We start from the raw sequence: 144,179 nt of genomic DNA, 5'->3' as shown, positions 1-144,179 counted from the left end.
AGAATCGTTTGTACTAATAGTACAGACGGTTATAGTTTAGAACCATTTGTACAGTTCCTTTTTGTACATTACTGATACTTCAGTGTCGGTTGGTAACCATGAGCTGATACTGATACTTAGTATCAGTGCCAGTTCATATTATGGGCTGGCACTAATAAGTCTACAGCCTATGAAAGTGTCTTCTTCTCCCCCTCATGTGAAAAGAACAGAGTGGAGCTCAATCTTGCGCTTGGAGACTTCAAAATTTGGGGGAAAACCTGACGGGGAGCTACACCTGGACCTCGCCCTCGACCCCTCCCTCAGGTAGAAGCCTGATGAGAAGCTCGCCCACGTCCTCTCCTTGTTCTTTAGCCAGGAACCTCAAGCTCCTCCTTTGCCTCCACGCCAACGGCCACCTCCGGCCACTCTCTAACCAGGCCAAATCCGTGGTGACATCCCACTCCTTCCCAGGAAGCTCATGCGCTCCTCCCTTCTCTCTCTTCCTCGCCGGATCAAACCACCACCGTTGTCTTAGAATGCCGGCATCGCCATTGCCGTCGATGAGCCCTTTTATTGGTGTGCATGTCACCATTGACCTCTCAAATGCGTTCCTCTCCACACGTTGGTCCTCCTGGTATCACTCCCTAGCCAGACCTCATCGCCATTCAACTCCGATGGCCGGTCAAAATCGGGTAAAAGGCGATCCCCTCCCCATCTACTGTAGGTCGACCACAGTCACGGGCCTAGGACCCACAAAATAGAGAGAGGCTAGATAGACCTGAGTAGGAAAAGTATTTGTGGTTAATTAGATTTTGGGAATAACGGAGAAATGATGAAATGAATATCTTTTGTACTCTTGAATCGAATGAAACATTATAAAATGCATAGAAAAATAAGTATTGCTCGAGAAAAGGTGAAACTAATTTTGCTATGTTCACGTTGATGTAATATACATGTTAAAAATACATTCACTCCTAAAAAGTGTACAAGGTATTTCCGTAACTTTAGCACTCTTGATAATTCCTTCATTTTTAATGATATTCTCATCTGTTAAGTTGACCTTGGTGGACCTTCTTATCCTTGAAGATTTAATAAGGCCTATCTTAATTCTGAGGAAAGGGTTCTTGTTCCTGACAGCTACTTCTGTGATTTGAGTGCCGTTTTTGTGTGTTGTCCTTCCTTTGGCACACCTTACTACTACATTCTTGTTGACTAGCCTCTTCTAAGAACAACTTCTATGTCTTTAGATTCTAGAACCAATAGATTGGCTAGAGGGTCTATCCCCCTTAAAAGGGTGGACTTCTTTGACATGCATTTCTAGTTCATGAGAAGTAGACAGACATGTAGCCTTTGACATGGAATATGACTCTCTCTTTTTTTTGTGCCTACTAAGCTTCTGTGGGCTTGATGGGATCTTGTCGATTTTGGCTATCTTGAGTTACAACTTGAAAGTCGTGACAGTCTGAATGTTGAACTGAGATCTTCATATGGGGTTGACAGTCGATCCGATTCTGGGTGGGAAACTTCTTGAGACATCTTTTGACCCAGTGCGTAGGTTCTCCACAGTGGACATACACCTTCTTATCGTTAGGTACAAGGATCCTCAGGGGACATTGATTGGTATATTGTCTTTCTTCTTCATAAAAAAAAACACACCTTCCTTGTAGGGGTACTCTGGAAATTTTCTCTCAACCTGTGAAACTTCCTGGTTGACAGAACAAAGTGCTTGTTAGAGAACTGTTTTTTGCTTGATGGTCTTCAAAGGCTTTCTTCCTCTTCTTTTTGTTGCATTGCTTTCTACCCTCGTCTTCTGCACCCAGAGCTTCAACGATCTGTAGTAGATTTCCATATTCTGAGGCATGCCTTGAAGGATCTGAGTCCGCGTCTCCAAAAATTGTTCTTTGTTGAATTGAGGTGGTATCTACTGGATGTTGCTGTTGTTGTTGTTGGTAACCTTACCAAGCTGATCTTTCTTTGTGTTCACCATATAATCAGGATTGAGGCAGAAGGTTGGGGCAAGGAGAGAAAGGACTAGAAGAAGAAAACCTAACTATACTATTAACTATAGAGGTATATAAGGAATGTCGCTGTTAGAAAATACTAAAGCATGGCACAACACATTCCAGCACTCAAACAGAAAAACAAAATCGCACAAGGCACACAACACAAACACGAACTACCAACCTCGCTCTAATGTTTACGAAGAGCATGGAAAATCCTCCTATGTCTCAAAAAACTAAAACTGGGAGCGGTGCGGAGGTAGATATTCATGTCTTCAGTGTTGTGGTAGATAATTCTTCCTTGTAGGGAAGGGTCTTTAACTTTATCATCGGAATCTTCATATGAAGTAGGAGCATCAAGTAGATCTTCAAGTGCACCCTTCTCAAATGGAGAAACTTGGATGGTTCAACAACTAAAAGTTTGAAAGGGGGAGAGTTGAAAATTCACTTTGCACAATAGATTGGAGTAGGTAAGTAGAGAGAGAAATTGAGGGGTCCGAAAAGCACGAGGATGGGTTTTTCTTAAAATAGGCTTTTCAATATGATCTTATGGCATGACCATTCTATCTAGGCTTGCGTCCTACGGTCATTATGGCTCTGATACCACCTCTATCACACCCGATTTTAATAGAAAAAATCAGATGCGACTTATGTGTGCCTAGGATGTTCAACACACATAAGGACTCACAGGTGAAGTAACAAAAGCAATATTTTTATTAAATAAACGTTAACTCTTACAACAATTTACATATATTGTCTTCTATATACATATCTGCATCGGAACAGAAGGACTGATGTCCAACAACAACACAGGCAACCGACCAGGAGACACGCGCTTAGAATGTCACAACTTCATCTTGATAGTCTTCAACACCTTCACTCACTAATCAGTAATAGCAAGTTCCAAATTGTTTTACTCACTTATTATATCATCATCATCCTCCAAATTATTTTACTCACTTATTATATTACCCGTCACCTTTGAGCGTCTCTCATGTGCTAGGGTGACAGACATAAGTGGCAGGTAATGTCTTCACCCGTCACTTATGTCCTAACATAAGTGATAGGTAACCTCTTAACACATGTGTTACCCGTCACTTACGTCTGTCACCCATGTGTTGGGGGGAATACATAGTTACCCGTCACTTATATTTAATATAAATGACGGGTAACCAGGTTACCTGGCACTTATGTGTATATTAACCCATGGGAATATCCTATTTTTGGGCTGCATCCTGGAGTGTAGCCAGGATTTAGAAGCCGTCTTCTCCCTGTAAACAAAGTAACACACCCAAATCTATATCGACAAACACTCATATAAGAACTCGCTTCATCACATAATCACAAAGGTTACAAAGTTTCAATCAATTCATTATAGAATCACAAATGTTATATAGTTCCGATCAACTCATATTACATATATAAGACCTCATAATCTAGGGATTCTACAGTGGAACTAGGCGTATGGGCTTATGACTTCAGCCACCAAGAAATCTGCGATCCATTATGGAATCTCCAGAATTGCACCGTTGTAAAAATAAAAAGAGCGTCAAATTCTTGAATAATTTGACGTGTAACCGATGTCATGTTATCATGGAATTAAACTAATTACTAAAATTAGTTACAAATAATCTTGTATTGAACTTACATCGGAGGATTTGATATCCTTCATGCGGAGCGTGAAGAGCATGTTCCACGCAACATAGAATCCGCAGGTGTTGCCTGGTGGTTGTTAGTGGCACTTTTGGAAAGAAAATTTTAGTGTTAAATAAAAAGGAAAAAATAGCAACATAGAGCATTTGGTATTCTGTTAGGTAGCATTTACCGCAAACCTGGTCTTGTGTGTCAGTCTGCGGCCGGCTTTCGCGTCATAGTCAGGTTGAGCTCGAATGTACTTGTCAAAAGCCCTGCATAAGGATGGATTGATTAGCGAGCATTTGAATGTTAGAAAAGTTAAATATGTAAACTAAGTCAGGCAGAACTTACAATACTGTAATCATGCTCTTTAGATTTGCCTTTTTATCCTACTGGTCTTGACGAGTCGATGTAGAACACCAAGTCCCACTTGAACCAAATGACCAGTAAGATCGAATGGCCACCGTTGTTCTAGGCACCCACCAGGTACTATATTTTGGAATATTGTTGCATTGCCCTAACCACATGGTCCATAGCGTAATCGGGGTGAAGTTGGATGACCGATATTGTAATGGCCTGATGGTCAAGGCATGTGATGAAATCCTTATTCTTCTTTGTTTCTTTCATCAAGTGTCTATAGATAACAACATAGTTAGATTCAAAATTTAGTGGTATTAAATGAATATTCAATTTCGAGGGGCTTACAATGTGAAGATCCGTAACATTGAAATGTCCAGGCCATCAAGGTTGAAGAGGTCGTATAAGTCATTGAAACCCACAATGAAATAGCCTTCTCCATTAGTTAAGATGTGTCATCGTTTGTACTGTACGACTATGGATGTAGCATTGCTGTCTCTAGAAGCCTGCATGTAGTAATTATGCAGGTCGACACATGCTTGTCCTTCCCTTGCTAGGCCATCTATCGTCATCATGGGCTTCCCATATTGAAATTTTGTGTTGGCACTAGTCCACACTGCTCCAATGTCCGTGGACGTCTTCGCCGATACAATAGCCTTCAACATCTTCGACAGGTTCTTCTTAGAGCCTTTCTTCTTAGCTCTCTTTTCCTTCTTCTTTGGGCTCTTTGGGGGGCAATGGAATTGGTTCTGGAAGCGAGACTACTGGATACAGAGGAGAAGGCAGTGAAGCCGGCTTCTCTGGAGGAGGAGAAGACAGTGAAGCTGCCTTCTCTGGAAGTGAGGGGCGCGGTGGCGATGCACTTGGAGCTCGTCCAGACTGGGATGCACTAGAGATAACGATGTCGTCCCTCTTTCACTGGATCCTTTGACGAAGAGCTTCTCCCCAGATATTCCTTGACGACATTATCGAACAAGTCCTCTTAGCTTCATCACCGAGGTCTTCAAACTTAGTCGTTATCGGGCTGTGATACTGGCTTTTGCTGTTGCCGGAGGAGGACGTCGGGTGCGGCCTTGGGCTCCTATCTGCCTCATCTTGTCCCGGGTGGCCTCTACTGCTAGAATCTTCTGTGCTTTTGGTTTCTCAGGGGTGACAATCCTCTTCATCCCCATGGTTTCTTAGATAAAAGAAAAGGAATCATTTTAAGGATTTTCTTAAATCTACTAGTTGACTATCCTGATGGTAGTGCACAAAATAGTACTTAGCAAAACTGTAGAATATAGATACATGTGAAGTCAACTGCGAATCCTCAACCTATTGAATAAAAGTTTCCATGTATTTAAGCAATTAGTACTCATGCCTAAAAAAACACAAAAACACAAAAACACCATAACACTATCTAAACACAATATCTACCATAGCACCAAAGTCCACTCATAGTTCCAAGTCACACTTCAAATTTATCACCAAGAAGGACACTGTTTCCTTGGATACCTCTACGATTACAATAAAGCAATCACAACATACTAAATCAAATGCCAACACTAACATAAAAGAAATTTAAGCCATTGAGCAACATAGATCAAATTAAAGTGTTGGTATCACTTACAAACTTAGGAAACTTGAGTTCACCTACTGACAAAATTGCCAAGTCAAAGTACTATAAGGTAAAAGGAAGAAACAATTGATGAAACAAAAGAGCAGGTGGAACAAACGATGACTGCTACCAGTTATGGTGAACTACGCTTAAAATTTCCTGGAATTATTGATGACATCCGCTGAATAAAAAAGGTAAATTGTCAAATGCAAATGCAATGCGATGAGAGACTGAATGCAACATGCTTAGTTGTTCTGGATTTTAGTAAAAAGAAACCACATATCTAAATGACAAGAGAATGCATAATTAATTCAGAAAGATACCAGGAAACGACAAATGTTACCAAAATATAAACTTCCGCATTGGGTTGCTGCTAGCCAATATACAGACACAAATCATATTCATGCTCCAAGTTTGAGATTCTTTGTTCCACACTTGCAAGTGATTCATAAACAAAACTACAAAAGGCTCGCACATATATGATTTCTTTCGCTTCAGCAATAGTTCATCACTTCGTTGATAATATGAAATGCATTAATGACATCATAAAAAGTAATAAAGGCCAGATAGAGGTCCCAAGCAATAATAAAACTAAAAGTTGTAAATTATATCATAAAATTATATACTTTTTCTTCCCTATTCCTGCCAAATATGTTGCCTTTAACATTTGGTAACTTGGACAAAAGCATATATAATAAGGTGCATTTGTGCCAACTGCAAGCAAATATTCTCAACATGGTCTTAGCACAACGAAAGATGCCCTCTCTCACAATGATTTTGAGAAAACATGGCTTAAAGGATGCACGGGGTGATGCTGCGGCCGTACTTACCAGCGAGGACGCCAAGGAGCACGGGGTGGTGGCGAGGGTGCATGGGGAAGATGTGACGGTGGATGGCGTCGGGGCAGATGGCCGGTGGCGAACCGTGTTGGGGCGAGATTCGGGTGATGGTGGTGCTTGGAGTGCGGTGGGGCTCCGACGGGGGTGATGGGCTTGACGACAACGGCGATCGGCTCGGTGTTGGGCACGGGGAGGTGGCGAACCCTAGCTCGCACGAGCAAAATGACTTAGGCAAAATGAGAGGAGTGCATGCGGGGACGACTCGGCCTATATACATATAAATCATAGGTGACGGGTGATTAATGTCACCCGTCACCTATGATTATCACCCGTCACTTATTGTAAGTAAAAAGTGACAGGTTAAGAATATCACCTGTCACCTTTTACTTCGACTCGACCATGTACATATAAGTCATCGGTGACGAGTTAAGAATATTACCCGTCGCCTATGACTTATATCACTAGTTACTTTTTACTAAAAGATTTTGCAAATTTGATCTTAATATTAAAATTTTGACATTAATATTACAAATTCAAATTTGACATTAATATTACAAAGTTGACATTAATATTACAAATTCAAATTTGACAATAATATTACAAATTCAGATTTGACATTAATATTACAAAGTTGACATTAATATTATAAATTCAAATTTGACATTTATATTACAAAGTTGACACTGAAATTCAAATTCACCATTTTCGTGCTTTCTTGACATGGATCCCTTCGTTATGGTCGGAGCGCAGGTATGGAGTTTTCTCAGTTGGTGAAGGTGTGGCACGATTGCAGTAGCAAAAGGGGGAATTTCATCGAATTGATTGAACTCCTCATCAACGATGTTTGCAACTCCGATGATGCGTCTTTTCCCAGCGAGAACCACATGGCATTTCTTCTTTGTTGTGTCAGTCACATAAAAGACTTGGCGAACATCTTTAGCGAGTACGAAGGGTTCAGACTTGTATCCGACTTGTTTGAGATCAACGCTAGCGAATCCATACTTGTCATTAGTGACGCCCTTTGCCCTATGTAAGTAACGGCAACGAAGCGGGGCTACCTTGAATTCCATGTAGTTCAGCTCCCAGATCTCCTCTATTTACCTGTAGTATGTACCCCTCTACATGTCGTTGTCATAAGCATCTATACAGACACCACTGTTCTGGTATATGCTCTTCTCATCTTGGGCAACCATGTAAAATGTGTATCCGTTTATATCGTACCCTTGATATGTCATAATTATGTATATAGACCTCGATGCTAGTTTTTTTTATCAGAGCACTTGCAGGAGTACTCAATTGTCTGATTCAATCTCAGAACCAAGTCGTGAACCTTCGCATATGTTGCCTCGCACCAAGGTTCGGTCTGGTCCAGATTCTCTTCAAGTAGCATCTACTTGTGCTCATCGACATATGGGCACACTTCGCTCATTTGTTGCAGCATGAGAAAATGAGCTTGGTTGTATGCCTTCGGATCGGGAGTAATTGCCATCTTCCCTAGAACCCCCACACCTGCGAACCTCCCCTCATGGCGAGACTTAGGCACACCAATTGGGTTATTTGGATCAATGCAATTAACATACCACTCCAATGCCTCCTCCGTTGCGCAACCCTACACGATGCATCCCTCACAAAAGGCTCGATTCCTTACGTATGACTTGGGAACGCCCATATATCTCTTATATGGAAACATGTGATGCAGGAACACGGGGCCAAGGTTGTATATCTCCTTCATAAGGTGAGCAGTAAGATGTACCATGATATCAAAAAAGGATGGTGAAAAATACACCTCAAGACGACATAGAGTCTCAAAGTGTATTCTTTATAGCTCCTCGAGTGAGTCTAGATCAAGCACCTTTTGTTCAATTGCACTGAAAAAAAGCGCAGGCTCAGGATAACCTAGCGAACCTTTATTCGGAGGATGTTTCGAACAGCTACCGCAAGCAGTGATGTCATCATCACATAGAAATCATGGGACTTCATCATGGCAAAATTAATTTTCAGCTCTTTCACCAAAACAAATCCTACAATGTTGGACGAGTAACCGTAGGGAACTTTCACACTGTGCAAGAACTCACTGAATTCTTTTTTCTCCTTCTTGAAGAGAGTGATAGCTGCTGGGGGTAGGTGTTTTTCTTTGTCAGTATCATGTGCATGGAGCTCCGGCCTTAAACCCATTTCTTCAAGATCAGCTCGTGTGTTCTCATGATTATTTCCTTTTCACTTCATTTGGAGCAATGTACCAATCAGACTCCCACAAATATTCTTCTTTACACGCATATTGTTGATAGAGTGATGAACATCTAATTTTTCCCAATATTCTAGCTTGAATAGTATTTCTTGTTCCACATTCCTAATTGTTCATCATCCTTAGAGGATTGTTTTCGCTTGCCTAGGACTACATTGATATTCTTAACCTAATTGTGAACATATTCCTAGCCAAAATACCTCGGAGGTAACGCTTTCTCCCTTGTGCCATCGAACTGCTTGTCCATGTTTCGGTACGGGTGCTTCCTGGGAAGGAAACGTCGATGCCGCATGTACACTATTTTCTTTGAGTTGTTCAACCTCAAACTGTATGTGTCATCTAAGCAATGTGGGCAAGCTTCATCTTTTCTTTTGCTCCGACCTGACAAGATATGAAGTGCTGGCAGATCATTGATGGTGACAAACAACATGGCCTGCAAGGTAAGTACTCTTGCTTGTACTGATCCCAAACCTCGACGCCTTCCAACCAGAGTTTCTTAAGATCATTGACTAAAGGCCCGAGGTACACATCGATATCGTTGCGAGGTTGTTTCAGTCTTGATATCAAGATCGACAACATAATGTATTTCCACTTGTTACAAAGTCAGGGAGGAAGGTTGTAGATCGACAATACAACAAGCCAGGTGCTATGTGAGGTACTCATGTTACCGAATGCATCATGCCATATGTGGTCATAGCTAAACTAATATTTCCCAATTCTTCAACGAATCAACTAAATGTGGAATCAACGATTCGCCACTGAACAGAATCTATCGAGTGACATATCATTGCATCATTCTTACGACCCTCCTTATACCAACGCACCAATTATGCCTCATTTCTGTACTATTAGTACAAACGATTTTAAGTTTAGAACTGTCTACACTAATAGTGTCCCACTCATTTTGAGCGTATATCTTATATAGATTATTTTCATACAATGGTCAGCAATTAACGACATGTGAGACAGTAAGGAAGGTTCGCACAAGGTTAGAGGTGGCAGGTTCAACTCCTAGAAAATGCACTCGTGGTATTTTACGTGAAAATTGTGACTTGCGACCACGTCTACATAATAATATAGGGGGCTGGTGTAGGTAGGAAAAATATTTTTTTAGATTTTTTAGCTCCAGAGAACTTAGTACAAGTGGTTCCAATGACGAGCTATCTGTACAAATTATTTGTACATATGATTCCAATAATGAGCCATCTGTACAAATCATGGTTCCAACCACCCGTATGTACAAATCATTTTTCTACTAGTGCTTATTTTTTTTTTATCTTCACGCCCTGAAGTTCCTTGGTGGAATGGAGGGTGATCATGATAGAATAAGTGAGTAAAACAATTTGGAACCTTGCTATTAAAGTAATCTTTACAAAGTATTTTTTGTCTTTGACCAAAAAAATGCATTTTCTTTACATTGATACACCATATTGCAGTGACCAACGTGATAACTAGCATGGATAAAGATGGAGGCTCGGGGAGCAACATCAAATATAATGGTGTGGGGCCTTCAAACACTGTGGCAGCGACGAAACATCCCATTATAGTACATGCTTTATCAGCGACACAACAATTATTTACGAAAATAAACCCACAAAAACTTTGCAATGGTGATGGAAATGATTTGGTCGTCGGAAAAGTTCTACCAGCAAATCAGGGCCACCATTGAGGAAAACAAATTCACATAAGCTATGCTCAATGCTGATTGATGATGACTAGTGGATAATTACCATATCCGGACATCCTAGAGTTTTCTGTAATTCTCAGTACATATCTTTGTCTCCAGGAAAGGGATCATTAGATAAAAGGAAATCACAAGTAGGAACCCATGATATCTCGTAAACACGGAAAGTTATCTCCAAAATAGGAAGGAACACTCTAGAGGACTTACGACACCCCTTGATATATATAGAGCCAAAGGACCCTGCAGATGACAAGTCATGAGAAGTCGAATAAGTAGAACAAGTATCTCTACAAGCAGAGCAAGGAAGTCATTGACTAGGATAGATCTATCTAGGCTAACCACACATCCCTTGTAACAAGCTCAGATCAATACAAGATAAACGTACATGATGTAGGGTTATTATCCAAAAGGAGGCTTGAACCTGTCTAAAAACCCCTCCATGCATTCCTTTGATTCGTCTACTTGAAACATCTCCCATATATTCTACAAGTTCTTAAGATCGGCGGTTCACTAATCTTCGAAACTGATAAAAATACTTTTGGCATGAGACAAGGTTCACAAGCAAGAGAATGGCGGCCACTATTGCAAACAAACCCTCCAAAACCTCACAATGCTGATGAAACTGCTATGACTAATTAAGGGTCCATTAATAGTTAAATGTGCACTACAAAAAGTAGCTGCTACACTTGAACCATGGAAGTGAGTGTGTATGTGTGTGTGTGTGAAATACACAGAGGGCCCACATGTTCTTCGAGTCACTGAGGAGGCTGCAGCTAATGCAGGTCACTATTGACAAACTCATAGTACGCAGGGAGATGTAGCTGCCTTAGATGTGTTCAAAAGTATAGATGCATGAGATATTCTTGTTAGCTATATTTGGTTCTTTGATCCTTGGTGATGATTTTTCGCTCTTGCAGAATACTGACATTGGGGGTGCTGTTACTGCATTAAGAAAGCACAAGTCACATAAAATCAAGAAGCTTGTGTGCGATATCGTCAAGTTAGATATTGCGCCTGCAATAAGCATGTAATAAGGGTTGCTTTGTTCAATCAACCCCCCAAAAAAGGTTTGATATTCATAGATGATAGATCTAGAATGGCACATAAAAAATATTAAATAGATAGCTAACAAGATCATTGTGATCTGGAGTGTTCGTTATCATGCTATCTTGAAGTCAGTCGGCGAAACGTATTACTTGATAAACTTCCTTTGGAAAATATGCTATTTCTTCCATAGCCCATATACTGCTTGAGCTAATACTGTCAAATGAAAATTTACCATTACGGTAAAAGACCACTAACACCTACAGCTACTTCCCTCTTATTCTGCAGGGCCAGGGGCTTAAAAGTTGTTGCTAATGAATGGATTGCTGCTACTAAGGTTACAATGAGTGAGTACAGTTCTTGTATGTTTTACGTACTTGATCATTTTGTGCATCATGATTCAGCTTCGCTAAATGTGATAATGCAATATGTAGATAAATTGCTGGACAAGTCGAATCCATCGGCTGTTGAAGATTAAGGAGGGCTTGCTATTCCACCTATGGACATAGGTGCATTCTTTGTAAGGCCTGCTACTACTATTCAACATGTTTCTGAAGTGCTAAAATATATAGCATGTGGTGCAACACAACACTGCCTTTGCTCCATCAATGGACTTGCCCTTGAACAATAATATATTTTTATATATTTCATTTACTTATTTCTGTTATCTTCACGGCGTGAAGTTCCATGGTGGAATGGAGGATGATAATGATAGAACTGATAGAATAAGTGAATATAACAATTTGGGTCCTTGCTATTAAAGTTATCTCTTTACAAAGTATTTTTTGACTTTGAACAAAAAATATATTTTCTTGACATTGATACTCCATATTGCAGTGACCAACGCGATAACTAGCATGGATACAGATGGAGGCTGGGGGAGCAACATCAAATATAATGGCATGGGTCCTTCAAACACTGGGGCAGTGGTAGCTCAACCAATTATAGTACAAGCACTATTAGCGACACAAGGGTTGTTTAGGAAAAGAAATCCACAAAAACATTTCTCAATGCACAATTTCAGTCACAAGAAATCCTCAGATTGGTGGAACAACATTTAGTGTATTATTGTTAGCGCGATACGCATCATAAACAGTTTGTACAAGTACTATCGGTGAAGAGAGAAAATTTGTAGCTAGATCTCCACTACCTGAAGTAGCTGCTACACACGAACCATGGAAGTGAGTGTGTGTGTGAAACACAGGGAGGACCCACATGTTGTTCGAGTCGTTGAGGAGGATGCAGCTAATGCAGCGCTAAAGTTTTTTCATACTCGCTGCTCTCTAAATCTCTTGTCTCTTGGTTCCCGTCCATAGAATCGTCAGCCGGTTCTTGAATATTGATTGCATAGAATCGGATCCAGCAAGCTGACGGAATCGCATCATGGCAGCAGCGAATTCTTTGCTGGCCGCGGCATGGATGACACGGGGCTGGAGCCATGGCACGAGCTATTTGGGGGCCTTGGCAACTACAACGTGATCAGACACGCCATTCACATCGCCGTGAAGGGCCGCCGGCCGTTCGTGGCATGTGTCAGAGAAGAGGAGCAAAATGCCAAGATACAAGGGCGCACCTCCAGTGGAGCCTGAGGACAACAACGAGGAGGAGATCCCTGAGCAGCACCTGAACCTAGGTGTGGTATGCAGCCAGCACGTGCATGGCTGTAGTGACCAATAAAATGTATATTCTTGACATTGATACTCCATATTGCAGTGACCAAACGTGATAACTAGCATGGATAAAGATGGAGGCTCGGGGCGAGCAACATCAAATATAATGGTGTGGGGCCTTCGAACACTGTGGCAGCGACAAAACAGCTGATTATAGAACAAGCTTTATCAGCGAAACAATAATTATTTAGGAAAAGAAACCCACAAAAACTTAACTTGTGCACTACAAAAAGTAGCTGCTACACTCGAACCATCGAAGTGATTGACTGTGTGTGAAACACAGGGAGGGCCCACATCTTGTTCGAGTCGCTCAGGAGGCTGCAGCTAATGCAGCTCACTGTTGACAAATGAAAGGGACGTAGGGAGATGAAGCAGCCTTAGACTTTGTACAGTATGTTCAACAGTCTAGATGCATGAGATATTCTTGCTAGCTATATTTGGTTCTTTGATCTTTGGTGGTATAGTTAATTTACTCTTGCAGAATACAAACATTTGGGGGTGGTGTTACTGCATTGAGCAAGCACAAGTCACCTAAAATCAAGAGGCCTGTGCGCAATACCGTCAAGTAACATATTGCACTTGCACTAATTAGCATCTATTCAGGGTTGCTTTATTCAATCAACCCCCCAAAAAAGGTTTAACATCCATAGATGATAGATCTGGAATGGCGCATAAAAAAATATTAAATAGCTTACAAGATCATTGCAATCTGGAGTGTAAGTTAGCATGCTATCTAGAAGTCCATCGGTGAAATTTATTACTTGATAAACTTCCTTTGGAAAATATGCTATATATTTCTGGTCCTATGCTCGCGAACAATGGAATGCGCTGTCGTTTGACTTCTACCGAATAACCTAAGCATGGCTAAGCATATAAGTCGAACTCATACCTAGGCATTGAAAACATCTCTTCCGAAGGGTCACCTGGAGGGTCCGAGCTCGGATACTCCGAACCCTTCCGGATACTACAGATGGCTGTTATTTTTCTGATTTCGTTTAAATCGTTTAGTATTGCATTGATTCGCATATCTTATATTCCTAGCATGTCTTAAGCTTTGTGGCATACCTTTTTGCACTTCATTCATACTCATTTGCATTGCATACGTTGATCCTTTTTAGAGATCTCGAGGTGTCTCACCTGTTTGAGCCAGTGCATCCAGGCAAGCAACTAAGCATATTGATCCCTCTTGTGAAATTGGATAAGTCTAAAATTGATGAAATATGCTTATGTATCTATGCATGTTAGTGAGTCAGTGTCGGGTACCAATGGGTAGAACCTATGCCGATTGCATTCTTCTACTTTGAATACTTGTGTATTTACATTCCTTGTAGCCTTGAGATGTTTTCAATGCCTAGGTATGAGTTCGACTTATATTCTTAGCCATGCTTAGGTTATTCGGTAGAAGTCGAACGATGGTGCATTCCATTGTTCGCGAGCATAGGACCTCCTTATGATTACATACACTTGTCGAGGTTGATATGGTTGTATGAGTGGTGAGTATGATATGAACAAGGGTTCCCGATCTTCCGAAAGGTTCTGGTAACTCTCGATTTGGTGGAAACGAGACACAAGTCGATCCGGCTTCCGAACAACACGATCCGAAACCCCGCAATCGCAGCACCACGTCTCCTCTGGTTATCAACCGGTGTTGCACGGTTGACCTCGCCAAGAAGGCTAAAATCCTTGCCTGCGAATCGAAGAACACAAGCAAGAACAAGGAAGAATGCAACCAAATTGCAGATGAATGATTAATCTCACGAGTTGGGGTCTCACAAACCGACGAAACGGCGAAACTGTTCTTGACAGAATAATCTAAGCAAAACCCAACCCTAATTAGGGCGGCGGCTACTGTATATAAAGGATTAGGGTCGGCCAAGGACCCCTAGGCGCGTCCCTAATGGACTCCAACACGATACATGGCCCAACGGACCAAAAACGGTGACGCAGCACCGGGACAGATTCTGGACGCTGACTTGTTTCGACGTTTCCCGTTGACTCGGAAGGAATTTGGACCTCAAACCAACGCCATTGGTTTCCTTATGAAATTATCTTTCCAACCATATGTGAATCGTCGAAAACGGAGTCCGGATGCGTCCTGGGCGTCCGTTTTATTGCTCGCTGGTCCTGGAGGCCGAGGCTGATTCGGACTCGAGTTGGACTGGACCTCCTGCTGTTGTTGGACGTCCTAGCTGCTCCTCCACGCCTCCAAGCCTTCCTCTATGTGTTTCCTTGTCCTCTCCATGATTCCTAAACAACACATAATCATTAGGTAGTAATCTATTCTCAAAATTATATAAAGAGTTGCTTAGGAACGAGCTCACCTCTAAATTTAATTGTCGTGCGCGAGCTCTTGTGATTGGACCTTGAAAGTTCAATGGAGGATCATTGTATGTATCCGAGGGAGTGATGTCCTCATCAGAGTATGAGACGAGGTGTGGGCGGTGCTAGGATCTAATGGTAAGGCGAGCCGAAAACCTTCGCAACTGTGGCTTTTTGGGCTTGGACATCGACAGTGTGAGCGGGCGAGCTTGTAGCGGTACTAGTTTACTCCAGGAGTAGTTGTAGTACCACTGCGCCGAGCGATGCATGATCCAAACAGTCGGGGCTGGTTGGGAAAGGTTGTCACGAGTACCCCTTGTGTGCACTAAACGATTTAAACGAAATCAGAAAAATAACAGCCATCTGTAGTATCCGGAAGGGTTCGGAGTATCCGAGCTCGGACCCTCCAGGTGACCCTTCGGAAGAGATGTTTTCAATGCCTAGGTATGAGTTCGACTTATATGCTTAGCCATGCTTAGGTTATTCGGTAGAAGTCAAACGACAGCGCATTCCATTGTTCGCGAGCATAGGACCAGAAATATATAGCATATTTTCCAAAGGAAGTTTATCAAGTAATAAATTTCACCGATCGACTTCTAGATAGCATGCTAACTTACACTCCAGATTGCAATGATCTTGTAAGCTATTTAATATTTTTTTATGCGCCATTCCAGATGTATCATCTATGGATGTTAAACCTTTTTTTGGGGTTGATTGAATAAAGAAACCCAGAATAGATGCTAATTAGTGCAAGTGCAATATGTAACTTGACGGTATCGCGCACAGGCCTCTTGATTTTAGGTGACTTGTGCTTGCTCAATGAAGTAACACCACCCCCAAATGTTTGTATTCTGCAAGAGTAAATTAACTATACCACCAAAGATCAAAGAACCAAATATAGCTAGCAAGAATATATATCTCATGCATCTAGACTGTTGAACATACTGTACAAAGTCTAAGGCTGTTTCATCTCCATACGTCCCTTTCATTTGTCAACAGTGAGCTGCATTAGCTGCAGCCTCCTGAGCGACTCGAACAAGATGTGGGCCCTCCCTGTGTTTCACACACACAGTCAATCACTTCGATGGTTCGAGTGTAGCAGCTACTTTTTTAGTGCACAAATTAAGTTTTTGTGGGTTTCTTTTCCTAAATAATTATTGTGTCGCTGATAAAGCTTGTACTATAATCAGCTGTTTTGTCGCTGCCACAGTGTTCGAAGGCCCCACACCATTATATTTGATGTTGCTCGGCCCGAGCCTCCATCTTTATCCATGCTAGTTATCACGTTTGGTCACTGGAATAGCAAGCCCTCCTTAATCTTCACTCATTGTAACCTTAGTAGCAACAATTCATTCATTAGCAACAACGTTTAAGCCCCTGGCGCTGCGGAATAAGAGGGAAGTAGCTGTAGGTGTTAGCGGTCTTTTACCGTAATATCTAACTTGACGATATCGTGCACAAGCTTCTTGATTTTATGTGACTTGTGCTTGCTTAATGCAGTAACAGCACCCCCAATGTCAGTATTCTGCAAGAGCGAAAAATCATCACCAAGCATCAAAGAACCAAATATAGCTAAAAAGAATATCTCATGCATCTATACTTTTGAACACATCTAACAAGAATATCTCCCTGCTTACTATGAGTTTGTCAATAGTGACCTGCATTAGCTGCAGCCTCCTCATGACTCGAAGAACATGTGGGCCTTCTGTGTATTTCACACACACACATACACACTCACTTCCATGGTTCAAGTGTAGCAGCTACTTTTTTTAGTGCACATTTAACTATTAATGGACCCTTAATTAGTCATAGCAGTTTCATCAGCATTGTGAGGTTTTGGAGGGTTTGTTTGCAATAGTGGCCGCCATTCTCTTGCTTGTGAACCTTGTCTCATGCCAAAAGTATTTTTATCAGTTTCGAAGATTAGTGAACCGCCGATCTTAAGAACTTGTAGAATATATGGGAGATATTTCAAGTAGACGAATCAAAGGAACACATGGAGGGGTTTTTAGACAGGTTCAAGCTTCCTTTTGGATAATAACCCTACATCATGTACGTTTATCTTGTATTGATCTGAGCTTGTTACAAGGGGTGTGTGGCTAGCCTAGATAGATCTATCCTAGTCAATGACTTCCTTGCTTTGCTTGTAGAGATACTTGTTCTACTTATTCGACTTCTCATGACTTGTCATCCGCAGGGTTCTCTGGCTCTATATATATCAAGGGGTGTCGTAAGTCCTCTAGAGTGTTCCTTCCTATTTTGAAGATAACTTTCCGTGTTTACGAGATATCATGGGTTCCTACTTGTGATTTCCTTTTATCCAATGATCCCCTTCCTGGAGATAAAGATATGTACTGAGAATTATAGAAAACTCTAGGGTGTCCGGATATGATAATTATCCATTAGTCATCATCAATCAGCATTGAGCATAGCTTATGTGAATTTGTTTGCCTCAATGGTGGCCCTTGTCTTGCTGGTAGAACTTTTCCGACGACCAAATCATTTCCATCACCATTGCAAAGTTTTTGTGGGTTTATTTTTGTAAATAATTGTTGTGTCGCTGATAAAGCATGTACTATAATGGGATGTTTCTTCACTGCCACAATGTTTGAAGGCCCCACACCATTATATTTGATGTTGCTCCCCGAGCCTCCATCTTTATCCATCCTAGTTATCACGTTGGTCACTGCAATATGGAGTATCAATGTAAAGAAAATGCATTTTTTTGGTCAAAGACAAAAAATACTTTGTAAAGATTACTTTAACAGCAAGGTTCCAAATTGTTTTACTCACTTATTCTATCATGATCACCCTCCATTCCACCAATGAACTTCAGGGTGTGAAGATCAAAGAAATAAGTACTAAGTAGAAAAATGATTTGTACAGACGGGTCGTTGGAACCATGATTTGTACAGATAGCTCGTTATTGGAATCGTATGTACAAATAATTTGTACAGATGGCTCGTCATTAGAACCACCTGTACTAAGTTTTCTGGAACTAAAAAATCTAAAAAATTATTTTTCCTACCTACACCAGCCCCCTATATTATTATGTAGGCGTGGTCGCAAGTCACACGATTTTCACGCAAAATACCACGAGGGCATTTTCTAGGAGTCGAACCCTTAACATCTAACCTTGTGCGAACTTTCCTTACTGTATCATATGTCGTTCATTGCTAACCATTGTATGAAAATAATCTATATAAGATATACGCTTAAAACGAGTAGGATACTATTAGTGTAGACAGTTCTAAACTTAGAATCGTTTGTACTAATAGTACAGACGGTTATAGTTTAGAACCATTTGTACAGTTCCTTTTTGTACATTACTGATACTTCAGTGTCGGTTGGTAACCATGAGCTGATACTGATACTTAGTATCAGTGCCAGTTCATATTATGGGCTGGCACTAATAAGTCTACAGCCTATGAAAGTGTCTTCTTCTCCCCCTCATGTGAAAAGAACAGAGTGGAGCTCAATCTTGCGCTTGGAGACTTCAAAATTTGGGGGAAAACCTGACGGGGAGCTACACCTGGACCTCGCCCTCGACCCCTCCCTCAGGTAGAAGCCTGATGAGAAGCTCGCCCACGTCCTCTCCTTGTTCTTTAGCCAGGAACCTCAAGCTCCTCCTTTGCCTCCACGCCAACGGCCACCTCCGGCCACTCTCTAACCAGGCCAAATCCGTGGTGACATCCCACTCCTTCCCAGGAAGCTCATGCGCTCCTCCCTTCTCTCTCTTCCTCGCCGGATCAAACCACCACCGTTGTCTTAGAATGCCGGCATCGCCATTGCCGTCGATGAGCCCTTTTATTGGTGTGCATGTCACCATTGACCTCTCAAATGCGTTCCTCTCCACACGTTGGTCCTCCTGGTATCACTCCCTAGCCAGACCTCATCGCCATTCAACTCCGATGGCCGGTCAAAATCGGGTAAAAGGCGATCCCCTCCCCATCTACTGTAGGTCGACCACAGTCACGGGCCTAGGACCCACAAAATAGAGAGAGGCTAGATAGACCTGAGTAGGAAAAGTATTTGTGGTTAATTAGATTTTGGGAATAACGGAGAAATGATGAAATGAATATCTTTTGTACTCTTGAATCGAATGAAACATTATAAAATGCATAGAAAAATAAGTATTGCTCGAGAAAAGGTGAAACTAATTTTGCTATGTTCACGTTGATGTAATATACATGTTAAAAATACATTCACTCCTAAAAAGTGTACAAGGTATTTCCGTAACTTTAGCACTCTTGATAATTCCTTCATTTTTAATGATATTCTCATCTGTTAAGTTGACCTTGGTGGACCTTCTTATCCTTGAAGATTTAATAAGGCCTATCTTAATTCTGAGGAAAGGGTTCTTGTTCCTGACAGCTACTTCTGTGATTTGAGTGCCGTTTTTGTGTGTTGTCCTTCCTTTGGCACACCTTACTACTACATTCTTGTTGACTAGCCTCTTCTAAGAACAACTTCTATGTCTTTAGATTCTAGAACCAATAGATTGGCTAGAGGGTCTATCCCCCTTAAAAGGGTGGACTTCTTTGACATGCATTTCTAGTTCATGAGAAGTAGACAGACATGTAGCCTTTGACATGGAATATCACTCTCTCTTTTTTTTGTGCCTACTGAGCTTCTGTGGGCTTGATGGGATCTTATCGATTTTGGCTATCTTGAGTTACAACTTGAAAGTCGTGACAGTCTGAATGTTGAACTGAGATCTTCATATGGGGTTGACAGTCGATCCGATTCTGGGTGGGAAACTTCTTGAGACATCTTTTGACCCAGTGCGTAGGTTCTCCACAGTGGACATACACCTTCTTATCGTTAGGTACAAGGATCCTCAGGGGACATTGATTGGTATATTGTCTTTCTTCTTCATAAAAAAAAACACACCTTCCTTGTAGGGGTACTCTGGAAATTTTCTCTCAACCTGTGAAACTTCCTGGTTGACAGAACAAAGTGCTTGTTAGAGAACTGTTTTTTGCTTGATGGTCTTCAAAGGCTTTCTTCCTCTTCTTTTTGTTGCATTGCTTTCTACCCTCGTCTTCTGCACCCAGAGCTTCAACGATCTGTAGTAGATTTCCATATTCTGAGGCATGCCTTGAAGGATCTGAGTCCGCGTCTCCAAAAATTGTTCTTTGTTGAATTGAGGTGGTATCTACTGGATGTTGCTGTTGTTGTTGTTGGTAACCTTACCAAGCTGATCTTTCTTTGTGTTCACCATATAATCAGGATTGAGGCAGAAGGTTGGGGCAAGGAGAGAAAGGACTAGAAGAAGAAAACCTAACTATACTATTAACTATAGAGGTATATAAGGAATGTCGCTGTTAGAAAATACTAAAGCATGGCACAACACATTCCAGCACTCAAACAGAAAAACAAAATCGCACAAGGCACACAACACAAACACGAACTACCAACCTCGCTCTAATGTTTACGAAGAGCATGGAAAATCCTCCTATGTCTCAAAAAACTAAAACTGGGAGCGGTGCGGAGGTAGATATTCATGTCTTCAGTGTTGTGGTAGATAATTCTTCCTTGTAGGGAAGGGTCTTTAACTTTATCATCGGAATCTTCATATGAAGTAGGAGCATCAAGTAGATCTTCAAGTGCACCCTTCTCAAATGGAGAAACCGGGATGGTTCAACAACTAAAAGTTTGAAAGGGGGAGAGTTGAAAATTCATTTTGCACAATAGATTGGAGTAGGTAAGTAGAGAGAGAAATTGAGGGGTCCGAAAAGCACGAGGATGGGTTTTTTCTTAAAATAGGCTTTTCAATATGATCTTATGGCATGACCATTCTATCTAGGCTTGCGTCCTACGGTCATTATGGCTCTGATACCACCTCTATCACACCCGATTTTAATAGAAAAAACCAGATGCGACTTATGTGTGCCTAGGATGTTCAACACACATAAGGACTCACAGGTGAAGTAACAAAAGCAATATTTTTATTAAATAAACGTTAACTCTTACAACAATTTACATATATTGTCTTCTATATACATATCTGCATCGGAACAGAAGGACTGATGTCCAACAACAACACAAGCAACCGACCAGGAGACACGCGCTTAGAATGTCACAACTTCATCTTGATAGTCTTCAACACCTTCACTCACTAAGCAGTAATAGCAAGTTCCAAATTGTTTTACTCACTTATTATATCATCATCATCCTCCAAATTATTTTACTCACTTATTATATTACCCGTCACCTTTGAGCGTCTCTCATGTGCTAAGGTGACAGACATAAGTGGCAGGTAATGTCTTCACCCGTCACTTATGTCCTAACATAAGTGATAGGTAACCTCTTAACACATGTGTTACCCGTCACTTACGTCTGTCACCCATGTGTTGGGGGGAATACATAGTTACCCGTCACTTATATTTAATATAAATAACGGGTAACCAGGTTACCTGGCACTTATGTGTATATTAACCCATGGGAATATCCTATTTTTGGGCTGCATCCTGGAGTGTAGCCAGGATTTAGAAGCCGTCTTCTCCTTGTAAACAAAGTAACACACCCAAATCTATATCGACAAACACTCATATAAGAACTCGCTTCATCACATAATCACAAAGGTTACAAAGTTTCAATCAATTCATTATAGAATCACAAATGTTATATAGTTTCGATCAACTCATATTACATATATAAGACCTCATAATCTAGGGATTCTACAGTGGAACTAGGCGTATGGGCTTATGACTTCAGCCACCAAGAAATCTGCGATCCATTATGGAATCTCCAGAATTGCACCGTTGTAAAAATAAAAAGAGCGTCAAATTCCTGAATAATTTGACGTGTAACCGATGTCATGTTATCATGGAATTAAACTAATTACTAAAATTAGTTACGAATAATCTTGTATTGAACTTACATCGGAGGATTTGATATCCTTCATGCGGAGCGTGAAGAGCATGTTCCACGCAACATAGAATCCGCAGTTGTTGCCTGGTGGTTGTTAGTGGCACTTTTGGAAAGAAAATTTTAGTGTTAAATAAAAAGGAAAAAATAGCAACATAGAGCATTTGGTATTCTGTTAGGTAGCATTTACCGCAAACCTGGTCTTGTGTGTCAGTCTGCGGCCGGCTTTCGCGTCATAGTCAGGTTGAGCTCGAATGTACTTGTCAAAAGCCCTGCATAAGGATGGATTGATTAGCGAGCATTTGAATGTTAGAAAAGTTAAATATGTAAACTAAGTCAGGCAGAACTTACAATACTGTAATCATGCTCTTTAGATTTGCCTTTTTATCCTACTGGTCTTGACGAGTCGATGTAGAACACCAAGTCCCACTTGAGCCAAATGACCAGTAAGATTGAATGGCCACCGTTGTTGTGGGCACCCATCAGGTACTGCATTTTGGAATATTGTTGCATTGTCCTAACCACATGGTCCATAGTGTAATCGGGGTGAAGTTGGACGACCGATATCGTAATGGCATCATGGTCAAGGCATGTGATGAAATCCTTATTCTTCTTTGTTTCTTTCATCAAGTGTCTACAGATAACAACATAGTTAGATTCAAAATTTAGTGGTATTACATGAATATTCAATTTTGAGGGGCTTATAATGTGAAGATCCGTAACATTGAAACGTCCAGGCCATCAAGGTTGAAGAGGTCGTATAAGTCATTGAAACCCACAATGAAATAGCCATCGCCATTAGTTAAGATGTGTCATCGTTTGTACTGTCCGACTATGGATGTGGCATTGCTGTCTCTAGAAGCCTACATGTAGTAATTATGCAGGTCGACACATGCTTGTCCTGCCCTTGTTAGGCCATCTATCGTCATCATGGGCTTCCCATATTGAAATTTTGTGTTGGCACTAGTCCACGTTGCTCCAATGTCCGTGGACGTCTTCGCTGGTACAATAGCCTTCAACATCTTCGACAGGTTCTTCTTAGATCCTTTCTTCTTAGCTCCCTTTTCCTTCTTCTTTGGGCTCTTTGGGGGGCGATGGAATTGGTTTTGGAAGCGAGACTAATGGATACGGAGGAGAAGGCAGTGAAGCCGGCTTCTCTGGAGGAGGAGAAGACAGTGAAGCTGCCTTCTCTGGAAGTGAGGGGCGCAGTGACGGTGCACTTGGAGCTCGTCCAGACTGGGATGCACTAGAGATAACGATGTTGTCCCTCTTTCACTGGATCCTTTGACGAAGAGGTTCTCCCTAGATATTCCTTGACGACATTATCGAACAAGTCCTCTTAACTTCATCACCGATGTCTTCAAACTTAGTCGTTATCGGCACCCTCTCCCGAGCAATGAGTCCTGCGACCCTCCGGAATCTATTCAGGGCCTTTTCATCCATAGGAAGCCCGTTAGCATCGATTCCCATGACGGTAACCTTGTTTGTCGGCCACTATGTTTGTGACCTTGCCTTCCAGGCTCGTTCACCGCTACCAGCTGATTGGCTTGGAAACTGCGCTTCCACCATCTAGAGAGAAAACAAGGGGAGCTAGCATAAACAAAAAATACTCCATTCAATAAGTATAAAAAGCATTGACTCATATTAATACCTCTTTGGTGGGATTGTATTCTTTGTCACTTGCCCGAAGTCTGCTTTCGGGTCAGGGTTTGGGCTATGATACTGGCTTTCGCTGTTGCCGGAGGAGGACATCGGGTGCGGGCTTGGGCTCCTATCCGCCTCATCTTGTCCCGGGTAGCCTCTACTGCTAGAATCCACTGTGCTTTTGGTTTCTCAGGGGTGACAATCCTCTTCTTCCCCATGGTTTCTTAGAGGAAAGAAAAGGAATCAAGGTTAAGGACTTTCTTAAATCCACTAGTTGACTATCCTGATGGTAGTGCACAAAATAGTACTCAGCAAAACTATAGAATATAGATACATGTGAAGTCAACCGCGAATCCTCAACCTGTTGAATAAAAGTTTCCATGTATTTAAGCAATTAGTACTCATGCCTAAAAAAACACAAAACACCATAACACTATCTAAAAACAATATCTACCACAACACCAAAGTCCACTCATACTTCCAAGTCGCACTTCAAATTTATCATCAAGAAGGACACTGTTTCCTTGGATACCTCTACGATTACAATAAAGCAATCATAACATACTAAATCAAATGCCAACAATGACATAAAAGAAATTTAAGCCATTGAGCAACATAGATCAAATTGAAGTGGAGGTATCACTTACAAACTTAGGAAACTTGAGCTCACCTACTGACAAAATTGCCTAATCAAAGTACTATAAGGTAGAAAGCAACAACAATTGATGAAACAAAAGAGCAGGTGGAACAAACGATGACTGCTAACAGTTATGGTGAACTATGCTTAAAATTTCCTGGAATTATTGATGACATCCGCTGAATAAAAAAGGTAAATTGTCAAATGCAAATGCAATGCGATGAGAGACTGAATGCAACATGCTTAGTTGTTCTAGATTTTAGTAAAAAGAAATCACATATCTAAATGACAAGATGAATGCATAATTAATTCAGAAAGATACCAGGAAACGACAAATGTTACCAAAATATAAACTTCCGTATTGGGTTGCTGCTAGCCAATATACAGACACAAATCATATTCAAGCTCCAAGTCTGAAATTCTTTGTTCCACACATGCAAGTGATTCATAAACAAAACTACAAAAGGCTCGCACATATATGATTTCTTTCACTTCAGCAATAGTTCATCACTTTGTTGATAATATGAAATGCATTAATGACATCATAAAAAGTAATAAAGGCCACATAGAGGACCCCAAGCAATAATAAAACTAAAAGTTGTAAATTATATCATAAAATTATATACTTTTTCTTCCCTATTCCTGCCAAATATGTTGCCTTTAACATTTGGTAACTTGGACAAAAGCATATATAATAAGGTGCATTTGTGCCAACTGCAAGCAAATATTCTCAACATGATCTTAGCACAACGAAAGATGCCCTTTGTCACAATGGTTTTGAGAAAACATGGCTTAAAGGATGCACGGGGTGATGCTGCGGCCGTACTTACCAGCAAGGATGCCGAGGAGCACGGGGTGGCAGTGAGGGTGCATGGGGAAGATGTGGCGGTGGATGGCGTCGGGCAGATGGCCGGTGGCAAACCGTGTCGGGGCGAGATTCGGGTGATAGCGGTGCTCGGAGTGCGGTGGGGCTTTGACGGGGGTGATGGGCTCGACGTTGACGGCGATCAGCTCGGTGGAGGGCACGGGGAGGCGGCGAACCCTAGCTCGCATGAGCTAACATGTGGGCCCCACACCTCATCCACTCCCTCTCTCAAGTGGGCAGCACCCCACCTGCCCTCTGTCTCTCCTCTCCTCTCTCCTCTCCTCACTCCACATGCCCACCCAAGCTGCTGCAGCAGCAGCTCTCCTCCCTCTCTCCCTCTCCCACTCAAGCTCTCTCTCTTTTCTTCAAAAATCCGAGCTCAAGTGGAGGATTCAAGGTATGCATGTGGTACCATTGCATTCTCTAGCTCTTGAGCTACTCATCTATCCAATCCATTTTCGTTTTCGTGGAGGAATTGAGTAGTTCTTGAAGTTCTTGGTATTCTTGAGCTTTTTAGAGCAAAAATGGAGTTTTGGTCGAATCTAAGCTCTAGAGTCTTGTTAGTAGTTGATGAGCTTGTTCTAGTACCCTTAGACTATCCCTAACATGTCCCATTTGGGCTTGGAAAAGATCGCAACTTGAATCAACCAAAAATCTACTTGAGAATAGCTGTTTTGGGCTGACTCGGATACTCCGGAATCACCCGGATACTCCGGGTTTAGCAGAATTTGTCCGATAAATTGTGTTCAAAATTGGTTACGGTTTAGGGTGTGAGTTTGATTTAGTATCTCTTGGATAAGGCATATGCACATTTGTGTAGCATAGATTTGTATTATGAGCCAAATCACCCAAGGGAAAAATTGTGAAGAACCCAAGTCTGTATCACTCGGATTATCCGGACAAACCCAGAGACTCCACGTAGTTTTGTGATCGTGTAGCTGAGAGCTTCGTTCGGAACCTCACTCGGAGTGTCCGGCACATCCCGGATAGTCCGGACCAACTCGGAGGTTCCGAGTCAAATTAGAATAGTGCTAACCGAGAGCCTTCCCCGGAGGATGGCTCGGATACTCCGAAACCCGGACATTCCGAATTAACTCAGATACTCCAGGCCAGTCAAATAAAAAGCAGTAATTGAGCGCCTCGTCCGGAGGGTCACCCAGAGGGTCCGAGGTCGGATACTTCGAACCATTCCGGATACTTCGGATGGCTGTTATTTTCCGTATTTTGTTTAGATCATTTAGTATTGCTTTGATTCGCATATCTTATATTCCTAGCATGTGTTAAGCTTTGTGGCATACCTTTTTGCACTTCATTCATACTCATTTGCATTGCACACGTTGATCCTTTTTAGAGATCACCGATCCGTCTCACCTGTTTGAGCCAGTGCATCCAGGCAAGCAACTAAGCATATTGATCCCTCTTGTGAAATTGGATAAGTCTAAAATTGATGAAATATGCTTATATATGTATGCATGTTAGTGAGTCAGTGTCGGGTACCAATGGGTAGAACCTATGCCGATTGCATTCTTCTACTTTGAATACATGTGTATTTACATTCCTTGTAGCCTTGAGATGTTGTCAATGCCTAGGTATGAGTTTGACTTATATGCTTAGCCATGCTTAGGTTATTCGGTAGAAGTCGAACGACGGCGCATTCCATTGTTCGCGAGCATAGGACCTTCTTATGATTACATACACATGTCGAGGTTGAGATGGTTGTATGTGTGAGAGTATGAGACGAGGTGTGGGCGGTGCTAGGATGGTGTTTTGTCCTGGCCAGATGTGGAGTTCCCCTGGGTAGGTCGGTAGAGGAAAACCGAACACCGTAGACCGCTTTGCGCCGGTTCAGCACCGATCATCGGTGTTGTTGGCTTTAGCACTTACCTTACTCACCACATGCCGATCTAATAGTAAGGTGAGCCGAATACCTTCGCAGCTGTAGCTTTTTGGGCTTGGACATCGACAGTGTGAGCGGGCGAGCTTGTAGCGGTACTAGTTTACTCCGGGAGTAGTTCTAGTACCGCCGCGCCGAGCGATGCATGATCCAAACGGTTGGGGCTGGTTGGGAAAGGTTTTCACGAGTACCCCCTTGTGTGCACTTTGGCTGGTGGCACAAGTCGAATGATCCTCTTGTCGTGTGGGTCCAAGAGTATCCCCCTGCAGGGTGTATAAACGGTTCGAACTACCGTGCTCTCGGTCATGAGCATGCTTTTTTCCATCTGCATCGGTCGTAGAGTTCCAAGTATGGTTTGTGATTTAGTATGTGGGAGATGGTGATGTTGGTACTTGTTACTTATTGATATACATGTTGCTTACAATTACTGTTATTCAGTTGTTAGTTGCAGGGTAGTTTTCATATGTTTTGGTTGAGTTTCAGTCGCTCACACATACTTCTAGGATGCTTAGTGCTTATGTTTTACTTAACCGGTGGTTCATCCTTGCTAATGATCAATGTATAATCCTTGGAGTCGAGCTACTTATACGTGCTCTATATGGTTTAAGTCTTGCGAGTACCTTCATACTCATGCCTGTGCTTTCAGGTACTCCTGTTACTGGAGAAGAAGCTGTTTTTGGCTACTTCGTGCCTGCCGATCAGGGTGGCGGGCAAGAGTAGTGCATCCTACTCTAAAGGTGGCATTTTGGGACGGTGCCTAAGGGCATGTGGCGCCGTCCTCTTCTGTTGTTCATAAGTTTATCTTTGCGCTGCGTAGTTCTTTTGTGGTTAGGAGTTGAGGGGTTTTGTCTCCTCTGTCACACCCGGTTTTAACGGACAGAACCAGATGCAGCTTATGTGTGCTCAGGATGTTCAACACACATAAGGACGTCACAGGTGAAGTAACAAAACCAATACTTTTATTAAATAACGTTAAACTCTTAGAGCAATTGACATATATTGTCTTCTATGAAGATATCTGCAGCAAAACAGAAGCACTAGTGCCCAACAATACCGCAGGCAACCGACCGGGAGACACGCGTCTAGAACATCACAACCTCGTCTTGATAGTCTTCAACATCTTCACTCACTGAGCAGCAGCACACATGTCGCATGGTGTAGGGAAAATAGCAAGTGTGAGCACATAGAGTACTCAACAAGTGGGGGGAAGTAATGATATGCAGGCTTATACCAAGAATAGGCTAACACATGGTATATTTGTGTAAATACAAGTAATAAAAACATATTTGGACTCAAAAGCATTAAACAATTATTAAGTGAATGTAACCCATACAGTCCAACACGCAGCATACAAGGCTCCCCACCTTGCATACCATAACCGTCTAGTACTCCCTGTACTACAACCAAAACCACAACCATCTAGTACTCCCTGTACCAGACCCATAACCACAACCATCTATAATTCCCTGTACCAGAATCATAACAGCAACCTATAACCACAACCAAACCCATAACCACAACCCACTAATCATGTGAGGATCCAAGTCTCTAATAACTGTGAGCACGGCTGTTATAACAGTTTTATACTCTGCAGAGGTTGTCCAGCTTTCCCCACGAGTCAGTGAATTCCATGTTGCCGTGTTGCGCAAACACTTAACACACGCCAGTGGTGTTCCGCCAAGAATCATTGTATGACACTTTCCACTAACCAGAGACTAACCCAGTATGTGTCTGCCCACTAGGTTTCATCGCTAGGCTTTACGCGAGTTCAACTCCTACCCAGAAGCCCCCTTTTGCGCTGACACAACAAACACTGGATAGACTCTAATCAGTATGTCACGCCTTACCCATATCAGCCTCGTGGTTGGTACGTTACTTCTTGGGTTGTCGCTCCACGAACCGGTCCTTACTTAGGTTACTTGAGCAAACACTAAACCAACATCATAACCATGATAACCATCAAAACCACTTTTCTCAAGGCCTAAGGTTCCATGTTGCTAGACCATTAACACATTAACGACCATTGTTTCATATGTTCAATAGTCAAGATTATGACACTTCTCAACATCCCAAAAGCATGGCTAAGCAATCTACACATAAAAGACACGTAACCATAAACCATCTAGGTTCCAAGGGATGTTAAGGGAAAATCTAGGGAAAACCCTAATATAGGTGACTACCCATCATATTGACACTACATGAAATTTTATAAAATAAAACATTTAAAAACATAGGTTCACGATGATCAAGGACACTTGCCTTTTACCCAATGCTGCTCAGTGTTGTCGAAATCTTGGTCTTTAAGTCCCTCGAATTGCTTCGAAACGTTATCGACTAATCGCGAGAACTACCGACAAACAACACAAAGCAAAACACTAAGAACAACATACCAAACAACATTAAAACACTTTAAAAACACTATGGTTGGATAGGTAAGATTTTAGAAATATTTAGACACAAGAATCGCCTAAAGCGGAGTTCAGATGAAAAGACAATAGCTTTCGGGAGATGGATTAAGCTGAAAAGGAAAAACTAGTTTACTAGAGTTATCTTCCTATAGGAAAAGAGTTTATCGCACAATCACTGTGTCAGGCGTGACAACATCATTGCGCAAGATTCAAGAAGTATAGGGCAAACTAGACTTTGCTGACTTGGCTAAGGAGAATGATATGGCACTGACTTGGCATGCTATGCAAGTACCATCTTGGATTAAAGAAGGGATATGCTGAGATCTAGTATCGACCACCTATGATGGATCAAAAAGGCCGAAGGTTGCGCTTCTAGGTTAAGGATACTACTGGTCACTCTATGTAGAGGTGGTGGTTCGGGTTTCGTCGGAGATGGCGATCGGGCACGTGGCCACAAACATCGATGTCGACTTCAGTGGTGTTCCAGTGAAACGAGGGAAGCATGGTGTAGAACGCGGAAAGACTAACTCAACGGTATAGTTGGTTTTGGAAGGGGTCATCCGAGGTAGCGGCAAAACAGCGATGACTGCTTCTAGGTTTGGTGGTGACCGCGAACAGATTTAGGAACGAAGACGCTAGCGTTCCCAGAGATTGGCTATGAAATTTGAGAAACTGTTTGAATAGAGATGTTAATATATCCCGGGAACACAATGCTACGGCATAGTTTTGGGCAGATCATCCACTAAGAGGAAGACCGATTAGCAGAGATGAGACGGGTGATGGCTACGATATGCTGTTGTTGGCAATGACGTCCTGGTCGTGTCGCTCCACAAACGGGAATGGGCTCCTAGTGTCACGTAGAAGACTCGATGGAACACGCCGTGACGTGGTTGGTGCATCCATACGGCTTTCGGATTGACGGGGAACGCGAATGCAAATCCGGTGCGCTCGCAGAACACGTCCGGAAATCGAACAGCGGGTATATCGACCTTAATTGCAGTGGTTTGGCTGCTCTACTGGCCGACCTGGTGGGTGAGGGCATGGAAAACATCATGGGGCATGCACCGGTGAAAGGGCTTGGTTATTTGACCTTTGGTTAGTCGGGAACGTCAATGCCAATTGGGTACAGCGCGGCTGTCCGCGACGGCGACAACCGTGGTGGCGTAGATCGGGCTTTGACCGGGGTGAGGGCTTGGCTAGGGACTTAGTATGATGCTAAACTAGTAGTAAGGGAGGGGAATAAGGGTTCATCACCTTGCTTTGATGGTCGAGGAAGGAGGATTTGCGGAGAAGACGACGTAGCGCATCACTGGCGGCGGGGGCGGTGGCTCCGGCGAACGGTGGCACTCCGGCGACACACGGATATGGCAGCAGCGACTTCTAGGGATTGGGAGCATGTAATAGGGGTAGGAGAGGGCATGCAACACGTATTTATAGGGCTAGGGACGGCTGGTTGAGGTGGAGTCCAAACTGAACACGAATCGGATTCGAGTTCGAGTCGGTTACGGTTTCCTTTTTCGCAGCTCTATATTCCGAGGATGAATCTTCCTTTTCCGGACTCTAAATTGGACGTTTCTTGATTCTAAATTGTAGTACTCGAAAAGATCTACAACTTTTATAGTCATTGGAACTTCTGAAAACGTCATCTTGATTTCCAAAAATGCACCACAAGATAAACTGTTTGAACTCGGACTTATCTGCGCAGCACTGATTTCGGGGGCCATAATTCCTATCTCTATTATCCAAAAGAGGACTTCCATAGATTCAAATCGAAGCTCTTGACGATACCTACAACTTTGGTTTTGAAAAGATTTGCATTTGAGACCGTTTTGAACTCCAAAACTTCATGAGAAGATGAGGCTGTTCAGGACTCTGCGAAAATTTACAGATTTCGTGGATCCTTTGTTGGCCATCTAGAAGACTTGGCAAAGGGTTTTGACTTGAGCAAGATTGAGCCCGAAGACACTTTAGGTATATCTAGGGTTTAGAAAAAAAACTTTTGCAAAGAAATTTGAATAGAGCTTGAATTTGAATTGAGCTTGGAGTGAATTTAAAAGAAACGAAACTAATGTTGAACGAGAATAGGAGTAGATAAGAAATTTGAATTTGGATTTGGGTAGAATTTGAGAAAGATGAGAGATTGATTTTAAACAAGGATTTGGATAAGATTTGAATTGAACTGGAGAAGGATCATGTATGATCAAGAATTGAATAGATGATGAGTTCAAAGATTTTGAATTCCAACCATTAAGATCGTTAACTTATTCACTACTGAGTTTTGTAAAAATCTTTTCAAAATCTTTTTCACTCAAAACACCAAAGAGAAAGAAAAGAAAAAGAACTCTAATGCATTTACCTGACTCCTAGCAAAACTCAGCATTCAATGCATATAAAATAATAACCTATATTGATTGATTGATTAAGAAAATAGGTTTTAAATCTATACTATTGTTAAAGCTATTCAATAATCTTGAAAAAAATTAGAAATTTGAGAAATCTGAAAATCAGTGTGTTACATCCTCCTAGCTCGCTTTTGTTGTAAACTGTTGAAATCAGTTGCATGCTTGATACTTGTAATATAAATGTTTATTACTCGCTCTTTATTAAACTATGTTGTGATGTATATGTTGGAAGGCATGTATTCCAATCTTTAGGCACAAAACACATGCCGAGACTACCGGGATGATATTCTAGTTAATCATCGAGGTTGTGATTACGAAGAATGATCCTCCTAGTGATTAATTAGAATTTTATTTGGACCTCCACAAAATCCTCGAGATCATTATAATTGAAACCTAATATGTCCTCATCCCTGGGATCATGATCCATTTCACTGGGTGTATGTCCTTGATCCACACTGTCGGCAAGGAGGGTCTGATCTAACTCTCTTTTGTTAAGGCCTTCCACGCCATATTTGTTCCAACATGTATAATTCTCTTTAAATCCACGGATGACCAAGTGTACATATTGAAAGGCATGTGTTCCAATCCTAGGGCGCAAAACACATGCCGCGACTACCGGGATGATATTCTGGTTAATCATCGAGGTTGTGATTATGAAGAATGATCCAAACAGTCGGGGCTGGTTGGGAAAGGTTGTCACGAGTACCCCTTGTGTGCACTAAACGATTTAAACGAAATCAGAAAAATAACAGCCATCTGTAGTATCCGGAAGGGTTCAGAGTATCCGAGCTCGGACCCTCCAGGTGACCCTTTGGAAGAGATGTTTTCAATGCCTAGGTATGAGTTCGACTTACATGCTTAGCCATGCTTAGGTTATTCGGTAGAAGTCAAGCGACAGCGCATTCCATTATTCGCGAGCATAGGATCAGAAATATATAGCATATTTTCCAAAGGAAGTTTATCAAGTAATAAATTTCACCGATCGACTTCTAGATAGCATGCTAACTTACACTCCAGATTGCAATGATCTTGTAAGCTATTTAATATTTTTTTATGCGCCATTCCAGATGTATCATCTATGGATGTTAAACCTTTTTTGGGGGTTGATTGAATAAAGAAACCCAGAATAGATGCTAATTAGTGCAAGTGCAATATGTAACTTGACGGTATCGCGCACAGGCCTCTTGATTTTAGGTGACTTGTGCTTGCTCAATGAAGTAACACCACCCCCAAATGTTTGTATTCTGCAAGAGTAAATTAACTATACCACCAAAGATCAAAGAACCAAATATAGCTAGCAAGAATATATATCTCATGCATCTAGACTGTTGAACATACTGTACAAAGTCTAAGGCTGTTTCATCTCCATACGTCCCTTTCATTTGTCAACAGTGAGCTGCATTAGCTGCAGCCTCCTGAGCGACTCGAACAAGATGTGGGCCCTCCCTGTGTTTCACACACACAGTCAATCACTTCGATGGTTCGAGTGTAGCAGCTACTTTTTTAGTGCACAAATTAAGTTTTTGTGGGTTTCTTTTCCTAAATAATTATTGTGTCGCTGATAAAGCTTGTACTATAATCAGCTGTTTTGTCGCTGCCACAGTGTTCGAAGGCCCCACACCATTATATTTGATGTTGCTCGCCCCGAGCCTCCATCTTTATCCATGCTAGTTATCACGTTTGGTCACTGGAATAGCAAGCCCTCCTTAATCTTCACTCATTGTAACCTTAGTAGCAACAATTCATTCATTAGCAACAACGTTTAAGCCCCTGGCGCTGCAGAATAAGAGGGAAGTAGCTGTAGGTGTTAGCGGTCTTTTACCGTAATGGTAAATTTTCATTTGACAGTATTAGCTCAAGCAGTATATGGGCTATGGAAGAAATAGCATATTTTCCAAAGGAAGTTTATCAAGTAATACGTTTCGCCGACTGACTTCAAGATAGCATGATAACGAACACTGCAGATCACAATGATCTTGTTAGCTATCTATTTAATATTTTTTATGTGCCATTCCAGATCTATCATCTATGAATATCAAACCTTTTTGGGGGGTTGATTGAATAAAGCAACCCTTATTACATGCTTATTGCAGGCGCAATATCTAACTTGACGATATCGCACACAAGCTTCTTGATTTTATGTGACTTGTGCTTGCTTAATACAGTAACAGCACCCCCAATGTCAGTATTCTGCAAGAGCAAAAAATCATCACCAAGCATCAAAGAACCAAATATAGCTCAAAAAGAATATCTCATGCATCTATACTTTTGAACACATCTAACAAGAATATCTCCCTGCGTACTATGAGTTTGTCAATAGTGACCTGCATTAGCTGCAGCCTCCTCAGTGACTCGAAGAACATGTGGGCCCTCTGTGTATTTCACACACACACATACACACTCACTTCCATGGTTCAAGTGTAGCAGCTATTTTATGTAGTGCACATTTAACTATTAATGGACCCTTAATTAGTCATAGCAGTTTCATCAGCATTGTGAGGTTTTGGAGGGTTTGTTTGCAATAGTGGCCGCCATTCTCTTGCTTGTGAACCTTGTCTCATGCCAAAAGTATTTTTATCAGTTTCGAAGATTGGTGAACCGCCGATCTTAAGAACTTGTAGAATATATGGGAGATGTTTCAAGTAGACGAATCAAAGGAACACATGGAGGGGTTTTTAGATAGGTTCAAGTCTCCTTTTGGATAATAACCCTACATCATGTACGTTTATCTTGTATTGATCTGAGCTTATTACAAGGGGTGTGTGGCTAGCCTAGATAGATCTATCCTAGTCAATGACTTCCTTGCTCTGCTTGTAGAGATACTTGTTCTACTTATTCGACTTCTCATGACTTGTCATCCGCAGGGTCCTCTGGCTCTATATATATCAAGGGGTATCGTAAGTCCTCTAGAGTGTTCCTTCCTATTTTGGAGATAACTTTTCGTGTTTACGAGATATCATGGGTTCCTACTTGTGATTTTCTTTTATCCAACGATCCCCTTCCTGGAGATAAAGATATGTACTGATAATTACAGAAAACTCTAGGGTGTCCGGATATGGTAATTATCCATTAGTCATCATCAATCAGCATTGAGCATAGCTTATGTGCTGGCACTAATAAGTCTACAGCCTATGAAAGTGTCTTCTTCTCCCCCTCATGCGAAAAGAACAGAGTGGAGCTCAATCTTGCGCTTGGAGACTTCAAAATTTGGGGGAAAACCTGACGAGGAGCTACACCTGGACCTCGCCCTCGACCCCTCCCTCAGGTAGAAGCCTGATGAGAAGCTCGCCCACGTCCTCTCCTTGTTCTTTAGCCAGGAACCTCAAGCTCCTCCTTTGCCTCCACGCCAACGGCCACCTCCGGCCACTCTCTGACCAGGCCAAATCCGTCATGACATCCCACTCCTTCCCAGGAAGCTCATGCACTCCTCCCTTCTCTCTCTTCCTCGCCGGATCAAACCACCACCGTCGTCTTAGAATGCCGCTATCGCCATTGCCGTCGATGAGCCCTTTTATTGGTGTGCATGTCACCATTGACCTCTCAAATGCGTTCCTCTCCACACGTTGGTCCTCCTGGTATCACTCCCTAGCCAGACCTCATCGCTGTTCAACTCCGATGGCCGGTCAAAATCGGGTCAAAGGCGATCCCCTCCCCATCTACTGTAGGTCGACCACAGTCGCGGGCCTAGGACCCACAAAATAGAGAGAGGCTAGATAGACCTGAGTAGGAAAAGTATTTGCGGTTAATTAGATTTTGGGAATAACGGAGAAATGATGAAATGAATATCTTTTGTACTCTTGAATCGAATGAAACATTATAAAATGCATAGAAAAATAAGTATTGCTCGAAAAAAGGTGAAACTAATTTTGCTATGTTCACGTTGATGTAATATACATGTTAAAAATACATTCACTCCTAAAAAGTGTACAAGGAGATTCCGTAACTTTAGCACTCTTGATAATTCCTTCATTTTTAATGATATTCTCATATGTTAAGTTGACATTGGTGGACCTTCTTATCCTTGAAGATTTAATAAGGCCTATCTTAATTCTGAGGAAAGGGTTCTTGTTCTTGACAGCTATTTACTCCATTCTTGCTGACTAGCCTCTTCTAAGAACAACTTTTACATCTTTAGATTCCAGAACCAATAGATTGGCTAGAGGGTCTACCCCCTTAAAAGGGCGGACTTCTTTGACATGCATTTCTAGTTCATGAGAAGTAGACAGACATGTAGCCTTTGACATGGAATATATCACTCTCTTTTTTTTTGTGCCTACTAAGCTTCTGTGGGCTTGATGGGATCTTGTCGATTTTGGCTATCTTGAGTTACAACTTGAAAGTCGTGACAGTCTGAATGTTGAACTGAGATCTTCATATGGGGTTGACGGTCGATCTGATTCTGGGTGGGAAACTTCTTGGGACATCTTTTGACCCAGTGCGTATGTTCTCCACAGTGGACATACACCTTCTTATCGTTAGGTACAAGGATCCTCAGGGGACATCGATTGGTATAGTGTCTTTCTTCTTCACAACAAAAACACACCTTCCTTGTAGGGGTACTCTGAAAATTTTCTCTCAACCTGTGAAACTTCCTGGTTGACAGAACAAAGTGCTTATTTAGGAGCGGAACGTAGTAGAGAACTGTTGTTTGCTTGATGTTCTTCAAAGGCTTTCTTCCTCTTCTTGTTGTTGCATTGCTTTCTACCCTCGTCTTCTTCACCCAGAGCTTCTTCGATAGCCGATGTATTCGACTTGTCCCGCGATTTATCTACAGACTACATTACTCCGTTTAGCTAAGCTGAATCATGATGTACAAAATGTCGATCACGTACGTAAAACATACAAGAACTGTACACACTCATTAGTAACAGTGATCCATTTACTACGTGAAAAAAGCTCATGGGTGACAAGTAATAACCTTCATGGGTAACAGGTCCTATACCCGTCACCCCGAATGTGTCATTGATGAAGGATCCATCACCAACGATATCATCGGTGACTGATCATACCATTACCCATCACCTTTGAGCGTCTCTCATGTGCTAGGGTGACAGACATAAGTGACGGGTAATGTCTTCACCCGTCATTTATGTCCTAACATAAGTGATCGGTAACCTATTAACCCATGTGTTACCCATCACTTACGTCTGTCACCCATGTGTTAGGAGGAATACATAGTTACCCGTCACTTATATTTAATATAAATGATGGGTAACTAGGTTACCTGGCACTTATGTGTATATTAACCTATGGGAATATCCTGTTTTTGGGCTGCATCCTGGAGTGTAGCTAAGATTTAGTAGCCATCTTCTCCCTGTAAACAAAGTAGCACACCCAAATCTATATCGACAAACACTCATATAAGAACTCACTTCATCACATAATCACAAAGGTTACAAAGTTTCAATCAATTCATTACAGAATCACAAATGTTATATAGTTCCGATCAACTCATATTACATATATAAGACCTCATAATCTAGGGATTCTACAGTGGAACTCGCCGTATGGGCTTATGACTTCAGCCACCAAGAACTCTGCGATCCATCATGGAATCTCCAGAATTGCACCATTGTCAAAAAAAAAAAGAGCATCAAATTCCTAAATAATTTGACGCGTAACCAATATCATGTTATCATGGAATTAAACTAATTACTAAAATTAGTTACGAATAATCTTGTATTGAACTTACATCGGAGGATTTGATATTCTTCATGAGGAGTGTGAAGAGCATGTTCCACGCAACATAGAATCCGCAAGTGTTGCCTGGTGGTTGCTAGTGGCACTTTTGGAAAGAAAATTTTAGTGTTAAATAAAAAGGAAAAAACAGGAACATAGAGCATTTGGTATTCTGTTAGGTAGCATTTACCGCAAACCTGGTCTTGTGTGTCAGTCTGCGGCCGGCTTTCGCGTCATAGTCAGGTTGAGCTCGAATGTACTTGTCGAAAGCCTGCATAAGGATAGATCGATTAGCGAGCATTTGAATGTTAGAATAGTTAAATATGTAAACTAAGTTAGGCAGAACTTACGCATCGAGCATCATTCCTACAACCCTCCTTATGCCAACGCATCAACAGTGAGCTGCATTAGCTGCAGCCTCCTGAGCGACTCGAACAATAACTTCGATGGTTCGAGTGTAGCAGCTACTTTTTGTAGTGCACAAATTAAATTTTTGTGGGTTTCTTTTCCTAAATAATTATTGTGTCGCTGATAAAGCTTGTAGTATAATCAGCTATTTTCACTACTACAAAACATATTTTTCGAGACACCTAGGTTTCATTTCTACAGGCAGTTCATAGGACGAACTGCCTGAGAAAGTGGCTGCGGCCCCGTGCAGCTGAGGACCGCATATGAAAACTAATTTCCACAGGCGGTTACTTATGTGAACCGTATGTGAAAATGGATACATTTTCACAGACGGTCCACATAAGGAACCACCTATGAAAATGGATGTCATTTGCACAGGCGGTCCACATAAGGAACCGCCTGTGTAAATTAGTTTCCACATGCGGTTTCTTATGTCTACCGCCTGTGGAAATAATCCATAAATACTCCATCGTCTCGGCCAGCTCTATTCAGACAGGCTTACTATTTCGAACAGTAAGCATTTACTGTGACGGCAGATTTGGAAAATAGGTGGGGAAGGTTTTGTTTCAGATTTCCTCAGAGGAGCCAAATAAGGTATGTATATATCATCCCTAACTTGCATTTTATTGAAGTTTAGATTTAGATTTAAGGCTAAATTAGAGTTTCAATGTGATCTAGAGATGCTCATGGTTCTTGCCATTTAGATCATCAAATTAGCTCAAATTTGTTGCAATATTGATTTAATTGTGTAGATTCACATGATTCTAGTATTATATTTTAAAAATGTAGCTAGAATTTGATATTTTTTAGCCTTAGGAGGTTTCATCATGAATGGGGATTTTTTCTCTAGATCTAGATCTAGATCTAGGGAGAGGGAGAGGGAGAGGGAGAGAGAGAGAGAGTAATGAATTCCCATTATTTTGAGCCATAAATTTACGTCAATGTAGATTCAATTGCGTAGACATATTATAATCATAACAAGCCCATATTTTTCTTTTTTAAAAAATCTTTTTAATTCTGATTTTCAAATTAATTAATTAATTAATGTATCTAATTTTGTGGTTGAAGTTAAAGATGGACAGAGCATGGATGTATGATGCGCCAAGACATGGAGAAATATACATCAAAGGACTCTCTTTTTTTATTGAAGCCGCAGAGAAGGACATTTTAACTAAGAAGACAAAGGAAATATATTGTCCATGTTCTGACTGCAAGAACCAGAAATTGTGAAACAAATCAAGTATAATCAAATCACACTTGATCTTGAGAGGTTTTGTTGAGGATTACAAATGTTGGTCCAATCACGGCGAACAACGTACAAGCGAACCAAACCAGGACAGCGCTGCTGATCAAGTAGATGGTGATGATGAGGGAGCAGTCGAAGGCGACACTGATGTTATGATGGATGATGATGCCGATTTTGATCTGGATGATGATGCTGATTTTGATCTGGAGGAAATGTTGCGCCACGCAGAACCGCATGTTTTAAGAGACACGAGAGGTTTAGATAATTTCGAGGCGTTACAAAAGGCATCGAAGGAACTTTTGTATGAGGAATCGAAGGGCTGTGATAAGGAGTTTACAGTATTGCATTCGGTGCTTGAACTTCTAAGGTTGAAGGCCAGCAATGGATGGTCCGACAAGAGTTTCTCGGATCTGTTGAGTCTCTTGGCAAACATGCTTCCGAAGCCTAACTCCTTGCCCACCACCACTTATCTAGCGAAGAAGCTTATCTACCCGTTGTCATTGGATGTGCAAAAAATACACGCGTGCCTGAACCACTATATCCTCTACCGTAAAGAGTACAAAGCCTTGGATAGATGTCCAATGTGCAATGCGAGTCGGTACAAGAGGAATGATGATTGTGAGGACGAAGATGCTTCCGCCAACGCAAAGAAGAAGAAGAGTAATGCTGGTCGTGACGAAGAAGACACTTCTTCCAACGTGGAGAAGAAGAGAAGAAGTCCTGCGATGGTGATGTGGTACATACCAGTGATCCCCCGCTTGCAGCGTCTATACTCGAACCCTAGGGACTCTGAACTAATGCGTTGGTATTTCGATAAGCGCAAGAAGGATGGACTAAGCTTCGACACTCCGCTGATGCTAGGCAATGGAGAAAGTTCGATGCCATGTATCCAGAGTTTGCTGAAGAACCAAGGAATGTAAGGCTCGCGTTGAGTACCGACGGAATGAATCCTTTCGGTGACATGAGCACCTCACATAGCACTTGGCCAATGGTCCTGGCCATCTACAACCTTCCTCCATGGCTATGCATGAAGCGGAAGTACCTTATGCTGTCCATTCTTATCCAAGGACCGAAACAACTGGGCAACGATATAGATGTGTTTCTGGAACCATTGATGGAAGATATGGCGAAACTGTGGAACGAGGGGGTCCGGGTGTGGGATGAGTTCCGACGACAGTACTTCACGCTGAAAGCAATGATTTTTGTTATCATCAATTATTATCCCGCCCTTTTTAACCTATCGGGATAGGTTAAAGGGAAGCAAGGATGTGTAGTGCGCTTGGATGAAATCGCATCTGTGTACCTTCCGTACTCACAGAAGGTAGTGTACACGCGACACCGATGGTTTTTACTCAGAACTCACAGATACCGCAATTTGAAGAAACATTTTGACAACACGGTTGAGGAAGATACTGGCCCGAAACCTCGCATCAGGGCACGAGTGTTTCAAATGGTCAGTAGCATCAAGGTTGTTTTTGGGAAGCCGTTGAAGGGTAAAAAGAGGAAGAAAAGTGAGACGCCGACCAGCACGCTGTGGAAGAAGATGCCAATTTTCTTTAAGTATTTTCCCTACCGGAAGGACTTGGATGTCCGTCACAGCATCAATGTCATGCACGTTGAGAAGAATGTGTGTGATAGTATCCTTGGCCTCTTACTGGACATACCGGGCAAGACAAAGGATGGAATCAAGTCACGTAAGGACTTGGTGCATTTTGAAATCAGTCCAGAGCTATACCCTGAAGACAGACCAAATGGGAAACATTATCTTCCGCCGGCTAGCTAATCTCTGACACATGAGGAGAAAAAGGCATTGTACAAATGCTTATGTGGGGTGAGAGTCCTGACTGGCTACTCATCCAACATTAAGAACCTAGTCTCGATGAAAGATTTGAAGCTAATCGGCATGAAGTCTCACGATTATCATGTGATGATGATGCAGATGCTCCCTATTGCAATCAGGGGTATCAAGCCAAGATACATAAAGGTGGTCATCACACGGTTGTGTCACTTCTTCAACGCAATTGCTCAGAAGGTGATCGATGCTGAAAAACTGGGTGCTCTACATAGTTACTTGGTAGAGACTTTGTGCCAACTTGAGATGTGCTTCCCTCCATCCTTTTTTTGATATCATGGTACACCTCTTGGTTCACATCGTGAATGAGATAATTGCGCTGGGCCCTGTATTCTTACATCAGATGTATGCGTTTGAGCGGTACATGGGCATTCTCAAGGGCTATATACAGAATCGTGCTCACCCAGAGGGTTCCATGATTGAGGGCTATAGTACTGAGGAAATCGTTGAGTGTTGCATCGATTAATAAAAGATTCTAATCCGATTGGTGTACCTGTATCTCGACATGAGGGGAGGTTGTTTGGGAGAGGGACCAAAGGAAAGAAAAGATTCATCGGTCATGATTACAAAGCAGTGGAAGAAGCACATTTCACCATCTTGCAGCATATCCAGTTAGTGGCGCCGTACGTCAAGCAACACCTAAATGAGCTCCACACAAAAAATCAAGGCCGCTCATATGATTGGATCTTGAAAGAGCACAAGCGTCGCTTCACCACATGGTTCAAGAACCAAAACCTTCCGGATGGCGAATCTGTAGATAAAAAAAATGTGAAAATATTGGCATGTGGCCCATCAAGTTTAGTTACGTCATGGCAAGCGTATGACATTAATGGGTACACGTTTTATACCAAAGCAAAAGGCAAGAAGAGGACGACCCAAAACAGCGGTGTTCGAACAGAAGCCTATGACATAACAGGGGAAAAGGTCACCTACTATGGGTTCATAGAACAAATCTGGGAACTCGACTATGGATTGAATCTGCAGATCCCCCTCTTTCGGTGCAAATGGGTCAAACATCCAAATGGCGTGACGGTGGACAACTACGGCTTCACAACTGTCAACCTCATCCTTATAGGGCACAAAGATGACCCGTGGGTACTCGCTGATCACGTCGCACAAGTTTTGTATATAATCGACCCCGCGAATGAAAAGAAGCACGTACTTGTTGCCGGGAAACAAAGAATTGTCAGAGTTGAAAATGTGGAGGATGAGGAAGAATACAATTAGTTCGATGACGTGCAGCCTTTCGGAGATCCAGAAAAGATCAAACTTGTAGAAGCAACCCTAGATAGATCTGTGATGCCCTAAAAGGCCTTGATGGTGTAGGAAAAACAGTTCAAGGCAAATAGTATCGAATTGTATAAAATTAGGATAAATTTTAATTTGTATCGAGGACTTGTATGCATGATATAAGATTATGCTTTAATGTACTTCAAGGGCATGTATGGATTAGTATTATGCTTTAATTTACATTTAGGTCATGTATTAACTAAGATGCTTAATATATAATAGAAGAATATTTGCCAGAAAAAAATTAAAAAAATCATTAGTGCCTTGCACTGATATGTTTCCACAGGCGGTTGCAGAAATCATTTCTGCAGGCGGTTGACGTAAGTAACTGCCTGTGAAAATTATTTCCGCAGGCGGTTGACATAAGCAACCTCCTGTGGAAATCACTTCCTATATAAATTCCCCTTTCGAGGTCCGCCCGGCAAACCCTAGCACTTGACAAAATTTTTGCCCGCCGTCAGGTTGCCCAAAACCGCCACGCGCGCGCTCCTTGCCGTCTCCCCGCCCGTCCTCGACACCATCCTCTGCTCCGGTGATTCCCGCGCAGCTGTCAACCCACGCAGCCATCGCCATCCCCGTTGCCGCAGTCCTCACCCCCAAGCGCGCTGCCGTCCTCGGTTCTTCCTCCCCGCACCGCCGACAACCGTAGAAGAAGAACGGCAGGTAGCCGGTCGCACTTCCCCAGCCGACGCGTCGATTGCCTTGGTGGTAAGGAACCCTAACTTGCTGATGAGTGGTGGGCTAATTGATCTGAGTTAATTGCTACCACAGCATGAGTTAATTGCTACCAATCTGTTTTTGAGCTCGTAAAAGGAAAATTTTGCTTGGATTACCCTGCTAGGAATCATTTCCAGATAAGAATATCTACCGATGCAGTTGTTTAGGCTATAAGAGAACTGCTCTTATCCTGCATCAGATAAGAATATCTACCGATGCAGTTGTTTAGGCTATACATGAAATCCCAGTCTTGCTTGTCATGTGCCTGGAATTGATTTTCTTCCAGATTCAACACGGTGAGTTCCTTTAGTTTTCCGATAGAACTAGGCACGACCCTAGTGAAATTATTAGATGACATTTCCACCTCGAAAAGCTTAGTCGCATTTGTCAATGAACTTGGGATATGCCAATTAAAGTGGTTGTTAGATAAATAAAAAAACTGTAGATTGGGCAATGAACTACCAAGATTGGATGCCAACTCACCATTCAGATAATTGAAGGCAAGACTTAGTTTGACAAGAGAAGATAAATTAAGGATGGCTGGTTGAAACCTTCCTGATAGCTTATCTCCAGCAGGGTCAAAGAATTGTAGCATGGGCAGCATCCCAATTTCACTAGGGATTTCTCCATTAATCTGATTCAAATGGAAACGGAGTAGAGTTAACGTTGTGATGTTAGAAATGGAAGGGGGAATTGTTCCAGTGAGATTATTAATGGAAATTTGCAACTCATTCTGCACTCAAGCTGATCTAGGTCATTTTCTTTTTCGTCTATGCTACTGTCTTCCTGCATCTGAAAACAACGGTGTGATGGTATCAGTTCTGTCTACTTGAAGAGGCGAAAAACCCAAATGCATCGTACTAATGAGTCGTTTGCTACCTTTTGCAAGTCTGTGATCGATATACACTTGCTAGTCCGTACAAGTCAGTTTCACTCTCTTCCGTGCCCTCGAGGATACGAGTGCACAGAACGCGTGCATATCTAGCAACTGGCAGTGGCATGGCAATGGCAGTGTCCACAATGCAATAATGTTAGTATATTTCTTTGTGCGAAGTGTAGCCTGATGACTTTGGTGAATTAATTTTCCAAAGTGTAGTCATGACATATTTATGCATTCAGCGGTGCAAATTAGTTGCTGCCTAGCTGCGTTGACAGGTAATTGCAGCAGTAACCTTGCCGCAATGCAACCCGATGCATCCTAGCTCTTCCATCTGAACTCAATAGTAGAATAGTATTGTTTTGCATAAAGAAGAGGGAAAGGCAAAGGCTAAGCCATTCATATGGCAGATGCTGTCTTTGCTCGATTGAAACCTTTCCTAGTAAAGTTGTATTAGCTGAATGGATGTTATATATGTTTGGCCTCAGTAGTTGAAAAGGCCTTGGTCTCTCCTTGTACCCGAGCTGTTGCAAGGATATGACCTGTTCATACTTCACACTACCAGTGTTCATATATATACTTGTCTAAGGGACGTAAACATGTCGGTGCAACTGCAACCCGAACAGATGCACCTTTAATTAGAAACTGCAGATAATAGTTTATTTGCTTAATTGATCATATGTATCAAATGCATCAATTCTTGTCATCATCTCTTGTAGTACAACATGAAGGTACATGCATTAAGTGATGTACACTCTACACTAATATATTTGCATCAAAAGCCTCTCCTTGATTCCTTTTCTTTCCTCTTAAATAATATTACCCATTGCAATCTGATCTTTGTTGCATCTTGCTTCACAATGGCATATTGGAACGAGAAATTTCATTGATGTACCATTGCATACTTGTTAGTTTTTTCTAGGCAACAATAATCCAGCGGTCGATTAAGTACCATGAGGCAGAAGAGGACAGTAACCTCTAAGAAACCAGAAGCAAGCAGGATGTCGGATGTCGCAATAGAGGCCTCCCCGGCACAGAGGACGCTCGCAATAGAGGCCTCCCCGGCACAGAGGTCGTTTGTAGAAGAGGATGCCCTGGCACAAGATGGGGCGGATGGAAGCAGGAGGTCGGATAGGAGCCCAAGCCCTCACCAGCCGTCCTCCTCCGATAGCAACAAAAGCTCGGGCTCGTATCACAGCCCGAGCCCTGTTCTGTGAGATCGGGAGATCCGACGTCGGGAAAGTGACAACGAGTACGATCCCGCCGAAGAGGTATTTAGTTGAGTCAATGCATTTTATACTTCTTAAATGGAGGAATATCTTCTGTTCATGTCAACTCTCCTTTTTTTTCTCTCTAGAGGGTGAGGGTGCAAAGATCTTCACGTCGATCATCTGCGCCACAACCCACCGCTACCTCTGTTCCCGAAACTTCGGGTCCCTCTGGACCGACGCTGAAATGAAGAAGGGGCGAGCGTAGCAGAAATAAGTTGTCATCCGGCATTTATACAATAACACAGGTCGGTGTTGAAGGGGGGCCTGTTGCACCTTGTGAGGCCTACGCCAAATTCTGCAACAGTTGCGGATTTCTTGTCAAGGAGTACGTCCCAATCACTGTAACTGATTGGCGGTTACTGTCGGATGAGACGAAGGAGTTCCTGTGGGCAACATTGCAGAGAACCATCAATTCCCCTTGGGAACAGAGGAAGCAGCCAAACAGAATGCATTGAAAACTATGGGAAAGAGCTTCTGGGGCTGGAAGAGTAAGCTCAATAAGGAATTCGTGAAGAAGAACCTGGTACCCTTTAATAAATACGAAAAGATTACGCCAGAGCAATGGGAAGAGTTTGTTAGGCAGAAGACCACACTTGATGCCATCAAATTGGGTGAATCGTTCAAGCACCTTGCAAAGAAGAACAAGCACCACCATCACCTGGGCTCGTCTGGGTACGGCCCCAAAATTTCTGAGTGGAGGAGGCAAGAAGAAAAGGCTGCCCGGGCTGGGAAACCCAACCCTTTGGAAAATTGTGACGAGCGAAGCAGGAACTGGGTCTATACTCGGTCACAACGAACCGAGTCTGGGGACTTAGCCTTCAATAGCCCCAAGACCATGGAGGTGACCCAGACCATCCAAGGGCTTGCTAAGGAAGTGTCTCTAGAGCCCGATAGGGAGAATGACCTGCTTACCATGGCCCTGGGGAACAAGGAACACCCAGGTCGCACTCGAGGCATTGGATCAAAAGTGGGCTGGAAGCATGGGTTCCCAGATGCTGCGGGCCAGTACAAGACCTGTAATAGATATAAGAAGACCCTAGAGGAACAGATACAAGAACAGGTTAAGGTCGAATTCATGAAGATGTGGAATGAAAAGGAGAAGGAAAGGGCGACATTAATGCTGATAGAGCAACCAACCAGCCCAGGATTTCGGAGCAGCGTCGGGTCCACACATTTCGATAGCCAGAGATATCCTATGGATAAAATCACAGAGGCTACACCTTGCATTCTTCATGTTCCGGTCGGCAAGGGAGACTTCATTGTCGAGGCTGCCACTGGCCAGGCCATTCCAGGCCGTGTGTTTCACAGTCAAGATATTCCGGCCGGTTACGCCAAGGTACAAGTGGACTCGGTGCAGTCGGTTTTCATGAAGTACAAGCTTGAAATCAGCACACCTGAGGGTATTGAGATTCTCGATGAGGCTGTTGGCAACTTTATTCTGTGGCCCAGACGGGATATCATATTCAGCTGTCAAAAGTCACAATCGCCAGCGTCATGCCTGTCCCAGCGCCCAGCATCTCTGCCTCAGGCACCTCTGCTCTAGAGCCAACCCACTCCGCCTCAGGCACCTCAGCCCCTGCGCCAACCCTCTCCGCCTCAGGCACCATCACCCCAGCGCCCGGTATCTCCGTCTCAGGCAACTTCGCATCGTGCTTCACCGTCTACAACTCCGGCACCTCCGCCTCCAGCGTCTCCGACTTCGGCATCCTCGCCTCCGGCACATCCATCACCTGAGCATCGGAGAGTTCCTAAAACGATTACCCCATATGAGAAGATTGATCTACCTGATCCGATGAAGAGGTGGCTTCTGTCCTCATCAAAACCAAAGGCATCATCTGCTCAGGAATCTCCAGCGAAGGGCGATCTCACGAAAGAGATCGTCAAAGCATTAAGTACCTCACAGATAGATTTCGTGCCTACACTGGATGTTCTTGAGAAATATGAGCATGGCAAGCCATTTCTGCCATCGTTTCAACTCCAAGAAGGTCCGTGGGAGATGAGAAAATTTCACGAATGGTACATGAGGGCATGTCACGCGGGGCTCTCCATAATCACTACTTCTGTCCCCGCTATCGTTTATCTAAGCGGAGACAACTACCTCATGTTGGATTTTAAGGACATGCACGCTTTGTTCCGCCTTGAAAAACTCGACGTCAATCTCATAAGCGTGTGGTGCCTATAAGTGCCTACAATCTACCCCTACGTTCATATATCTACCAATGTATGCTATAGAAGCTAATGACTATTGACTTGTTGTGTAGGATGCAATTTAACGATGCGGAAAAGTTGAAGAGGCCCGTCGGATTCATTAATCTGCAATGAATTCCCAGCCCAACATGGTCATGAACATAAGGACTGATAACCCTAGGATTAAGGGGAAGAGTAAAAAGGATAAAGCACGGGCCATAAAAGAAGTGACCAAAACAAAAAGGCTCGAAATGTCAACCTACATAGGAAGGGCTATGCTAGAAATGCAAGACAAGGACTGCATCTTCGCTCCCTACAACTTTAAGTAAGTGTGATACGTTATGAATCTAACATAAGTATTCAACTTGGTTGATCGACCAAGAATCTAACATAAGTATTCATGTAGCGATCACTATATTTGTATAATGCTGATGCCGAAGTCGAGCAGACTCATGGTCCTTGACTCTGCCGATTTTCAACAAAAATCCTACCAAGATTTCATTGACGTTATACAGAGGTAAAGGAAATCCCCCATACTTAAAATTATTATAAATTATTTATGAATTGATAATTACTTATTGGCATTCGAATAGGTCCTACAAGTGGTACGTAACGAAAGGTGGGATACACGATACGGACAAGCCGGATGCGATGACGGTCCGTACACACTTTCTAGTAATAACACACTTCTAATTCTTGTATCCCACTATTAATGACAAAGAGTCTTATTGAACTAACGAATATGTTGCGTTTTTATTTTTAGTGCCACAAGCAAGGTTTCAATAGCGTTCTTTGTGGATACTATGTTTGCCAATTTCTTAGGGTAAATGGGAGGTACACAACGAACTATGAGGACGTAAGTCATCATTGCACCTGCACATTCTTATTTGGTTATGTTTCCGTTGTCAGTAGTATTTTAACTCTTTTAGTTGTATTTTCAATCCAGGCAAGGATGATCCAATGTGCCAACCAAGCTCTCACCGATAAAGAAATCCAAAACGTCCAACGTGACATGTGCCAGTTTATTATGCACGAAGTCATCCACAAGAACGGCAGATTCTTTGATCACGGAGGCAAATTAGCTAGCCATCCGAGGCTTTGTGTGTGGGAGAGCAACTCTTAGCTATATAGGCTTGTGATGTTGTGAATATTATTGTACTTGTGTTAAATATTAAAATATGTGATGCTATGTGATGCTATTCATATTGTTATTGAAACTGTGTGAAATCTGGATGGAATAAAATATATTCTAATTATTTTTTTTGAAAGAAATACATACCACAGGCGGTTCTCTTACGGAACCGCATGTGAAAATCTTTATATCTAAGGCGGCAGCTAATGTGGACCGCCTGTAGAAATTGATTTCCACAGGCGGTTGACATAAAGAACCGCCTCTGGAAAACTATTTCCACATGCGGTTTATTAAGCCAACCGCCTGTGGAAATAGATTTCCACATGCGGTTGACATAAAGAACCGCCTGTGGAAATTGTCAACCGCCTGTGGAAATGATTTCCACAAGCGGTCACTTTTACGCCTGTTGAAATTGTTAATTTCCACAGGCCTTCGGTCCCAGGCAGGTGCGCTAAACGCCTGTGAAAAGGTGTTTCCACCCGCCTGTACAGTATCGTTCTGTAGTGGTGGTAAATGCATGGCAAACGTTCTACAGCAGGTGTATGATGGTAGATATCATAACCAAATAGTCTCCAAGTCTCCAAAGTGCACCTTGTTCGCATATATATCTACAATTATTCTTTTATCTCATAATTCTATCATTTTCTATGTTACATGGCATATCCTCACCTTTTTTAACATGTTCAAAAATAATCTGAACAGTATCAGACCTTTTGTGAACATATTTGTGCAAATATTTTAGGACTCCACATTTATTACAACATTCTACATTTGTATGGGCTTGGTATTTCTTAATCAGAAATAAATTATATAGTACAACTCATCTACTGTTTTAGGACTCTACTTTTATTACAATATCCTACATTTATATGGATCTGATTTGGGATCAGCAATTTCAGGTATATCATAAAGTAATTCTTCTAATTTCATATGTAAGACAGGTACTATTATATCAAATCTATCATGTGGTTATTGATATTGTTGTATCATTTTTAAAATTTGAAGCTATCTAGGATTACATGCCAATGTTACAAATAAATCAGGTGGTTCGTGAACTCGTCATATAGCTATGCCATCATGATAGTTCTATATCATATATAGCGTCTACAACCAGTTTGACTGGATGGTAATTACTCTGTTCCAACTTCATCACCATTTATATTTATTTTTTCTATAGTATCAACTATACCTGTTAATATTCTACTCGTAGTTTATACTATATCTAGAGATAAATTATATTCTATCTTCATCTTCACATGAATGAACAACAACTACTATTTGTTTTGATAATCGACCATAACATAGATATGGATTTGGTTGGCCTTTTCTGTAGCGTACTTGATAGTTAAAGAAACCATGTATAGCAACTATGTTTCGTTTATGGGTTTAGAGTCATTATTATCATAATAATAAATCCCTAGTTGATAGCCCCTTTCTCCATAAGGGAATAATAGAGGGTATTGCAAAGCCATAAATGTTTGATGTAGTATGGAGATTTCTCTTAAACCAGGATATCGAGTAATTACTATAATATCTCTCTTATAATTTTATAATGACAGATCACCTACTATTAACAATGCTAATCATCGTTATTAGGCAACACATATTGTACTAGATCGTTTTTATATGCTCCTATGATACCATTGGATTCTTATATCTGTACCATTATATTCTTTGAGAGTAAATCTTGTGCAAACCTAATTTTCTTAACCAATGGATTATATATGTCTAGCATTTGCAAAAGTCCATTTACAATCTTTATAATCTAAATCCCCTTGGGTTCTCAGCTTGTGGTTGAGCCACGTTAGCCCTACCGGTTCCAGTCGTCGGATCCGAGCAGGTGCGAATCTGCAGCGTTCGTTTGAGATAGCAGATGTAGTGCTGACGTCGAATTTCTACATGCGAGACCGCGTGGGGTCGAGCGGGCTCCCGACCATTCGTCGCTCTAGACCACGGCTCCCGCAACATCCACTATACGTCTGAGCCAGTGGTATCTGTGCCGGCATATCAAGCTGGGGAGTGCCACTGCATGCATCAATTGTACTCCACAAGCCATTTCCGACGCACCGTCACCTCCACCATTGCATCCGCTGCCCCCGCCACCGTTGCCGTGGAGGACGCATGACACGCAGATGCATGACAGATCCAGGCCAGATGCACGGTACGGGCGGACGCCTGATGTCGGCGTTCATGGCCAGGCCGATGCGGGCGATGGTATGCTTTGTCCCCATGCCCGTATGAACGCTAGCTCCAGCGCGGAGGCAATGCACGGGGCTGGGAGATGGGCACCAGCGGCGAGTAGAAGGAAGGTTAAATCGCTCTTGTGGTCGGGACAACACCTTCTTCCTTTCGGCGTCGATTTACGTGACTCGGCTTGTGCTTCGGTTGGAATTTTCAATGATAAGGAATTGCCGGCCTTCTGTTGCTCTTCCAATATTTTCTGCAAGTATCTTGCATGCTCCTCTATCCGTAGCTATAATTGCCTTTGCACCTGGTAGTTAGTAAAGTTCAAATTATCAGTGCTGGAAATCGAGTGAGCTATATGTCTACTAAATATTTTATGTCTTACATGACAATGGACAGATATACAGGCACCTGCAGTGTACTCGATTTCCGGTTATTAATTCAGTTATTACAGGTCAATGGTCATGTTCTCTAGCCATGGTAGATGATTAGTTCTTCTATGCAGTCACTGATGTATAAATAAGTTGTGTGTTCAAGCATAGTGATGACTAATCTAGAACTGACAGCATACTTTAGGCTCTATAAATTTGGAATAATTTACTTACAAATTAAGTATTTTTTGAACCAGAAATTAAGCATGTGATTGAACATTATAATACACGTGAGACATGATAACACAGCTGATACCCACCTCTAATTGTTCATGAAGTTGTTTCTGCACCTCCGGGTTGATTTTAATGGGTTCAACTCATGTCTCTAATAATTATGAGATGATAATATGTCAGTGATTATTTGTACGGCATACATATTAGGCAAAGAGGGTAAAAAATAATGAAAGTAAGCTTAGATGCAGTATTAATAAGAAATGAATTAACAAACAGTGGATGTTGGATTGGAAACAACTTAGTTGTATGAAGATAAATGATAACGCAATACAGAGATGTACTATTTGGTAAAAGTGGATCTGTGTTTAGGGATCTGTATTATTGTTTTCATTACAGTACGCCATAGTCTTTCAGCTTATACTGGGTCAATGTTTCATGTCGCTTAAGTTTGGTCACATGTATTTCTGAATTGGTGCTGTTTATGCCTTTATGGTACCAAGTTCAGCCATTGCTCTGAGAAGGAAAATATGCATGCTCCTAGAGGTTGATAACTCTGGACCACAGGTATAAAAGAATACAACATATATGCTTTTAGGAGTGCAATCTGATGAAGTTCATGCTAAGTTATTACTCAAATAGAAGACAGTGTATGTGCTTTGCCATTTCTTAGTTATTCAAGAAAATAAGTTATGGCTCAGTACTTACTTTTCTTTATATGAAAGTCAAGTTATTATGTACTTACCTTATCATGTGAATAAATTGAATGCCGAGTGTGCTGGAGTACTATAATGATCATAAACTCAACAGATAACGATGTATTATTGTTCAAGATCAGCATGCTAGCTACGTTGCCCAGGTCAGTACGATCAACGTGTTTGGAAGGATACTTTCCAGCTATTATTTGTTACTGCAAGAACTTCTATAGAATCATCAACTTCTTTTAGCTAGAGATTTTTTACAACATTGACACGCTAACCTACGTTCCTGCAACACTGCATTGGTTGACTATACTGATGAAATAACCCCTCTCGAGCTATTTGCAGTTACCATGTCGTTAAACTAGGTGATCAATTTCAAAGTTCTCAGTTATCATTGGCTCGAAGCCATATCAGTTCTCTTGCCTAATTATTCTTTGTACAGTTAGTACCAGCACTCCAGCGGTACACCTGTCTTCAAAATTAGATTAGAATTACAAAAGGTGTTCACACACAAAAATGTATATCTACATTCTTGATAGACTTTGATATACTTGAATTGGAGTAATAATTATACACTAAATTGAAACCAAACTTGTATGCCATCGAAATGTGCTTTGAGTTGGGGGTGCCAATAGAGAAAGTTCAGATATTACAGCCGATCCAGTTCAATTACAGGTTCATCAAAATCTCCGTAGTTCATGTATCAGCCGCGTTGGACATATCATATTCGCCTTCCCATACTTTAAAAGTCCCTAAGATCAGCTCTTTCTCGCTAACTGAGCCTCTGCTGAACAAATTTCAAGCATGTTCAGGCGTGGATGTGCTCGCTTTTCAAAATATGCAAAATCTTGCACCTTTGTGTTCACCCTGCTTTTGGATGCCTGCAAACTGATCTTCCTGTCGTTGAGTATCATTCAGCATACTGGGTCCTAATTTCTTGATGCTGCTTCAATCTTGCCCCACAAGGGTGATCTCAAATCTAACAACCATAATGATAATTTCAACTATCATATCTATGCCACATTGGCACTAATAGAATTGCAATGGCTTATCGCATGATCCTATTCATGTTTTAAAAAGCATTTTTACTGACCTTAATTTTGTCATTAGCCTACAGAATTGTTGATTTATTTGCTGCTATTGATTTGGCTTGATGCAGCCATAGCCACTACTACAGAACTAGGCTTATATGGCTGATTCGTAGGCCGCACGGGAAGAACCAACCATTGTGGCTTATAAACCAGCAGTGATAAGGGGAATCACTGTCGGTCGATAGCTTGAGACGGTAGTGATGCCAGCCGCTTCATCACTGTCAACTTAAGCCATCGACCGGCAGTGATAGCTAGACATCACTGTCAGCTGGTGGGATGAGCTGGTAGTAATGAGTATGGTATAAAACAGTGGCCCTCCTCCAAGCTCGAGCAGAGCACCGTCCTTGGCGACCTTCGTCACCCTCATGGACGCATCACCGCTTCTGAGCCTTCTCTGTCCAATTTCATTGCTTGGTGAGCTTTACAGTGCCATACACAATCTTTTGTGCATGCTACTTTGATCGTAGCCCATCGTCAGCCTAGTGCTCCGCTGGTCGCCACCGCAAGCTCGCCCACATCGCCGATGAACTCCGGGCCATGAGCCGTCTTTGCCCGAGCTGAACACACGGTGAGCTTCACTGCGGTCTAGGGAACCTCGCCGCTCCCTTCCCTTCCCCTCTCTCCCTCTGTAGCACGCCACCACCATCGGCCTCACTCTGTCGCTTGCCACGGTCACCGCCGGTCGTGCTTGCCGCCGTACATGCCGCGCTGACCCCTCAAACGAGTTTTCCATAGTGCGCTGAGTATTTTGGTACCCCTCGTCCAAGCTCTGCCGCCGGCAACCGGTCAAAGTCAGAAAATCCATAAAATGCTGAAAGGAATATTAGTTGTATTGATAAATCGGCTAAAATAATCTATAATTTGTAGAAAAATATCTAGAGCTCAGAAAAATATGAAACCAAGTTTGTTAGTTTTGTTTTGTCATGATCTATATGATAAAAATACATTCATGCATGAAATGTCCACTGAAATACCTCTATTTCATTAAATATGTTATAACTTGTTAATCCATAATTAAACCTTGAAATATCCAAAATTGGTCAATCCAACTTTTTAATATTATTTTGTCATGCTCTCTATAGGAAAAATATATTTCAAGCATGAAATGCTTCTTTAGCACTAATTCTTTGTTAGTCTTAATTAAGCTTTTTAAACTTGATTAATTTCTATAGAAATTAATAAATTCATAAAGTGTGAAACTAATTTTTTTAGTCCTCTCTATGTATACCTTACACAATAAAAATACCTTTTGACATGCTGAGTACTTTCCTCATGTGAGTTTGTTTGAACTACCTCATATAATTTTAGATTTAAAAGCAGCAAGCATGTAATTTGGTTAATTAAGTGGGCAAATGAACTCCAATTTATGTGATTCCTCCTCTACTACATTCATAACCTCATGCACTACATCTCTACCAAATTTCATGTCATTTGGATCACATCTCATGATATTTCATTCATTCTCATTTCGATGCACTTTATCGCTCTTTAGATAACGACGTCGCGGAGTGTCATGAGGTTGATCCCTATGGTGAATGTGTTGTTTAATTTTGATAAGTTATCACTATATGTATATTGAATATAAAGGTTGAATAATAAAGAAAATTTCTAGGGATGGCACCAACAAAAACTCGTCGGACCCGGCTAACAAGGAGGAGCGCCACGTGGTTCTTCAAGCAAAAATAAAGATTGTTGGAGTGTAGAATATTATTGACGAAGAAGACTACAATCAATTCAATGCGCTACCTCTTTTCGGAGAGGACGTCGACCTAGGTCCCATGAAAGACACCGACGAACCTCCATATGTACGCCGTTATCATAATGAGGGGTGAATCATTAAGACAAAGTAGCTAAATTGTATTAATTACTATGTATGAATTTGTTTTAGATGCAATTATACCTCAGCTATGTTATGGAAGCTTCAATTTGTAGTTTATGGTGGAAGATGTCTTTATTATTGAGTATATTGATTTTTTAATAAATTTTATTAATTACTACGTATGAAAATTGAACCATGAAATTTAGGTATATACAAAACTTAATTTTGGTATATAGCAAGTTCAAATTTAAATAAATATGTATTATGATTTTAGGTCAATAGAATGTTAATAAACATAGATAGTACAAACTCATTTGAAAACACTTGAGTAACGCAGTGGTTTAATTACTCGATCTTACTTGGGCCAGGTCATGGGTTTGAGTCTCGGTGGGCGCATGTGCGTAGCTAAAATAATTTTTTTAGTAGTGAAAGTCATTTCACTGTCGGCGGACTTGTTAGGCTCGTAGTGAAATATGTTTCACTGCTGGTTGTCCTATTAAGCTGGCAATGAAGATCCCCTTTCACTGTCGATCTTTATCTTGAGACGGCAGTGAAAGTCCTCCCCTATAAAAATGCTCGACGTCTGTGCCCTCTGACACTTAGAAAAATTTTCCCCTTCATAACATGTGCCCTCCACCGAATCGCCTCCCGACGCCGAGGAGCTTGCGCTAGCATGCCCTACGCCATCGTCCACCACCGTCATCGCTGAGGACCAGCATCTCGACGCCGAGGAGCTCGTTGCCTCCTCCCCGACACCGAGGAGCCTGTTCTACCGTGCACTGCACCCTTGTCCACCACCGCCATCGTCAAGGACCACCACCCTGACGTCGAGGAGCCTGCCGCCTCCACCCCGACGAGCACCCTGGCGCTGAGGAGGCCGCGCTGCCATGCCCTGCGCTCTCGTCCACTATCACCGTCGCCGTGGACAACCACCCCAGTCAACGTAAGCCTCCGGGCTCCCCCTCTTTCTCCTTCTTCCCTCCGATTCCTAGAGTTTTAACGCAAGTTCATACTGATTCATGACCAGCTACTTGTGTGTTCAAATGATAAGAACATATGCTTGTGTGCTGGTCCTTTTATGTGTTAAAATGATAAAAACAGATGATGTTTGTGGTCTTTTTGTGTGTTCAAATGATAAGAAGAGATGCTGCTTGTAGTCATTTTGTGTTCAAATGATAAGAATAGATGCTTGTGTACTGGTCCTTTTGTGTGTTAAAATGATAAGAACAGATGATGTTTGTGGTCCTTTTGTGTGTTCAAATGATAAGAGCAGATGCTGCGTATAGTCCTTTTGTATTCAAATGATAAGAATAGATATGTTGCCTCGGTCCTTTTGTATGTTCAAATGATAAGAAAAGATGTTGCTTGTGGTCCTTTTGTGTGTTCAAATGATAAGAACAGATATGCTGCCTCAGTCCTTTTGTGTGTTCAAATGATAAGAACAGATGCTGCCTCGGTCCTTTTCTGTGTTCAAATGATGCTTGTGAGCATTTCCCCTCTTCTTTTCTAGACAGTACTGGTACATATTCCCTTTGCTCAATGATGAAATGATACACTGAGATTGGGTAATTTACTAAGTACAATAGTTTAGACCTGTGATTCTCTAGTTGTCTGATATTTGTTGTAACCCCTAGTGAGACTTGTTGATGGTTCTTACTGGTTTGTACTTGTATACCAAGACATATTTCTTATGTTGTCTCTGCAGTGGGCTGCCTATTATAATTTGATCCCTGGATGGTGTGCTACTGTAAGTTCAGAGATTGATTAGCATATCAGATTTTGGATAAGGAAGTTGATTCATCCTTTTTGTTTTGTTATTATTTGTTTGAATCATGTTGTTCAGTCTCCAATTCTGTCTTGGCAGGAAATTGCTTGTACTTTTTAGAATATATGCTCTCTGATTTAGTACAGCAGCACTGTTCATGATGATATTGTGTGATTTTTGAGAATTCTGTTTAGGTTATAATAACTAGATGACAACTTAGTAAATTGTCTAGTTGTTGATGTACTCAATAGAACAATTAGGGGGCAGGACCTTGATTGTCCTGGGGCCAATTGTTATTCATTTCCTGATAGCACTTTTATGCACTTACTGTCCAGCTCTTGCTATACACTGAGGTTGTATTTCTTTTTTACTCATGTTATGTGTTGTATTAAAAATTACACTATTTTTATACTTATTTTTCTTTTTGCAAATGATGAAATTGGAGACCATACATATGAATACAAAGCTTGACTGGGATGGTTATTACATAATTCTAAACAGGAAGCGGTTGTAGCATACAACAATTAAGACATTTAGGCCGAGCAAGAAGCAGCGTCCCGTAAGCATGCCTAGGAGGATGAGGATGAGAGGCTGGCCTGTCAGTGTGTTGTGGATGAGCACGAGAGGGTGGTCCGTCAGTGCGCTGCGGAAGAGGCCAAAGGCTCAAACTGTAGTGGCATTCAGTCATCCGACTTTGACCTCTTTGACACGCCGGAGAGCCTGGAGCATAAGCGATCAAGTGTGCCTGGGTCCTCTGCTCCACCACCATCGGCTCTCTGGCATCCCCAGACGTACACACGCCATCAACCGTCTGTGCAGAGATGCGTTCCTCATCGTGGGAGAGGTAGAGGGATACTAGACTAGCTCAACTTGACCGACTTTTTTTTGTGGGGTGACTTGTGAGAACTATTATGTATATATGTGTGTTTGTCCTTGCCCAACACCTTCATTGTATGATATGAATTGTTATGTATTAATGAAGGTGTCTTTATTATTGATTTACATTAAATATATGTCTCATTGTAGGCATGTATTGAGAGGGAGAGAGACGGAGAGATCAAGGAGAGAGGGAGAACAGAGAGGACAAAGAGAGGGAGGAGAGGGGAGGGAGGCTAAAGAGGCAAAACACTGTCAGCTGAAACCACCAGCCGACAGTGATTCCTAGGCATCACTGTCGGCTAGAGCATTCAGCCAATAGTGAAAACATTTTCACTGTCGGTCTTCCACGCCGGCAGTGATAGTTTGCGACTATCACTGTCTGTTACCTACTGCTGGCTCCAAAACCTGTAGTGAAGGGGATTTTGGAGTCGACAATGATAGGAGGTTCGGAAGTAGTGAGCTTAATTACAATTTCTTTAATACATCATTTGTACACAGATTTGCCACCTTATTCACTTTTTTATTCATGGTGCAGGTAAACAGTCGTTATGATGCATGGCTCAGTGGTTCTCTTACTCCTGTTGTCATTTCCTTTTCTATCTGGACGTCCTTGAAATCAGTAAGTTGCTGCTTAGCAAACAGTAGTTCAAGTTTTCTCGAGTCAAAAAGATAACCTGATTAGACTAGCCAAAGAACACAAGTAACTAATAGAGAACTCAATAATCAATACTCAAATGGAAGCTGACTGGCACTAATACAGATTCATTTCTCTTATCGGACGCACATGAAACAATGTTTTGGGAAACAACAAAACACGAGCTAGCTATGCTTCTGAACTAGGGGCATCCATGGTGGGAGATATCATAATTTACCACTCAACTCGAGTACCATTCTCAAATGTGCAATTTGTTTTTTTTTTTGTTGCTACTGTGACCTCAAGTTTCTTTAAAATTGTGACTACTTTCAGAATAGGATAATGGAGTTTCAATTACTAAAAAATGGTTCTACACTTTCAAATGAAATTGATGGTGAATCTGATATACTCTGATTCGGTATCAGAAAAATTCACATTCCTTTCTACACTGTTGTACAATAGTTTAATTGTCATCTTTATACTAAGTATTAATGTTGTAAGAATATTGAACAAGCCTTTCTGCTTTTCAGGCATTGTGCAATGCGTAAAAGGTGCAGGATCCTAAAGCATGAAACACTGATACCCGGCCTCAACTCCTTCGTAATATTTTCGAGGTCCTTTTGGGTATTGACTATTAACATACCCCTTATAGAATTTCTATATTTTGGATATCCTATCTTTGCGGACCAAGTGATCTCTTTAAATGTTGTATAACCTGAGGTTTTATCACATTAAGAGCTGCCTCCTTACTGAAAATTAGTTCTGAGATCGACTGACACTGAAGGTATATTATAAATTTTGCGAATAATAAATGATGCAACTAAATGTGTTTATTACTTCAAAACTTAAGTATGTCCCTCAAATTCACTATTTTGAAGGAGCTCTATCACAACGTTGCTTTTGTGCCATAGCTCAGGCTCTTTTCAGATGACTCTAATGAACAATATTTGAACTAAGATCCTCATTATTGGACATATTATCCTTGTGAATTGTCAACTGTAATATACTGCTATATTCTTAACAACCATAATGTAGTGTACTCGTAGGTATTCATGCAAAGATAGCAGATTCTGAGCTCTAAGGTTATAGTTCCCAATATTGGATATAGTAAAAAATACCGCTTTCATCTGCTCTAGATTTGTGAAAGTGGAACACTGAGATTACTTATTTTTTTTGGGCTTTTGCATTTGGAAGTATCTCTTACACATGTAGATATGTAAAGTTATGCAGGGAATCCTACTATTATAAAACTCACATAAATGTAATAACATCGAGTCACTTATTTTGTGGATCAATAGGCTAAATTGCAACAAGATAAAGCCCAACATATCAATATACTCTCGTATACTGATGCAGAGGGCCAGCAGGTGCGGCAAAGACACACCATATTTCCAGTTTCAAGATCTATATCTCCATCATCAGGTTCTTCATGTTGTAGAGCTCGAATTATTTTTTGAATTTCATTTTCAGTATCATAGATATATAGTTCAGCAAAACCTTAGGTATATTATTAGGCTTAGGTAATAGAGCTCCTATGCGAAGGTGTATCTGACAGTTAATACAAAATACATAGGGTCCATCACCTTGTTTATTGGCTTGTCTATATTAGCACCCGTAGATGTAAAGGCAAATAAGCTATAATATTGTCTTATGTTTCACAAAAAATGTTTGGATTGGCTATCACCATTGAAATCAATTAATCTTGCAAGAAATTCTGGAAGGTCTCTAAATGGAGGGATACAAAAAAAATTCACCTTTACAGCATAGATTAAATACAATATTTGTTTGTTTGTAAGTTGATTCACGTGTGACTCTTTCCTGAGATAGTGTTGATGATCAGTAAAATCGATAATGTAAATCTTTTTTAATGTAGGGATACCTGGTCATCAAATATGCATATCAAAAAGAAAGACACGAGATTTTATATAGGTTCTGGCTTCTCTTATGATAATAGTCCTACATCCTATTTCATCTTGATTAATCTTAGGAAAGGATAATTACAGTAGAGATGTGTCTAGATCTAATCCTAATGATCTTGGCAAATTCTATCATGTTCTAAATCCTGAAGCACTTGTTGGATGAATCTAATTATGGGAGAATAACTTTGTTATGAATTTTAATGGATTGTTTTTGCTCCTATTCGATTAGGCTTGCTCTGTATTCCTTGTTTTGGCTTCTTGCTTGGAATATGATTGTCTCGCCTCCGATCAGCTTTCTCCCAGATGCCTCTAGATGTACCCCTCCCATCCTCATATAGTTGGGTTAAGGAGATATACCGTACTCAGTTTCGAGTGTAATCTTTCCAGATTGTATAACTTCTAAATATCTGGAAGACTCCTTCCTAATCCTAGGATGGTTTCTGTGTAGAAAACGATGAATTGCTTGGAATATCGGCACGTGTCTTATTCACCTCATGGCAGTAGTGAAACCTATCATATTGGGTTATGGACATGTGTATGGTGGATACCTATTCTAAAAAATATTGTATTTCTATTAAATATATAATTATTAATTTGTTATTTTTCGTCATATAGCTGAGGCCAACTGGATTCTATTTAGTCCAGAATCTGGTCATACTAGTACTCACCTAGTCAGGAATAGTCCTTGATGAGAGTTGTTCTTCTCAGTTGGGAATTATCTTTGATTGAATGGAGCCATTTCTACTCTAGTATTTACTGCAGCCGAATAGAGTTCCACTCGTAGAGGGTTATCTAATTGGGAATACTTCCAACCGCAGAAGCCCAAATAATTAAGTTCACTTTCTGTCTGACAAGCACTCACCTTGTTCTGTTTGATGAAACTTTTGTGCACCCTGTAAAATTCCAAATAATATAATAATACTATTCTGAATATTGTTTTTCTCCCGAGCAGTTTAGTTGGTATTTTTTGCAGTTTCTAGAAGAATTTATACTACTTCCCATTTGAAGCAGGACCAAGCATTTGCAATGCCATAACCTTAACCCATTAGTCTATATGGGAGAAAAGAAAATCTTATAGTAAATACTGATCATTTGCGGCCACCATTTTCACAACTCCTGATGATGTGATTTTTTTGCTTCGTCAAAGGGGTCCTGCTGATGTGATCCTTCGAGTTCATCAAAGTGGTCATGCTGATGGGGTTCCTTGACCTCGTAATCCTATTGATGTCCTGTGGTTTTGGTATGTCACACAGCTCCAAAATTTGGACTTCACGCTTCTTTTTTGCTAAATGTGTGAAAATGGTACGTGCGATTAGGGTTTAATAAACATCATTGCCACAAGCAATAACAAGAACAATTGAACACTCACCGTTTTCAGCTTCCTGATAAGCTTCATGTAGCTTGCGCTTCGTCGTCTCCAGTCCCATATTAGCTAACTGGATCTTCCTCTTCCCTATCCCAACATTGGGCCCTGCCAATGATTGTGCTGGCATCCCCGTTTTCTAGAGCCAAGCATAGAGTGAATTATTAAAGATTTCTAGATAATTAAGCACCATAAGAGCCAGGATATATCTCAGTAGCATGAGGTATAAACATACAATGACATGGCTAGACGTCGGCTCTCCCGCAGCAGCAATATGAGGATTTCTTGTGTCTGAAATTGTCCCTTGAGTCTGTCTTGGTTTCATGTCCTCACAGGGTTTCTTCTGTGAAATTTCTTCAGAGAGTCTCCTTGGTGAACGTTCAGAACTCCTCGAATCATTAAATTTGATCACTATGCGAGGGTTTCGTGATCCTTGTTCTTGTTGTTTTCTCACTGCCCCAGTGTTTGAAGGCCCCACACCATTATATTTGATGTTGCTCCCCGAGCCTCCATCTTTATCAGTTATCTTGTTGGTCACTGAATATATGGAGTATCAATGTCAAGAAAATACATTTTTTTTGGTAAAAGTCAAAAAATACTTTGTAAAGATAACTTTTTCTTTGTAAAGATAACTTTAATAGCAAGGTTCCAAATTGTTATACTCACTTATTCTATCATCATCATCATCCTCCATTCCACCAAGGAACTTCAGGCCGTACGTGAAGATCAAAGAAATAAGTAAATCAATTCTTTAGATTATTATTAATCAAGGGCAAGTCCATTCATGGAGCAGAAATAAGAAAGGTATATATTTTAGCACCTCAGAAACATGTTGAATAGCAGTAGCAGGGCTCACAAAAAATGCACCTACGTCCATAGCTGGAATAGCAAGCCCTCCTTCATCTTCAACAGCCGATGGATTCGACTTGTCCAGCGATTTATCTACATATTACATTACCTCACTTAGCTAAGCTGAATCATGATGCACAAAATGATCACTTACGTAAAACATACAAGAACTGTACTCACTCATTGTAGCCTTCGTAGCAGCAATCCATTCATCAGCCACAACTTTCCAGCCCCTGCAGAACAAGAGCGAAGTAGCTGTAGGTGTTAGCGGTCTTTTACTGAATTGGGAAACGCCTCCCATGTTATCATTCACAGCTTCGTAGACAGTACTGGCTGAAGCAGTATATATATGACCTATACAAGAAATATTATATTTTCCAAAAGAAGTTTATCAAGTAATAGTTTCGCCGACCGACTTCCACAATGATCATGTTAGCTACCTATTTAATATATCTTTATGTGCCATTCCAGATCTATCATCTATTGACGTTAAGCCTTTTTTTTGGAGGGGGGGGGGGGGGGTGGGGTTCACTACCACGAACTGGTCATCTATGCCGGGTCATCAGTGCCTGTTAGATTTAAACCGGCACTGATGCGATTATCACTGTCGGTTCGTAAGAAAACCAGTATCAGTGTCAGTTTTAAAAAAACAATCGGCACTAATAAGATACTATCAGTACCGGTTTTTAATTCCAACCGGCACTGATAATGGGATCAGACCAAAATTTTAATTGAATCGGCTTCCAGCTCAACTCGCGTCCATCACAGACTTACGGCTCGACCTTACCTCTTCCCCGCACAGCATCGATCCCCTCTCTCTTCAAACCCTCAACTCCTCTCTCTCTCTCTCTCCCTCGGTCTTCATACCCTCACCGGCAACTCCTCACGGCATCTCTTCCCCGCCGCCATCCTCCTCTCTCTCTCTCTCTCAGTCTCCTGCCTCCACCAGCCTCTCTCCTCTCTCTCTCAGTCTCATGCCTCATCCGGCCTCTCTCCTCTCTCTCTTGGTCTCCACCAGCGAGGAAGGCGACGACGATCTCGTGGCCGCCGGATCTGGCGACGGCGAGCTTGTGGCCTCCGGATTTGGCGGCAGTGGCTTCGAGGGGCTCTGTTGGATCTGGCGATGGTGGCTTTGAGGGACTCCACCGGGGCCGGTCGAGCTGGAGGGGCTTCATGCGGGCCTAGCTGAGGCGCGGCGGTCCTGTGGTTGATGCTGGTGGGGAGCACCGAACGGAACTGGAGTGCGCCGAAGGGAGGCTACGATGAGTCACGCCGTGCCGCCATGCAAGGGCTGAAGGGCTTCTGAGCCGCGCATGTGCTGTGTTGCAGCAGCAGCCTTCGAGCTGCCGCGTTTATGCTGTGTTGTGGCGGCGGCTTTCGAGCCACCGCGTTTGCAGGTGTGCCTGGCGGCAGCGGCGATAGGAGCGGCGGCAACAGTAGCATCCGAGCCAGCTCGATTCTGAGCCGGCTCGGATACCGCTCCCGCCGCCGCCGCCAATTTTCTTTTTTTTTATTTTCTGGAAATAGCAATTTTGTCGGGTGCACAATCAACACTGAAACTACTCGAGTATCAGTACCGAGTAAAGAGTTCTGCCAGTTTTTCAACCGGCACTGATGTGCCCTTTTGCAGTAGTGGTTGATTGAACAAAGCAACCCTGATTTGATGCTTAATGCAAGTGCAATATCTTACTTGACGATAGCGCGCACAAGCTTCCTGATTTTATGTGAGTTGTGCTTGCTCAATGCAGTAACTGCACCGCCAATATCAGTATTCTGCAAGAGCCAAAAATCACCACCAAAGATCAAAACCAAATATAATTATAAAGAATATCTCACGCGTCTAGAACACACTGTATAAAGTCTAAGGCAGCTTCATCTCCCTACGTACCTTGAGTTTGTCAACAGTGAGCTGCATTAGCTGCAGCCTCTTCAGCGACTCGAACAAGATGTCGGCTGACTGCCGCAATAGCAGAAAAACGCGGACAGATCAATGTCAAGAACACAGACAATAAAGCAAAGGTTAAATGGATGGTTGTTTGGATTCGGACCTTCTCGTGGTGGTTCAGGAGGATCGCCTTGATTCGGAGCACCTCGTTGGTCTCCCGGATCTCGTCGTCCATCTGATCCACAAGCGTATGGAGCCACTCCATCCCCATCTCCCGGTAGGCGTTGGCATTGTCGCCATAGCCATGGACGTGCTGGTTGCTTACTGCAGCTAGGTGCAGGTGCTGGTCAGGGATCTCCTCTTCCTCGTCGTCGTCCTCAGGCTCCACCTGAGGTGCGCCCTTGCAGCTTGTCATTTTCCTCCTCTTCTCTGACACGTGCGACGCCCCGCCGGGCCCCTCGCCGGCGTCCCTCCCCGGGGCCGGGATTGCCGACGCCCTGTAGATCTGCTCCACGATGCCGTCACGGTGTCGTCGGAACTCCAGCGGCGAGTCGGTCGCGGCGACGAGGATGGCGTGTCCTATCACTTCGAATATGTCGAGGCCCCCGAAGAACTCCCGCCACGGCTCCAGCCCCGTGTTGTCCATGCCGATCGCCAGCGAAGAATTCCCTGCTGCCATGACGCGATTCCGTCGACCCTGCCGGCTGCATCCGATTCTATACTATCAATATTCAAGAGCCGGATGACGATTCTATGGACTTGAACCAAGAGACGAGATCTAGAGATCAGCGAGCAAGAAAAAACTTTACCGTGTCTTGCAAACAAGATTCAAGAACTAGATGACGCGACGCGATCCTATATGCAACCAGATTCAGGAGAGAGAGAACAGCGAGCAAGAACTCTCCTGTTTCTTGCAATATAATCACGAGTGACGACCGCTCTGGTCGCAACTAATCGCTTGCTAAAACCAAGACTACCCCCTGCCTCTCTCCCTCTCTCTCTCTCTATTGATCTCTGCCTCTCCCCACACACATACACCTAGATAGACGCACACGTACAGCTCTCTTTGTTACTCACTTCTGGTTCCTGCCTTCCTTTCTTGGACTGACCGCGTTGCGCTCGCCTCAAAATTCAAACTCCAAACATAAAAGGAAGGAAACAGGGGACGACGAGGGCGAGGAATAAGGAAGGATATGATACTGCGGCGGATAGCTACACTGCTCCGGAGAAAAGCTTCGCACCTGACGGCGACCAAACAGCAAGCGACCAGCGACGACTCACCCGGCCATGCATGTTATTATTGTTGACAGCTTTACGAGTAAATGCCGCTTTTAATATATGCCTATTTTGGCTTCTGCTGTTTGGGATGCTGATGGTTTGGAGTAGACCTGCAACGGTCGCCCAGTCCGGCTACCACCGGGCCAACAAAGTCGGGCCGGGCTTGGGTTGGGTTGGGCTACTCGAGCATTTTGACATGTAAATTAAATAAAATTTACTTTTTCAGGCAAACCTCCGGGTCTAAAATGACTGCACAAGGCTGGTCCAAAATAGCCACTGGAACAACGGGCCCCGAGCCAGGTTCAGGTTTACGTCGGCTTGGGCTTCATTTTTTCCTTTGCTCTAGTTTGGAGATGGCCTTAGATCATTCGTATTCTGGCCCTACCATTCTCTCTATTGGTGACCAACTGTCCAAGTCACATTGCTACTTCATGGTTAGGTCCCAATTCTTTTTTATGAATTTATCAGCCGTATTTTATCTATTATTTTAAGAGTTTATTCATTGTATTATCTTTTCATGTTTAATTAATTGTCATCATTACTACAGAAAATATCATACTGTCAGTTCAAAAACTACATTACTGTTGTTTTTTAATCGATAGTGATTAAGAGGCAGTGATAATACATGATTATCATTGTCGGTTACAGAAGTGGCATTGATAATGTATATCAATACCGATTTGTAACATAAACCAATAATGATACAAGCTATCACTATCGGTTCTTGAGCTGACTGTGCCGATTGATATATTATCACTGTTGGTTCCAGCTACGAATCGGTAATGATACTCAATCTAAGGGGAAAATAAAATTTGAGCAAACATGCAATAATTTAACTGAGTTTTATATTACTAATCTCCAGACTTACTAGTTTATATCACACTAATCTATAATTTAGCTACTAATTCCATCACTGTACACCAAAAATAAAAGACATGCACAACCACACACGCAAAAAACCCTAAACCCACATGAGTGTCTACCGGTCGACCACGACGACAAAGTAGTCATCGTCGTCGTCATCCTCGTCCTCCCCATCATTGTTGCTGCCGTCATCATCCTCACCGTCGCTGGCCTCCTCCTCTTTCGAGCTCTGGGGCCTCTTCGCATTCGGTACGTTGAGGAAGTAGTCCCACACGTCGTCCTCGGAGGGGAACCCCACTGATTCGACATCGTCCGAGGATTGTGCCTCGTCCGAGCTCTCCGATGGGGCCTCCACCTCATCATCGAACGCTGGCGTGGGTGTGGATGGCGTGGCGGCGGAGGTGGCGGTGGAGTGGCCAAAGTAGGAGAAGAAGGTGGTAGATCGATCACAGTGGTGGCAGAGGCAGAGGTGGGAGGAGAGAGGGCAGATCGAAGAGATCGAGTATGAGAGCGAGCGCAATCGAGTGAAATATTTAAAGGCACTCGAGAGAACCCGAGCAAGCGCACGAAAGAATTCATACGGTTTTTGGGCTATCACTGCCGGTTTGTCGGCAGTTATAGCCATTGTCAATGTCAGTTATTAAAGGCACGTCTTTTATGAATTAGTATCACTGTTGGTTCATGTCACTAACTGGTAGTGATGTATCACTACTGGTTTGTAACAAGAACCAATAGTGATTATCACTATCACTGTCGATTCTTGCTAGCTCGACTTTCACTACTACAGAAAACTCCTTCACTGTTGGCTCCAAAACCCCTTTCACTACCGGTTTTGGAGCCGGCAATGGGCAACGGACAGTGATAGTCGAGGACTATCACTACCAGCTCAGTGGACTGGCAGTGAAGGGGCTTATCACTGCCAGCTGAAGGATTCAGCCGGTAGTGATACCCAAAGCATCACTGCCGGCTAAAGGATTCAACCGGCAATGATTCTCTGGCATCACTACCAGCTGTATCCTTTTGCCGGCAGTGATTTGTTGGAATCATTGCTGACCAAAGGTTTGAGCCGGCAATGTTTTTCCTCTCCCCCCTCCACGGTCCTCCTCTCTGTCCTCTCTGTACTCTCTCTCCCCCCAATCTCTGTCTCTCTCTCAATACATGCATACAATGATATATATATATTTACTATAAATCAATAATAAAAACACATTCATTAATACATAGTAATGAACACATATTACAAGTCAGGCATCGATAAACACACATACTACAAGTCACCCCCTGAAAAGTCGATTGAGTTGAGCCAGTCCAGTATCCCTCTACCTCTTCCGCGACGAGGTTTCTTAAAAAGTCGGTTGAGTTTTCTTGAAGAAAATTGTTTAGGCTAACCTCAGATAGGACGTCCAGCTTGTCTTGAAAGAAGCTGCTCTCTGAACTAGTAGGACTGGCACATAAATGCACACTTGCAAAGAATGCTTTCTCTCTGAACATGTAATCAATATTGAAGTCCTAAAAAGGCCATTTGCTAGAGCCACTGAGCCTCACTCCCTCCCTCGTTGGCTTTATCTCTACCTCCCTCCTTTCTCAGCTCTCTATATGTATACTACTCAACCACTCGTCGTCATCGTATGCAGAACATCCAAGAAGGAATGGCACCACCAACCACCGATCTGATCCAGGTGCCAGAAGGAGATGTAGTACCACCGTCAAACATTGAAGAAGGTAGCTCGAGCCACTACCTCAACCTGGAACAAATAGGCGCATGTGGAGTTGATGAGGTAATTCATAATTAGATGAATGCATCTCTTCTACATATTATCGTATAGGTTCCCGATAGTTTTTTCGCATCTGCACAGATCCTTGATGCTCTGAAGGGTCACGACAATGAGCAATCCTAGGCACGGTATCGTGTACGAGGTCCCTCGAAGATTCCTACCGGGTGATTTGTGATCACGGAGGTCTCTCCAACAGGGGAGCCAACTGCACTTGAGAGAGTTCTCAGGCCATACAAGTCAGTCTGTGGGACTGCTGTTAAGGATCACATGCCCACCAGCTACAGATTGTGGACTGGTGAACGAGATGATCCACATGTGGTTCCTAATTCGATCAAGAATGACATCTTATGGCCCAAGATATCAGAGAAGTTCAACTTCCCTAAAGGGACAGATATGGCAGTAGTTAAACGTAAGACGCTAATGATCATGGGCCTTTCATTTAAGAACTGAAAGGGCACACTGAATAGAACATATGTGCAGAAAGGTACAACGCCATATTTCCACATGTGGCCACAACTGCAAGATCATTGGAAAGCCTTTGCGAAGTACAAGTCATCGGAAGAAGCACAGAAGTTGAGTGCAGTGAACAAAGCGAACTCAAAGAAGAACCTCTACCCCCACAAAGTGGGCAGCCATGGGTACATGAGGAAAGAACGACAATGACAACAACAGCTAGATCAACTGCGAGAGAGAGGTGTCACGCCTGAGACAGAGGGCTGGAACATTCGATCGACACATTTCCTTCTTGGGAGGGATGCTTCTTACTCGTCTGATGGAAGCTTATGCTTTACGACCTCCAAAGACCAGGAAGTGACGCAAACGCTTGCAAAAAAGCTTGTGGAAGCTCATGAGCAGCCTGTACAAGGCTCTTCCAAGCCAAACAGGGATATGGATGAGCTCACTTTGGCCCTAGGAAACAAGGAGCACGGTGGTCGCACACGAAACGTTAGGGTGATGGTTTGGAAATATGGATTCCCAGGCGAAGTCAACAGTTACAAGAGCCGAAAGAGATCCCAAGCAAAGCAAGATGCAGAACGAGATGCAGAATAAGCTAGGATGATGGAAATGCTTGAACAAGCACTAAAAAAGGAGAGGGAAGATATAGAAGAAAAAATAGCACAAGTAGTAGCATAAGCCCTCATGCATGAACGAGGCACCATTTTGAGCCAACAGCAATGGCCGGCAACGTCTCCTGAGGTTGTGCGCTCCAGCCCCGGTGGTCGTCGTAGTAGTTGTGCGTCCACAGGAGTTCTGGGAGCTGACCCCATCACTTATCCCGTGGACCTCATCATAGCACGGATACCGTGTGAACTACACATTGGTGCTAGAAACATTACCATGAAGGTGGCTTCCGGCGTGGCTTATCCCCATGGCTCCCATGAACATTTGCATGGACGTCCGATACCGGAGGGCTATGCCGCGGTCGAAGTAGATGAGGCAGATGACCAGTACTGCCATGTTGAGGTGGACTACACTGCAAAGGAGGGGGCGAACACTATAGGAGAGAACGAGCACATATTCATCGCGTGGGAGAAGGCCTACATAGTGTTTCCACCATGGACAGCTTCCGAGACTCTCTACTCTCCACTACACCTCGAGCCATCGTCACCTCTTAGATCTCCCTCTCCTCAGCCATCTCCCAAAAGAAGTCCACCTCCTCAGCCATCGCCTCAAAGAAGTCCATCGCTCAAGAAAGCCAGCACCATCAAGAAGCCAGCAATCAGCTCGGAAAACAAGATCAGATTCTGCAACATTTAAGCAGATAACATTATCTAAGAAGTCGGTGGCATCTAAGAAGTTGGCGAAACCCAAGGATGTCTATTCACTCACTGCTGAGGAAACAAAAAAGATTGTGGACACCAGTGTGATGTCTCATTTCCATCGTCCACCACCTCCACCGAATCTTGTTGTGCCTGAAGATGCCTTGAATTTTTTCATGAAAGTAGCCAAAGCTAAACAAACGAGGTCGGCTTCAAGTAAGCCGCCGACTAACTATGAACACATCAGCAAGATGTAGGCCAAGATCAAACCAGGCCCAATCATTAAGGATGCTCCAAGCATTGCGGACTTCCTGGCTTCTTCTAGATTAACAACAAAAGAACTAGCACGACTTATTGTAGGAGCGGATATATCAAAGTTGGATGTTATATGGCCATTTGAGTTGGGCAAACCTTTGGTCAAACCAGATATACAAAGGAACCTTACAACTCAAATGCGTCGATTACATCAATGGTACTTGGAGCAATCCAGGCAGGGTTTTCAGGTGTTCCCCATGAGATACAAAGAAGAATATTTCCTCAACGGGGACGGCTTTTTCTGGTTGGAATTCTTGCACTTGTATGAACTGTACAAGGAAGATGCCCTCGATGTGGTTACAGTCAGAGCGTGGACTATGTAAGTGACTTATGCATATAATTCACGTTATATGATCTTGCACCTTGTAATTGCATAGCTAACTTCTCTTTTTCGTAGAATGGAGATCCAAGCATACGAACAAGACTTAGATAAGAAAGTAGGATTCATTGATCTTGGCCTTGTGAACCAAAAACTTGTAACAAAGAATCCAGACTTCACTAAGGCCTACTTATTGAAGTGTCTGCATCACCACAATACAAGAAATTCAAACTCTTGCCCTACAGCTATGAGTACGTGTTTGCGCACAAGGGTGTCCTCATTTTATGGGTAACTCGATTCTAGTATGAATTTTCTATGGTGATATATTCTGCAGTTTTCATTGGATCCTCTTTGTCATCCACCCAGACTTGAGCAAGATCATTGTGTTGGACTCAGCAAAGAGAGATCAGACGACTTACTAACACCTCATCGACATGCTAAACAAGTTAACTCAATCATTTAATCTTATCGATGATTGCATCTAAGTTTAATTGGTATTCATATTCACGTACAGGGTATACACAAGATACCGCAAGAAGAGTGTTATCCACTTTCCATTCAGGAAGGAGTACGCTGTAAAAACCAACTTTTCGGTACACAATACATATTCATATATTGCATTTCCTACTGAATAAAAAGGGTCAATTCATTCCACTGACGAATCCTTTCATCTTGAAGTGTATGAGACAACCACCTGGCAACAATCTCTGTGCATTTTATGTTCTTACTTTCATGCACGCATTCAGCCTGGATGGAGATGATATTTGGTTCAATGACCTTGAGGTATGAAATAACATATCGATGCCTTCTTTTCAATTTCTATACGTGTTCAAGGACTAATTCTTTCAATTATTCAAATGCAGCGCTCCAAACTACGCACAAGTGTGTTATAACCTGCTGAAATACATGCCCTTCAGAACAGATAGCCAGGTTCTTATTGGAACATGTTATCAACCTAAATGGCAAGTTTCATGAACCGATCATGCTGTCCACGTGTGCGAGACCTTCAGATGACACCTTAACTTCAAGTAGAGAGTATGCGACAAGGAGGAAGGCTACCAAGGGGCTTGACAATGTATTCTATTTCTGCAATTCACACAATATTAATGAATGACATTACCTGTTCTACGATATGCCACCGGTGTGTCAACAACATGTGGGACCAGGTCACACTTGTCATCCTCACAATGGATGGCATATTATAGAACCATCACTTATTCAGTTGTAAATCATAGATTTTTCCATTTATTAATGAATTATATGAATTACTATGTATGATGCAAACTTGGTATCGTCGAACGACTCTTGAACATAATGGCCTTCCAATGATGATGCGAAGGAGGAGCAAGAAGTGACGTCTCGTAAACGTGCCCAAGAGGAGGAGGATGAGAGGCTAGCCCGTGAGCTGTGCACTACAGAGGAGCAAGAAGCAGTATCCCGTAAATGCACCCAAGAGGAGGAGGACGAGAGGGTGGCCCATCAGTGTGCTATGGAGGAGGCCGGAGGCTCAAAACCTAGAGGTGTTCATGCATCAGACTTCGATGTCTTTGACATGCCAGTGAGCCTGGAGCATAGGCGATACTGCGGTCGATCAAGCGTTCCCGGGTCCTCCGCTCTACCACCATCAGCCCCTCGGCGTCCCCGGACGTACTCACGCCATCAATCGTCAGTGCAGGGACACGGTCCTCATTGCGGGAGAGGTAGAGGGATACTGAACTTGCTTAACTCAACTAACTTTTCAGGGGGTGATTTGTAATATTGTGTGTTTGTCGATGTCTGACTTGTAATATGTGTTCCTTACTGTGTATTAATGAAGGTGTTTTCATTATTGATTAACAATAAATATATGTATCATTGTATGCATGTATTGAGAGAGAGAGAGAGGGAGAGATTGAGGAGAGAGAGTACAGAGAGGATAGAGAGGAGGACCGTGGAGGTGGGAGAGGGAAAACATTGCCAGCTCAAACGTTCGGCCGGCAGTGATACCCAAGGCATCACTGCCGAATGAAGGATTCAGCCGACAGTGAGAATCACTGTCGGCTGAATCCTTCATTCGGCAGTGATGCCTTGGGTATCAGTACTGGCTGAATCCTTCAGTTGGCAGTGATAACCCCCTTCACTGTCGGTCCACTGAGACGGCATTGATAGAACTCGACTATCATTACCCGTTGCCCACTTCGGTTATTTTTTTGTTGCTAATTCATTTTTACCCTCAGGAAATGTCTAAATTAGACTAGAAAACCCTTGACCACTTTAGAAAAATATATTTCTATAGAAGGACATTTGCAAAAAAAAAACATTCAGGAAATCTTAAAATCCTGTAGTGAATAACACCATTCATTGGTCCAAAGTCGGCTATAGAATAAATAAAGAAATGAAGTTGATTTCAGTCATGTACTAAAAGTTATATGATCTACACCACTCATTGATTTCAAAGAACTCCCTCCATCGATGAGCACTCTAGAGACCTTGCAGTTGTTGATCATAGGCTCGACCACTATCGGGAAGCAGCCTGACTGTACAAAGTTCTCTGGGTAGTCGTCCTACCGAAGGAGATTTTGACATTCGACCAGTTGATGGCTTGGCGACCCATAGAGCTGGCAGCCAAGACTTATCGAGCCACCATCTTGTATTGCCGCTTGGACTCGTAGGACGCAGAACCACCGAACATGGGGTCGACAATCCTCTCATCTGGCTGAAATTACATCAAATTCGAGTCCTCCTCACTGCTGCTAGAGCTAGAATCCCTGCTTTAGGTCGCGTCATGAGTCTTCTTTCCTTTGGTCACCTTCTCGATCTCCACTTTGACCATTTTCTTCTAGAGGCAATATGCGTGGAGGCTACAATTGTTGGTCTGATGGAGATCACACTAGGGTTTGTCATCTCATTCGTAGGTGCCTAGTATGAAGCTCTTTCTCTGGGATGAACCATAACACTTGTCGGGATGGGTGTCGAGTAGATTAGTGAAAACCTCATTGTCGACGATTGGTGAACCACCGATCTTATGAACTTGTAGAATAGATGTAGGATGCCTTGAGTAGATGAACCACAAGAACACACAGAGGTGTTTTTATACAGGTTCGGGCCTCCCTGTAGATAATAACCCTACGTCCTGTATATTTTGTATTGATCTTGGCATGCTACAAGAGGGGGTGTAGCTAACCTAGATGGATCTAAACCTAGTCGGTGACTTCCTTGCTCAGCTTGTGTTGTCTTGCAACTTGTCTTGGATTCAATGAGCTAGTTCTACTTGAAATGGCTTATGACTTGTCCTCCGGAGCGTCCCCAAGCTCCGTATATCTATGGGGCATCGTACGTCCTCTGGAGTTTTCATTTTCATTCTTGGAGATAAACTTCCTTGTTTACGAGATACCCTAAGCTCCTATGAGCGGTTTTCATTCATCCAAGGATCCCCTTCCCTAAGATAAAGATATGCACTGATAATTATCAGAAATCCTGGGATACACGGATATGATAATTATCCAATAGTCATCGTCAAACCCCTCATAAGTAGGTGAAATGAGGCTTCGACGGGTCAAGTACTTGGCCAATAAAGATAAGCGTTTTGTCCAACAACATCATCGATTAAGACTCAAGTTCCCAATTAGGGTTATGCATCAAACCGGTTCTCTGGGTTATCAGATCATGTACTTAGGGTTTTGAACACCTCTGAGTTCTCAAACGAGACCTCGAGAAGGTGTTCCATCTGAGTAGGATTTCTGATTAGCCCGAAAAGATCATCCCATCCTCATGAAAGGATAGGAGGAGAAGACTTATCATTATTCGGGTTCGAAAGTTGGACCGTCACAGCAGAGATTTTGGGTAGTGGTGAGAACCTTTTACCTAGCAGGAAATCATGATTACAGTGCGAAAACATGCGCATGAGGTGACGTGGTGCACCAAGCTCCTCAGGTTACTGCGCAAACTACTCCACATGTGATAACCATTAAATTCAACGTGACGCAAAAGCAGGGGATCATGGCCCTGAGTTATGCTACGGTGTCATTCGAAGAGCCATCTCTAAGAGATGTCACACTGTATAAAAGCATAGGGGGAGCCTACTTCATCGTTCATCCCACCATCATTGTTTACTTTCTATTACTTCTTCACGCCTCTCGCGCCTTTTCCTCTAAATAACCATATCCCTTCAATCCGTCCACCACCATGGGTTGGAAAAAGATTGAGAAAGAGAGCTCCAACGCCGATGAGATGGTGAGTGCGATTCTAGCTTGGCAGGAGTCCGACATCACAGAGGAGGCTCTGGTCAAGGCAGAGATTGATGAGGTGATTTCTCCTCAGGCCCTAATTGCATGTGCACTAATGGTGGGCAGACAATCCCAATCCTAGACACCACATGGATAGTGGTGTTCCTCGATTTATTCCACTGCGGCTTCCGCTTCCCCCCTTCCAATTTTCTCCTTGAGGTGCTGGATTTCTATTGCATGGAGCTCATCCACCTCAACCCCAACTCCATCATCATGCTGAGCATCTTTGTACATTTGTGCAAGGCCTTCCTAGGCTTTCTCCCATCCTTCGACCTCTTTGGATATTTTTATCTGCTAAAGAGCTTCTAGAATAGGGTTACTAGTGGCGTTAGGTTTTGGCTTTAGGAAGGCAAATCGTCAGAGTATATTGATTTTGCTGCCAAGTTATCTTGGTCGGGTTGGCATAAAAAATGGTTCTACTGCTAGCCCAATCCACCAGGACTTCCTTACTAGGGTCTCCCACGGTTGTCGAGGCTTGGATTAGGTTGTTCTCCTTGAAGGGATCATCCTTCCCTTCACACACAACATGTAAGGAGACATTAAGTGCTATACAGATTGTTGTAGGTGTCCATGGAAATCCTGTACTCAAAGGTCCCGCCATAGATTTATTGATCCTTCACTGCAACGTTATGGCTCTACACCAAAGCACGAGTTCCTGATTATTTAAAAAATATTAAACATGTATTAAATATCATAATTAATATGTAACAAAGCTTAATAAATAACTAGCAAATAAACTAAAAATGCAAAATGGCGAGCTCTAGTATGCCTACGTTTGGTATACCACCGCCGTTGTACAAGTGCGGGATTGTATGTGAAATGAAGGTATACTATGAGCTCGAAACCAATGGGAGGAGATTCTTCCAATGCTCAAACATTGATCCTTCGTCCGTGTCTCATGGGGTATTTAATTTATGTCATATTTCACATGATTTATCAACTTTTGTTTCAGATAATAATAAAATCATGCGTATAGTCATCCATTAGGCTTTGTGACTTCATAATGTGGATCAACTTCGACATCAAAGCCGAGGACGAGGAATGGGTCAACCTATTGAAGAAATGCAACTAGTGTGCAGTCACATGGGATTAAGAAATACAGTAATGATATGGTAAATAGTACATAAAAAGGACACGTCTGAATATGTAAGACTAGTTCGCGAATTGAAGATGCATCATGAAACAAACATGTAAGTTACAAAAGCAAAGGTAAAACCCTACTATTGTCTCCTATTGCGGTCTCCCCTGCGGTTCTCTGTATCTCGGGCCTCCACCAAACAACACAACGGTAGGAGTCCAGATGTTGCCAACATGTACAATTTGGAATATTAAGTGAATGTAGAGCATGCAATAAATAAATCAGGCATATACACAGCTAATTTGTGGCATACCGGTGCTTCCAACGATCGTTGTGAGGAACCATCCAAATAATATTCTAATTAATCACCACGAGGATCATTATTCATAACCACAACCTCGATGATTAACCAGAATATCATCCCGGTAGTCCCGGCACGTATTTTGTGCCCAAGATCGGAACACATGCCTTTCCAACATGTATATCACAACAAAACTTAAGAAAGAGTGAGTAATCAACATTATATTACAAGTTCTTAAGCATGCAACAAGTTATCATAATTTACAGCAAAAGAGAGCTAGGAGGAGACTAAAACCTGCTCAACTCCTAACCAACAAAAGAACTAAGCAACAGAAGACTAAAAGCTATACAACAAAAGGGGATGGAGCCATATGCCCTTAGGCTCCATCACAAAAGCACGACCACCCAAAGTAGGATGCACTACTCTTGCCCACCACCTGCATCGGCGGGCACGAAGTAGCCAAACACCCGCCTCTTCCTCAGCGACAGGAGTACCTGAAAGCGCAGGCATGAGTACGAAGGTACTCGCAAGACTTAAACCATATAGAGCATATATACATAGCTCGACTCCAAGGATTATGCATTGATCATTAGCAAGGATGAACCACAGGTTAAGTAAAACATAAGCACTAAGCATCCTAGACATATGCGTGAGCGACTGAAACTTAACCAAAATATATGAAAACTACCCTACAACTAACAACTGAACAAGTGTATCTGTAAACAACATGTATATCAACAAGTAACAAGTGCCCACAATCACCATCTCCCACAAACCGAACCACAAACCATACTCGAAACTCTACGACCGGGTGCAAATGAAACAATAGAATGCTCATGACCGAGAGTGTGGTAGTTCAAACTGTTTATACACCCTGCAAGGGGATACTCCTGGACCCACACGACACGAGGAACATTCGGCTTGTGCCACCGGCCAAAGTACACACAAGGGGATACTCGTGACAATCTTTCCCAACCAGCCCCAACCGTGTGGGGCATGCATCGCTCGGCGCGGCGATACTAGAACTACTCCCGGAGCAAACTAGTATCGCTTACAAGCCCGCCCGCTCACACCGTCGATGTTCATGCCCACAAAGCCACAGCTGCGAAGGTATTCGGCTCGCCTTACCATTAGATCGGCATGTGGTGAGTAAGGTAAGTGCTAAAGCCAACTACCCCGACGATCGGCCTTAAACGATGCAAGTAGCCTACGGTGTCCGGTTTTCCTCTACCGACCTACCCAGGGGAACTCCACATTCGGGCAGGATAAAACACCATCCTAGCACCGTCCACACCTCGTCTCATACTCACCACTCATACAACCATGTCAACCTCAACAAGTGTATGTAATCATAAGAAGGTCCTATGCTCGCGAACAACAGGATGCGCCGTCGCTCGACTTCTACCGAATGACCTAAGCATGGCTAAGCATATAAGTTGAACCCATACCTAGACATTCACAACACCTCAAAGCTACAAGGAATGTAAATACACAAGTATTCAAAGTATAAAAATGCAATCGGCATAGGTTCTACCCATTGGCACCCGACACTGACTCACTAAATATGCATACATACATAAGTATAATTTATCAATATTTAGACTTCTCCAATTACACAAGAGAGATCAATATGCTTAGTTGCTTGCCTTGATGCACTGGCTCACAAAGGTGGGGTGCCCCCGGATCGCCCTCGCTCACCGGGATCATCGGATCGGCGTTATCTAAAAAGAATAACGCGTTCAATGCTATGAGTATGGATGAAATGCAACAATGCATGCCATATGATGTGTAAAACATGTTAAAAGTGCAAACATACGAATTAGAACAAAATTGGGACTCAAACCCATTTGAAAAGTTACTGGAAGTGCGGAACCTCCGGACATATGCGGACTATCCGCAAAATTATGCGGAACATCCAGACATTTGCGCAACTCAGGCAAACTCCAGACTATCCGGAGAATTCTCCGGACATGTGCGGACCCTCCGAACTTTGTCCGGACACTCCAGATATTGACAGGAAATGTGTTTTTACTGATTCGTTGATCTTTTCAACTTGAACACTAGACACACTTTACCTAAATATGGTCATACACTATATAATGGGTTTAGATTCAATTAATTACGCAATGTTAAAAATTGAAACCATTTCAATGACTCATTAAACCTCAGCGCGTATTTCATTAACCAACGGAATTCAAACACTCATCTCATGGATCATAGTATTTTTAATATGTAGAGCATGTTAATACAAGGCTAACAAAAGTGGTTTCATAATTTTAGGACATGGCAACAACTTACCGTGACCTAAACAAGCCGAAACACATTTAATTAAATCAATAATTTTCGAAAATATTTTCTGGAGTTCAAACATTTTTAACACGTAGTTCACACTCGTACGAAGCTAACGCAACTGGTCTCATGTTGTTTGGAGTTCGGATGAATAAATTATGAATTTTGCAAGCCTCAACGTGCCTGATGAATAGTAAGTACGGACCCTCCACACTTTTGCGGACTATCTGCACTTTTCTGCAGAGGTTCCGGACTTTCCAGAACTGCTTCTATTTGAGGGGAAACTTTGCCAAATCAATTTACGATCTTTTCCACTCCAAAGGAGGATATGTTTGGGAGAGTTTAGAGAGTCTAGAACTCAACTAACCACCTAGCAACTCAATTCCTAAATCAAATCTCATCTAAATCCTCATTTTGGTCCAAAACCTCAAAAACTCATGAACTTTCCTAAAACTCAAAATCGATCAACCAAATCATGAATTCTTGCCATGGGGAGCCTAAGAGACTTACTCAAGATGCTTGTAGAGTTGGGTGACCATCGGGAAGTGGAGGAAATGCTCGAGAAACGAAGAATTCCGGTGTTCTTCTTGTTTTAACCCTAAACACCAAAACGAGCCAAGAACGACTCAAATCCTCCAGGAATTCGAAAATGAATTGGATGGATGAGTAGCTTATGAGCTCTAGAATGCAATGGTACCACTTGCTTGCCTCCAATCCTTCTCTAGAGCTCGGATTTTGGAAGAAATGGAGAGAGGGAGTGAGAGGGGAGTGAGAGCTCTTGCTCTCCTTGCTTAGGCCGGTTGGAGCACGGGAGTGAGGGTGGGAGCAGGTGGGAGAGAGAGAGGGTAGGTGAGCTGCCCCTTTGGGGTGGTTGGAAGGTGGGGCCACATGTGGGGCCCACATGTAAGTGAAAGGTGTCTATTTTCGCTGTGAATTCAATTCTTTTCTCTCATGTATTTCTTTCTCTCATCCAAATGATTTCATACGAATGCATTAATATTCCAAATTATAATTATGCAAAATTAAACATAATGCTTGAAAGCGTGATTATGATTAATCGCGTGATTAAGAATTTGGGTCGTGACAATCGTCGATCGTAAGTAGCTCCCCGGGGCCACGTGGTCGAAAAACTCCTAACTCTGTCTGGTCATCGGCAGACAAGAAGCTGCGGTGCTTCTAGTCCAGGGTCAAGAAGCTCGAGGGACAGTGGGTGCGTCATATCTACATTGACAATAAATATAAAAAGTCTGTTACATGAACATACACACATAATTATGTGAACAACATATAATATATAGGTACACAAAGTTACATGAATATATTAGAACATATAGGTACACAATCAAATATAAATGTAAGGTCCAAATACAACGTATATATGTAAGGCAAAAACCTTACAAATATAACATCGAGATACACTAAACACATTCACACTTGACCGCCTTCATGACCCCATCTACACACCAGGTGCATTTTTCAGACAGTACTTGTATGTGTGACCTATTTCATCACACTTGCCGCATTGCTTCACCATTGGACTCGCCTCGGATTCATCCATATATTTTTGAATCCACCGAGTTTGTTGACATCCTTGTGTGTACTTCATCCTCTCAAAGTCTGGCACATAGATTTGTGAGGGATCTGGATTACTTGCAAATGTATCAACAATGACATAGAGAAAAAGCTCATGGTTCCATATGTTCAGCATCTGATCCTTCATAAAGTAGTGGGAAACATATTGTCTGGGTAGCATATTATGCTCCCCACATGCAGCTATGACATCTGTACATGGCATGCATAGCAATTGTGGCTTCTAGCATGTACAGATGCATGTTCCAACCCTAAGCATGCACTCTTGCACATGGCGCTCACATCTGCCACCCCTACGACCCTTATCATGGCACAAGACACTGAACTTATGCTCCACAATTCCCTCTTGATTAGTGCGATGCATATGTGCCTTCTTTGTGGCCTTCTCCATGTCCTCACATAGCATCGATCCATACAACATACGGTTATCTGCCATTGCCTTTGAAGCAACTACCTAGCGATCAATGAAATATCTGTAAGTTCCATGCATAATACCTTCAACAATTCCAATAAGTGGGAGGGACCTCATACCCTGCATAACCCAGTTGTAGATCTTAGCAAGATTAGTTGTCATTATCCCATACCTTGCCCCTCCAGTGTCGTACATCAATGCCCATTTATCTCTTGGCTCATTTTGTATCCACTGCGAAAAGTCCCTAACAGCTAACCCTAACCTCCTTACTATCTGGCGAGTATTTGTTGGAATGGGTCCAAGAGCAACCGAGTCATCTCCTATGTCTGCTAGCTCAGCTGTCTGCTTTGTGGTTAGTTCGTCTAGTCTTGCCTATAGTATGTTGAACTTTCTCTGTTGGTTTTGGTTGCACAATTTCTTGAAAATATTCATCAAGTCCTTGTTTTTGAATTGTCTGTAAAAGTTTGCACTCATATGCCTCATGCACCACCTGCTCTTCAAGTCGGGCCACTTTGCTCTTACACACCATTGAACACTATCGTATTGCATATCCAACAAAGCCTACAACAACCCTGCATTTCTATCATGAATAAAACATATATCAGGCCAGTTCAGAACAATAACATGCTTGACCCGCTCAAAGAACTGATACCAGCTCTCCTCGTTCTTTCTCTCCACGAAGGCAAACCCTAGTGGCATGATTTGGTTGTTCCCGTCTATCCCAATTGTAGACAATATCTATCATTTATACTTCCCAGTGAGGAACATCCCGTCCAAGCAAATGATGGGTCGACAATAAATGTCTTGATGGTTACCGCAAATGCAAACAAAGCATATTGTAATACTCACTTCCCTCTATACTTCACATCAGTTGAGGGGTACTGCTTGATATCAATGTAACTTCCAGGATTTCTCACACATATTGTGGCTAGTTGATGTGGTAAGTTGTCATATGAATCTTCGTATGTCCCAAACCTCCTCTCAATAGCCTTCTGTTTCGCCCTCCATGCCTTGGCATAATTTATTGTGTACTGGAATCATTCCTCAATAGCACGGATTATTAATCGTGTCTCATTCTTTAAGTTGTCCACAATCTCTCCAAATATAGCATTGGCAACAAAAGCAGATGACAGGTTCTGGTGGGAAAACTCTATTTCCTCAATGTGACAGTTATGCTCCCTAACTATTAAGCACTCCGAATAGTCAACACACTTCCCCCTAATGTGTGCACCCTCCATGAACAATCAAGCACCAAACATTTGACGTCGTACTCCCTTTTGCTCAACTTCACAACCTTGAACTGCTTTCGAAGAGACAGTGACTAGAATTTCATTGCATCAATAATAACCTCCTTACTAGGGTACATAGCACCCTGAGACACCTCGTTCTCATGATATTTCCAAGGTGTCTGATGACCCTTACTCACCACTAGCTTTGAAAATTCCTGATTCCTCCACTCTACAGGAACATAAGCATTTCCCTCCTCGTCGGATGAATCCTCATTAGCAATGGCTTCCTCTAGCTCTTGATCCTCCCTCTCCATCTCTTCAATTATGCTAGGGATGTCCTCCCCCTCATCAGCTGCACCCCTCGGTTGCATCTCCTGCACATCCCCAACGTCTTGCTCGTCCTCCACAGTTGTCGGGTATACTTCATCCACTACTGCTGACTTGTTCCTCCTGATGTACTACCTCCAAGTAGATATCGCATTAATCAGGACGAGCTCCCCGAAGTACCCCTGAGTAGCACGGCTTAGCAAAGCTCTTAGCTTAAGCACATGTTGCTGGGATCTAGTTGAAAATGGCGCATCAGCCACTTGCACATGTCCACTATGGTCCTCTCATTAGTTCTACTAAGTTCCTTGACGACATGATGAAATCCAGAGAGATCTACACCACTAGGACTATAAACAATATGACTTTCACCATAATATATCTAAAAATATAATTTATTGAACATCCCTAGAAATATCCAAAAATATATCCAATGTTAATACCGGAAAACTATACTTCTAATTATCGAAACTTTAACAAAACTACCGGCACTGATGATCACCTAACAATACATTTAGTTCACTACAATCAAAATTGCTCCTAAGCAAACTAACCAATTTAAACTAATTAATCATCTGTCTACTTAATAAAGTTTCTAATTATCTATAATTATTACCAATATCATTATTCTGTAAAATCTAGATAAACAAAACTACAGTACTCTAAATACTACTATACATCTGATGGCTATCCTACCATGTTGAAATTGATCTTTACAATATACTATAAAAGACAGAGAATATCATTTTCGTGCACCATACATGCAAAAGTTTGTTGTTGTCATGTCTTTATGGTTAGGGTCCTTTTGCGTGGCAACGACAAACCATATGTCCCATGTAATATTTGTCAACGTATGTAACCTTCGTGCCAGATTTTATACTAATAGTGCTTCACAACTACAATTATTCGAAAAATTAGATTTTGTATCCTCCCAACATTACGTTACTAAAAAAATTACTCATACAATTTTACATCAAATAAATAAACAAATATCGATAAATTTATATCGATCCAAAATTTCCAAAAAAATAACTACTCCACGATATCGTTTTGACCACTTTTTACACAACTAACATTTTTCACCGAATGAATGTGCACTATTTGTTAAATTAACATATACAAAAATTAAATTAAAAAAATCCAAGCGGTGGGGCTAACCATCCCATGTGAGGATGGGAAGGGCTAACTATCCTCTCAGAGGGTAGTAAGGGGCACTGCACGGCGGGCGCTCGGGGTGGGGTCTACCCGCCCACTGAGAGGGCAGTAAGGGCCTCCGGTGCTACGTTGCCATCCTTACCGCCCTTCCAGAGTACGGTAGACGCCTATTTATACAAATATTGCTATCTGAGATCTATTTATTTAAATATTAATAATAGAAAATATTAAAAAAAAAACTCCAAAGGCAGGCACGCCAATCTTCACTACTGCAGAAACCCCCTTCACTGCCGACTCCAAAACCACCTTCACTACCGGTTTTGGAGCTGGTAGTGAGCAACGAACAGTGATAGTCGTGGACTATCACTGCCGGCTCGGTGGACCGGCAATGAAGGGCCTTATCACTGCCGGCTCAAGGATTCAGCCGGCAGTGATACCCAAGGCATCACTGCTGGCTCAAGGATATAGCCAGTAGTGATACCCAAGGCATCACTGCCGACTAAATCCTTCAGCCGACAGTGATAAACCTGAAATCACTACCAGCTGAAGGATTCAGCCGGCAATGTTTTGCCTATCCTCCCTCCCCTCCTCCCTCTCTCTGTCTTCTCTATACTCCCTCTCACTCCTCGGTCTCTCCGTCTCTCTCTCAATACATGCATACAATGATACATATATTTAATGTAAATCAATAATAAAAGCACCTTCATTAATACATAGTAATGAACACATATTTCAAGTCATAGGCATCGACAAACACACATATATACATAATAGTTCTCACAGGTTACCCCCTGAAAAGTCGGTCGAGTTCAGCCAGTCCAGTATCCCTCTACCTCTCCCGTGATGTCGACTGTTGGCGTGTGTATGTCTGGGGACGCCGACGAGCCGATGGTGCTGGAGCGGAGGACCCGGCCATGCCTGATCAACTGCGGTGTTGCTTAAGCTCTAGCCTCGCTGGCGTGTCAAAGACATCGAAGTCTGATGCCTGAACGCCTCTATGGTTTGAGCCTTTGGCCTCCTACGTAGCACACTGACGGGCCACCCTCTCATCCTCCTCCTCCTGGGCACGCTTATGGGACGCAGCTTTTTGCTTCTCCGCAGTGCACAGCTGACAGGCCAACCTCTCATCCTCCTCTAGGGCACGCTTCCTGGCCACTGCTTCTTGCTCCTCCTTCGCATCATCGTTGGAAGGCTATCCCGTCGATACCAACTTCGCATCATACATAGTAATTCATATCATTCATTAATCAATAGTAATTAATGACATACATTAATATCATGTCATTTGTTAAAATATAATACGTTGTCAAGCCGCTTTGTAGCTTTCCTCCTTATCGCATACTCTCTACTAGAAGGAATTGTGTCATCTAAAGACCTGTCATGCGTGGACGACACGATCGGTTCATGAAACTTGCCGTTTGGGTTGATAATATGTTCCAAGAAGAACTTGGCGATCTATTCTTGAAGGGTATGTATTTCTGCAGGTTGTAACACATTTGTGCGTAGTTTCGAGTGCTGCATTTGAAGAATCGAAAGAATTAGTCCTTGAACACGTATAGAAGTTGAAAAGAATGTATCAATATGTTATTTCATACCTCAAGATCAATGAACCTAACAACATCTCCGTCCGGGCTGAATGTGTGCATGTTAGTAACAACATAAAACACGTAGAGATTGTTGCCGACTGCCTACCTCATACACTTCAAGAGGAAAAGATTCATCAGTGGAATGAATTAAACCTTTTTATTCAGTAGAAAATGCAATACATGAATATTCCCTGTGTACCGGAATGTCAGTTTTTACATCATATTGCTTCCTAAATGGAAAGTAGATGATACTTTTTTTTCGGTATCTTGTGTACGCCCTGTACGTGAATATGAATACCAATTAAAATTAGATACAATCGTTGAGAAGATCAAATCATTGAGTTAACCTATTTAGCATATTGATGAGGTGTTGGTAAGTCATCTGATCTCTCTTTTGTGAGTCTAAGACAATGATCTTACTCAAGTCTGGGTGGATGACAAGGAGAATCCAATGAAAACTGCAGAATATATCACCATAGCAAATTAGTACTAGAATTGAGTTGCCCATAAAATGAGGACACCCTAGCGCGCAAACACGTACTCAAAACTATAGGGTAAGAGTATGAATTTCTTGTATTAGTGGTGAACCAGACACTTCAATAAGTAGTCCTCAATGAAGTCTGGATTCTCCCTTATAAGTTTCTGGTTCACAAGCCTAGGATCGATGGATCCTACTTGCTTATCTAAGTCTTGTCTGCATGCTTGGATCTCCATTCTATGAAAAGGAGAAGTTAGCTATGCAATTTCAAGGTACAAGATCATATAACGTGAATTATATGCATAAGTCACTTACAGAGTCCACACTTTGACTATAGCCACATCGAGGGCATCTGCCTTATACAGTTCATACAAGTCTTTGAAATACACCCAGAAGAGGCCATCCCCGTTGAGGAAACAATCATATGTATATTTTACAGGGAACGCCTAAAAGCCCTGTCTGGAATGCTCCAAGTACCACTGATGTAATTGGCACATTTGAGTTGTAAAGTTTCTTTCTATATCTGGTTTGACCAAAGGTTTGGTCAACTCAAACGGCCATGTAAAATCCAACTTTTGGATATTCGTTGCCACAGTAAGCTGTGCTAGTTCCTCTGTTGTTATTCTTGATTCAGCCAGGAATTCTGCAATGCTTGGAGCATCCTTAATTATTGATTTGCTCTTGGCCTGCTTCTTGCTGATGCGTTCATAGTTAGTCAACGGCTTTCTTGAAGCTGCTCCCATTTGTTTAACTTTGGCCATTTTTGTGAAAAATTTCACGACATCTTCAGGCACAACAGGATTCGGTGGAGGTGGTGGAGGATGTAAATGATATGTGACACTGGCATCCATAATCTTTTTGGTTTCCCCAGCAGTGAGTGAATAGATATCCTTGGCTTCTGCCAACTTCTTAGATGCCACCGACTTCTTACATGATGTCGTCTGGTTGGATGTTGCGGAACTTGATCGTGTTTTCCGAGCTGATGGCTGGGTTCTTGATGGTGTTGGCTTCTTGAGCGGTGGACTTCTTTGAGGCAATGGCTGAGGAGGTGGACTTCTTCTAGGAGATGGGTGAGGAGAGAGAGATCTAAGAGGTGACGATGGCCTGAGGTGTACTGGAGAGTAGAGGTTCTCGGGAGCTATCCCTAGTGGAAACACTATGTAGGCCTTCTCCCATGCGATGAATGTGTGCTCATTCTCTCCTATAGTGTCCGCCCCCTCCTCTACGGGGTAGTCCACCTCAACATGACGGTACTGGTCAACTGCCTCATCTACTTCGATGATAGTGTAGCCCTCTGGTATCGGACGTACGTGCAATTGTTCATGGGAGCCATGGGGATAAGCCACGCCGGAAGCCACCTTGATGGTATTGTTCCTAGCACCAATGTGTAATTCACACGGTGTCCGTGCTGTGATGAGGTCCACAGGATAAGTGGAGTCAGCTCTAGGAACTCCCGTAGACGCACAGCTACTCTGACGACCACCAGGGCTGGAGCACGCAAACTCAGGAGACGCTTTCGGTCGTTCCTGTTCGCTCACAATGGCACCGCGTTGACGCATGAGGGCTTGGGACATTGCTTGTGCTATTTTTTCTTCTGTATGTTCCCTCTCCTTTTTTCAGCGCTTGTTCAAGCATTTCCATCATCCTAGCTTGTTCTGCCTCTCATTCTGCATCTCGCTCTACTTGGGATCTCTTTTGACTCTTGTAACTGTCGACGTTGCCTGGGAATCCATATTTCCAACCCATCACCCCAACGCCTCGTGTGCGACCACCATGCTCCTTGTTTCCCAGGGCCAAGGTGAGCTCATCCCTATCCCTGTTTGGCTTGAAAGAGCCTTGTGAAGACTGCTCGTGGGCTTTCACAAGCTTTTTTGCAAGATCTTGCATCGCTTCCAGGTCTTTGGAGGTCGTAAAGGATAAGTTTCTATCAGACGAGTAAGAAGCACCCCCTCCTAAGAAGGAAGTGTGTCGATCATTCGCTCCAGCATTCCATCTCAAGCGTAAAAACTTCTCTCTTGCAGTTCATCTAGCTGTTGTTGCCATTGCCTTTCTTTCCTCACGTACCCACAACTGCCGACTATGTGGTGTGGGGGTACAGGTTCTTCTTTGAGTTTGCTTTGTTCACCTCACTCAACCTCCGTGCTTCTTCCGACAACTTGTACTCCACAAAGGCTTGCCAATGATCTTCCAGTTGTGGCCATTTACGAAAATCTGGCGTTGTACCTTTCTGCACATACATTATGTTCAGTGTCCGATTCCAATTCTTAAATGAAAGGCCCATGATCATTAGCTTCTTACGCTTAACTACTTCCATATATGTCTCTTCAGGGAAGTCGAACTTCTCTAATATCTTGGGCCACAAGATTTCGTTCTTGATCGAATCAAAAACCACGTGCGGATCACCTCATTCACCAGTCCACAATCTATAGCTGATGGGTACGTGATCCTTAACAGCAATCCCATAGACTAACTTGTATGGCCCCAGAACTATCTCTGGTGCAGTTGGCACCTCGATGGTGAGACCTCCGTGATCACAAATTGTCCCGTAGGCATCTTCGAGGGACCTCGGACACGATGCCACTCCTGGGATTGCTCATTGTCGTGACCCTCTGAAGCATTAAGCAAATGCGCATAAGCGAAAAAACTATTGGGAACCTATATGATAATATGTAGAATAGATGCATTCATCTACTTATGAATTACCTCATCGCCTCCACAGGCATCTGTTTGGTCTAGGTTGAGGTAGTGGCTCGGGCTACCTTCTTCAATGTTTGACAGTGGAACTACATCTCCTTCTAACACCTAGCCTAGATCGGCGGTTGGTAATGCCATCACTTCCTGGGAGTTCTGCATACGATGACGACAAGCGGTTGAGTATTCTACATATAAAGGGCAGAGGAAGGAGGAAGATAGAGATAAAGCCGATGAGGGAGAGAGGGAGGTAGTCAAAAGAGTGAGATAACCATGAAGGAATTGATAGATAGAATGCATACCTGTATAATATTGTAAACGAGTACGTTATGAACACATTTAACAAAAAAAGTTGCATCTTACAAAGCAAAATATGCATAAATGTACTGACAGTTGACACATTGATCTTACAAGTCACATCATCTTACATAGCAAAATAATGATGATTACAACCAGAACTAGGATTATGACATCTTTACACGTGAAATCACATTTCTTATTTTCAAAGTTAGCCAATTTTAGCTCGGCTTGGATGACTTGACTGTTGTATGCTGCAACAGCTTCATGTTTGGACTTGTATCCTTTGTAACATGCTTCTTTGAATCCATTAACTTGTGCGTGGCATTCCTCCCAACTGGAGAACACTCCACTTTGCCAACCATGATGAACAACATACCATATCATAACAGTCCTAAATTTCAGAGAATTTGCAAAAAATGATATACTACAAACCACATTAACACCAAAAAAATGTTACTGTGAAGAAAAGATAGTGTTCGTGTTACATTACAGCACAGTGGCTCTAGCAAATGGCCTTATTAGGACTTCAAAACTGATTACCTGTTCGGAGAGAAAGCATTCTTCTCAAGTCAGCATTTATATGGCAGTCCTACTAGTTCAGAGAGCAGCTTCTCTCAAGACGAGCTGGACGCCCTATCTGAGATTGACCTCAAGAGTTTTCTTTTAGAGTGGGCTAAAAGAAAACTCTAGAGATCAACCTTAGATAGGGTGTCCAACTCGTCTTGAGAGAAGCTACTCTATGAACTAGTAGGACTGGCACATAAATGTTGACTTGAGAAGAATGCTTTCTCTCTAAACAGACCAGTTGAAGCATCCTCGAGCCATATAATCATCGCCACTATATATATTTTCCTATCACCATGCCACCCTCAAGACCATAATAGTAGACAAGATAATAGCTAGTTTCCATAGTCCATAGATAAAAGAATGTATTCCTTCCTTCTCGTAGCTACAGGCTATGTCAAGATAGATAATTCCATGATGGACAAATTTTGAATCATAGATCGTGATACATATCGGTTTAATTAGCTGGTATTGGAACAAAACAAAGTGAATTGAGAAGATGTAATAAGCTAGTGTTAACATGCAAAATTATTTAGTTGCATAGTCTACAGAGTAACAGTAAACAAATAACCTGCTAGATAATCGTGCCCTTAAGTTTTAGCACTAAAGATGATAAACCACACAAAGGTACAGGCTATAGAGCTTTCTACTGCATACATATAGCTTGACTATGCAGTTTTCCAAGAAATTTTGTCGACAAGCCTGACATTGTCAAGAAGTTGCAGGCTTTCATCAATTTGAAATAGACTGGCAGTAGCCTTGATAGGAAAATGGTGGAAGACACATGTAGAACAACACCAAAGAAGTCACTACAGTATGACTGGTTTAGGTATCGCTGATTTGTGAATGTCTCAAAACCAAGATCAAGATGAAATCTGTGCCAAAACTGAAAATCTGTCATACTGAATGCATCATATTCATTTATTTAGTTTAGATTTGTTATTTTTGTGATTCACAACTCATCCAATATCGAAAAACTGAATCTCTTTTATACCCCCAATATCATTAGCAACTCAGCAAGTTTTGCTCATCTAATCATGAGTTTCAGTTTAATTTTTCTTATACAAGGATGGCACAAATCATTCCTCATAACTATATCTACTGCAACTGTACCAGATGGCACAAAGCTTATATAGTGTACATGTACAAAGAGAAACTTTTGCAGGATAGACCAAGCACCCAAACAATAGATAGGAGATGTTTGAAGATCATGTTAGACTATCTGTAATTTTGAATGCACACGAGTGCAGCCAAATTTGATATCGCTTCCCAACAAGGGAGGAAGGAGGGCGGAGGATTTACCTTTGCTCTATCGGTTGACAAGGCAGGCGGGCGCGGACGACGACGGCACGAGCGGGACGAGAGACAGCGGTGTAGAGGATGGAGATGGCAGCCTTAGCTCCGGGACAGGGATGGCGGGGCTCCAGGATGAGGACGACGGGGCTCCGGGGACGGCGAAGTCGGGGAGGATGCGGCGGGGATGGCGGCATCGAGGAGGATGCAGAGGGGACGGCGGTATCACGGAGGGCACCGGCAGGAAAATTTTTCTAAGTGTCAGAGGGCAGGTGTCGAGCAATATAGGGAAGGGCTTCCACTGCCGGCTCAATTTGAGCACCGGTAGTGAAAGGGTACCTTCATGGCTGGCTCAATATGACGACCGGCAATGAAAGGGTACTTTCACTGCTGGCCCAATAAGTCCACCGGCAGTGAAAGTACTTTCACTACCGGCCAAATATGTCTACCGGTAGTGAAACCTCTTTCCCTGCTGGTGGCTTAGGGTGTAAAAAATTTGTTTAAGTTTCGCACACGCGCGAAGAGCTCGAACCGACGACCTTTCGGCAGTGAAAGGGTACATTCACTACCGTTCCAATAAGTCTACCGACAGTGAAAATAGTTTCACTGCCAGCCAAATATGTCCTCCGGCAGTGAAACCCATTTCCTTGCTGGTGGCTTGGGGTGCAAAAAATTTGTTTAAGTTTCGCGCGCGTGAAGAGACTCGAACCCACGACCTGCACAAGTAAGACCAAACAACGCTGCGCTACTCAAGTGATTTTGATTTAATTTGTACTATCTATACTTATTAACATTCTGTTGACCTAAAATCCTAATACATATTTATTTAAATTTGAACTTGCTATATACCAAAATTATGTTTTGTATATACCTAAATTTCCTGGTTCAATTTTCTAATACAATAAATAAATAAAATAAATATGTTCATAACTATAGGTAATTCATTAAAAATTGAAAACAAATATGCTCATAACTATAGGTAATTCATTAAAAATAAAAAATAGTAATACATAGCAATAGTGCTAGCTTGTGCTATTGCTAATTCATTATTAAAAATCAAAAATCAATATGCTCAATAATAAAGACATCTTCCACCATAAACTAGAAACTGAAGGTTCCATAACAAAAGTGAGGTATAATTACATCTAAAACAAAATTCATATATAGTAATTAATACAATTTAGCTACTTTGTCTTAACGATTCGCCCTTCGTTATGATCACGGCGTACATAAGGAGGTTCATTGGTGTCTTCCATAGGACCTAGGTCGACATCCTCTCCGAAAGGAGGTAGCGCGTCGAATTAATTGTAGTCTTTCTCGTCAACAACATTGTTCACTCCGATAATCCTTCTTTTTCCTTGAAGAACCACGTGGAGCTCCTCTTGTTAGCCGGATCTGGGTCCTTTACATAGAAGACTTGCATAACATCATCTGCAAGTACGAATGGTTATTCTTTGTATCCAACAAGTTTTTGGTCCACTGTAGTCATACCGTACTTGTTGATCTTCACACCCCCTAGGAGTCTGACCCATTGGCACTGAAAAAGAGGAACCGTTAACACTCCATAGTCGAGCTTCCAGATCTCCTCTATGAATTCATAGTAGGTCTCCCTATTTCCATTGCAGTCGTAGGCATCTATACGGACACCGCTATTTTGCTTGGTGCACTTATTATCCTGAGCTCTCGTATAAAATGTACAGCCATTTATGTCATATCCTTGGAATGTGAGGATTGTAGTTGACGGTCCATGAGCCAACACAGTCAACTGAGCACACTCTATCTGCTTATACATCACCTATCACGTAACCAAGCGCCAAATGATTTCGATGCTCTCGTGTGATCCAAACATCGGACTTCCCTGGGTTTATGGTGCGTATCATCTTTTGGTGTTTTTTGACATATGGGTCCACTACAAGTGATTGTTGCAGAACTGCGAAATGTGCTTGCGTGAATGAAACAGGGTCGTTAGTGCGGAATGAGTTTGCACCTATCGTCCCTTCCCCTGTAGCCTCCCCTCATGGCGAGATATAGGCACACCAATCGATTTGAGATTCATGTAGTCGACGCAGAAATCAATGACCTCCTCAGTTCCCCAGCTCTCGGCCATGCAGCTTTCTGGCCGATTTTGGTTACGAACATATTTCTTCAAAACTCCCATGAACCTCTCGAAAGGGTACATCTGATGCAGAAACACGGGGCCAAGAATCTCTATCTCTTTCACAATATGAACAATGAGATGCACCATGATATCAAAAAATGATGGAGGGAACAATGCCATAAGTTGGGATAGAGTCTCGACCATATCTTCCTGCAGCTTATCTAGCTTGGTCGGATCGATGGCCTTCTGTGATATCGCGTTGAAGAACGAACACAATTTTATGATTGGGTTTCGGACCTTCAATGGCAGAATACCTCTAATTACAATTGGAAGCATCTGTGTCATCATCACATGATAATCATGAGACTTCATGCTAGTTAATTTCAAATCTTTCATATTTACTAGTCTCTTTATGTTGGCGGAGTAACCCGATGGAACTTTGATTCCATGCAAGCAGTTGCACATTGCAATTTTCTTCGCCTTGCTCATATTGTAGCTACTAGGACCAAGATATTTGTCGCCATCTTCCATATCTTCGGGATGTAGATTATGTCTGAGTTTCAAACATTTTAGATCCTTCCATGCTTAGAGTGTATCCTTTGTTTTGCCAGGTATATCTAATATCGTACCAATCAAGCTATCACACACGTTCTTCTCAATGTGCATGACATCGATTGCATGTCGAATCACGAAATCCAGCCAATAAGCTAAGTCATAAAAAATATATTTCTTTTTGAACATAGAAGCTCTAAGATTAGATTTCGAAACCGGTGTACTTCCACGTCCCTTTCCAAGGATAACCCTAAGTCTCTTTACCATGTCATATACCTGTCTCCCAGTGCGATGCTTAGGAGGTGATCAAGTCCCATCAAAAGCTCTCCTGTTGCTGTGGTACAGGTGATTCTTGCGGAAAAATTTACGATGACCTAGGTACACCATTTTTCGGCTATTCTTCAACCACAAGCTCTCTGTTTCATCCAAACAATGCACGCATGCACAATAGCCTTTGACAATCTGGCCCGATAGGTTGCAAAGGGCTGGCCAATCCTGGATTGTTACGAACAGCATTGCACGTAGGGTGAAGTTCTCTCATTTGTATGCATCCCATACCTTCACACCATCGTTCTACAGTATTACAAGATCTTCCATTAATGATCTCAGGTATACATCGATATCGTTGCCAGGTTGTCTCGGCCCCGGTATCAGCACCGTCATCATAATGTACTTTTGCTTCATACACAACCAAGGAGGAAGTTTGTAGATACATAGAGTCATAGGCCAAGTGCTATGACTACTGCTCATATTGCTGAATGAATTCATCCCATCCGTACTCAACCCAAATCTTATATTCCTCACATCTTCTGCAAAGGGCTCCTTGTATTTCCTATCAATGTTTCTCCACTGCGTAGAATCAGTGGGGTGTCTAAGCATTCCATCATCCTTGCGCTCCTAGGCGTGCCACCGCATCAGTTTAGCATGGCTTTTGTTTGCGAATAAACGCTCCAAATGGGGGACTATAGGAAAATACCGCATCACCTTGATGGGAAGCCTTTTATTCTTTCCTTCACCATCGATATCATCATGGTCACGCTTGTACCGTGATGCACCACAGATGAGACACGCTTCCAAGTCTGCATGCTCTCTGTGATACAACATGCAATCACTTGGACATGCATGTATTTTCTACACTTCCAACCCCAATGGTCACACAACCTGTTTGGCCTGGTACGTGTTTTCTGGCAGCACATTTCTCTTTGGAAGCAATTTCTGCAAGAATAGTAACAACTATATGAAGCTTGTATCAGACCACCCGTTGCTTGCCTTCAATTGTAGCAGTGAAAGTACGGTACGCAACTTTGTGTGCTCCTTCTCGTAGCCCGGGAACAACGGTGTTTTAGAGTACTCTATCATACGCTGGAACTTTTGAAACTCTCTTTCATTGGTGAAGTTTCCCCCCCCCCCATTGCGCAACATCTACTCCAGATCATCGGCGTCGACGTCGGCCAACATCTCCTCTAGATCATCATCGACCAACGTATCTTCGACAGGCGACATATCTGTGTATTCATTAGCCGGCATATCGGTGCACAAGTCTTCGTCTTCTCTACCAATGTATTGCCGTTCCTGTACGATCTCAGCTTCACTGTGCTCGGTCCAACGAGTATAGCCAGGCATAAAGCCCCTTGGCATCAAGTGGGAATGTATCTGCTGGGTGGTGGAAAACTTCTTCTTGTTCTCGCAATCGACGCATGGATAGCACATGTATTGAGACTGTGTATTTGACTTGTGCGCTGCGGCTTGTACCAGGAAACAATCTACGTCGTTCTTGTACTCTGCGCTCACACAGCTCGCATCGTACATCCATCTTCTGTCCATCTACAATTATATCATTATTGTAAATCCAAATTCATAATATCTAGAAGATTTTGCGATCACCAACAAATCAATTACCTGTCATCTCCTACCGGCAATTGGTCCGGGTTGGAGGAGCCGCCTTTTGTATGCTTTCGCATACGCTTTCGATGAGTATTTGTTGGTGCCATCTCTAGAAATTTTCTTTATTATTCAACCCTTTTGTAGGACTAATTAAGTAAAAATAAAAAATAAATACGCTCATACATAAAGTTTATATATTAGAGCTTGCTAATTAAATAAAATATAAAAAATATAATTGGATCTTGCTACATACCTAAATATCATGGAGAAGTTTTCTAATTCATTAAAAATCAAAATAAATACACTCGTACCTAAAATTTTCATATAGCAGCATGCTAATTAATTAAAATATAAAAATATAATTGGAGCTTGCAATATACCTAAATATCATAGCTAATTTTTCTAATTCATTATAAATCAAAAATAAATATGCTCATACTTAAAGTTTCTATATTGGAGCTTCCTAAATTAATTAAAATATAAAAAATATAATTGAAGCTTGCTATATATCTTAATTTTATAGCCAATTTTTCTAATTTATTAAAAATACAAAATAAATATGCTCAAACCTATAGCTAATGTAAATCAATAATAAAGACACTTTCCACCGTAAGCTACTAATTGAAGCTTCCGTATAATAAATGAGATATAATTGCATCTACATTATCTTAAAACATCATGGCCATAGGTGCATCTCCGTCATTTCAAAATTTAGAGCAATTTAGCAAATAAAATTCAACTAGAAATGGATTGGAGATGAAGTTACATACCTTGAAACAACTAGGGCATGAGGATTCCTCAAAATTTTGAAGCCACTAAGAACTTGGTGACAAAAATGACTGTCACCGAGCAAACAGAGCTCCTCTCTGTTGTGTGCCCGGGCTTAGAGGAGAGAGCGACTTTTATATAGTCGAGGCGTCACTGCCGGATAATATAATAAGCCGGCAGTGATGTCCTGCTATCATTGCCGGTTGGTGGATTAAACCGATTGTGAAGATGGAGCAGGGCATCACTATCGGCTTAAGCCAACAACCGGCAGTGATGCCCTTATCATTACCTGTTCGTAAGCACGGTGACTGTATTTCCCACGCGACTTATAAACCGACAGTGATTTTCCATCACTGTCGGCCCATTAGAATCTGACAGTGATGAGCCGATATATATAGGAGTTTATGTAGTAGTGTAGCGACCGGCCCATGGATGTATCTTTAGATTGTTTTTTTCTCGTGGAACCCCTCCGATTCTAAACTGTCTGGTCACACTCATCATGGACCTGTCCAGTGAGCAGTGCTTCTATGATCTTTTCTGAGAACTGAACTGCTTGGTTTGCGACATCAATTCAGTTTGTTTTGCTGATAAAATATTGAAATATTCCTTATTTCTCAAATACATGTCGTTTTAGCGGATACTTTTTTTTCTCTTAAAAACATTTCATCATGGGTACTTTTGTCCTTTTTCTCCCTCATCATATACCCTTCATATTACTTAGAATATTTCCATTGTCACTTAAAGCCAACTTGTGGTTGCTGCGCTTTAGAATCTAGTCTGTTGTTAGAATATTTACTAATTTCAATAAGAATATGATGTTATCGCTGTAAAATGTGTTCTAACTAACTGCTACAACCAACTCTAGAAAAAATAGCATTTTAAAAAGGCCATCGTAATAAACACTACTATAAAATTAGTCATCTGTACTCCTTTCACTATCGGTTTGAAAATAACCGACAATGATAAAATATCATTGCCGATTCTTACTAAAAACTGAAAGTGATAATCAAGTATTGCTACCGGTTCCATTAAAAGACCAACATTGATACTTTATTATTACTATCGGTCCTAATCATAAACCTACAATGATAATATAGGCATTATCATTACCAGTTCGTGATATTAACCGGCATTGATAATAAAACGTAGCACATCTTTAGAAATTCATATTTTTTTATATAGATTCGGATGGAGATAAATTTTATATGAAAATTGTAGCTCTCGATGAGATATATAACTTTTAGTTGATAACTTTTTATTTAAAACCATATAGTACCCAAAGGATCATATAAATATTGTCAAAGGAAAAAACCACACACTGAACTATAAAGTAAATTGTTGGAACTGGTGTGTTACTATTAGGAATGATTGAAAAAACCATATATATGGCCACAAAGTAGAGAACTACAACTTCAAATATTTTTATTGCGAGTTTGGTAACTTAGATTAATGAAATGTCTACGCAGCACTAACTTCCAAATGTAGCACTATGTCTCCAAAGAATTTTAAGCAAATTGAAGAAGGTTAATTTTTGACCAAAAATTTCAGAAGTCGTGTCGAGTATCTTATGTGTCTTTTTTGGGGTCAAGAAAGGTACAAATTTAAACACGTATATTTTTCTAGATGTGTCTCCTTGTTAGCTTTGAGAGTAGAGGTCGAATATCGAAATCAGACTCCATAAGTAAAAGTTATGGTTGTTTCACCGAACAGTGTACGGATTAGAGACAACCTTGTGATATGGAGTTGGATAGAAACAAACTTTATATAAATATTGTAGATCTTGATAAGATGCATAACTTTGTAGTTGCTAACTTTTTTCATTTAAAGTCGTATATATGTTGATATAATCGTCCAAATATTTAAGTCGGAAAGATTAAAAGAATAAATTATCTCATAGGAATCGTCCAAATATTTAAAGGCATGTTTGGAAAATAGGGAATTGTTCCGATCCACATATCTATCTTTTACGAATTAGTTCAAATTAAAACTAAATCATGAGAGCTTAGATCTAAAACCCCTATCCGAATGGGCCCAAAATATTGTTTTTCCTTGTGCCCTCCCAACTTTTTTTAAAAAAAAAAGAACGCCTTGTAATTTTGAACGGTGGGAGTAGTAATTAGCTAAGTATCTGTACATCCTGACAAAAATATAAATATTTGATACGGTAACACTAAACAAAAATTCAAGCATAGAGATTTAGATATCTCATTTAAGCGTCACCGAACGAATACGTCGAGAGCGATATTATAGTTTAATTTTAGATGAGATTAAAATAAGAGATTATCTATTAATTTCTCTCATAATTTCTTTGCTTATTTTTATTAGTAAAATAAGTCACATATTCATAGCCGGTAACGAGACAGAGAGACTGAAGGACAATAGTGGATGATAAAAATAAATAAATTATTCGAATTTTAAGAGTTTTTATTAAATGAGAAAAGAGTAGAGAGAAGATACAATATAAGAACAAACTTGTATTTTATAAGTAAAAATCAAAACATTGACGTGCAGCATGGATGTTCAGTTGCTTCACTTGTGCTTCCCAAGATGCCGGTGGAACAGCCTGTAGTCCCGTGCAAAAGCTGTCTTCAATGATGTAAACTGACTACCCACCTGGCAAGATTACACAATCAGTGCATGCATGGGCTCTCATGGCGCCCAGGACTGAGAATATCTCCCGATCTGGATCCTATGTGCTCAAGATCTGGAGTTCATTGTTCTGCTGCAATGCTGCTAATAGCAATCGCGTCATGGCGGACGGCACGGGGATGGCTAACTTCTCCATCCCTAGAACATGAAGAAAGTGATTTCTTAGTTGAAAATAAGAGAGAAACATATGAAGTGCGATTTTGATCTAAAAAGAAAACATGTATAATTAAACTTAGGTGTAATCAACTTCTATTGATGACAGACAGTTTTCCTTATATCAGTCATAAAGTGCTTATGATGATCACCTAATGACAGATGATTTGTCCACCATCTACAAATGTGATGACCAAGTGGCCATATGCAGTTAAAACCATTTATGATGTTAGACACCATAACGGTTGCGATCAAAACCGTCTGCATTATGTTCTATATTATAAATAAGTCTCCACAAGAATCTTCTGCTTTATATCAGATACCACAGATTGTTACGTGGCTCATTTTCATAGTTGGGCTATCCTCACGAAATTGCTAACCATGCCCTTTAAAATAACATATATACAATGCATACATTCATCATAAGCAGCAGATATACATATATACTCATTAGAAAGACAGATATATAAAAGAATGACAGTTAGAGAAGTAGCTATTCATTATGGTATATATGAGCATGGGAAATTTAGTAAGAAATGGAGTGCAATCAACTCAAAATGAATTCAAAACATAATGGTGATGTATATGCATGGAGTGTTGTTGTAGTACACTTGGAAAATAAAATCAAGGTGAAACTATGTTAGGAGAAATTATGAGTTTGTTGTTACTTGCCCGTTTGAACCTTCTTCTTTTTTAACTTCTACTTCTATTAAATCATCTGTCAGAACATTCCCATTTTTGTTACACTTGAACACAGAATGAATTTGAACTTGAACTTTGCACATAGCTAAAAAAGATTGCACGATTGCAGCATTTGTATCTGAGATCCCTCCGTTCAACAACCAACGTGAGCGTCAGTCTGCCTATCAGCATCGACCAGTCAGCGTTACATACAGAGAAGCATGCAGCTGCTAAACAAAACGCAGAAAATCACAGGTCAAAGTTAGCTTCAAGGTAAACCGTTGCTGCCGTCCTTTTTTCCTTCACAAAACCATAAAAATTAGGGGCAGCTAAGCGTGCAATCAGCAGAGGACACTTGGAACAGCTCGCAATGATTTGGTGCATGTTAAATAAGAACAGCAGAACAAGCACCTAGCGATATTGTTTATGCAAGCAAACTGGAGTACATCTACAACTGCCGTAGCATCAAGCCAAGTCCTGAAGTACATCACAGACAGATCACAGATGTGCTCCGCCCCCAAGCATAATATCTTCACATTTTTATATTGCGTAATCTTTTCTTTGTCCATGTCTCCATGTGCACGTCCATGTTACCCCTATGGCTCCGATCGGACGTCGTTTAGGGTACCATCAATAGTTTTTAACTATAATTTGTCATCTGATTGTATCTGATCTGTCTATAGATAGTTGTTGAAGGTGTCCTCAGTTGGTCTGAGTCAGTGAGAGGCGATATATGAAACTTCTCATGTACGAATATCCTTTTGACCAAATTCTTTTGTACTGTAACTCCACACTAGTCCCACACGTAGCAGTGAGAGGAAATTTGTAATTTGTGGATGAGCAACACGATTTAGTGCAAATTTGACTCGAATTGTTCACAGCAAATTCCCATGTACTCGTGTTGGATGATGCACCGCCTCTGTTGCATGCCCCTAGATGCGGTTGTGGACAAGGGGCGCAGGCGCAGCGGATCCGAGGACGGGACACGGCAACCAAAAGGAAACCACGTCTCCTCCTTGCCAGTGTCACATGGTTTCGTGCAGAAAAACTATCTGCTTGGCTGCCGACACACCCTACAGCACAACATTGGCAGTTCTGCCTCTAATTTTATATCAGATCTTATATTTTATAGGCTAAGTTAAAATAATTTAAATTTTTATTTTTAGATTAAAATAAAAAATAAAAATAACTCACATAAATATTTTTGATGTGTCTACAACTCTATGTTCATAAATTTTTAAAGTTAAGAATACATAATTTTAAAAGAATTTAAAGCTGAAACTCTACTGTTTATAAACAGAAATAAGTTCCCGGCTCCGGCGCCGCAGCTCATGTCCGTCGGTATTTCAAATGACCAGGTTGCCCCTCCTTTTTTACCAGACGCTAGCTCCATATCCGAGTGACCCAGTGGCATTCCTGCAATAGGCGAAAACTCGAAGGTCATTTGTCACCCACCAAAAGGGCAAAACATATGCCAAGCCGCTCTAGCTTTCTTTGTCTTTAGAGCTCCATCGCTCCTTTTAAGTGCAGCTCCCAACCGCCGAAATGCATCCATCACTCACAAGAGCATCTCCATCTCTTCCCAGAGAGGCAACCTACCATAATACTACCACCTTACTACTAAGTACCAATGCTGCTCTCCGGCCGCGGCAGTCTGGTCCTGCCATGCCTCGCCGTGGTGGTGGCCACCCTTGCCGTCGCCCCGCGCACCGCCGGCGCGTACAAGAACTACACCGTCGGCGACGACAAGGGCTGGTACGACGGCCTCGCCCTGCCGGAGGTCGACTACCAGGAGTGGGCCGACGGCAAGAACTTTAGCCTCGGGGATTTCCTCAGTGAGTAGCTTGCGCTTGCTCCATCTCTGCTAATCTCTTGATCTTACCGGCCGGTGGGCATCATGTTGCGTGGCTAAAGGCGACGGGGGTTCGGTACGATTGGTACTCGATCGGCGGGGAGTCAAGTGAGCAATGGAGATTCCTGGCCTCTTGGTCAGATGTGCTACCTGTCTAGTTGTAAGAAATGGAGATCGATCCTAACAAGCGATCGACATATAGATGTCAAGTTGAAGGCTGAAAGGCTCAGATCCTAATAGTGAAAGCGGCCGGACAGCTAATCACTCACTGATCGATCGACATGCAAGCGCGTCTGCATCCTAGGCCGACCATTTTAAGTTTAGTCTGCTGTTCCTTATCAAAGCCGTTGATTTCTGTCTTTTCTGATCACACGACCATGCACATGCAGTTGGACCACCTGCTAGTTGCCATGAGCACATTCACAATTCCATATTGAGCAGGCAGCAGCACCAGAGCTAAGTGATCCATTATCTTTTTAGTTCCCTTGGGGTGTATGCATGTGTGATGTATCAAAACCAGTCATGTCTTCCTACATTTCCTGGTGCACATGGCCTGTGGGAAAAGGGTGCAGCATGCCTCGTGCCCCACTCCGCTTTTCAGGTCGCTGCAGCTTACCAATCTCAATCACAACAGAAAGGTCATACTCCTAGATTAGTTGTCTAATCATGGCGGTAATTACTCGCAAAAAACTCAAGGTGGTAATTAGCAAAATCAGCACCGTACTGCATGCTACTGTTAATAGTAATTTAGTATCGCAATTGGTATAGCTCTTGGCGTTAATGACCCCCTTAATCACGGTTTCAGCTTTCATTTGATCGCAGTTGCTAGCGCTAGTATACTGGGTTCATATATAGCCAGCGACGAGAACATCATATCGCAACAGCAGATCGAGCTATATTATCTGCCCTTGGCCTCTACCTGACTAGCTGGTTGTTGCACTGACCACGCCATAGCAATTATTAATTACAACTCTGCATGTCCAACAGCATAATCTTGAGACTAATCAACAAACACTCGGTGGTGCAACTAATCATGTCAATTTCCTTCCTCCAAATTAATATATGTACGTACGTACCCGCAGTCTTCAACACGGACAAGAACCACTCGGTGGTGCAGACGCGGAACGGGACGCTGTACAAGAGCTGCGACTACAACGACTCCGGCCCCGACGACACCGTCGAGTGGTCCGCCGCCGCGCCGGAGTTCAGCAAGGACGCCGTCACCGTCGCCGTGCCGCTTCTCAAAGAGGGCCGCACCTACTTCTTCTCGGGCAACTACGACGGCGAGCAGTGCCAGAACGGCCAGCGCTTCGCCATCGACGTCGCCCACGGGCAGGGCCTCCCGCCGGACCTCAGGCCGCCGGCCGCCCCCGCGCCGGCGCCCGCCGCCGCCGACGGCGTGGCCGTCTTCGACTTCAGCCACCCCAAGAACGTCACCACGCCGAGCGCGTCGGACGAGGACGACGAACCGAGTAGCGGTCGTACCACTTCGGGCTCGAGTCGGACCCTAGCAAGGCTCGGGCCTGGTCTGGCCGTGACGCTGGTCGCTGTGCTCGTCGCGGTGTAGGTGCGTGCGGGTGACACGTGCACATGGATTATGATAGTCCATTCTTGTTCAAATTTATTTATTGCAGTATAGGCTATAGTTGACTAGAAAGGTCTCCAATGGTATTAAGTTAGAGTGAAATGTTTTTTTTACTTGTATATTGTGGCTATTTATTCGATTCGCACCGGGTTTCATCATAAATAGATCTGAATAACAATCTCATTATTTGGATCGAGCAAGTCGTCTTCTCGTTGGAGTTCATGTTGTTCAGCGGGAGCTCAACTCTATGAGGTTGTCTTCATATATATTTTCTGAGTTGGATACAAGCTGTACGGGAAGACATGTTGTTCACTGTTGGTGCTGAAGAAACATGTAGTGCTATTCACAATCAGTAAGTAGCAAAGGTGTTCTTTCGGCCTGTACTGTATCGTCCTGAAGCTATGGCATGGTGTAGTTCACAATTAAGCAGAGGTGCGATTTGGACCGGGCCTTTTCCCGGCGGTCCACAGCATGTCAAAATGGGAGTTTTTTTTATTTTTATATTTTTTCGAGTTTAAATTTAAATAAATAGATTCCCGGCGAAAAGATTTGCAAAAGTAGGCGCCCACCGCCCTCCCAGAGGGCTGCAGCCCTCTGGGAGGACGGGTACGGGTGCTAACCGCCCCCTGAGAGGGCGGTAGGCCTAACCGCCCCCTCAGAGGGCGGCAAGAGGGGCTAACCGCCCTCTCAGGGGCGGTTAGGCCCTGGGGGGCGGTTAGCCCCTAGCCGCCCTCTGAGAGGGCGGTTAGGGGCTTTTTTCATATAAAATTAATTTTTTCCCATTTTATCCTATAAAAATGTATTATTTTTGTAATTGAAGAAAAAAAAGAAGGGGTGTAAGGAAATTAAGAAATTAAATTTGGAGTAGGTTATGTAATAACGGGAGAAAAAAATCAGTAATTAGTAGTTGCAGTATTTTACGTGGGTATGGGGTGCGAACGAGGATAAACATAGTATTGAACACATGGTGAAAACATTACAATACATTGTAACCGCGACGACACGATGAGGAAACAAAGGTGGCATGTACGGTTCGCACTAAGACCTTATTAGTGCGCCGATCCTAATCATAACATGCCTTAGGGAAGGAAAGTATGTCGGGTTACATTAGGTACTCTCTACTGCGTGCATCTAGGATACTTTCCCTTTCGGAGGGCATCGGGATCTGCCGTCTTAGCACGGCGGGCTCTCTCCCGCTTCCTTTCTCTCTCAGCCTCTCGAGCCTGAGCCACGGTACGGTCGTGCGCCGCCTTCCTCATGTGCTCTTCTTCCTCCCGTTTGAGACGAAGTTCCTCTTGTTGTTGCTCGTACTCCCGATGTGCGTACGCTTCCCTTCTCCACCTCATGTTCATGTCGACCCACAGCTTCTGTGAGTTATTTTGCTCATTGTCGAGCCACTGAATAAAATCACAGAGCGGTGGAGGGGACTGAACAAATGGAACAAGATGAGCGGTTAGTAAAAGAGGGTGCGTAATCGGAAGAGATGAGGCAGACATCTGTTACCGTATCGGTCGATAACCAGTTGTTGCATTGCGAGGCTTGTCATACTCGTAGTTGGCACACATGAAGAAGCGTAGTCCATAGGTGTATGAGATGTCCTGCAACTCGCGGAGCTTACAAAGGTCACCACAGAAGCACATTGGTGGTTCGAGACCTTCAGGTACGGTAGACCCCCAATGTTTCTTTGGTGGGCTCGATGGAGCTGAGGAAGACATTGCACTTGAGAGATATGAGAAATGAGCGATGCTTCTCTGTAAGGAGGTTTGGCTACTTATAATTGGGGGAGGCAGGAGCATTGGATTCGCTCTTAAAGAAAGGAATTAGGGCATGGGCGTAGCTAGTGGGAGGAGCATCGGATTCCATCTTGAAGAATGGGACAGTTTTGTCGTTGCCCATGGTCAGAGATTCCACGTTTATTGGTACCCGTGTTGTCATTTACTGATTTGAAAAAGCTGGGTAGTGTTGTCACATCTTGTTTAAAGCCTGCGGCAGGAGGCATGTGTTGTGAAGTCATGGTTAAAGTTTAGTGTTGTGGTCACTTGTTCATTGAACGTGTCTGAATATGAAATGCATTTACGAAATGCTAAGTCGACCATACAAAATGAACGTGTCTTAATACATATGAGCACATCACGAAGCGAATACGCATATGTTAGTTACAAAAAATGTAAAATGCTACTCATGCCTCCCTCGTTGCCGTCGTCCGTGCGCCCCATCGTGGTCCCGATGCCGCTGGTTAACCCTCACGTGACCCCTGGAGTAGGTGAGGGGGTCAGGTGGGCCGATGTGTCTGGTAGGCCTAGTAGGGACCACCGGTATCGAGGGCTCGTCGTGCGTGGGCTGGGTCCGAAGCGGTGCACTGGAAACCTGGGACCGCTGAAGGACGTCGTAGTCAGGTGTGCCCCGAAGAAGTCACGGACGATGTCGTATGTGGTGTCGGGGCCAGCCTCATCCTCCTGACTAGGGTAGGAGGACTGTGAAGGCTCGGCAGACGTCCATGTGTACTGGCTGGAGGGGCCTGTGAACAAATAATCACGTTAGATACGAACAATATGGTATTGAAAGTAGTAGTAAAAAATGTATAATTGTACCTGCGTGGTACGACGGTGCAGCAGAAGAAAGCTACGCTGACGTGCCGTAGTACGTTGCGGGGGGGTAGGGTGTGGGGCCACCGAAGACGGACCAGCCTCGTCACCGAAGTAACCTGAGCACAGTTGTAACTTATTTTGCTGAAAGTACTAGAAATTAGGAAGAAGGGTTCCCGGAGTACCTGACTGTGGACGTACAGGGCTCAATCTGCGAGGCTGCGTCGAGACTTGTGCAGATAGACCTAATGAATGTTTAATAACAATAATTAAAGGATATTGATCAATATTATTCAAAAGTATAATTCGTATCATGTTGCTCGGACCCTCCAAGACGTGATAGAAGGGGTCGTGTGGGTGCCGACACTGAAGAACGTCGGTGCACGTCTGACGGCCGAGACGACTCGGCGTGTACACCACTCGTCCTGGGAGGCGGCCCTGCTACATCTGTGGTAGATCGGCAGGAGGTGAGCTTCAGGGCGCGCGTCGTCTTGTCGAAAACCCGTCTAATGAAGCTCGCAACATCCGACGCACTTAGGTGATGCCCTTGCCGGACGCGGTCCATGGTAGCAGCTGCATCCCTATTTACATCATAAATGATATCTGTCTGCGGATACGAACAATAGTGAACAATTAAAGTATACGGTTATGTTCATTCAATATGGAGTACGGACTTCAAAAAATGACTTACTGCTAAAGCGGCGTCCTTGTCCCAATGCACCGGGTATGTCTTCGTTGTCGATGCGACGTGGCCCCGGACATCATCAGGGGTGTAGGTGACACGAGTCCGCATACGAGGTACGTACCACCGTAGGTACTCCCTGAAGTTTCCCTCGGTGTGGGGACGCGCCTCATCAACGACGTCCTGTAGTGCTTAAGCCCATGTTGCCACGTAAGGGGCCAAGCGGTCCGCCCAGAGGTGGCCAGCTGGCTGGCCTTTCCGCGTGTACCTACATTCAAACCACTGTAAATGTAAGTCAAACTGAAATGAAGGTTGCTCAAACTAAAATTTATCAAATGTACCTGTGGACGTGCAAGGGGACTGTACGGATGGGGACGAGCGGGAATGACTGGTGATGGCCAAATTGCCGCATGACGCGCTGCGGTGAGTACTCTTCGAGGTAGATGTCAAAGACAAGGGGCGCCTTGGTGGGCCAGTACTCCTCGTCGCGGGTGCACAAGGGTGACAATCCCAACCCTACACGTGTATGAACGGACCGAGCGTTGTATGGCTCCCATACCACATCGTTAGGATGTAGCCTGTCAAACTGGGTACGAAAATGCCCGTACGCGTTTGCAATGAAAGCAGAAGACAGGTTCCGGTGGGCGAACTCTATTTCCTCAATATGACAATTATGTTCCTTAACTATTGAGCATTGCCAGTAGTCTGCCCATTTCCCTCTGAATGCGTGCACCCGCCAAGGGCACTGAGGAACCAAGAATTTCACATTGTACTCTCTTTTACTTGATTTAACAACCTTGAATTGCCTACGAAGAGACAACGATCAGAATTTCACAGCATCAATAACTGCCTCTTTTGTAGGGTACATAGCACCATGTGACACCTCATTCTCATGGTATTGCCACGGTGTCTGGTCAGCCTCGCTAACCACCAACTTCAAAAATTCTTGATCCCGCCACTCTGCAGGAACTGCAGCATTACCCTCCTTATCAGAAGAATCCCCATCGGCAAGGCCTTCCTCCAACTCTTCATCCTCCAAATCCATATCTTCAATGATGCTAGGGATGTGCTCCCCTTCATCAGCTACACCCATCGGCTGCAGCTCTGGAACATCACCAACCTCCTCTCTGGACCCTACATTAGCCGCCTCTGACTCATCTTCCACTGCCTCACTTGGTCCTGCTACTACTTCTGCAGAGTTCACCTCATTTTGATCTTTCAGGTATGCCGCAGCTAATAAAACAAGCGGCATGTCACGTTCACAGCATATATCTACATACTGCCTCCAAGTTTATGTGGCTTCGATGGGAACAAGCTCACCAAAGTATCCATGACTAGCACGGCTCAGAACACCTTTCAACTTCAGCTCATATTGCTGCGGATCCAGTTGGAAAAACCGCATGAGCCATTTGCACACCCCACAATAGTCCTCTCATTAGCCTTACTAAGCCCCTTCATAACATGGCGAAATCCAGAGAGATCTACACCGTTGGGACTGTACATAATTTCACCCTCACCATAATATATCTGAAAAATTAATTTATCTACCATTCTTGAAAACACCCGCAATCATAACACATGTTAAGACAACAAACTATATTTCTGATTATCGGATAAAATAGTTTTTAAATGCTACCCTAGGTTCGCAAATTATCATCTATTGTTGGCTCATACGTCCGCATGTACAAGTAATATACTATAAACTATATACTACAAACAACATACTGAAAATAATATACTAAAAATAATATACTGCAGGTAACAAATTGAAAATAATATACTAAAAATAATATACTGCAGGTAACAAATTGAAAATAATATATCTGTCTGTATATGGATGTCTCACTAAATAGATTCTATAGTAGTGTATGATGTCAATGTAGCCTCGATTATTTCATGCCAATGCACTTGCCATGGTGGGAGTCATGGTAAACAACTTGGCGTGGCACAGCCATGATACGGACCGTGTTGTGGCCTTCCCATCTTGTTCCTCCCTCTCCTAGCTCCACTCCATCCATGAGCCTGGGCTCAAATAGGTCCTTGCCAGCTCCACCTCACCCCCCCCCCCTCAATCCCCAACTAAATCTTGTGGGTTTAGGATCGATTCAAAGTAACACTACTATAGAAACCACTATCAATGTTGGTTTAGAACCGTCATCATTGCCGGTTTTTGAACCGACACTACGTAATCGGTAGTGAAAGACCAAAAATATCAATGCCAGTTGTGGAATCGTCAGTGGTAGCCTAGTATTATTGCCGATTTGAACCACAAATTGGCACTGATATTACCACTATCATGACCAGTTTGAGCAACGAACCGGTACAAATAGCACCACTATCGTTGCTGGTTTTAGCCATGAACCGGCACTGATATCACCAATTCCACTGCCGGTTTGAGCTACAAACTATCAATGATATTTCCACTGTCACTGCCTATTTGAGCCATAAAACAGCAGGGATGTCGCCACTATCGCTACCTGTTTAAACCACGAACCGGCAATGATACTTTCACATCCAATAAAAAATAGTATAAATGGTTCACATATAGTTTATATTCCTTCACATACAAATGTACTCATCATATGGTTGACATGTAGTTCATCATTCATGTATGGTTTCGTCATTTATATATGACAATGACTAGTATCTAACTACCATATTTAGATGCCACAGGTTTCCTTTTATTCTCATGGAATATCTCTATCTCGGGTAAGAGGATCTCAAGATGAATGGAAATTGCACATAGGACCCAGGATATTTCATAAACAGGGAAGTTTATCTCCAATAATGGGAAGGAAGACTCCAGAAGACGTACGACATCCATATATATACGGAGCTCGAGGACCCTACAGAGGATAAGTCATTAGAAGCCAAGACACAAGCCATCACACGCCTATGGAAGCTCTCCATCCATCAATCCTTTCGTAGCTTGATCTTCTTTGACTACATGCAAGGAAGCCGCATGACTAGGTTATATCTATCTAGACTAATCACACACCTCCTCATAATAGTCCAAAAGGTCAATACAAGATAAATAGGATGTAGGGTTATTATTCTAAAGGAGGCCCAAACCTGTATAAAAACATCTTTGTGTGTTAATTTGATTCATCTACTGAAAGTATCCCTCATCTTTTCTACAAGTTTGTAAGATCGGCGGTGTTGACGATTGGTGAACCGCTGATTTTATGAATTTGTTGAAGAATTGGGGAATACTTTGAGAAGACGCATCACAAGGCGAACACACATGGGTTTTTAGACAGGTTTTGTGAGGAACCGTCCAAATTGTATTTGTATTAATCATTAGAATGATCATTTGCATAATCACAACCATAATGATTAACCAAAATCCAATCCCGGTAGTCTCGGTATGTGTTTTATGTCTAAGATCGGAACACACACCCTTCCAATATATTTCATCACATCAAGACATAATAAAGAGAGAGTAATTATAGAAATACTACAAGTCCTTTAGTGATTACAATTTTTCATTCATTTACAGGAAATGAACGCTAGGAGGACAAAAGAACAACTGCACCTCTTAGCCGCTTAGAGATACTACGCAATGGAAAAATAAAGTCTATTAACAACAAAAGAGAGGTGGAGCCGATTGCCTTAAGGCACCACCCAAAACATTATCACCCGAGTAAATAACACTACTCTTGCTCATCACCAACATCGACGTGCATGAAGTAACCAAAAACTAATTCTTCCTCACCTACAAAACTCATCGAGCAAACATGTGTACAAAAGTACTCACAAGACTTAATCCATAATAGGTACATATAATAGCCCGACTCTAAGGATTATGCAATTGAGGATGCGTAGCAAGGAATTGGCTATAAGGTTAATTAAATTCACATGCAAACACATTTTTGGACTCAAGTATGTGAGCATCTACATTTAACCTTGTACCCTCCTATCCTGAGACCATCAACATAAACATAACTGCAACTTGAACCATCTCAACTCATCATCAACCATCATAATATACTTCCCAACATACCATTACCACCAACAACGAGACTCTACAACTGATGCAGATGGACATGGACAAAAGCATAGCCATAACCAAGAGCGCGGCAATTTGAATTGATCTTACACCCTACAGGGGTACATCTTTATCCACATGACTTAGATCCATCCTCTTGACCCCCAAGACAACCTTTCTCATACCAAGAACTACCCACTTGCACATGCCTCTAGGGCACCGGGGTTACCGTGAGCGTGTCCCCGACACCTCCGGCTTCTCGCCACCTTGCTTCTCCTTATTCTTTTTCTCTTACGTATCATAGGGATGCACGGCAAGTGTTAGCATGGCGATTGATAATAGACTCATTCGTACATTTATTGAATATCTAGAAGTATGAAAAGTGCTTAAGCCAACGACAAACAATGGTCGATGCTTAATCGATGCAAGCAGTCTATGGTATTTGGGTTCCTCTCCCAACCTACCCCTAGCACCGCCTACATCTTGTCTCATCCTCACACTCATGTTTCCTGACATCATTATCTTTGTGAGCACAAGTTAAGCTTATAGCTCGCGAAATGTAACATACTGAGTTTTAGCATATAGATTATAGTAAAAAATCACTCAAATTTAAAAAATTTGCAATTAATTAAACCACAATGCGTGCTCATGTGGCCGTCCATGCATCGCCCATCTGTCGGGTTTCCGCCACCGATGCAGGCCTGCCGCCTCCGCGTGAGGCCCGATGGTAGGAACCGCCAGCAAGTCGTGTCATGCCTTCTCACCCTTTGCCACATTACATTTCTATGTTTCCCCCACCTAGCCGCCACCAATGCCCTCCTCTTTCGATTGCATGCGCCATTTTTTCCTTGGCCTGACACTGGCACACCCCTCCGTGACGATCGAGTGCTGCCGTGCCTCACCCGCATGCCACCAGCCAGGCCACGGTCGAAACATCAGCCCTTAAAACCCATGGTTGAGCTCCTTGCATCATGCCATACCCCTAGGAACCTATAGCCAGCCTAACCGCCCCCTTCCTCTTCTCCGCTGAAGATCGAGCCTTCATCGCCTTAGCTTCGCTCCGACCACCATATGACGCTGCTCCGATCATGGCTCTCCATCTATAAACACCCAGATGGGTTCCTCGTAGCGCGTAGGTGGCTGATGTTTGAATCTTGTCATGGGACCCCGGCAGAAACCCGACTCCAGTGAGCCCTCTGGCACGGCTTCACCGTGATTTCTCACCGTCGGCCCAATCTCCTTCACCGCTCCGCTCTATCACATGCCGCGCAAGCGTAGATAGGCCCTTTTGGGCACTGCGTGGCCTGGCCGAGCAAGCCGTGGCTCAGCCCACGCACCGTTAGCCCATTAGGCCAGCCTAGCTGCCACAGGGCTATGCCCCAGTGGGCTGGCCCAGCTTCCATAGCCTGTGAACGCAGTCTCTCCGGTGAACTAAGTTGACTACTGTGCAGTCTGGCCCAGGCCCAAATCCAGGCCCAAGCCTGAGCCCATCTCGGCCCAGTATGGTACTGTACAGCGGGTCCCACCCGTGGGCCCCACCTATGAATAGTGCAATTTCATATTTCCTCGATTTAATTCTAGATTAAATCTTTTGGGAGACATAACTTCTCTATTTTGGCTCTGATTTTGGCTATTCTTTCATCGAAATTCATCTAAATTTGAGATCTACCTATCTATCACAGTGTGATATCTATTAGAGCTCATTTGGCTTTCCATTTAGTGTTATTGTTTCTTCTCTGGTATAGTTTGTTGTTGATCGTAGTCACGTTTGCAAAACCAGTAGAGTTTTGTTAGTGCTGAGCTAGAAGCATCAGGAGCCCAAAGGATCTTGATTATGACCAAGGCTTAGAGGAGACCTTTAGGGAAGGCAAGTCCTATCTCCTTGATCATATTGAACCCATGTTTTCAATAATCTAAATTGATCAACTTAAAACATGACTTATTATCGCATGTGCTATCTCCAAACTACTTACAGTAGTTAATCCTATAAAACAATTGCCATGCCTTAAATGTTATCATCAAGAATACATATCACACTAAGATTTACCTATTGTTATCTATATTAACGTCAGACGATACATTGATATCTAGCATTCTTAGTGTTCAATACGTCTTCCTGGAGACGTTGCTTTCAAAATGCATCTCTTCGAAGACATCACTTGATCGTTATAAATGTTAACTAAAAGTGCATCTAGGCCCCCTATATGGGTTTTTGGCTAATTGATGACAAACGATTAAGGGACTAATAGGTTTGCTGAAGTTATGAATAGGTTTTAAGTCCCTTTGGATAAGTTAAGAGACGTTGGCGTCCCTCAAAAAGAAAAGAGAAGCGGCATGTAGTTACTCAATAGGCCTTAATTCATTTTTATTTTGAATTTGAGTTTAGGATAGCCATACTATAAAGAGGGATGTGTGTTAATAGTCTTGAAGGTATCTCAGTGCTCAAAGTATCTTTTTAGAACCGAAAGTTGAGCGACACAATCACCCACGCACACCGAGAAAAAAGCTTATGTTGTCTGAGCCCGGAGTCTCCGGATTAGCCTGGATACTCCGGACTCTGATCAGTATGTCGGAGTCTCTGGGTGAGACTCCAGTAGAGAATCTCAGTTTGAGCTTGAGAGCTCAACCCGGAGTCTCCAGGTTAGCCCGGATACTCCGGAGTCTGGTATGTGGCCGGAGTCTCCGGGTGAGACTCCGAACCAGAATCTCGAGTAGGCTTTAAGTGCTTAACCCGGATATTCCGGGTTGGCTCGGATACTCCGGGTTTTGATGTTTCTGGACCCTCCAGGCAGGCTCCGGATAGTGGTTCTGTCTGTGTGCCCAAGTGTTACTCGGAGTCTTTGGATGAACCCGTATACTCCGGGTCAGTACAAAATGCACAGTAACGGCTAGTTTTTTGAAGTGGGCTATAAATACCCCTCACCCCCTCCTTCATTTGCTGCTGAACAACTCATGGACAAACTCATTCAAAGCCATTTAATAGCCCTCCTAACTCCTCTAGAGCTTTGATTCTTGCAAGATTTGGAGATTAGGATTTGGGAAGTGAGATTGAGTGCTAGAGAGCTAAAATACATTCTTGAGCACTTGAGGTCATCGCCAAGCTTTTGATTCGCGTTCTTTACTCTTGGATCTTTGAGTTGAGTTCCTAGATGGCAAGGCATCACCCAGAGAGCACCCAAGCTTGTGGAGTGCCCCGGGAAGTTTGCATTGCTCATTAATTTTAGTAAGAACCCTAGCTTGATCTTTGTAGTTACTTGGGTGAGAAAAGGGTTGAGAGAGACCCGGCTCTTTGTGAGCTCCTCAACGGAGATGTAGGCACTTCTTTGTGAGGTGGCCAAACTTCGGGAACAAATCTTTGTCTCTTTTACTTTATTGCACATTTATTTGTTCTAGTTGATTTTTGGGGATTTTCCCGATCTTCTTGCTTGTGTGTGTGACTGTAGGTTGTTGGTGATAAGGTCTTTAAGCATCTCTTAGAACATGTGGTAACTTATAGACTCAATTAGATTTGCTCAAAAGTTCATAAGTTCCGATTTTCTATTTCATCCGGATTATCCGGGTAAGCCTGGAGTATCCGGGTTCTATATAACCCAGAGTCTCTGAATTGACCCGGAGTATCCGGACTCAGTAATCCGCTGTGAAGTTTTAAATTTTAGGAAACACCTATTCACCCCCTAGGCGACATCACGTACATTTCATTAACTCATATACTATGAATTCTTAATGGTTGTGAATTCCGTGATGGTTGTGAAATCCTTGATGTCATGTGAGATATGGCGGGTGGTGTGTAAAAATTGGTGAAAACTATTTTGGTGGGAGCAGGTAGTGTAGTCCTCAGGTCGAGGATGTTCTTAGGGGCTTGAGTTACCTTTGTGGTATTTATTTCTAGAAGATACCTTCCCTGGCCGTTTAAGGACCAAGTCATTGCACCGTTAAGCTTAGCCACCCCCATGCAACCATGCGTCCTGTTATGGGTAGGACTTGATTTTTCTTTCACCAGACTGGGTTGGGCATCATACTAGGAGGCTGAGAGCAACGAGGGTCAAGTGACCATTTGTCCCTCTATTTGCATGTTTCAAGAACCAGCCAAAGGTTTAAAAAGGGAGCTGGCATTCAGTACAAGGCCTCTGGTGCTTGGGGTGTCTCATAGAAAAGCCGGTAAGAAATATGATTGAAGTGTCTCAGTATGATTCGCTCTTTTGCTTGCAATGGTTTGGATGCTGAGCATATCGCGTGGGTATAGTGTACAACCTCTGCAAAGTGTAAAACTATTTGAATAGCCGTGTCCATGGTCATAGACATGCGAAAGCAATAATCCTAATGATTAGACTCTAGGTGCATGTGCCTTGATGAGTGAGTGTGTGGACTAGATGTTCATGTCATGAGGTTGCTGGCTCAATCCGCTAGAAGCTGTGTGGTACTAGAGGTACATCAGATATGATGATATGGACTAAGGAGAGAGGTGTAGCACCTCTCAGGACCAAAAAAACCCTAGATATACCTTGTTACCTAGTTTTGAACTATTTCAAACTATTTTAAAGTTAACAGTAGAGAATACAACTGAATCCCTGCAAAAACTGCTTTGCTCTAAAAACTAAACTATAAAGATTTATCCTTGAATTACCCTTTATGCATCTATTAAACACTTGAAGTAGTATAAGGCTTGTTGAGTGCCTTCCGTACTCACTCTTTCTATCATTCAGATGAGGAAGCCATTGTCAACTACGTCAATGATGAAGGCGCAGAATTAAGAGTAGAGTCGTTAGAAGTCACGTTCGCACCCTAGCTGTCTATAGCTTGGGTAGTTATTTCCGCTGTGCTTTTGTTAGCCGTTAGGCCAAGTTTGTAATACATCGTATGGTTTGTAAACCTTTTATACTCTAAACCTTAATACCTTATGTACAAAGATTGACTGTGATGTCACGATTGTTATACTATACATATCATCTACTTGATCCAGAGACTGATATAGGACGCATAGGAGATCCCGGGTTTAGGGTCTTACACGAACGATGGTTGAACCACTGCTCGACTTCTACTGATGACCTATGCATTGTTAAACATCTCGGATCACTTTTAAATTAGATAGAAATATTGTTATACCCAGGTTACAAGGATATAGTTCATCAACAATAATTCAAGGTAGGAACAATACATCAACATAGGTTCTATCCACAACACCCAACATTGACTCACTAGAATGCATAACATACATAAAGTCATAATTTATTGATTTAGACATCACACGATCCAAAGTATAAGGCAGAATATGCTTAGATGCTTGCCTTGTTGCTCTGGCACTTTGCTCACAAAATCTGGTTCGGTGTCAGCCTCAACTGCGTGAACCGTTGGGGCATCATTCTCTAGACAATTCAAGAATGCATTGAATAAACCAACGAATAATGGAAATGTATGCTTATGATGCATGATCATGAACGACATGAAAGGCTTCGTGTTTTGAAAACATTTGCAAAGAATGCTATACGGTTCAGGTTATGAAAGGTTTAAACCACGCATAAGATAACCTAAGTTCACAAAGTTCTATACAGCTGGCGGTCAAACTGTGAGGGCCGAACAGAGAGCAAACCAGTACTGAGTAAACCTAGTGGTCAGACTGCTGCTAGCGGTCAGATCGGCCAACTGGCGGTCTGACTCCTGATTAGAGTTTTGATTACAAACTTGAACCGACCTAGTCTCAACTGGCGGTTAGAGCGACCGTAACGGCAGTTATACTGCTGGGCCCTGCAATGCCATCTCGGCAAGGTCGCGGGCAAAGTCTCTGATGATGCCTTCGACCATGAAGGGTATCAAAATGCTCTACGAGACCAGGGGAGTGTTTCTAGGGTGGTTTGGATGATATGCACTGAGCCAAACTCGAAAAACCTCATAGATGAGATCTATAGCTAGGGTTAAGCTCAGTCTATATGAAACGGAGACCTTTTAGAGCTCAAAAATGACAGGAAAAAGCGTAGGGAAGGGCTCACCTTGGAGTGGGGAAGCATTCTATTAGATAAGACAACTCCAGGGAAGCTTCGATTTGCAGATCAGAATCCGAGGTGGTTGATGGCCTCAAGGTGAGGAAACTTGCGTGAAAATGTCTTCGGTGACGGAGATGAGGGGGAGGAGCTCAAGGAAGGCTTCGGGAAGCTCCGAGAAGGCCTCTTCATTGATCTTTGGCCGTCAAGGACGTCGAGGTGGTCTTTCCCTCTCTCTCTCTCTCTCTCTCTCTCTCTCTCTCTCTCTCTCTCTCTCTCTCTCTCTCTCTCTCTCTGTGTGTGTGGTTTGTGATGAGCACACACCTACTATGCTTGGATTTTGTCCCAAACCTTCATGGTACTAATAGCAAGCACATGAGCAAACACTACTACCAGATTGATTTCTACTAGCATATACATACACCAAGATATATCAACACCAGCAATAGCAAAGATAGATGAAGGGATTGGCTTACTCAGATAGCAATCCAAACCATAGATGAGTTTTTCCACCTGTGAGTAGCAACAACGATCAGAAGAGGAGATCCACGCTATGATCACACACGCACCAAGGACACAAAAACCTGATCATGCACTCAAACAATCCAATAAAGGATCAGCAGAGTACTCAAGATGGGATCGTCATCTTATCTATTCTTCAGAGGAAACCCTCGACAAGAAACACACGATGATCAAATCTGATTACAAAGGGCGCCGGCCCTAAATATATATGGCATGTAGGCCCTAGACTCAACCTGAACCAGGCTCAGTCTCTACCAGCACGATGAAGTTAGACTCGACCTAAACTGAACTTGACTCAAAACAAACTTGGACTCAACATAACTCGACAATTGTTTTGACCATTGTGGCATGCACACAACAAATTTGACTATGGGACTCGATCCATTGGAACAGTCACGGAATAAGCTTCCCAACAAGTACTTGCTCGACCAAAATGGATTCTGCTTGCACGTTTTATGGACTTTTTTACTCAATGCATGTCTAGTTGTGATGAACAGAATCCGAATTGGCTTCAACTCTTCATATCTTTTGCTTTGTATAAATTGCATCCCGTGTAGAACTAGATATGAAAGCATTCCAAGCTTTTGCAAACTCTGGAGACCACATGGATTTATCCAAGTATGCCATATAAGCCATGGAGTCATGATCTTTGCACACTGTCGAATGATATTTTGACAGCTTGTGCAATCTTAGTTCAAAATAGCATATCTCTTCATTGAATAATCCAAATCATGCACCGTTGGATCCGTTAGAAGGAAGACTTCACTAGATTTATGAATATGTATATATCATCAGACTTAATTCATAATTCACCATGAACTTCATGGATAGAAACCGAGTTATAATTCTCCTTTTCTTCTAAACTTGCAGCAAGGTATTCATTTTCCTTGGGCACTAAATTAGCACCTTTGAAAACCAATTTTCTAGGCATAGTATCTAAAAATATTATCCTCTTCCATCTTCAAATGTATCATAGAATTAGGAATCGAGCCAAACTAAAAAGAACAAGGGTCCAAATCATGATGAACGATTTCGGATTTACTTGCTGGAATAATAGGAGGAGCCATGGGCTCATCATCCTCCCTTTCTTTAAACAAAGCCATCCTTGGATTTGAGGTATTCTTGGACAACTCATTTATTGTAGGGAGCATCTTAACCTTCTTTGCAGTATGTATGCTTTCTCCCTTCATCATCTATTGCTTCAATAAATCAGAGGTGGCACCAAGCTGAAAGAAGGATTTACTCAGATCCTTACAAGAAATTTCAGAGATAGTAGAGGCCGCTAGTGGAACATCTTGAGTGATAGTAGCAGCCACAATTTTTTAAACCATGCAAGGGATTTTCAAAAACAATAACTGGTACATCTGTGGAAACACTAATTGCAGCTTTATCAATTTTTAGAGCATCACTAGATACAATAGCTGCAGTTATTTGAGCAGGCATGATCACACCATTCTCTCCCTCTTGAAGCAAAGTCGTCTTCGGCTTTGGGATAGCGTTTGGTGGCTCTTTGTTCTTCCTCACAGCAGGGAAGACCTCAGTCTTAATAGCATTGTTCGTCATCGGTTTCAGCACATGTTGTACACCCTTATGCACAAAAGAATAACTATTGGATCTACCTCCATGTATTGCATCAACATCAAACTGACATGGTCTCCCTAACAACAAATGCCATGCATTCGTGGGCACAACATCACAATCCACCTTATCAACATAATTCCCAACAGAAAAATTAACTTGCACCTTATGTGTAATTTTTAGTGTGCCCGTTTCATTCAACCATTGCATATAGCACAGTTGAGGAAGCCTCCGCGTAGACAAAGACAATGCATGCAACAAATTTGAACTAATTGCATTTGTAAAACTTCCACCGTTAATAATTAATTTGCATACGTTTCTTGAATTTTGCACTATGTTTGGAAAATATTGCAGCACTGCCCCTTCACATTAGCAATGGTATCATCACGCTGTACTTTTTGAGACATCAAAGATAAGCCCTTTGGAACATTGGCAACATCATGAATTTTAGATTCATTATGGGCATTAACATGCAGCCCTAGTGTAGAAGAAATTTCAGCACTCAGAGTGTTCTTGTGCACAACCTTCTGGAGCAAAGAATTTAAGTCATCTTTAGCAGCTTGTTCTTTCACTTTCTTGGCACTAGCAGCTACTTGTATAAGCTGTATAGGAGAAGAAAATGTTTCTTCAGTGACCATCTTCTTCTTCTTCTTCTATTTTCTAGTAACACTTCAACCAGATGAAACAATAACTTGCTGTTTGGGAGGAGCAAAAATTTTAGCCAAGATAACATGCTTCATCATGTTTGGTTCTGGCACCTTGCTATTTAAGGTTGTTAAAACACACATCTCCAATAATAGATGCAGACCATGATGAATGCATATCCTCCTTGGTGCCTATAGAATTTTGGCCTTCTGTAGTTGTTGTCTTCTTTTTATATACAGACTTCTCAATAGGAGGATCACATCAATCTCATAAGACCACATTCATCCTTATCCATGTCCTGTAAGGATCTACACCTCTATCAATGTGTCCTTGCTACAGTTGTACCCACCACTGCAAAACATATTCAGAAAAAGTCCTCCTCACAAAGCATATCTTCATGCGCGCGTCCAATTCACGACCCCACAAGAAATTCTCTATTGCATCTTCCCACTGATAGTACTCAGATGGAGAAGTGCTTGTATAAAGTTTTGGCAAAAACTTAATTTCCTTGGCAAAACTAGAGTTATCCATCATCACAAATCAGTAGCAAAGATTCTAGATGTACCATGAGCAACCTGAAAAAACTGATACCACATGATGAGCACACGCCTACTATGCATGGATTTTGTCCCAATCTTTCACGGTACTAATAGCAAGCACAAGAGCAAACACTACTACCAGATTGATTTGTACTAGCATCCACATGCACCAAGATATATCAATGACAGTAGTAGAAAAGATAGATGAAGGGATCGACTTACTCAAATAGCAATCCAAACCCTAGATGAGCTCTTCCACCCGTGAGTAGCAACTCACAATCAGAAGAGGGGATCCATGCAGGGATCACACACGCACCTAGGACACAAAAGCCTGATCACGCACTCAAGCAATCCAATAAAGGATCAGCAGAGTACTCAAGATGGGATCGCCATCTTATCTGTTCTTCAGAGGAAACCCTCAACAAGAAACACACGATGATCAAAATTTGATTACAAAGGGCACCGACCCTAAACATATATGGCCAGCAGAGTACTCAAGATGTGATCGCCATCTTATCTATTCTTCAGAGGAAACCCTCGACAAGAAACACACGATGATCAAAATATGATTACAAAAGGCACCGACCCTAAACATATATGGCACATAGGCCCTAGACTCGACCTGAACCAGGCTCGGACTCAACTAGCATGATGAAGTTAGACTCGACCTAAACTAAACATGACTCAAAACAGACTTAGACTCAACACAACTCGAATTGTTTTGACCATTGTGAGATGCACACAATGAATTTGACTATGGGGCTAGATCCATTAGAACGGTCACGGAATAAGCTTTCCAACGAGTACTTGCTCGGCCAAAACGGATTTTGTTTGCACGTTGTATTGACTTTTTTACTCGATGCATGTCTAGCTGTGACGAACCGAATTCGAATTGGCTTCAACTCTTCATATCTTTTGCTTCCTTGTATAAATTGCATCCAAATTCGTGTAGAACTAGATATGGAAGCATTCCAATCCTTTGCAAACTCTTGAGACCACATGGATTTATCCAAGTATGCCATTGAAGCCACGGAGTCGTGATCTTTGCAAACTGTCACATGATATTTTTTACAGCTTGTGCAGTCTTCGTTCAAAATAGCATATCTCTTCATTGAATAATCCAAATCATGCACCATTGGATCCGTTAGAAGGAAGATTTCACCAGATTTATGAATATGTATATTTTTCATCACATTATCATCAGACTTAATGCATAATTCACCATGAACTTCATGGATAGAAACTGAGTTCTGATTCTCCTTTTCTTCTAAACTTGCAGCAAGGTATTCATTTTCCTTTGGCACTAAATTAGCACCTTTGAAAACCAATTTTCTAGGCATAGCATCTAAAAAATTATCCTCTTCTATCTTGAAATGTATCATAGATTTGGGATTTAATCGAGTAAAACTTAAAAGAACAAGGGTCCAAATCATGATGAACGATTTCAGATTTACTTGCTGGAATAATAGGAGGAACCATTAAGTCGTTGAATGTCATTAAGTGGTCGAACGTCAATATTTCCTTTAGCCAGGACGACTGCCCAGAGACCTTCATAAGGCCAGGCCACTTTCCGATAGTGGTTGAGCCTACGATCAACAACTGTAGGGTATCCTGGGTGCTTATCGATAGAGGAAGCTCCCTCAACATCCTCTTCATGGGCGCACTCGAAGTGATGAAGATTTCCCGATCTATAATCAAACCGGCTACGCAAGCCTTTCATGGCATAGTACTTGGGTCCTCAGCCACACTCATCAGTCAGATATCAGTCCCCGTTACCTTTAGGAAGCATGACAAGTTTTGGACAGAAAAGATTATGTTCGATGTGGTTGACTTCGAGACAGCGTACAATGCCATCCTGTGATGACTAACTTTGGCTAAGTTCAAGGCTGATGCGCACTACACTTACCAATGCGTAAAAATCCTAGGACCCCAAGCGGTCATCCAGGGTTGCCCTAAGGCAGGTCTCCACTGTGACAAGTGGAGTCTTGATATGGCATCCCAGCATCAACCTGCCAAGGAACCCAAGAGCTTGAGGATCAAAGTGAACGAGAAGCCTGAGTCATGACCGCGACCACAACGCCTCGAGACGCAAACCCAAAAATCCAATGGTTTGGTTCCATGACTAGTTCATAATCCATGTAATAGCACCTACGCTACTCCCGAAGTAATAGGGTCCCTATTTATCGGCTTAATCTAGTCTATGTCATTTAGCTTTAAGCTATTAGGTCTATAATAGCTTCTTGATTGTCAATTAGCTCTGAAAGTCCCAAGTGTAAGTACTAAGAGTACTTTCATAATAATAAAGATCATATTGCTTGAAAAGTTGCTTGAACAATTTTTCTGCCTTAATTGTCTTCTCGTGCATCCTAATGCCCAACAATGGGATAAGTCGCCTCTCAGGTCCATCACCCCATGCCCGCACCTAGGGCGGCGAAAAACTTTTCTCAACCCAAAAGCAATATGAGCTATTTTCCCTCTATTACATTTTTTTTTGTTAAAACTGCCTACCCGGAAAAACCTTTCCGAGTAGACAGTCGGAGGCCTAAAATGTACTTAGTGAAAACCGAAAATGACATATTTTGTATGCTTTGAAAGGCAATTCTAACGAGAAAGAAAGGATCATTACATTGCGACTTCGGGGTTGCAAAAAGGCTCCTTGTTTCATTCCATGAGTGATTGGGGGCCTATGACGCCTTTCACTCAAGCGAACCTAAGGTTGGTCATAATAAGCACTCAGACTAGTGACTAATGCGTCGTGAACTAATCAAAGGATGAAGCAAGAAAGAAAATCACAATATACTATCAAATGCGTCCAACACTGAGTACTCCCATCGAATACAAAAGCATTTAAAATGAAAAATCCCTAAATATCTAACAAGCTACCAAGTTCTTTATTACGAACTGCAGGATAAAAATTCCACGGTGAGGACCAAAAGCCTTGACCAGCCCGAACACCTCCTTCACCTTCTGTGCTGATGCCTCATCCATCGTCAAAATTGAAAAGTATGTATTAATACCCAAAATTATATACATCAGTATCATTTAGGAGGACTACGTATGGTGTCCTGATTGATATATTTTTGTAATCAGATACCTGGCACGCAGCTCAAGAGGAACCATGCAAGGCCCTGGCATCAAAGCCCATCGCCCACCTACAACTTCGGCCATTGTAACCTTGACTGTCACTGCAGTTGAGCCAAAGTAAGTCCTCTCGAGCATGGCAGGAGAGGGTCTGGTGGTCGTCTCTGAGAGGGGCATGGAAGTGACCATAGCTGAAGTTCCCAACGATCCGTCAGTAGCCTGGGTGTGCCCGGCACTGACCCATGTGGGAGGGGGGGCTCTCGTTGCATATTGCCGGGCTATTTGGAGGTGATCAAGCACTTGGGCTCAAGCCCCTTGCCAGCTCAAAGGCGACAGGGCCATTAAGGCTATCCAAGGTAGTGTTTGGTTGGAGGGTAAGTTTGGATGGGATAGTATCATCCTTGTTTTTCAGATGTGATGAACTAGTTTTCTGTTTGGTTGGATGGATGGGACGAATCAGTTTTCTGTTTGGTTGGTGGGATTAGAGTGAATAGGATGAGATAGTTTTCTGTTTGGTTAGTGAGATTAGAGTGGATATGATGATCTATTTATATTTATATGAGATCCATAAGCATTTGAATGAATTTGTGCATGTTTGAATTTGTTTAATTTAAATTGAATTAAAAAGAGAATATCATATGAAATCATAAAAATGCATATAAATGGAGCATTACAATAAAACTTACTTTTTCACCAAATAACCTAGGGTTGGAAACATTTTTATAAATTAATACATCACATAAGAAGAATATTATTGAATTTTTCCAGATTTTTGAGAATTTATTTGAGGTATTAAAAATTGTTAGAAGTTATAAAAGTAGGTTTCTTTGGAGAATTTTAATTAAATATTAACTCATGCTTTTTGGACTAAACTAATTAAAACGGGTTGCTAGTGAGCTCTAGTTTGCTCGTGAAAATATTTAGAATTTTTTACCACTTTTGTACTTCTAAATAAAATCCAGAGTTAAATAAAAAATGTGAACACACGTACACACAATGACCTCTCTTGCTAGCGAGCAGGAACCGGCGGCATCATCCGGGTCTTTTTTCCGGATCGGCTCATCCAGGATATCAACGAATATTCGGATGATCATGTCCGCTGATCCATGAAACCAAACACTCGGTAAGCAAAAAAGTTGAACGAGACGATCCCATCTACCCTGGTACCGTGAACCAAACACATCCCAAGTAAGTTTTCTTTACCCGAGAAATGTTTTCAAAAGTTCCTCTTCTAGCTTTGACCAACTTCCTTTATCTTGTAGCCCACTTGTGGCTGTGCTGCATCTCTGATGGCGTTGTACATCCGGTGTGCCAAAAATAAAGCTGAGGTCTCACTCATTTTCTACCAGCGATCTGGAAAAGCTTCATCTCGAGCTGGCAGAAGGAAAGGCCCGCATAAGGCGATTTGAGAAAGAGGTCACTGAGAAGGATGCCTCCCACTTGGCAGAAGTGGCAGTGCTCAAGAGACACCTCTCAAGTAAGCTTTCAACCTCATCAGCTGAGTTCTTTTACTACTCAGTCGAAAATCTAACTCAAGCGGATTTTGTTATTAGCCTTTGCTGCGGAGAAGGGAGAGTTGCAGCCTACCACGAGTTCTACTCAGGAGGAGGCTACTACCGCTAGAATCGCAGCGAAATCCCTTCTGCCAATGTCGTTGATGACCGCTTTTATCTCATTTTTTAACACTTTAATGGAGGGAATGAATCTATCCATCGACCTTCCTCTGGAGCAGACTTTGTAGGGATATGCCCATCGCCTAATGCAGCTGGCTGGGAGGTTCCAATAAGTCATCTCCACCCTTCAAGAATGAAGCATCAAGCAGATGTGGGAGACGACTTTTGACTATGTGTACAACGTACTCGATGTCATCATCACAATCTGGCGATTTTTTATGAAGGCTTCAATTGTTGCAAACTCGGAGGTGCAACACTATATTGAACAAAGTTTTTCGATTGGAAGCTCCATGGTAGAATATAATGTTTACCTTAAAGTAATAATTAAATGACAATAAATATTCAAGTTTTCACCAAAATCTAATTTTTTTTTTGAAAATCGTTGACCTCTTCGTGCAAAAATGCGCATTGTTCTTCACTCGGCCGGCACGGTTCTGCTTCGATCTGAAGGTAGGGAATGATGTATTGTTCTAATATTACAGATGGCTTTATGTTTGGAGCAGTCTGTACTCAAGTGTCAAACATCTTCCTGGTCATTTTCTCAAACGACTCAGTTTAGAGCCATCTATATTAATTTTACGGATGACTACTATTTAGAGCCGTCTAAAACGAATATCACATACAACTCCAAATACAGAGTTGTCTGTAGTAGCGCTGACAATTTATATTTGAAGCTATCTGTGATATTCGTTTTTATTACAAATAGCTCTAAATACGAGTCATCTGTATTAAGATTACAGACGGTTCCAATGGTGAATATGAGTCATCTCTAAATACTAAAAATATCCCACCACTTTCGAAAGCGCCTCGTTATTATCACAGACAGTTTTTATTTTGAAAGTGATAATTTTTACATGGACGACTATATAGTAACCAATAATCGTCTGAATAGGAGCATCTCACTAAATCATTTCTGTAGTAGTGGAAGATGGAGTTTCACAATATAACAAACTAAGTTTATTTGTTGTATAAGCTTGTTGTCTTTTCTATTTCTTCATGTTGTCGTTGTTTGAATCCTCTCGAGTATCTTTCCGAGTACATTCATTCCTAAATGCATCCTTAAGATAAAACAATGAGGTTAGAGCAAAAGGACAGCATACTCGATCACCAGCCCCCGAGTTTATACTCGAAGAAGGAAAATTTCTGAGTCATCAAAGCAAAGAACGGACATAACATAGAATTTAATAATACAATTAAGTTCTCACAAATAAAAATATTTGAGCCACCAGTGAAAAGAAATTCTAACAACTTATTCACAATATACCCTTCCAAGTGTTACAGACAACATTGGTCTGTGTGTTATTTGGGTATGGATCCTAGCCCATCATCAAGCGTTCGTAATCTCATTGCCAAACCTACAAATCAAACACAATTATAAAAAAAATTATTAAAGTGCCATAAAAATTACCTAAAAAATATCATTCCTTCCGTAGCCCCTGATTGTTTGATAGAGAAAGTAACCTTCAATCAGACAATCAAAGTTTGAGGAAGGTTTTAATCCTCTGTTAAGAAGTTAGACAACCTTGTCCTTTCTTATCAAGCTAGAAGACCAAGAAATCAAACACAATTGTCTTACTCTTTGGCATTGCTTAAAGAACCGATTCTTCCGACCTATGTCTGTCTTTATTCAGGATGAGATTAATGGACCTCAAATAGCAAATAGCATGTCCTCGGTATATTATCTTGACTCAGTGAAGATATACTGAGTCAGAAATGATCTCAACTTTGAGTTTTAAAGGATGGTCACCAGGAAAAAAGTTCAATAATGCTTAAGATTTCAGGCAACTAAGTTGATTGAATTTGTCGATGATCGGTGAACCGCCGATCTTATAAATTTGTAGAATAAAAGGAGGATATCTCGAGTAAACGAATCAAAGGAACACATAGAGTGGGTTTTAGACAGTTTCGGGTCTTCCTTGGGATAATAACCATATATCATGTTTGTCTTGTATTGATATGAGCCTATTACAAGAGGGTGCGTGGCTAGTTTAGATGAATCTAAACCTAATCGGTGACATCCTTGGTCAGCTTCTGGTGTCTTCTAGCTTGTGTGACTTGTTCAACTTGTCCTCCGTAGGAGCCCCAGGCTACGTATATAGGAGGGCATACGTCCTCGGGAGTCTTCCTTCCTGCCCTTAGAGATAAAGTTCTTTGCTTACAGAATATCTGGGTACCTATAGATAGTTTTCTTTCATCTAATAATCCCTTTCCTGAGATATAGATATGCCTTAAGAATTATGGGAAAAATTAGGGAGCCCGGATATGGTAATTATCCAGTAGTCATCGTCAAGCCTCCCACCAGTACGTGAAATGAGGGTTCAACAGATCAAGTACGTGGCCAATAAAGATAAGCATTTTGTCCAACCATGTCATCGAGTAAGACTCAAGTTCCTGATCTGTATGATGCATCTAACAGGGCTCTTTAGATTCTCAGATCATCTACTCAGGTTCCCGATTAGTATGATGCATCTAACCGGGCTCTTTAGATTCTCAGATCATCTACTCAGGGTTCTGAACGCCTTCGAGTTCTCAGACGAGTCATCGAGAAGGTCCCATCCAAGTAGGTTTTCTAATCAGTCCGAAAATATCATCCTATCCTTACAAAAGTACAAGGGATATAAGACTTACCATTGACCAGACACGGAAGTTGAACCATCGCAGCGGAAGTTTTGCGTGGTGGTGAAGAGATTCTCTGTCATGAGATGGCGAAGCAATCGTTTCGTCTTCTCAACTGCCTCGCACTCTCTGGAAAACCCGGTAGGTAAACGGCTGCACCAGTTGACTGTGTCTTTGTCCGCTCGAACCAGCCGAAAAGACATAGCCTCAATGACCGAGCGTCGCTTGGTCATCCATGAGTCATTATGTGGCCACACCCATAATTAATGCCTAGGAGACAAAGCGATATTGTCTCCTAACCCGTTGGCCTATAAAAGCCCTCGGGTGTCAAAGCTTGGCTACACCAAACCTAAGTCTAATCATGGAACCTCCTCCTTCGGCAGAATACACAGCCTCTTTTTTTGAATATTCTCCATCTTCCCCTAAGTATTCTAGCCTCACTCCACCGTCATCTCCCATCGAATCTAGTTCGGTGGTGTAGATTATTGACATCACCTTCGATGAAGAGGTTGAGGAGGAGGAGGCAACCCACGATGTCCCTATTAAAGACAGCAAGCCCTAGCATCCTCAGGGGCGTCCTAAGTCTAAGATGAAGTAGATTGGGACCTCTTGGAGGCGGAAATGCTAGAAGAAGAGGCGACGACTAAGGTGGAAGAAGAGGAGGTGTCTGGCAGCGTCTCCGTTAAAGACAACAAGACGCTAACCACTTCATTCCCTTCGTCCTTGGGCAATGCTGGTGGAGCCAGCCAGAAGGAGCAACCAATCGAGGAAGCAACACCGATAAGTTCGAGGAAGAGCCAATGCCTCTCACAAACTCATTGTTGTCGGAGATGTCGATGGTCGAACAGCGAGACCGTTGAGTTTAGCAGGGATCCAGGGCATCGCCGATGACCTAATCCTCTCCGCCAGCGTCGACGGATGGAGAGAGTTAGGGAAGTCTCTCCTTCCTCTTGCTACATGGCGTTGGTGAATGGAGAGAGTTAAGGAAGTCTCTCCGGCGTCAAGTAGATTTTTAGGACTTCTTGTAATCCTCTTTCTCTTAGCTTATCTGTAAAAGAGCTCAAAATCATGTTAAATGAAAGGATCCTATTTCTACTACAATGCATGTATATGACTGTGAATCCTCTCGTGAATACAAGGAATGTTCAAACAAGTATTCATCCTTTATTTTTTTCGAGTAGCTTAGGGATTTTTCCTTGTCGAGATGTCTGTCACGATTAACTTAGGTTAGACTCCGAGCAAAAAGTGTCTTAGCTTTTAGGCACCCGAGGACGCAATAAGGTTTTCCGTGATTCCTAAAAGATGTTCTTCCCTTCTTGTTACAAATATAGCGCACACGACAAGTTTTGTAGTCCGAGTATACTTGAATCCTCTGATTGATTATCAGGGAAAGATTCCCGGATGGGCAGTGTAGAATCTTGAGGGCATGTATGGGCGTAAGTACTTGAATAGTGAACTGAACTTACACATAGAAAACTAGATCATTATAACGAATTGACTAAACTTACACATAGAACTTTCAGAGTGGATCAATATTCTAATAGTTATTGTGCACTTGGTCATCCTCTATTGTCAGCCAAACTGACCCTGATCAGATAACTTCGACCACCATGTAAGGGTCTTCCCATTTGGAGGAAAATTTATTCTAGTTTTGGGTCTTTCTCCAGACCATATCCCCAATGACAAGTGTTCAACTTTGAACCTTGCGGTCATTATAGTGGCAGAGCGCCTATTGATATTTAGTTGAACTTATCAGTGCTAGATCCCTTAGTTCCCCAAGAAAATTGATGTCGTCTGCTCATCGTAGAACTTGACTTTGTTCTGAAAAAGTGTTCACTCATGGAGATCCTATATCAAGTTCGTAGGGAACCATAGCTTGGACACCATAAACTAGAAAAAAATAAATTTCTCCCGTAGCTCAATTGGTAGTGGTTCGAACAACCCTTGTCACCAAAGGGAGCTCTCGGACCCAAGCCCATGAGTAATTTGAGAATCTATCACAAAATCATTTCTTTATTCCCTGTAACATGATATCATTAGCTCTCTCCACCTGGCCATTGCTCTGCGGATGAGATACAAAAGCAAAACCGACTTTGATTCCCAGTTCCTTGCAATACTCTTAAAAGACTTTTCTTGTAAACTAGGTTCTATGATATGTGATTATTTGACTCAGAATTATGAATCGAGCCAATACGTTCATCGTGATAAATCATTTAGCAGCATCCATAGTTATTTTACCTAATGACTCCGTCTTGATCCATTTTGTAAAGGTATCGATAGTGATGAATAGGTGTGCTCAAAACCTTTGGGGGCTTTTGGGAATGGTCCTAAAATATCCAAGCCTCACATAGCAAAAGTCTAAGACAAAGGAATAATTTGAAATGTTTGAGTAGGTTGGTGAATTTGTCAACTATGTTACTGACACTGTTCAATTTTTTAGCAACTTACTCGCATCATGAAGGGCTATAGGTCAATAAAAACCTTATCTAAAAGCTTTTTTTACTAGAGTTTCGAAAGAAACGTGAGTTCCACAAATCCCTCTATGAATTTCATCGTTAATCTCTTACCCTGCATCCGAGAGATGCACTGCATCAAGACTTTGTTGGTTCTTTTCAATAGAGAACACCATGCACTAGGGTATACATCCTAGTCTTTTGGGCAATTCTTGTTGATTCGGCATGTCGTCAGGCACAACTCGATCCTAAAGTATCCGCGGATGGGACTAATTCACATTTCTTCATACTCAAAATGGTGCAATGATGCTTTGCACTACCCCATGTGAAGTGCTATTAACCCTGATTATTTGCAATGCCTCAGGAGAAATATCAATGCCTTGTGATATTTCGAGTGCTCTATGCTTATCAGAGACAACCACTCTCTCTTCTGTCTTGACTGTTTGCAGTACGGATGGCATAGAAAGTTTTTCCATGAAATCCCCAGAAGGTGCTGGAGATGTTGACGAAGTTAACATCACCAACCTATTGGCTAGGAAATTATCCTTTCTCGGGATGTATTATCTTGTATTCCGATGAAATGCCGCTCCGAAATATATACTTTCATGGTTAGGTCGGGACATTCATATTCCTTTTTGACCTATTTTACGACTAGCTATGATCTCCCTTCACAAGAAGTCAAATTCTGAGTAAAATAGCTACTCAAAGGCCAGCCAGTAATCCTTGTATTCTGCCATGTTATTGGCGGCAGGATAATCCATCCTGGAACCCATCCAAATTGACCAAATATTCTATTCCAAGTAGTATCTGTTATACATTTGTTTTGTCTTAGTATTCAAGTTATATTAGTTTTCTGTTAAACACGCGAATAAAATTGTGGTGTGAATGTGGCCACTGTTACAATTTTTTTGGTTGAGAATCCACATTTGTTTTTTTAGAGTGCAGTGTCTAAGCAACACTCGGGGATTAGGCTGGAAATGACCCGAGTGTTGCTGCCCGCAGGCTGAAATTGGGCTGGAAAGCGGGAGATGGGCCAATATGTAATCCTTTTGAGAATAGATGGGCCACAATTTCTTGTGATGGAGGAGAATTTTAACCCACCGGCCCTAAAGCACCACCCACTCTCCCCAACGAACAAGAACAACGAAGCGCACCGAAACCTTAAAACCGACGGAAAGAGAGGTGGCCAGATCCCCTCTTCGCCTCCTTCCCCTCCCAGATCCCGACCCGCCACCGCCGCCTCCTTAGGCCAGATCCAACCAACCCCAGCGCGCGCCGCAGATCCGTCACGCCGGCGGCGACGCTGACGCTATGGAGAAGCCATGCAGCCTCCTGGTCCACTTCGACAAGGGTTCCGCCGCGATGGCGAACGAGATCAAGGCGGATCTGGAGGGCAGCGACGGCGCCGCCAAGGCCGACGCCATGCGCCGCGCCATCTCGCTCCTCCTCAACGGCGAGACGCTCCCGCAGCTCTTCATCACCATCGTCCGCTACGTGCTCCCCTCCGAGGACCACACCGTGCAGAAGCTGCTCCTCCTATACCTGGAGATCATCGACCGCCGGGACCCCGCGGGCCGCGCGCTCCCGGAGATGATCCTCATCTGCCAGAACCTCCGCAACAACCTCCAGAGCCCCAACGAGTACATCCGCGGCGTCACGCTACGGTTCCTCTGCCGACTCTCCGAGCCCGAGGTACTCGAGCCGCTCGTGCCGTCCGTCCTTTCCAACCTCGAGCACCGCCACCACTTCATCAGGAGGCACGCCATCTCGGCAATCTCCGCGATCTACCGACTACCGCACGGGGACCAGCTCATCCCCGACGCGCCGGAGCTCGTCGAGCGCGCGCTCGCGTCCGAGCAGGACGCGTCCGCTCGGAGGAACGCCTTCCTCATGCTCTGCGCCTGCGCGCAGGAGCGAGCCGTCGCCTACCTGCTCTCCAACGCCGAGCGCGTCACCGGGTGGCCCGATCTGCTGCAGATGGCAGTCGTAGATCTCATCCGCAAGGTCTGCCGCTCCCAGAACCGGGCAAACAAGGGCAAGTACATCAAGATCATTGACTCTCTCCTTTCCGCGACCAGTACGGCGGTTGTATATGAGTGTGCCGGTGCGCTTGTGTCGCTCTCCTCGGCGCCCACAGCTGTCCGTGCTGCCGCAAACACATACTGCCAGCTGCTCTCATCCCAGAGCGACAACAATGTGAAGCTCATTATCCTGGACCGCCTGAACGAGTTGCGCACCTCGCACCGGGATGTGATGGTGGGGGTGGTGATGGATGTGCTGCGAGCGCTCACCAGCCCCAACTTGGACGTCAAGAGGAAGGTGCTTGATTTGGTGCTCGATCTGCTCACCCCGCGCAATGTTGAGGAGGTTGTGCTTTACCTGAAGAAGGAGGTGGTCAAGACGCAGGCTGGGGACCTTGAGAAGGGTGGCGAGTACCGCCAGATGCTGGTGCAGGCCATCCATGCCTGTGCTGTTGAGTTCCCCGAGGTGGCTGGTTCTGTGGTGCACCTCCTCATGGATTTCCTTGGTGACACTAATGTTGCTGCAGCGGTTGATGTTGTGCTGTTCGTGCGTGAGATCATTGAGACCAATCCCAAGCTGCGTGTTTCCATGATCCAGAGGCTGATTGATACATTCTATCAGATTCGGGCATCCCGGGTCTGCTCATGCGCTCTCTGGATCCTTGGGGAGTACTCTCTCTCGTTATCAGAGGTAGAGAGTGCCATTGCCACCATTAAGCAATGCCTTGGGGATCTACCATTCTACACTGTCTCAGAGGAAGGTGAAACAACTGATTCTGCCAAGCCAGCCCAGCCGGTGGTGAACTCTGTCACTGTATCTTCCAGGCGGCCTGTTGTTCTTGCAGATGGCACTTATGCCACACAGAGTGCTGTCTCTGAGACCATTTCGACTCCATCAATTGCTCCCGGGTCATTATCATCAACCCTGAATCTCAGATCACTCATTCTGTCAGGCGATTTCTTCCTGGCTGCAGTTGTTGCCTGTACCCTGACCAAGCTTGTATTAAGGTTGGAGGAGGTTCAGCCATCGAAGATTGAATCAAACAAGGCTTGCACGGGAGCATTGCTGATCATGACGTCCATTCTGCAGCTGGGGCAGTCCTCATACCTTCCCCACCCGATTGATAATGATTCATATGATAGGATTGTGCTTTGTGTGAGGTTGCTTTGCAATACTGGTGATGATGTGAGGAAGATTTGGTTGGAGTCATGCAGACACAGCTTTGCAAAAATGCTTGCTGAGAAGCAATTTAGGGAGACAGAGGAGATGAAGGCGAAGGCGCAGGTCTCTCATGCCCAGCCGGATGATCTTATAGATTTCTACCACCTGAAGAGCAGAAAAGTAAGAAACAATCGTTTATTTCTAGTTGCATTTGCACTACAGAAATTCAAACCTTTTCTTTGGCTAATCCGTACAGTCAGTCGGTTTAAGCATTCTTATTTGACATAAATCATTAAAATGATGCATGACTTGGTGCTTATTTTCTTCAACATTCTTATTCCATGTTGCATGCATAGCTGATGGATTTCTTTCCTTCCATGTTGCATGCATTCAGATATGATCCTTAAGAGCAGCACACCTGCAGTTTGTGTTCCTTAAATTATCTTACAACAAACCGTTGCATTTGTATCTGCTGGTCCATAGGAATACCTAAACTTGTAAACTATAACTCGTTTGCCTTCTCTCCAAACCCTTAAGTCTTACTTTGTCACGAATGACCAAGCACTTTGTCTCTTTATTAGTGCAAATATCTCATGCAATTTTGTTTGTAAATAGTCTTGAGCAAGCCTTTCTCACGCTCTTTCTTGTGATTATAAGGTAATGCTGTCCATGGTTCATATCGTTTCTCTGCTTTAACTCTGTGCTTGCATTCCATTGTGAATTGTTGGTCTTGTTTGAATGTGAAACAATATATTTATATTATGTTTGATTTCAACTTCTGGTTCACATGCGAAACCATCTTGGATCCAATAAGCTAGTAAACTTAGTTAGGAAAAAGGAAAGCCCAATCTTCTTTGTTAGAGGTAAAGCCAAATAATTATTCGAACAATTTAGCAAGCATGTCAAAATGGATACATACATGAATGCATGTTATGATAGGTAAATTGCATGTTAAGATAGATACACAAGTGGACTGCATATTATTGCTGTGAGACAAAGGTTTGCTCTTAGTGTTAATATGGCAATGCATGCAGTAAGTGTATCTTTAGTATTGTGTGTTGGCTTGGATGATAACCTTTCTTCTTTTCAAAATCCGCTAATAATACGGCCTTTACATTTGTTCCTTCTGTTGTTAAGACATGCCATTTTATTTTCTAGGGCATGAGCCAGCTTGAGTTGGAAGATGAGGTCTACGATGATTTGAAGGCTGCAACTGGTGGATTTACCAAGGATGCAGATGATGCAAACAAGCTCAATCGCATTCTACAATTGACTGGCTTCAGTGATCCTGTATATGCTGAAGCATTTGTAACAGTTCACCATTATGATATTGTACTTGATGTCACTGTCATTAACCGTACGAAGGAGACACTGCAGAACTTGTGCTTGGAATTGGCTACAATGGGGGACCTCAAACTTGTTGACCGCCCTCAGAATTACACCTTGGCTCCTGAATCAAGCAAACAGATCCGCGCTAATATCAAGGTTTCATCGACAGAGACTGGAGTCATATTTGGGAACATAGTTTATGAGACTTCAAATGTGATGGAACGGTCAGTGGTTGTCCTAAATGATATTCACATTGACATCATGGATTACATCTCACCTGCTACATGTGCTGATGTTACTTTCCGCAACATGTGGGCAGAATTTGAGTGGGAAAACAAGGTAACATGTTTCCTTGTACATTGCAGTTGTTGCAATTCTTATTTATTTTCTGAAAGATGTTCTCCATTCCTGATTTATAGTCTCCTTTATGCTCCTTTTTTTATTAGTAGTTTTCCTTATTGTGATTTCAGATTTGCTAGACTATTGTGTTATCCTGATGGGGCCATAGATACATGCAAAACTCTTTAGCTTTAATTGTCATTTGTCCTTGATCTGGTCCAATTTTTTTGTCTACTTTTTTTTATTTATTGTTTAGGAGATTCGATCTCCGATGCATGCCTTTGACGATTGCTTGTTATCCAAAGTTATTGAAAATATAATCATTTGAAAGTATTTTCCATTACAAATTTACTAATATCATTTCCATGTGACAGATCTTAATACTTTTGTTTATATTAATGGTCAAAGTTTCTAAATATTGATTGCACATGTCCCTAAACGTCATATATTTGAGAACGGATGGAGAGTTTACTGGACTGCAATATTGGGCTAGGCTATTGCTTTCTTTAATACCATTCAGATAAGATGTAAATAATTGCTTCCATTTTATAGCATATGCAAAACTCATTAGCCTAAGTAGTTTTTTTCATTGAAAAATATGCATTGTTAATTTCATCTATGCACTGGGTGAGAAAAGTTGTTTTCATTTGCCTTTTTTTTTTGTTTCTATCAATTTTTTTAAGAATCAGTGTCTTTTTATCGAGCAGCTTCCCAGGTTGCTTCATTTCTTTTTCTTTTTTTCTGTGCTTCTGTGTTGGATTTTCTTTGTCTAGTTGCTTTTGCTAGTGACCTGCCCTGATCTGGAATGCATTGAAATTGTTATGAAATATTTTGTCTGGGAAAATCTTCTTTCTATTTGTTTCGCTTAGCTTGCTAAGACTATTGATTCTTGGTCATCAGGTGGCAGTGAATACTGTTCTTCAGGATGAGAAGGAGTTCTTGAATCATATTATCAAGTCAACAAACATGAAGTGTCTAACACCACCGTATGTTTCTGAGAAAACAGACCTTTCATGTTGACACGCAGATAAGAATTATGCCTGCTTCAATATCTATTTGCATAATTGTATGCTTATATGAATATGTGTCTTAGGCATGTACCCTTGCAAGAGCTGGTATGTATTTTGTTTAGAAAATACATGATCATGAACACAAATGGTGTTACTAGTTTACTATAGGTTGATACATACAAGAGATTTAGACATGAGAGATAGAGTGCTCTTCAGTTACAGTGCCAAAATTGCCAGGCTGATATAGTTAATGTAACATCTAGTCATTCCTAGCATTCAATGTAAAGTCTTCAAATTCTGCACTAGGAACTACAGATAAACTCAAACTAGAAGAAATATATAACTTAATTGTACCAAACAAACCTTGCTCAAGCAGGAAATCAGCTGTTTGTTATCATTTTACACAAGTAATCAGCTGTTGTTCCCAAGCAGGGATAGCATCACCTGTCCAAGGTGCTGCCTTACAGTAAAAATAGATGACAAATTAATTTGGTTAGTGGAACATTAAAAAAATTTGTGTTCAAATTTTGAGCAACTGCTTTTGCATGTTGAATTGGGTGGATCACTGAATTAGCTAAGTTGTTAGGATTAGCTGGCTTGGATGTTGTCATAAACTTAATGTGTTAATACATTCCGATGCTTGCCTGGTTACTAGTGGAGTTATCAACTTTTGTAACTGATTATTTGACATCAGGTCTGCGCTTGATGGAGAATGTGGTTTCCTCGCTGCCAATCTTTACGCAAAGAGTGTGTTTGGCGAAGATGCTTTGGTGAACATCAGCATTGAGAAGCAACATGATGGTAAGCTGAGCGGTTATATCAGAATAAGGAGCAAGACCCAAGGCATTGCCCTCAGCTTAGGGGACAAGATCACCATCAAGCAGAAGGGAGGCAGTTAACTGTGAGGAGCACATCGCAATTGTATCACCTTTTTTTATAGGAAATCCACGTGCCAGGGATACTGGTGCAGTGCGATTGAATTAAGTAAAAATATTTTCATGTACAAAAGGATCAAAGGAAGGAAAGAGAGAAGAGAGCGCTGAAAATGAAGTTTTCAGTTGAAGAATCGATCTTCGACCAGAGTTGCTGAGATGGAGGTGGTTGAGTTCAATGAGAACGACCCATTGTGCCGTTCTTGATAAAATGTCTGTTGCTGTAGAAATAGATGTGAAGAGTCTGTTCATTCTTGACAGTAGATCAATCGTGATCTTGTATTACGAATCCATCTTGTTTTCGTGTTATATTTTGCCTTGTGTTTCTGTATACAAAGTTTTGAGGCGTTGTTGTCACCTTTTTTTTTTCCTGAGTGTAGTTAATATTATTGTCACCTTATCATAGAGATCATTTGATCCCATCTTTCTGTTAATTCCTTTACTTTCATGTGTGCACGCTTGTTGTCTGTAAACAAAGTTTTTGAGCTTTTTACACCTGCTAGCTGCAGAAGTCAGCAGTTGAATTGCTGAAAGTTTTGCGCCTTGTTTACGTGGATCTGTCCTCCCAAACAAGGCCTCAACGAAAAATGAGAGGAAGAACATATCGAGACCTGACATCGGTATCTGTTGAAATCTTTCAAGAGTCGCGCCTCTAGAGATGATTAGCAGTATATGTTTCTGCTTCTAATGTTATCTGGCCTCACTACTAGCTAGCTAGCAATCATTGGATATTTGGATGCATGCATTGCAAAGGATTGTGGTCAAAATCTCATTTTTGGGCCGGAAATGAGGGCACTTTCCTCCATTTCCTACTTGTGCTATGTATACACAAGGATCCCCCATGATGCATTTGCCATCAATCCAATCAATTCTTTGCATGTCGCGCCATATTTCTCCTCTCCTAGCTAAGCTACGCCTTGGCCACCTTGGCCGCCGCGGACATGGAAGGCCTCGCCGCCTCGCTCATGTCGCACTCGCACAGCGCACCGCTCTACTTGCTGTGCGACGTCTCCGGCCTCCCGAAGCACGGGATGCCGGTGCTCCACGACGACGGCTTCGAGTTCGCCACGACGGCCAAGAACGGCGACTCAGCGCTGCGAGCGTGCGCAAGTGAGCCGGAATCCTATTACGGCGAGATTCCGGCGATAGCGCCGCCGGCAACCCCTTGGCTCCGCCCTGCTCTCTCTAGCCGGCCACCCAAACATCCCCGCGCCGTCCGATCTCATGCCAGCGGCCGCGATTAGATTGAATCGTATCCCTTCGGTAGCCAGCAGAAATCCGCCACGTGTCATGCACATAATCACAGTCAGCACCTCGGCCGAGTCAGCACGCCACCTCAGCTCCACATCACCACATCTAGCATACGTGTCAGCCCACGTTTCATCCAGTCAGCATCTACGCGATAAAAGGTGTTTTTCAATTAAAAAATAATTCCAAATAATCCTGATAATTGGCTACTTTGCAAATAGACCCTTGAACTTCTCTATTTTGATAAAAGAGCCCTTATCTTTTTACATTTTAGTCCCTAAATTTTTCCATAATTACATATTGGTCCCTTTATTTTACAAAAAGGTCCTTAGACTTTCTGTTAATTACAAATTAATTCTTTTCTTTTATAAAATAAACCCTATTCTTGTTTTTAGTGTATCTTTTTCGTCGTAGCTCCATTTTAAACGATTTTTGCGCCGTTAGATTCGTTTCTCTGAGCTCTATCTTTCTAGATAGGTTTTGTCTTGTTGTTCTTTTATTTTATGCTCTGTTCTTAGTGTATTTATTTATGTGCTTTGCTAGTAATTGTGCGATTAGTCAACTATGCCCTAGATCAATTTGAGGAACGTTAAGACCAGGAGCAAGAGTACACTGAGCAGCAGCAAGGAGAAGGCAAGTGTCCTTGATCATATTGAACCTATGTTTTAAATGTTTTATTTTATAAAATTGCATGAAATATCTATCAACTTGATGGGTAGTCACCTATGTTAGGGTTTACCTAGTTTTTCCTTTACATTCCTTGGAGCCTAAGTGGTAGTTGATATGAGTTTTTTTTGGGTAGATTTTCTTAGACATGCTTTTGGGATGTTGAGAAGTGTCTTATACATGTTTAGTGGATATATGCAATGGTGATGATGAATTTGTTCGTAATATGGAACCCTAGGACTTGGACACGGAGTTGGTTTGATAATGGTAGTTCATGTGGTGGGCTTGTAAATACGTTCCAAGAAATTTGTTGGTTATTTTCCCTGTTGGTTTGATAATGATGGTGGGCTTGTGGATACGTTCCAAGCAGAGTTGTTAGGTTTTGTTGGTTATTTCCCTGTTAAATAGTCTTTGCCCAAGTGTCACATATAAGGACCAGTTCGTGGAGCGACAACCCAAGAAACACCGTATCAACCACAAGGCTTAGCATATTGGTTAGATGCCTGGTTGGCATTCGTTGGAGTACTAGGACCTAATCAATGGCCAATGCTTCGTAGTGATCTTCTGACGGCACACCACTGGCGTGTGTTAAGTGTGTCATGAACATGGCAACATGGAAATCACGACTTGTGGGTAAAGTTGAAGAACCTTTGCAGAGTGTAAAACTGTTATAACAGTCGTACCCACGGTTATGGGAGACTTGGATCCTCACATGATTAGTTAGTTTTAGTCATGGTCTTTTTGGTACAGGAGTTACTAGATGGTGATAGTTTAGGGATGGTTACCCTTGGATGGATCATTGTATGGTTTGGTATACATACACTTAACAACTACTTAATATTTTTTAATTACATTACTATTTTATTTACTCGTATTTACGTAAATATACCTTGTGTTAGCCTATTTTTGTTATAAGACTGCATGTCATTACTTTACCACACTTGCTGAGTACTCCATGTGCTCACCCTTGCTATCTCCCCCAATACATATGCTGCTCAGTGGAAGACCTTCAAGACTTTCAAGATGACGACCTGGCATTCTAGGAGCGTGTCTTCCAGTCGATGCATGTGGAGTGCTTGGTCGCCGATGTTTTCGTCCTGTTGCCGACGATTAGATGTTGTCGTTTAGTTATTATAGTTGTTTAGGTGTAGTTCTTTTTGTAAGAAATAAACGATTGTAAGTTAAAGTATTGTTTTTGTTGCTTCACCTATGACGTCCTTATGTATAAAACTGCCTGGGAACACATAAGCCACACTTAGTTTTGTCCGTTAAAATCGGGTGTGACATAGACCGATCCAATGTTATGTGCGTCAAACTCCTCGAGCAGCTTCTCGATCAGATCTACGACCAGCCCCTCGCAGGTGGTCACCCTCGTCGACTAACTCCGAGTAGGTGGTCATGCTGCTCGACCAGTTCTGAGAAGGTGGTCGTGCTCCTCGACCAGTTCCTCAACCAACCACCAAGCAGATCTGTCGCATCCTCGACTAGCTCCGAATGATCGTGTCATGCTCCGCGACCAGTGCCAAGCAAGTATATCGACCAGCCGAATAGGTCCTCGACCAGCTGAGCAACAGCGTTAAGATCTATACTCTGAGGAGATCAGCGCCACAATAGCAGCAGTGCCTCTACGGTATCCACACGTACTAGGTGGAATTGCTGAGCGCCGATGTGCTAACACCGCACGCACGGCTGGGGTTTTAGGAGATCATGTGGAGGATTACAGTTATGGTCCAGTTTTGATCATGCCAGATACTCAGAAGCCGTTTTCTGTGTATTGCGATGCATCTCGTCAAGGTTTGGGTTGTGTGCTCATGCAAGAGGGTCATGTTGTAGCATACGCCTCCCGGTAGTTAAGGAGGCATGAAAAGAACTATTCGACACATGACTTGGAGCTAGCCGCAGTAGTTCATGCACTCAAGATCTGGAGACATTATTTGATAGGACAAAGATGTGAGATCTATTCAGATCATAAGAGCTTGAGGTATATTTTCACTCGACTGGATCTTAATCTCAGACAACATAGGTGGTTAGAGCAGGATTACAACTTGGGAATCAACTATCACCCAGGAAAGGCAAATGTAGTGGCTGATGCCTTGAGCAGAAAATCTCAAGTCAACGCTATAACTCTTCAAGAGATGAGTTCCAAGCTATACAAGGAATTCGAGAAGTTGAATCTGAGTATGGTGTGCAACACCGAGATAGTTGCGTTTGAAATCGACTCAACGCTTGAACAAGATATAAGAAAGGGTCAGCTTAAGGATGAGAATATTTTGAAATTAAGCAGCTTATCAAAGTTGGCAAAGCCCTAGATTTCACTGAAGATGAGCAAGGCACAGTATGGTACAAGCACAGGATTTGTGTTCCGGACATAAAAGCTATTTGGGATACAATTTTAAAGGAAGCTCATGATTTCGCATATTCCATTTACCCAGGGAGTACCAAGATGTAACAAGATCTTAAAGATCAGTATTGGTGATATGGAATGAAATGTGCAGTAGCAGAATATGTGGCTTTGTGTGATATATGTCAACGAGTCAAAGCCAAGAATCAAAGACCAGCAGGACTGCTACAGCCATTAAAAATACCTGAATGGAAGTGGGAAGAAATCAGCATGGACTTCATAGTGGGTCTACCGCGAACGCAATCAGGATATGATTCCATATGGGTCGTGGTCGACCAGTTGACAAAAGTGGCTCACTTCATTCCAGTCAAAGAATTCTATCGAGGTCCGAAGCTAGCTAAGTTATATATGTCCAGAATTATGTGTCTGCATGGAGTACCCAGGATAATTGTATCCAATCATGGCAGTCAGTTTACCTAACGATTCTGGCAACGTCTACATGAACCCATGGATACGAGGTTGAATTTCATCTCAGCATATCACCCGCAGATTGACAGGCAGACAGAAAGAGTAAATCAAATCCTCAAAGACATGTTGAGAGCATGTGCACTGAAGAATGTAATAGTTGGGACAAGAATATGTCGTATGCGGAATTCTCGTACCATAACAGTTATGAAGCTAGTATCAACATGTCTCCTTTTGAAGCCTTATATGAAAGAAAGTGTAGAACCTCGTTATTCTGGAACCAGACCGGGGAAAGCCAAGTTTTCGGTACAGAAGTTCTAAGAGAAGCAGAAAGACAAGTGCAAGAGATCAGAGATAATCTGAAGACTGCTCAATCAAGACAAAAGAGTTGTGCAGATAATCGACGTCGAGAACTGACTTTTGAAGTAGGAGACTTCGTGTATCTCAAAGTCTATGCAGATTCAAGGTCAAAGGCAAGCTTTCACCTCGGTATATTGGTCCATACAAGATATTGGGAAGACGAGAAGAAGTAGCTTACCAGCTGGACCTACCATCTCAACTCTCGGGAGTGCACGATGTTTTCCATGTGTCGTGGTTGAAAAAGTGTCTGAGAGTTTCCGAGGAACACCTATTGGTAGAAGAACTGGATGTGTGGGAAGATCTCTCTTATTCAAAATATCTAGTCAAGATTCTTGACATATCAGAACGGGTTACCTGAAACAGGCGAGTCCGAATGTGCAAGGTACAATGGAAGCATCATTCAGAAGAGGAAGTGACTTGGGAGAGAAGATGACCTGAAGACGGAGTTTCCCCATCTCTTCTCCGATCCTTCTGAATCTCGAGGGCGAGATTCAGCCTAAGGGGGGTAGGTTTGTAACACCCTAAAATTCAATTTTTGCAATAATTTAAAATTTTATTAGAAATTTAATAGGTGTTGCAATTTTATTCTTTAGAAGAAATTAATTTCTAAATTTAAATTGACATAGGCTATATAAGGTTGTTGCATTCATGCCATCTTAGTTGCAATAGGTTTTTATGCGTGGAAAAAGTTTAAAAATTCGCTAGAAAGCACTCGTTTAAATCCAAAATATAAAAAAGAAAAGCAATTCGAAATTGGAAAAATTATGTTGGGCCAAATCTCTCTTCGGCCCACTCCGTCCCCCCCCCCCCCCCTCTCTCTTTTTCTTCTCTTCCCGAGCAAGCCGCTTTCTTCTCCCAGCGCTGGGCCGTGTCGCGGCCTTCTTCTCCCAGCGCTGGGCCGTGTCGCGGCCTTCTTCTCCCCGCACCGGCCCACTAGGTCGAGCCAGCCGCCTCAGCCAAGCCACTCCTCTCCCCGCCCTGCCTCACCGCCATGTGGGTCCCGCCCGAGCCGGAGCCGCGGCTCGCCGTCCCCTTCCTCCCGCCGCCGCCGGCCGTTCGCCCCCAATCAACGCGGCCATTTCAAATCGGCGCCCCCCCCCCCCCCGCGCCATCACTCACTAATCAAAGCGCATGGTCGCAATCCTCGCCCTCCCAATCCAGCGCCTGACCATTTCCCCCCTTGAATGACCCCCTTAATTACTCAAACCGCCGCATTAATCCCCTTTGAAGCCACCGGCCAAATCCCCTCAAATCCTACCCCTCCTCTCCCTCTCTCGAGTATATATGCCCTCCATTACCTTCCTTGCGAGTTCCGCACTCCTCCCACCCTTTTCCCGTCTTTTTCACGCTCGGATTTGACCCCGACGCCGTCAAGTCCATTGTCATCGGTGAGAGCTCCGCCGCTGCCTTAATTCTCCGTGGCCGAACCTTCTTTGACCTCGTTCGTTGCTCCTTTGGTGTCGCAGGACCACGAGCATCATTTCCCAACGATTCTCGGAGCTCTTTCCGCCGCCAAACGCCGTCCTCGTCGTGATCGAGCCTCGCCGCCCCTTCTTCTCCGTCGCCGGCCGCCTCCAGAGTTCCAACCGCATGTCACTTATGAGGAACTAAAGAAAATTTATGATGCACTTTCTTAGAAGTGGGAGCGGTCCAACCGCATGTCACTTATGATAATGAGGAACTCGATCTCGGATGTTATAAGGAGAGCAATCCCAAATTCAGAGAAACCTAAGACGTACTTGGCATCCGTGGATGAGCAATTCAAAAGCACCTCTAAGGTTTACGCTAGTACACTTATTCAGAAACTCCTCAACACTAAGTATAATGGGTCCGGCAGCATAAGAGAGCATATCATGATGATGACAGACATGGTTGCCAAGCTAAAGGTCATGGACATGGAGATCTCCAAGGGTTTTCTTGTCCACTTTATTATGACCTCTCCCTCCTAGGTTTTCTCCCTTCAAGATCAACTACAATCCTCAGAAGGAGAAATGGACCATGAGTGACTTGATCGCGATGTGTATCCAAGAGGAAGAGAGACTGAGGGCTGGAAATAAAGATTTTGTTAATCAAGTGGGCAGTCTCAGGAATAAAAGGAAATTCCAAGAAGATTATAAGACTAAGAAGAAGTTGTATTTCATCGCTAAGCATGACAAGGCAGCGCAGAGGGTGCCCTAGGCACCTGCTCCTTCTGCTGCTAACACTGAAGAAATTGAGGATGATGGCTGCCACTTCTGCAACAAGAAAGGATATTATCAGAGAGATTGTGTTGGTTTCCTAAAGTGGCTGGCAAGAAAAGGTAATGATATAATAACATTTATTAATGAATCTTCTTATGTTAATTTCTCCCTTATTTCATGGTAAATTGACTCAGGTGCCATTGTGCTTGTTGCCAACTCATTACAGGCATTTCGTACTGTGAGAACCCTAAAAGATGGGGGAGCGAAGTCTTAGAGTCTCCAATAGAAGAAAGTTCAAGTTGAAGCCGTCAGATCACTTTTATTAGTATTAGATAGTGGCTTCATTCGTCATCTTAATAATATTTTCATGGTCCTTCCATCAGGAGGAATCTTATTTTACTTTCTTTGTTGGACAATTATGGATATTAATGTAATTTTGAAGACAATAAGTGTATAATTAAGTTTAAATTCAGAAATTATTAGTCTTGCTTCCTCTGAATAAATTCTTGATATCTCTAAATGTCTATGATGTGAATAATAAGACTTATTTGAAATTGTGGCATTGTCTTTTAGGCTACAATTCAAGGGGAAGAATAGAACGTCTCATTAAGAAAAATAGTCTCCACCCTTTAGACTCCACTGAATTTGACGATGAGCTTCAGTAGTCCCAAAAGATCCCAACTCGGATAAAGAATGTTTGCCTGAGTGGCTTAATGCTATGAAGGATCAATTAAAGTCTTTGAACGATAATGATTAATAAGACTTAGTAGAAACACCCGACAGAGCCAAAATAATAGGTTGTAAATGGGTCTACAAAACAAAACGTGACTCTAAGGGAAACATCAAAAGGCTCAAAAAGAAGATATTAACCATAATGAAGCTCAACTAATGATTCTTCTCGTTTTGGTTCAAATCATAAGGAAATTGACAAATACATTTAAGTAAAGTTTAAAAGGAAAAAAATCACCATCTTAATCATAAGAAGGATCTCAATGAAGCTTTTATGTTCTTTGTGTTGATGTACACTGATATAGATACAAAGGCTTACATGGAAAGAGTGTTGAAAAAATGCAATATGCATAAGTGCTCTGCCTCACCTACTCCTACTATTAAGGGCAATAAATTTGGGACATTTTAATATACGATATTCGAGAAACCATTATGAAACTGATCACATGAAGTTGATTCCTTATGTTTCAGTTGTAACAAGCATTATATGTGCGCCCTTATTTAGTTTTTCACAACTGAGATACTCGGTA

General features: G+C 42.5%; 3 protein-coding genes across 3 annotated transcripts; 2 read left to right on the top strand and 1 right to left on the bottom strand.

Annotated features, from left to right (window-relative positions):
• Positions 1-55,847: 55,847 nt before the first annotated feature.
• LOC133931238 (probable mediator of RNA polymerase II transcription subunit 26b) lies at positions 55,848-65,121 on the bottom strand. The gene is made up of 8 exons (XM_062378081.1): positions 64,606-65,121; positions 64,446-64,514; positions 64,248-64,330; positions 62,738-62,790; positions 62,529-62,650; positions 61,715-61,847; positions 61,208-61,238; positions 55,848-56,136 (listed from the first exon to the last, which is right to left on the bottom strand). The coding sequence occupies exons 1-8, from the start codon at positions 65,119-65,121 to the stop codon at positions 55,848-55,850; spliced, it is 1,296 nt and encodes a 431-aa protein (XP_062234065.1).
• A 35,511-nt stretch (positions 65,122-100,632) lies between these two features.
• LOC133910304 (early nodulin-like protein 18) lies at positions 100,633-102,711 on the top strand. The gene is made up of 2 exons (XM_062352809.1): positions 100,633-100,928; positions 102,028-102,711. Exons 1-2 carry the CDS (start codon positions 100,724-100,726, stop codon positions 102,510-102,512), a joined length of 690 nt encoding a protein of 229 aa, XP_062208793.1. The 5' UTR covers positions 100,633-100,723; the 3' UTR covers positions 102,513-102,711.
• Positions 102,712-130,008: 27,297 nt separating this feature from the next.
• Positions 130,009-136,102, top strand: LOC133910294 (coatomer subunit beta-2). Its single transcript, XM_062352804.1, has 4 exons — positions 130,009-132,230; positions 133,209-133,718; positions 134,619-134,704; positions 135,423-136,102. The coding sequence occupies exons 1-4, from the start codon at positions 130,179-130,181 to the stop codon at positions 135,625-135,627; spliced, it is 2,853 nt and encodes a 950-aa protein (XP_062208788.1). The 5' UTR covers positions 130,009-130,178; the 3' UTR covers positions 135,628-136,102.
• The last annotated feature ends 8,077 nt before the right edge of the window (positions 136,103-144,179 follow it).

Source organism: Phragmites australis, chromosome 1 (genome assembly GCF_958298935.1).
Source record: "Phragmites australis chromosome 1, lpPhrAust1.1, whole genome shotgun sequence".
Classification (NCBI taxonomy): domain Eukaryota; kingdom Viridiplantae; phylum Streptophyta; class Magnoliopsida; order Poales; family Poaceae; genus Phragmites; species Phragmites australis.
This window is presented reverse-complemented; position numbering and strand designations above follow the sequence as displayed.

Coding starts and splice junctions, on each gene's coding strand:
- LOC133931238 (XM_062378081.1), bottom strand. CDS start 65,121: ATGGCAGCAGGGAATTCTTCGCTGGCGATCGGCATGGACAACACGGGG. Junction 64,331..64,445: donor TCACTGTTGACAAACTCAAG/GTACGTAGGGAG, acceptor TGGCTCTTGCAG/AATACTGATATTGGCGGTGC. Junction 61,848..62,528: donor CTATTCAACATGTTTCTGAG/GTGCTAAAATAT, acceptor GCTTGGCTCTAG/AAAACGGGGATGCCAGCACA.
- LOC133910304 (XM_062352809.1), top strand. CDS start 100,724: ATGCTGCTCTCCGGCCGCGGCAGTCTGGTCCTGCCATGCCTCGCCGTG. Junction 100,929..102,027: donor TAGCCTCGGGGATTTCCTCA/GTGAGTAGCTTG, acceptor ACGTACCCGCAG/TCTTCAACACGGACAAGAAC.
- LOC133910294 (XM_062352804.1), top strand. CDS start 130,179: ATGGAGAAGCCATGCAGCCTCCTGGTCCACTTCGACAAGGGTTCCGCC. Junction 133,719..134,618: donor AATTTGAGTGGGAAAACAAG/GTAACATGTTTC, acceptor CTTGGTCATCAG/GTGGCAGTGAATACTGTTCT. Junction 134,705..135,422: donor ATGAAGTGTCTAACACCACC/GTATGTTTCTGA, acceptor ATTTGACATCAG/GTCTGCGCTTGATGGAGAAT.